The sequence below is a fragment of the Psammomys obesus genome, unplaced genomic scaffold (genome assembly GCF_907164565.1).
Source record: "Psammomys obesus unplaced genomic scaffold, mPsaObe1.curated_primary_1811, whole genome shotgun sequence".
Taxonomy (NCBI): domain Eukaryota; kingdom Metazoa; phylum Chordata; class Mammalia; order Rodentia; family Muridae; genus Psammomys; species Psammomys obesus.
In genome coordinates this window covers 14,116,104-14,255,048 of record NW_026589732.1, presented here as the reverse complement: position 1 = coordinate 14,255,048, position 138,945 = coordinate 14,116,104, and the positions used below count along the sequence as shown (strand labels likewise).

The 138,945-nt window shown below is 39.4% G+C and overlaps 1 protein-coding gene across 5 annotated transcripts; it reads right to left on the bottom strand.

Annotated features, from left to right (window-relative positions):
* Positions 1–24,830: 24,830 nt before the first annotated feature.
* Musk (muscle associated receptor tyrosine kinase) lies at positions 24,831–132,498 on the bottom strand. Of its 5 annotated transcripts, none has more exons than XM_055605347.1 (15): positions 132,420–132,498; positions 123,213–123,339; positions 116,418–116,569; positions 108,585–108,712; positions 105,973–106,114; positions 70,529–70,558; positions 64,650–64,774; positions 55,834–55,993; positions 48,569–48,575; positions 41,523–41,786; positions 39,458–39,633; positions 28,890–29,088; positions 28,255–28,446; positions 26,802–26,950; positions 24,831–25,513 (listed from the first exon to the last, which is right to left on the bottom strand). In XM_055605347.1, the coding sequence occupies exons 1-15, from the start codon at positions 132,496–132,498 to the stop codon at positions 24,831–24,833; spliced, it is 2,613 nt and encodes an 870-aa protein (XP_055461322.1). The 5 variants fall into 5 exon arrangements, with proteins under 5 accessions (XP_055461322.1, XP_055461323.1, XP_055461325.1 ...); XM_055605348.1 differs by lacking the exon at positions 70,529–70,558 and adding an exon at positions 38,786–38,809; XM_055605350.1 differs by lacking the exon at positions 41,523–41,786.
* Positions 132,499–138,945: the final 6,447 nt, after the last annotated feature.

Below are 138,945 nucleotides of genomic sequence, written 5' to 3'. Positions count from 1 at the left end.
TTCTTCTTCTTCTTCTTCTTCTTCTTCTTCTTCTTCTTCTTCTTCTTCTTCTTCTTCTTCTTCTTCTTCTTCTTCTTCTTCTTTTAAAATTTTTTACTTTTATTTTATTTGTATGAGTATTTTGCCCACTTGTATGTCTATACATATGTACTGCATTGCCTGCAGAGGCCAGAGAGGGCATTGGATTCCTTGGGACTGAAGTTACAGACAGTTCCATATGAGTGCTGAGAATCCAACACAGGTCCTCTGAAAGAGCAGCCAGACTGTTATCTGCTGAGCCATCTCTCCAGCCACATTTTGTTTTTAATTTTTTGGATTATTGACTTTTTCAATTATCAAAAATGGTTAATAGCTGACTTTTCTGTTCATATAATTTACTACATAGAAATAATTATTTAACATTTTCATTTTAATAGAAACTTCATTTTCACTATCCTGATACAGTGATCAAAACTCAAACTTAAGATAATGAGAACAGATTTATCTCATTCTTAACTACTTTTGCCTGTCTTCCTACTTAATGTCACTATTAAGTATTATTGCTCCTAGAGGTAGATCTTTTTTATTCTTATTTACTAAGAGGATTTCTCAGTCAGTTTTTTTTCCTCTTAGAAATAGATACTGAATGCTATCCAATGTCTTTGGACAGTCTTTCACAGAATCAACACTGTAGAAGTCCAAAGTCTCTTCTGAGACTTAATACAGTTTCTCAGCTGCTACCCACTATAAACTCAAACATCAAATTATACTCCTCCAACACACAATGGCACAGAATGTATATTGCCATTTCTTTAGGGAGGACCAGGAGTACAGTGGGAAATACTGGATCAAAGCAAGGTCAAATCCCAGCCAGCAGAACAAGTCTCAAGTCCCGTGGCACATACCATAGAACTCATGTGGAGGTCAGAGGACAAGTGTTGGGAGTTGGTTTTCTCCTTTCACCAGGTGGGTCATCAGGTTTGGGGACAAGCACCTTTACTGGCTGAGCCATCTCACTGGCTCTTATTAGTGTCTTGGTGTGGGAGGGTTATTCCCCTTCTTCTCCTAATGGTCTCCACCACCTCTCTCTCTCCCTTCAGACTAGAAAGTTAGAGCCTACAGTTGTCACCCATTATGTACAGGCAAGCATTTTGGGTGTGATTTTCATTTTGTTGATTGAGTATACTTTGCGGGACTTAGCTTTGCAAGGTAAACCCGGAGAGAAAGTGAAAGGCATCTATCTGTCCACTGAGGCAGAAATTAGCATTCATCCAGCTTTCATGTAGCAAGTATAGGAGCAGGTAAGCAATTTAGCATCAAGCTTTCCTGCCCTAGACTTTCCCCAAGGCTTTGGGAGTAATTCCTGGAGATACTGTTGTCGTCCTTCCTTGCCCTGATCCCATGCCCTCAGTGGTTCTGTAGGCCACTAAGTTCCATGTAATAAATTCTTTTCTGCTTAAACCTGCTAATGAAGACACTGGGCTTTTGTAACTGACTGTGACAGATACACAATGGTTCTAACTTTAATTTTCCACAGTGAAGTTCAGGAGCTAATCTAACTGCTGATTTCAAATGGGAACTTTGTCATGTCAAGTGCTTATATATTTGAAATTGTTAAAATGATTCCTTATTTGTTCTACTTCCAACATGACAGTATTATTTTATTTTTGAAATTGTTTTTCATTTATTCTGTGACAATTCCTCATATGTACATACTGTGTTTTGATCACATTCAATACCCCCTGTTCTCCTATCTCAGCCCCTCCATCTGGAATTCTAAGCACCACCCCCTTGTATTTTCATGTGATACCACACCATTTTAAATGACTATAGTTTTCTGGTAATTTTAAATATGTGTTTTGGTAAGTGACCTCTTTCCAGTTAACTCATCCAACAAGAACCAATGGGCTTTTCTATGAGATAAATACTTTGGCTACATTCTAAATATGTCTTGGCTGAGTTTAAATTGAACTCAGGAGATAACATGAATATTAATAGGCTTATCTCCACACACAGCTCTTCATTTAAGCAGTTATTGTTTCCTTAATTGTGATTCATGGCTTTGTTCTTGCTGCATTTTATACATACTTCACATGAGATTTGTACACTATTTTCTAGATTTTATACTTTTTCAGTGATACTTTTCAATCAGTGCCACTGAGGATTTACCATGTTTATTTGTAATTAAAAACCTAACATTTTCATGGCTTTAAATATTTAGTTTCTCCTGGGCTATCAAAGTAGTGAGTTTTATCTATAAGCTGGTCATTTCTGGTACTCAGTGGTTAGGAGCACGGGCTGCTTCTCCAGAGGATTTGTGTTTGATTCTTAACACTCACTTGGTGGCTCACATCATCTATAAATCTAGTTTCGGAGGATCTGATGTCCTCTTCTGTAGGGTAAAAGGTACTCATGTGGTACATAGACACACAGGGAAGGCACTTACACACATAGAACAAAACAAAAGTTAATAATTAAACATTTTAAATGAGCATTTTCTCCATTGTCGTCACACCCCTCTTGTTGAATAAACTTATACTTACATAGTGCAGATGATCAGGTGTCCTTTTGCTGCACTAAGAGTGTTCATCAGAAGCATCTTGAGAAGGGGAAATCCTTATGTGCCCAGCAGTCTTAAGGAGACCCAGGTGTCCACCGTGCTCTGTTCCTCTTTGACTGCGATGCAGCACACACCCACACACCCTCTCTTCATTCCTTCAATTGCTTTAATTGCTTACTGTAATCTTTAATTCCATATTTAGCCACAAATGATCTCACCATTTTCCCAATGGAGGTAACTGAAAATTTATTAAAAGGAACCTCTGTTCTCTGTGTTTAAATCTCTTCCTGGTATGTAATCCCCCCTTTCTCTGTGTTTGTGTGTTAAAAGTTACATTTCAATACTACCAGCCATTGGCATATATCAAAGAATTTGTAGTAATTCAAAATCTAGAGTTGATATTCTAACATAGAGAAAAATGTTTCCTATTTTCAGCTAAGTGAAGCTATGCTCCTTTTGAAGAACAAGTTGACAACATGCTTTGATATCTATATAATATACATATGTATTATATGCTAATATGCATTCTGTGGTGCAAGTAAAGGGGAGGAAACTTGAATTAACATAAAGAAAAGTGGTAAAGATCGTAAAGATCGTAAAGAAGATGCTGAGGCCGCCTAAGGACAGAGTGTCTGCTTGGCCTTTGGAGAGATGTGAAAGGCCCAATTCTTGAGTTCTTGTCTACTCTGTGTATCTCTTTTACTTTTAATCTGTACTTGCCTACGGCTCTTCTTTGCTGTTGCTGTGGAGCTTTGTTCTTCGAGGTAAAATGATATGTGACTTCCTGGTATTTGGCATCTGTTCTTCCAAATTCTATTACCTTGAACTCCTGAGTTCCTAGTGGACCCTGCTGTGTGGGCATTTTTGATGGCAACTTGCTGTTCTGAACTCTTGCATTTTTGCTTTGGCATGTCTTCAGTTTTTGTTTTTTTTTTCCTCAGTATCTATATTCTCTCTCTCGTTCTCTCCTCCTACTCTTCCTCCTTTTCCCTCCTCCAGGTATATGTTCTTCTTTTGTGCTTTGTTTCTACTGACTTTGTAAATGGACCATGCTGACATTTTTTTTTAATCACAGAATGAATGGTCTAAACCTGCTTCGATATGAAGATAAATGGCTTTTCAGACTTGTTTTTTATATTATGAATCAATTTGCTCCATACTTTATCTATATTTGAGGTACATATGACAATGGAAAGCACAAGCTGGCTTTTGATGTGGCATCTGCTCCTCTCTTGGAAGAGAAAAAGGGTTTGTTCAGATTTGGTGGTGTCATTCTCAGCCACAGGGCAATGAAGATGCAGTCAAGCTGGCTCTCTGAGTTTAGCTTTCTTGGCTTCCAACTACAGTGACTCAGCTTGGGAGTTTATAAAACAGTGAGTCAATCCAAACTATAGAATGAAGTATGGTACTTACATTTAATAAGCTTAGTAATCCTGGAATCTTCAACCCTGTCTATGCATATCCACCATACAGCTCCATTGTTCATTATCTATTGTTATTATGAGAGCATTGCTTATCTCTTGCATGGGTTTGTGAGAGTCCAAGTTTAGTCTTCAAGATATATTTTGTTTGAACCTTATGGTGGCATCTCCACGTTCCTGGCTTCTAGGCTGCATTTTTGTGCTCTCTGTGAAACATAGAAGGGCTGGTTTTCTGTCTGTTAATGCTATTTTAATGGTTAGACAGTGTGAGGGAAGACACTAGGTGCACTAGAAGAAACTATAAAAAATTTTTTGGCTTTAGGCAGAAAAAGGAGTATTTTTTTGAGGTGGATGTTTCTGCTCAACCAGAAAATCTCTTTACCTGTTGTTATTTCCTATTACAAATAATACATTGTTAAGCATCCACTTGCCAGCATGCTGGAAGTCACTGAAGTCAATCAGAAAGTATCTCTGGGCTTGAAAGATAGCTCAGTCAGCCAAGCGCTTGCTTGAGAAACATAAAGACATTGGTTTGATACCCAGAGCCCATGTTTAAGAAGCTGGGTGTGTTTGCACCCAAGTGGATCCCTAAATCTTGCTAAGCCAACTAGCTTACTGGATTACAGAGTTTCAGGCCAGTGAGATATTTCAAGAAGAAAAGATGGGTGGAACCTACGGAACAGTAGCTGAGTCTGTGTCTACCCTCCACCTACATATACATTCATATATACCCCTATACACAGATATGCATGCTCATGAGAGAGAAAGAAAAGAGAGTGCACACACACACACACACACACACACACACACACACACTTCTCGTTTGTTCTGAAGTTTTCCAGAGACTGTTAACAGTTATGCTTGTTCACTTACACAGCATTTAGAGACACAAACCAACTTCCTCTTTCAAAACTGAGCTCTGACTAGCAGCCCTTTTCCTCTTTTTGCCAAGTGAAGGGAGTTTTGTAGGGCTGGGAACTCTGGAGAGAGAACTTGCATTTTAACAGACATTTGTATAGAAGGTAAATCACTTTATTCTTTAAAGGAGCATTCTCCCATATAAGCCTGCAAAAGTCGACTTTTGAGTTCTTGTGGGCAACTACTCAACTCACAAGCTGCTGAGCCTCTCATATGCTTTTCAGCTGCTGGTTCCCAGCCAGCATTGAATCATCTAACTGGGCGCTGCCAGGGTCTTTTCTGTGTGATTCTCCTTCCCCATCACATGCACATGCACAGGCACACACACACACCTCCCCATTTCTGGAGACTTCTATTCCTCCTGAATGTTCCTGTCTGGGAAAGATTATCTTGGCAAAGAAGGCAGGACATTGGGAATTCAGAGAGACAGCTTTTCTGTTCCTGGGGAGAGGTGGTGTCTTGCTGACTTAGAGAAATGTGGTTGGGAGCAGTGGGGAGCTCAGAAAGCCTCAGTCTTTGAGCAGTACAAATGAGCTCATTCTTTTCCTTAGATGACTTCAGCCTCATTAAGCAAAGAAGGATATCTGAGAGCCCAGTACTCAAGCTGATCAGGACTCTTCCAACATAGCCTTGAAAACTGCCCCATGATCCTAAAATAGCAGTGCACCGCATTTCCTGATATATTTACTTTAAAGCAATTTTTGATATATATCTAATTTTACCGTTTATTAAAGATAAAAGCAATCTGCATGCTAATAAGATGGATGGGCTTCTTTATTTTTACATTAATTGTTAAACCATGGATGAACATCTGATACTCAGGATATAGAACATCTTAAGCATTTTCAGAGTTTATTGATATTTTGTAATTGTCAACTATTTAGCACATGTTTTGGCAATTTATCCTACTACCAATCTTATTTAGTATTATTTTCCAAACTAAAGCATTCACTCTTTTTAAATATATTTATTCAGCAAATACTGCTCAACTGCCTAATGAAAGGCATTGTTGCAGATACTAGAAACACGGTAGTGATTAAGACAGTCAAGGTCCATTTCCTTCGAATAGACAGCACTAACAATGTTTGTGGGCATAATATGAACAAGATTTCTTTAGTTGTGGGTTGTTATGAGTTAGGCATGATGGAAGCTGAAGCAAGAGGATCATCAGTTTAAGGTGAACTATATAGTGAGACCCTGTCAATATACAAGATAAGAAAGAAGAAAGAAAGAAAGAAAGAAAGAAAGAAAGAAAGAAAGAAAGAAAGAAAGAAAGAAAGAAAGAAAGAAAAAAAGAAAAAAAGAGAAAGAAATAGCTGCTATGGTGGAAATATAAAGATAATAAGGCCATTGTCAAATGAGGTGTCCTAAAGGAAAGACATTTCCTAGAGACTTGAATAGTAATCTTTTGTTTGCTAGGTTTAATAATATCTCCACAAGTTGTTGGGCTGTCCCTGGCTCTCTACATCCCACCTAAATCTAGAAGCCTGACTTGAGGAGGTTTCTATGGTGATTACCAATGTAAAGGAGAAGAAACACATCTTTCCAAGGTCTGTTTTGAGTTTGCTAGCGTCACTGACTAAAGCAAATCACATGACATGATGGACCTAGGGACAGAGAAAAGAGATGCCATGAGGTTACATGGAAAGGACCCAGAAAAAGTGAGGGATGGAGAAATGAGATCATCAGTGCAACCAGCCAATTATATACTTCACTTGATTTCTGTCTTTTTGCTTTTTACCAAAAATTTTTTTTTAAAAAAAGGTTTTTTTAGGTTCATTTTTCTTCTCAATAGTCTGTTCTGTGTTTTTGAAAACAGTATCAGCATCTTCCGAGTTTCTCTGAGGATAAGCATTAGAGCCTTCATAGACTCTGAAGAAGCCGCTTTTTCCTTGGATTCGTTACAACTGTTGCTGTAGCTGCTTTTGTTCACATTTCTTGGCTATTTGGTTCATTTCTGGTTTCTCCTGTGTTGAGGTCACTTCATTTGTGGAGGTCCATACTAACCAATATCAAGTAGAGCTGTGAGCTTTTTCCTCCCATGGACCTCCCTTGAATAGGAATACTAATGACAGCAGCCTTGATTTACTTGGCAGGGTTTGGTGTAGACAGTAAAAGCAATGACTACATAGACAAATACCAAAATGAGAAACATTTCACCTGACGGTACGAATACACATTAACACAATTCTGACTGGCCTAGATAAATTACATGATAGTTCAGACAATAGGTTCTACATCTGATTTGTGGTTAAGTTGGAGTCACTCATCAAGTCAGGGACCTGGGAATGGAGTGAAGAGCCAGAAGAAGACAGCCCAGCGGGAGGAGATCCCTGGTTCCCTTTTGCCATCCGCTCTTCATCTGCACCTTTCTGCACAGAACCCAACCAAAGTCTAGCCAGGAAAGATGGCTCCCATTTTTATTACATCCTTTCCTTGTCTGTTTGTAATTATGTTATCTGCCAACAGGACTTCTCCCACTTGCCATCTTCCAAATTGATGGACAATTGAGGTTGCTATGAGGAGATAAACACATATACTTCTTCCTCTTCTGACTTGGACTGGAAGTTACTTAAAACTTGGCATTCAAAACTCCACAATTACTTCCTGGCCCCACCAGCAAAGAATACCAAACATGAAATCCAAAAGTTCAGGAATAGAAATAACTTCTTTTATATTTAACACTGTCAATTTCACTGCACTTATGGCCTCTGAGTCACTTTTTTGTTTGTAGCAAAATGACAACAACAACAACAACACAGAGTGTCAGTTTAAAATACTTCCCTTCAAAAGGTATATACCCATCAAATTCATTATAGGTCACCTGTTGGCGTTACCAAGTCTAGATGCAAACTGCTCAGAACAACAACAGATTTAACATTAAGTGGATGTGGATACTCTCGCTCTTAAACCTGTTGTAGACCTCTACAATCTACCATTCCTATGGTTACTCTGGGAAAGACATATTTAGAAATGAACAGAGGTTCTTCTGAAAAGTTCTTCACTTAAAATACCTCCAGACTGCAGACCCCCTGTTCTCACAGTACCCTTTACCACCTGTTCCCAGAGAAGAAATGTCCTGGAGATAAATTGTTCTCAAAGGGATGATCCAGCCTTGAAGACCTCAGGCTCACAACTATTTCAAGCAAACTGCCCACCCTACACTGCTAGTCAATAGCCAGGGATTGTCCAAATCCCAAAGCTCTTAAACAAGAATTTCTATCTTTGAATTTAAGGATTAGGGAAGATGAGTGACTGTTTTATTCCTTTGTCTTCAAGGTTTGGTGGAAGGCTTCTCTCTTTTTCCTGGGTTGGAGCTTTGAAATGCAATTCCAAAGCCTGAACATGGTGTCATTGTTGAGGAAATTTTCCATTTATCAGGATAATGGAAAGCTTAGTACTGGCTGGAATTTCATTTGGTCATTGAATCACGAAAGTGATATAAGCACTAGAACTTAAAAAAAAAAACATTTGGCATTATTTTGGAATGTATTAACTTCAATTAACTAGCACCTTTTAAAAGCAAAGAGCCTATGTTAAATTCATTAGGCATTCACTCTCACATGTGTGAAATCGTGTAAAGGCTACTCTGGTGTCCTAAGTGTTTCTCAACATTTGTGTTATTTCCAGTTAAGCTTCTGCGTTTCCATTGAACTATTTTATTATTTGACTATAATGGTGCAAAAATTTGTGGTCTAAAGTTGAATAATACATGATATGAACAATTATACCTCAGTGGTCACAATCCAGGACACATAAGCTTTGAGATCCAGTGTCATTGTGTATCATCATAGATGCCCAGCTACCACTTCTTTATTATTGCAAGGTCACAAGATCCTTTTTCCACTTGTCTCATTCTGTAGGATGGAGGATGGATTCATCAATCCACGTCTAAAAATTTAGAAAACCAACTGGAGGGATTGTATTGAATACTCACAGCAGAGTGAAGATCAAAGTGTGTCCTGTGGAGCTGGGTATTGAGACAGCATTGGAAATTGGAAAAGATTGTCCTGGGTAACATGAGAACAGAGATCTTTATGGTCCAGTGATAGAGAGCATTTACTGTCCACATACCCTATTAAAATGGAAAGACTCCTGGAGATATTGGGTGCTCAAAGAGACTGGGCTTTAGATTCCTGAGTTTCTAGACTGAGTTTATAATAATTTAAAAGTCTCTGTGTGTCATGGGAAAGTGACTGAGTTCTTAAATTTAAGTGATTCCATGGATCTGAATAATGGGCACATCAGCATTGGTCAGTGTAAGTCAAATCTTAGGCCATTCTTCCTAAGCACTAACTAAGCTCTCAGGCTCTTTCCCTAAATGCCTAAAAAAGACCAAGAACACAAATGCAATTCTGCTTTGAGTCAAGAGTTCATGTATTTGTCAGCTATTGGTCCTGTCACTTTTATGGTCATTTTTTTTAATTGCTTATAAAGTAAGATTATGTATTCCTACAAGACTGACTTCGAACATTCAAAAATTCCTAAACCTACAGAGGACAGCTATTGGTCCCCCTTTGCCTTCAGATCCATTTTTACGGGAGCTTTTTTTTTTTTAGAACAAACTCGACAGGTTTAGAAACATAACAGGGCCTTTGGCTTTGAGTCTTCCCTGTGTCTGTGGATGTTCATAGGTAAGGGCCCTGCCTTGATTTAGTTTTGTTTATTCTTCTGTGGAAAGCTGAGATAGATGCCTCTTCACTCCCTGGCCTATCTAGGATCTGCTCTTTAAGACTTAATTCAAGCCCCATCCACCTCAGGAAGCCTCCAAACTCCATGGCTTAGAGTTGAGTTCCCTCCACTGAGTGCTCTTGCTGCAACCAAATGTTCACTAGCACCTCATCCATTCTCTTGATATTTTTCTCCAATCTAATACTGATTTTTAAAACAGTGATTCCACAGAAGATTCAAATGCATTCCATATTTTTCCAAAAGATGCAAAGTTATATTTGGATGGCAAAATGGTTAGGAGTGTGGGCTTTGAAACCTTATTACATGGGTATTTCAGGAATCCACTATTTACTGTTTGATCTGTTGTAGATTACCTAACTCCCTGGAGGTATATATACCATAAGGTTGCGATAAAAATATGTGTGTGTGTGCATCAGTGCACATGTGCATACAAGAGCATCTGATATAAAATGTCTCCCACAGGCTCATATTCCTGAACACTTGGGTCCCCAGCTGGTGGTTCTGTTTGGAAGACTGTGGAAAGTTTAGGAGGTGAGACACAGCTGGAGGAAGTGGGTTTCTAGGGAGAAGCTTGAGGACGGATCTGCCTACTGTCCCTTCTTTACTTCCTTATTTATAGAATTGTAACAAGCTATATTGGCAGCTCCTGTCACCATAGTTGAAACCTCACCCAGCAGGCCCCCAGCACTGTGAAATACCTGCTTAAGATAAATCTTTGTCTACGTTTCTTCTTGTCAGCTTTTCAGTCACAGTAAGGAAAGCGACATGTATGGACTTCTAAGGATCTGCAGCCTTTGGTGGAGTAAGGTGCTGTGGAAGAGCTGAGCTGAGGACCTGGCCCTTCCTATCCTTAGGTCTGCCCAACACATGATGGTCACAGATGTTTATCTTCATTTCTTTATAGCTCCCTTTTAGCCAAGCCCTGGCTTATACAAGCACTTCAGGGCATAGTCCACTCCAGGGTTCCAAAGCTGCAAGAAGGATGATTTCTGGTTGTGATTCCAAGGTTTCTGATAATCATGAGGTGGTTCATAAAGGAAGGAGACAGGCCCTGGGTAAGCATGTCTTCTTCCTGAAGGCTTCTCACATAAGATCCAGGCTAGAGAAGAACCTGTGAAGTTTGCTTCAACACATTAGGGCCCATGTTTGGGCCCCTCTTGCTCAGGCCCTTGAACTTGGTGCTGGTCTCTGCTTTGGAAGACTCAATGTTAGCAGCTTACTAAACTGCATCGTTAGTGCCAAGTTTGGCATTTTCTTTGCTGAACAATTCCTTTTGTGGTCTTTGTGAAGTATTGTCAAATCTGCCTGGAGAAGTTTTCCAAGTGTGGGTGAACATGTGCTGTACTTGACAACAGGAAGAATTATGGTTCACCAAACTGTAACTGGGACACTCCCCCTTGGTCATTTCCAGCACATAGAGACATAACCCTCCAGGGATTTTCTTCAGCAGAGCTGGCGAAAAACATGAATTTCTTCTTAAATTCTGAGAACATAGACTACGCAATCAAGAGAATTTAGAGCTATCCTATACTTTATAAATAAGGAAGGGGTTAGGCTTGACTCATTACCCTCTCTTCCTCTCTCTCCATCTTCTTTTTTTGTCTGCTCAGAACATCTGTGACACTTTCAGAACTCCAAGGAGACATACACATCCACCACTAGTGACTAGCGGTTGCCTTCTTGTAGTATTAAGTTACTGGGTTAACTGTGTAGTGTTACCATCCCAAAAGGTAAGATGGGAAGTTTCTTCCTCATTCATTTTGTAGCCAAGATTTACAAATTTTTCTTTTTTTTTTTTTTTTTCCTGCCTTGGTGATCAAATATCTCACAAGAAGCAACTTTCAGAGGTGAGGGCTTGACTTGCTTTACAGTTGGAATACATAGAATCCATCTTGTTGAAGAAGATGTGGTGGCTGGAGCCTGATGTGCCCAATCACATTGGGTTGCTAGACAGATACAGAAAATAGGGCTAGGTTATAAAAACACAAGCCTTTCCTAGCGATCTCCTGCCTCTCCAGTAAGCTTCATTCCTAAGCAGCGCCACCAGCCAGGGACCAAGTGCTCAAGCACGAGCCTCTGGGGAGATGTTTTCCATTTGTACCACATTTCTTCTGAAGTTCAGTTGCTTCTTTAATAAGAAAGGAAAGTGATGTCCTGAGTCTTCCCCAAAAGGCTCAACTTTATTGCCCTTGCATATGTGTTACATTAAGATCTTCGATGAACTACAGCTCCACCCCATTCTTCACAGATAGCTTAGGCTACTGAATATACATATTATTCTTGCCTTGGCTTCCCAGATATTGGGGTTATAGGCACATGTCACCTCTGTCACTATAAGAAGATAACTGTCTATCAAATGAGACAGATAGAAAGGAATCTTGATTCATCAAAAGTTTGGACATCAACAACCTCCAGACATTGATTGAATCCAAGATGGTGATTTCAACCTGTTTCTACACCCTTATCGTTACCAAATTCTGAGGTCATCCATCAAGATTCCTGCTAAGGGAGAACATATCTCAGCAATGGCAACTAGAGGAGGGTGTTGTGAAGGTGTCAGGCACTTTGAGAATATTTCAGTGTGGTAACAGGTGAATCTCAATGTAGACACATAAAAGAGAGCTGCCTAGAGAGAAGATGAAAGATAAAAGCACAAAAGAACGCTGTAGAGTCCTTTAACCCAGAATGTCAGGGCTAAGGATGGGAATGGAACACCAGCCTTTGTCCTGGCCTAGAAACCCATCTTAAGCTCCCTCAGATTTTATGGCTAACACCTCACAGCACACCTTCTCCAAATGATTGCTCCAACTGACATAAGATGCCTGATACATGACTTTCCCCCACAAACTCTATACCACCTGTGGTGGCTCCACTCAAGATCTGAACAAAGCAGGAGTCTAACTGTTTGGCCCCCATTGTCTGGGGGAGTGCATTCTTCAGAATGCAAGTCACACCCTGGAACTCCTGGAGGGGCAAGCTGAGGCCAGGCTTCATCTGACAGCCTGTACTGTAGCTCCTTCTTGCTCCAATGGGGCTCTTTCCCAGAGCACTGCCTCAATTACCTTCACAGGAATTCTCAACTCAGCTTTAGCTCCTATGGTGCTCCAGGAGTGGTCCTGGGGAGCATCCTAAAAGAATGAGATTCTGTTGTCAGATCATCTCTTGGGGCAGGTGGGATTTGACCGCCCATGTCATGTTGTAGTAGTGTGATTAATATATTTATGGGAACAGACAAAAACTGCACTAACTTGTCTGATGTATGTGCCTTTAAAGTACTGTGTGTTGGAGAAGAAGTGGATGGCAGGAGGTGGGGGTTGAGGGAAGAGGAGGTGGGGTGGAGGGACTAGAAAGAAAGGAAGAAGGGGAAATTGGTCAAGAAATAAAAATAAATAAACCCATAAATAAATAAAGTTCTATTTGTAATATCTTTGATGTTTCTGCTCCCTTTTCCCTTTAGAACTGAAACACTGACAAGTTGTGTATCTTCCTTTGCGCCAAATCTTCCCCAAGCTCCCATCCCTGCTACTGGCTGAGAGGATAAATCAAAAGTTAATGGATGGGTGCTGGAGGTGCTAGCTTAGGTGGTAAAGTGCTTTGCTCCACAGGTTTATGGACTAAAATTTCGATCCTTGAACCCAGGTAAATAGATAACCTTTGCAGTGCATGCTATAATCCGTTCCTAAGGATGGGAAGGCCAGAGGACCACCGGGCCTAGCTGCCCAGCCAGACTACCTAGTCAGTGAGAGATGCTTTTTTTTTTTTTTAAAAAAAAAAAAAAGGTTTATTTATTTTTATATGCATTTATGTTTTGCATGCATGCATGTCTGTGTGAGGGTGACACATCTTCTGGAACTGGATTTACAGACAGTTGTGAGCTGCCTTGTGGGTGCTGGGAATTGAACTCAGGTCCTCTGGAAGAGCAGCCAGAGCTCTTAGCTGCTGAGCCATTTCTCCAGCCTCTAGAGATGCCAACCCAGGCCATGTACTGACCTCCTATCTCAAAACATAAAGTGACAAATGTTATTGTATGGTTTCAAGGAAAGAAGAAACAAAACCAAGGTTGGTTCTAGTAAATGACAGTTAAGATGCATACTGCTATGTCCTGACATCAACAACAGAAAACTTACCTTCTGAAAGACTGCAGTCCCCCGCTGCCCTGAGACAGCAGGCACTCTGCTTAGTGGATGCGGGGAAGTAGTCTCTAGCCCCTCTTAGGGGCGAGGCCCAGTGCAATGGTAGTATGTGCCCTGCTGCTTCTCAGCAGGAACCCCTAGTTTTCCTTTCTTACAGAAACCTATTCAGATGTCCAGTCCATTGGGACCCCAGGTGGTGAGGAAGCACAGTGTTCTTTCTCTGCTGTGAACTGGAAGCCTTCATAAGCACGAGAAATTCTGAAATAACTACATTTAATGTATCGCTGGGTTGGGACTCAAATCTGCCCCTGTATTTGTTGCTTGCTGTTTCTCCTCTGTTTTTCCTGAATCAGTGTGAGTCACCTCAATATTGTTTAGAATTCTGTTTTGATTTATAGGTAGTGCATAGGTTTGTCTCTGTATGCTGCTTTGTTAGTGATGACTGTGCTTGCATGTATATGTATATCCCCACATGCATGTGTAGAAATGATGTTCTGTAGTTCTTTTAGCCTTCCCTGATTATAATACAGTTGCAGTAAATATTTCTTCTCCTCACATTTAGAGATCAAGCACAAGGAACGAAGTCTCTGCTTCTGAAGACTTCTGGGGCCTCCACCCCACAGAGAAACTGAGCCCCTCATTATAGCCTGGTGAGAGAGAAATGTGGGGTTCCCAGTTGGGCTAGGTGTTGGTGGAGGAAAGGCCTTTCCTGTAGTGTGTTTGACTTAAGAAAAACAATTTTTATTTGTAAGTTTCTATCCTGGTAACTGGCCCTTTCCACAGTTCTACTGAAAATAGCAAGCTTTCTTCAGGCTCTTTTGGTACTTACCCACTGACCTTTCAGTATTTCCTATTTCTCTAAGGTCAAGTCTGTGCTAGGTATGGTACAAGGGAAACCTGGTGAGCTCCCCAGCATGCCATGCGATGGATCTGTCTTTTCCCCACACAGCGAATGCCTCTTTTTTCTGCACCCTTCATCACCTTTTTGTGGCTTCTATGTATCCAATATTCAGGGCTTTTGTTGGGGGAAAACACATTTACTCCATCTTTCTGAGAGAAGTCTGATGAGAGGATTTATATAGTACTTGATTGTTGACTTTGTGAATGATCCACTAGATAAATAAAAATCAGGATATTGCAGTGGAAACCACAAAGAGAAGTTTGAATGTTTTAGATGGGAGATGTGAAAGAGTTGAAATATTAGAGCAGGAAATTTTCCCTATCTCAAAAAACAAAACAAAACAAAATTAAAGCAGTGAGAAGAAAAATAATGACTGATGGGCCATGAAGATTAGAGTTTGAATATACATTGTTCTCAAATTGTTTAAATGAGGCTAGTAGTGATGGACTCGTTAGAAGAAAAATTAAAAGTGATACTGCATACAAAGTCAAATTTATAAAAATAATTTTAAAAAGTTTTTTAAGACCATTATTTTAAATCCTTTAAATGATAATTTCTCCAGTATCAAACTGGCTGCAAATTAAATTTGATGATATTCTAAGCTATCCAGAGTACAAGAAATGTCCACTTGTATAAGTCATTGGTGGTTGTATATTTCAGAACTGTCATTCTAGAGTCATCTCCTTGTGCTGAAAATATGAGTTTTTCCAAGTGCCAGCTAAATTTGTATTTGCTGTGAATATTTCCTTCAAATTTCTCCAAAATTGTGTAAATAAGTGTGGCCTGTCTTTCAAAATGATATTAAGCATATAACATTCAGTCTTTACATGTTGTGCCACATGGAGAACACTGGGGTTGCATACTGTGTCTATCAGCTCTAGAAACTGAGAGGAAGCTGTTCCCTCTCAAGTGTTAGACACTGACTCTTTACAACTACATGCAACTTCATTCATTTCCTGGAGCTAGCCTTTCTGTTGGAAATAGGATTTTTTGGTCCTTTCCTCTCTGGGTATCATTGCCAGGCAAGTCTTTTTCATCTCTAGTAGTCTAGTCATTCTTCACTGACTGTCTCTTCTTAGAAGAGTTGGGGGAATGGACTATAGACATGATGGTTCCACTTTCAAGGCAACTTAACAGAGAATCCTGAGAGAGGATTTGGAGTGCCCTGAGAAGGTAGTCTCTAAGGCAGTGTGTGGAGCCAGTGAAGATAAAACAAATACAAGGCACCCAACCTACTTTCCCAAGATTCTTCAATGCAAACCATACTAATTCTTAAAACAAACAATCAAAAGACAAGATAGAAAAAGTAGTGTTAACTTTAGCTTACATTGGTCTATATTTGGGTAAGGCATAGCTGAAACGAGAGAGAGCTTTAGTAACTGACATATTACCATCATGGCTAAAAACAAAAACACACAAAAAGCAGCATCAAGCCAACCCTTCTAAGTTTAATCACAGCTCTAAAGAGTAAGGAGAACACTCGCAATGTGACTGGATATCGAGGCATGGTGTTTTCTGTGGGTGACATTTGTTTGACTTAACTTTGGAGACTAAAGATGGCTCCTCTTCTTGAGAGTAGAATTCTAAATGTGCTGTCTACTTCCCAGGAGGCTGTGCTTTGAATAAAAGTAACAATGAGCCGTTGTTAATCACAGGTGTGCTGATGATGTTGATAGGAGAACTATCCTTGCTGAATTACCCAGGAAGGAAGGTGTGCAAAGGTGTAGAAGTGATTGGATGATTCTCTTTATTATGCACCATATTTAGATGGCATACTCTTTTAAATGACACGCCTTTCCTTAGAAAGCCAGGAGAACATCTGGACACACATGCATATTTTATTTTGACAATGGTATAAAGGACATTAGTCTTCTTGTAAAATTTGATAATATTCAGCCCCCATTACCTTTTCTTTTCCTTTTCCATTCCCCATGATTACTTTCATCTTCCTAATTTCCCTTCTACTTTCATGTGTCAGGTGTGTGTGTGTGTGTGTGTGTGTGTGTGTGTGTGTGTGTGTGTGTGTATACATACACCAATGAACTTCATCAGAGTTTCTCCTAGTTAGAGGTTATTTACAAGAGAATGGACAACTCACCAGTGACCACACCATTGAGGAAAACGTCCTTCCTCCAACAACCATTATCTGCCAATAGGTCTTCAGAAGATGGTGGAGACTCATGAGGACTGCAGATTGACAGGAGTTGTGCAAATAATATAATAATAAAAGATATAATGCAATAATATAAGTGCACAGTTGCTGAGAGATCCAGAGGGCAATGGCTGTGTCATGCCTGGAAGAAAGGGTGTCACAACTCTCCACCCCTTTCCTGGCTCTTGCATCCTTTCCAGGCCATTTTCTAAGATGTTCCATGAACCTTGGAGTGCTTTTATAAATGTTCCAGTTGGGAAATTTTGGCCTATTTTAAAAAATCAGACTCTCACACCTGTGACATTTTTTTTCCTATCAACATAGATTTTGGCTGTTCTGATATGTAATGATTCAATACTGAAGCCATGCAAGAAGTGTATGGTTTGTATGATGATCTAAGCCAAAGTTAAACTTTATAGGTACCCATACTTTGGTGACTGTGTATCTGAAACAAGTCAAACAGCAAGCAGCCTGAAATACTCCAGCTATAAGGCCAAGGCATTATCTTTCCTGGTGTATGGATGACTCTGCTTAAAAAGGCAGAGTGAACATATCTGTCAAATTCTTTTTTTCTTCAATTCTCATAAAGTAACACCTGGACCATTTTTTTTAAAGAAGCACCCACATCATGCTGCAAATCAGTGACAGCCCTAGGTAGCTGAGGACATTCGGCCATCTGCAATGGGAACAGATGAGGGCACTGGAAACTGCTAACACAAACATAGTCTTGCTTCTTGAGAATAAGCTCAAACATCAGCAGCACTGCAACACTGTGATGTGCTGTTACTAGAGAGTTCCTCAGACTACTCCTAGAACTAAATGCAATACCATGAAAAGAAGCAGATTGCATCTTGTTGTAGTAAATTTTTAAAAAGCTGTTGGGCTATATAACGTTTATTATTAGCCCTTGGATTATCACGGCAGTATTATCTAACCTGCTTTCACAAATAATAAGACACAGACACCTGTAAGATTATAATTGCCTTATTTACCTTTGGCCGGGCAGATTTTCCTATCTACACTATTTGAATCACTTCACCATCCCAGCCCCCTTCCAATGACATCCTTCTTAACCATCTTATCTTCTATCAATAATCTCATAAACACTTGTTTTTATTCTTCATCTGGGCCCTTTCATGCCATTATTGGAGTCCTTCCTCCTAGCCCCACATGGTCTCTTCTTCAGGCTAACCCATCATCATCATCCTCCTTCCTCTTCATTTCTCTCCTGATTCTCCTGATTCTCTGTCCTCAAAATCCTGGAAACTTTGCCAAGCTTACCCCAGGTATAGGCCATTTAATGAACCAATCAGATATAATGTTTTAGGCAGGTTCACACAAACAAGGATGGGTGTATCTGGTGGCAGTAATCAGATCTTGAGGGCCAGTGATTAGCATTCGACCAACTTCCAACAACATTTCTCCTGGCACGTCAAGTGAGCAGAAAGAGCAGAGCCAAGCCTTGGAAAGGAAGGAATCTGAAGTCCTCATCCACACAGATTATTAGAGAAACAGCTTGGGAGAGATGTTTGAGCTAAAGTGTAGCGTGTAGTATTTAGACCAGGTGAGGCATAGATAGAAGACAGTTATTGTCTGAGGCATGGGCTAACAGATGTACCAAAATCAAGAGGCTGAGAGGAAGAAGAAAGAGCCCTAAGGAAGTGTCAGGAGGTAATACCTAAGCTGTTTCAACCACCTATAGAGGGCTCTTGATCAAGATGGTGGACTGAATCTTTTATACCAGTATTTCATCAGGATGATAAAAATTATGTATAAATAAGAATTGACTTTGGGCTAGCTGAAAATTATGTAAGTGCTATCCTGTCGACAAGATTTTGGGAAGGAGGAAATATCTTATTGTTCTTATCAGTTGATAAGATGGAGTAATATTGGACCATTTTATGCTTGCAATCTATGCAAAGCAAGGTATCAGTGGAGGTAAGAAGTGACTTCACATGGATAAAATCTATAAGCCCTGAGACAGAGGATGCAGACAGCAAAGGACGTCAATCAAGAAAAACAAATCCTCTATGTGTTGCTAGTGGGAGTCCCATAACATGCTCTGTGAAGAGACTGGAGGATTTGACTGACAAGCGTCCTGAGTAAGGACAGTGAACACAGGGGTGTGTGTGTGTGTGTGTGTGTGTGTGTGTGTGTGTGTGTGTGTGTGTTTAAATGGGGTTTCAGAGAGTATAGAGAAAACAGACTACTCCAAGGGAACAGAAACGGTGAACCAATAACAATCTCCTCCTCCAGAATAGAACAAATCAATGCTTAATGTACCCAGAGCGGAGACTTACATTGTTTGAGCTACTTGGAAGGTTCTGATCAGATCACCTAGACACTTCTGCTGGGTAAATACAACAGAGAACTGCAAAAGAAACCCACTTCAGCCAACAATTAGAATCAGAAAAATTCTAGATTTGAAATTATAAATAGTAGATTTAAAAAGCCTCTAGACATTTGTGAGAAAAAAAAAAAAAGCAAACAAGAAAGAAGGCCAAAGAAAGAGGAAGAAAATAATAAAATAATAAAAAACATAGTGTGCAGATTCTGTGATGTTTTAGGTACTGTTTCAGCCATATAGACAATAGAATTAAAGTATATTTTCAGCTTAAAATGAAATCCCATTATTTGTTTGCAATAATAAATATTTATATGATGATGTAATTATGATTAGATATTTTTTGCTTTTACCATATTTATGATCAATTTATAGTCAAAGTACCCACATCTAAATTATCTAAAAAAGAAATGCAAACAATACAGATTCTGACAGCATACAAATACACCTGACTGATGCTGCCAGCAGAGGTAAAAGTTATGGATAAAAATGTGGAAACTATAATTTTATTGTACTTAATTTATAAACATTGGGCAACCTTTCTTTATATTACTGAAAGTCATAGTGACTGTGACTGACTAAGAAGCTAGCTATCATGTCTCTGGATGTGGAGAGATTTGAGTAAAAGTTTTTTAAACTGCCCATCTTTAATGAGGGTTGTATTAGGCAGAATTCTCTAGAGTAACAGAACTTACAGAACTTATATATACATACATGTATATGGATATATATAGATACACACACAAACATACACGGGATTTATTAGAATTACTTACAGACTGTGGTACAGCTAATCCAACAGTGACTGCTGTGAGCAGACAGTCCAAGAAACCAGTAACTGTTCAGTCCACAAAGCTGAATGTCTCAGCTGGTCTTTAGTATACAGCAGAATGCTGAAGAAATAGGCTTAAATGTCATTGAAGGAATGGGACTTGCTAGCAAGGCAAGAGACAACAGGCAAAGAACAAAAACTTTCTTCTTCCATATTCTTATATAGGCTTTCAGCAGAAGGTCCAGATATGATGCTGGTTTTTCTTCCTTCTCAAATCTGGATTAAAGGTATGTCTTCCCACTTCAAATATCCAGATTAGAAGTAGAACTTCCTTTTTCAAATTAGGCAAAAATTTCTCACAAGTGTGTCCCATTTTTTAACTCTTAGCTAATTCTAGATGTAGTCAAGTTCACACCCAAAAATGGCCATCACAAAGGGAGATACTTCATACTTTCATATATATATATATATAAAATTTATTCACTTTATATACCAATTGTAGCCCCCTTTCTTATCTCCTCTCAATCCTACCCTCCTTTCCTCTTCTCCCCATCACCCTTCTCTAGTCCACTGAAAAGGGGAGCCCTCCTCCCAGACCACCTGATCCCAGTCAAATACTCCTAGACACCATCCTCCCTCCCTGGCCTTGTAGCAGTTCCAATACTTCTCAGCAATGTCAGCCTGGGGGACAAAGCTTCTAGAAAATTATCCTTTGGGGAATTCATCCAAACCAGAGCCAAACCATAGCATAAGCCAATACCATACAGAAAAATTTCTTAAGTTTATGAAGCTATCATATGCAGATAAAACTGTAACAGAGAAGAAAATGATGAATTTTCAACTTAGAAATGTTGGTGCAAATTTTTAATAGATCAGAAGTTACATATAAGATTGATATCCAAAGAGAGTTTATGCACAGAATACAAGGTTGTTTCAATACTAGGAAGTAAATTTATATGTTTATATATCAATAACATATCAAGTAGGGAAATAGTTGTTTGGATTGATTGAAATTCAGCATCATTTTCCAATGAATAAAAACAGAAAACAAAGATACATGGACATCTAGTGTATAGCAGTGGTTCAAATATGTATGACAAAATTTAATGCTTTAATATATATGGTCCTTTCATGAAGCAATGAGAAAGTGATACACTCAACAGAAAAATATTAGTATCACACAAATCATAAGTCAACTGTTCACAAAAACTGAGAAATGTTTAATATAATGAGTTTTAAATATTTTAAGTGCAAGTTGCAAAATGAGGATTTTTTTAAGTTACTATATTGGCAGTGATTACAATGCTAATGTACTTACTATTTGTGAGGCTGAAAGAAATGGGTTCTTCCATTTGTCTGGAAAATATATGCATTGACAAAATAATAAAGAAATATAATTGTCTTTATCTTTAAAATCAATAAAAGTACAAACACCTTTTAATCTAGAAATTCCAATTTTAAGAGTGAAATCTAAAAAAATTACTTCAGAAGAATGCTCACAATATCTAGGAACAAAGATTATGAAATATTTTATTTTATTATGAAAATAGATATAAGCTTAATTCCAACAATGGACTGTGGTATTACAAAACCTATGATAAATTCATATAAAACTATGCAATCATTACAAGTGCTGTTGAACATAAATATAAATATTTTTATATAGAATGTGTTAGGGTGCATTAGATAGTAAGAACTCAGCTTAAACCTGTATGCCAGCACCCTTCTTCATGTTTAGCTTTAAATTATCTCTTATGTCTGTCTGTTTGTATATCTATCATCTGTTGTTGAATCTACATAGCTTTCATCTATCATTTATATACCTACCTATGTATAATATATCTGTCTTTCTTTCATTATCTATCATTTTCTATCTGTCTTTTATCTACCATCTTTCTACTTTCCTATCTACTTATTAATAAAAGGTGAAAGTATATTTTAATGATATTAAAATTAATAAACGTAGCTGTTGTGTCTTTATTCTCACAATAGTTTATTATTATTTTGTGAAGTATATGTTATTAACATATGTTGCTTGTTATTTTTTTCATTAGAAATTATTACTTTTGCAAGGAAAAAAGCAACATTTTCTTTAAGGCAATATATATATATATATAATTTTTTTCTCTTTCATATAAAGCATAACACAAACATAATATGCTTTTTATAAGATAAATCTTACATTTCAATTCTAAAATAAACACAATAGAAAATTAGACTGTAGGCAATTACTAAAATAAAACTATAAATGCTCTAGAAAAAAGAAAATGTCAACTCTTACTTTTGCTTTCTGAGATCAAGTTTTGCTAAGTATATAGTTGAGGCTGCCTGAAATTTATGAGCTTTTTGGCTCAGGCTCTCAAGTATTGGGATTGAAGGCTTATGCTACCATGCTTAGTTCAATTTCACCATTAATTAAAAAACTTAAAATGACATTCTCTTTTTCTATCTCAAAACGAGAATATTTGGGTGGGTAAACTTCTCAGCACACAAGGCTGTGACCCACGTTCAGGTTTCCAGAACCCCCACCAGATCAGATGAAGTCAACTCTGCTGTAATCTCCAAGCTTCTACCACAAGATGGAGGTGGAGACAGGAGAATCCCGGCTCACAGGTCAGCTATCCCAGCACACACAGAAGCAAACAAAAGACCTTGTGTCAAACACGGTAGAAGATGAGGACCAATACTAGAGGTTGTCCTCTGCTCTCTCTATGTGCACCATGACACTGTGAACACAAGCACTCACACACACACAAAATTGATGTATTATTTTATCTAGCGAGTGCTTAGTGTTGAGCTATCTTGAACAATGCAGTTATGAAAACATTTCTAGAGACTATGACAATATATAACAAAAGTTTTATTTTTATTATTATTTTAATTATGTGTATGTGTGTGCTTCTGTGTGGCGGTATGTGCACATAAAGGCAGGTGCCCTTGGAGGCCAGATGAATTGGACCCCTGAGACCTGACATTACAGGTGGTTGCAAGGGAAACCGAACTTCAGTCCTTGCTAGAGCAGTATGTCTTCTTCACCACTGAGCCATCTCTCTAGCTCCCACAACACACGTTTTAATATTGTGAATGCCATGAGGCCCATGCACCTCCTTCCTTAAAATTTCCAAAAAGAGATATGTAAAGAAGTGTACAAGTACAGGTTATCAGACCACTGTTTATGATGACAAAAATTAGGAGAACCTCTCATGTTCAAAATGTGAAATTGATTATATGATGGGATATCCACATTAAGTTGATATTATTCAGAAAGTACATTAGATTTTAGAATAATTACATGTAACAGATTCATAAAAAAAAATGAAGTGATGGAAAGTTTTTCTTTTCTGCTCTGTCTTAATACCAGCCAGAGAATGTGTGCAAAATGACCTGGTAATTTTGCTCTGTTTGGTGTCTGGACACTTACATAGACTTGCTGGTAACTTGCTGATATTGGGGCTGCATTTGGTAACATGCTTCCCTTTTTAAATTGCTATAGTGAGTCCACAGTGTGAAAAACCTTTGTTCAGAAAAAAAAAAGGATGCTGGACCCATGTTCCTATACTACAGCATACTATAACCAGCTAATGGTTTAATACTTAGTGATTATAGCGTCACTAAGGAAATAACTTAGTGATTTTTAACTCAAAAGTGCAATTAGAACTCATGCTGAGACAAACATACCATCTAATGGATGTTTAGACTGATTTAAATTGATAAAACTAAAATGGGTTTTCTTCCTACTCATTGAAAACACTTAGGAAAATAATAACAAGGCATACAGTGTATTCTCTGAAACCACATACACATGACAAATCATTTCCACAGAGTCTTTATGTATGCAGGAAGGGGAAGGTCCCCACTGAGAAATATAAAGCACTGGAGGACCTGAGTCCTCAAAGTGTAAAAAAAATCTTATTAAGTAACAAGATGGTTTGATTCACTGTGTGGAAGCTATGAAGCAACACACTGCTAATCATATGACCAATCAATCAAAAATGCCTTCTAAAAGGTAGCAACATCAGAATACACAAAACACTTCCTTGTGAAAATGCTTGGAACCTCAAGCATACTGCAATATCCAATATGATACCTCATGCCTTACAATAGTTACTGGCCCATGGCAACAGAATTACTGTATGGCAAATTCAAGAGCACATACAGAAGAAAAAGGTCATACTTGACTGAGGTAAAAATTTTATCTGTTGCTTATGCTATTTTAAGGAAAATGTGCCAGTACAGTTCTCAAAGAAAAAGGTAGACTGATAAGTTATGAAAAAAAAAAAAAAAACAGAAGGAATGAGGCTACTCACATCCATGATTCCTGCACACCAAGGAAAGACTTCTGGTGAGAGCAGACAGAAAAGGAGCCAGGAAGTGCAGTCAGCAAAGAGCTTGCAGGTTTTCCACTTTTTATTCTTTAAAAACCTATCAGTAAAATAGACACCCGACTCCAGAATGCAAATACGTGATTACACATTCAATGCAAGAGAGAAGTAAAACAACAGAAAGAACCCATCAAGTGTCTTGAGTGGTGGAAAAATGCATTCCTGTCTTTAGTTTTCTGTCCTTTACTTAAAGAGACTGTTTTTGCAATGGACACAATGTCTTCCATTAAAAAGTGAAGCCCCCATCCTGTTTTGGACTCAACAGTTTCACTCTGAGGGGTGACGTAGGAAGAGAACCAGGGATGTTCTTATTATGCAGCGTGTGTTAGGAACTGTTCCTTTGAGGGAAAAGTGGAACCTGCTGTCTTCTCAGCCTTTGTCTCCAACTACCTATTTCAATGTGACCTTTAACCCTGTGGGTTCCTCACAATTCGTTTCTCCCGGCGAACAAGCAAACGGCTCGTGGTGTCTCCTTCGTACTGTTTCCCATCTGGTCTTACGCGGCCTCTGCTGTATGATTCCTCCAGCTCACAGTCTGAAAAGAGCCTACCTGGTGTTGTTTGAGTGTGGCCAACCTTAGACACCCACCATTCCCTCTGCTCTTTCACACATGCGCTGCAGGATCCGGTGAATACTGCAGAAGCTGGGTCTATCCGCAGGCAGTTTACTCCAACACAGGCGCATGAGATTGTACAGTTCCAACGGGCAGTTCTCAGGGCAGGAGAGGATGTTGCCATCTCTCACATAGTAGATGACCTCCTCGTGGGCCATTCCATAATAAGGTTGCAATCCATATGAGAAGATCTCCCAGAGGACCACTCCATAGGCCCACACATCTGACTCTGTGGTGTAGCGGTTATAGAAGATGGACTCAGGCGGCATCCAACGAATAGGTATGGCGTCGTTTTCATTAGCTTTGTAATAGTCTGCGGAGTAGATGTTCCTGGAAAGGCCAAAGTCTGCAATTTTTACTACCATGTTTTCCCCCACCAGGCAGTTTCTGGTAGCTAAGTCCCGGTGGACAAACTTGCGCTCTGACAGGTAGGCCATGCCGGCTGCCACCTGCCTAGCAATGCAGAGCTGTTCTGCACAGGACAAGGGTGGAGGACCGGGGCTGGACACCTGGGCCCCTGTGGACAGATCAGTGTTGCTGAGGCTGCATACGCTGTGAGGAGACATGCTTCGAAGGAACTCATTGAGGTCGCCATAGGCCATGTACTCAAAGAGCAGACACATTGGCTTCCCTACTGCACACACCCCTGCAATCAAAATAATATCTCGGTTAGACTGAGTCTTTCAGCAAGGAAAGAGCACTCCGAAACAGAAGATCAGACCAGAAAAGATGGGGTCCTGTTTATTATGGACAGTGTGATCCCACTTCCCTTCCCCCCCCCCCACACCACCACTTCTTTGCTTAAACATCCCCAGTACCTGGAAAGGTTCGGTGTATTTCTTCTCTTTCCAGGTTGTCACAATTCCTGACCCCTTGATTCTTAAATGTTCCCTCGGTTATATTTCCACATATACTACCGCCTGATCTCATACCCATTCAGTGTATTAGACATGCTCCCCCAATGTTTTGTCTCGTGGAATGGAGAGACTGTGCCCTCTGTTTCTTTAAGTCACTCAGACTTCCTGTAACATATGGTCAGTGGATTAAGGAATGAGTATGTGCTGGGGATGTGCGATGCAATCATTCTATTTAGGTCTCTGAAGAATGAGAAGGAAGATCTACTGTGTTTAGGAAGAACAATACAAAGAATCCAAGGTTCTTAAGGGAAGTTCTTAGGTGGCTATGGTAAAATGCTTTGAAATTTAGATTTTATCATTGATGTTCATTCTATTAAAAAAAAAAGCAGTTTTCATATACAAAGAGTTTTACACACAGTGTCAGGAAAGCATTTGAAAAACCTTAACATATTAATCTATATGAGAAATAAATGTAGAAGCTTGTATTGTTAAATCTGATGGGCATAATTTCACCTCAAAATAAAAATAAATTGTCAGATTTTTTTTCCCAGGGAAAATTAAAAGTCTCAGTTTGAAAGAAAAAAGAGAAATAAGAAATAGGGCCTTTTCTGGTTATTTTTGTAATCCAAGAGATTTTAGCAGACAGTGTATACATTAAAGAGGAAATCAAATGTTGGTCATACTTTCCAGTGCCTCCTACAATCTTCTTTGGGTCTTGTCAACAATCACTTACCTGAATCCTCAGGTGTCTATAATGTTGGTGCACTAGTTACATTGGTTTTGAGAGAATTCCTGCATTAGAAAGCTCAAGACAATATATTGCTCTCAAGAAAAAATAGTGTGTGTGTATGCGCGAGCGCGAGCGCGAACGCGTGCGTGCGTGCGTGCGTGTGTATGTGTGTGTGCCCTGAAATCTGGGTAGAAGGAATTTGGGGAAGTAGGTGAAAAGGCTAAACTAGGAAAGGGAGAGACATATCACATGGATCAGAGAGTAAGGCAAAAGGATAAATAACTAAAATACAAAAGAAGAAAAGCTCTTTGCTGAGGAACAATTTTTTTTCACCTATATTTTCATACCTAAGAGCTTCACAATGTTGGGGTTGTCAAATTCCGCCATGAGGGCTGCCTCCCTCTGAAAGTCGGCTTGCATGTCTGCTGAAGCTTCCTCCTTGAGCATCTTCACAGCCACCATAGTGAAAGGTTCATGAGGAAGTAAGCCTGGAGCCCTGAGAGATAAACCAAAGATGGGGACATTTACACTGCTGTGGTTGTATTTACTCCTATTAACATACCCACACACACTTATGCAGCCTTTCCAGAGCTGCAAATGCGAAGGAAGATGACAACAGTAAGCCATGCTTAAATTTCTTGGTGCCAAATAAAAAAAAAAAAATCACTAATTATTCTTAACGTAGGTTATGTTTAACAATCCATTATGTACCAACTAGTAATCCCCTACTGGTTAGCAGGAATCTAAATTTCTTGAGGATGGAGACTATGGCTGTCTGCTTTTGTGTCCCTCCTATATCCTAAAGTGACATCTTGTCAGTCTCGAGGTAAGCATGGGAGACTTTTCATTTTAAATGTAACTTCAATTTCAAGGCTACTTTAAGTGGAAATAGGGCTGTATTTGCTCAAGGACAGAACTGACAACTGATGAATAAATCCAAGCCCTATTGCCCAACTCTGTGTCTGAGGATCTGTGTCCACACAGAGTGGGTATTTTATCCCATTTCAAACAAAGTAAAAAAAAAAAAAAAAAAAAAAAAAAAAAAAAAAAAAGAGCTATGATTGGCCGTGATACACCTCTTTCCTGAACTGATTTTTTAATTTTTACAGTTTCCCATTGTTTCATGAATGTCTATTTAATGTCTATAGAAGTGAAACTGAGTTCTTAAACACTAATTCAAAGGGAACTTTAAATGAAGTACATAATGACAACAGAAAAATTAAAAACAAGTACATAGGGATTATTATCAATGCAATGTAAGAAATTATGGCTGAATGTATGGAAAATTATTTTCTAGAAATGAAATATGGTTGGATTAATGAATGTTTTTGTAAGATGATTATTGGATTTCCTATAAATTAAGAATTTAACTTCCACAAACCACATTCTTTCTAGGTATGCTACTTTCTAGTAAAAAGGAAACATTAAGATTTACAATAAAGCATGTATGGGTAGAGAGATGGCTTGGACCACTAACCACATTTCCAAAGGATCTAAATAGTGGCTTATACCCAACTGTAACTCCAGTTTTAGGGGATCCAATGCCCTCCTCTGGTTTCTGAGGACACTGCCCCCACATACAGACAGACAGACAGACAGACAGACATAAATTCAGACCTACATTCGGGCAAAATACCAACACATGCAAAGTTTAAAAAAATAGCTTTCAGTACAAATAAATGATGTGCTAAATAACTTGATAATAACTTTCGTTCACAGTAGATCAGTCTAATAATCTGGTAACTTTTAAAACATAGTGAATTTCAGCAGAGTTTTTTTTTTTTCCATAGTTAACTTTACCTTGCTTGAAAGACCCTTCCAAACGCTCCCTCTCCGATGTCTCTGACATACTCAATGTTATTCCTGGGATACTCCAGGCTGAGCAGCTTGGGATTCAGAAGGAGTGGCATCCTCTGGTACATGGGGTTGGGATGGAGCCTATCCAGCAGGAGCTCAGAAGGCAATGTGGTGAGGGTCACCGCTGTTGACTCTCTGCAGGTGAGAGAGGCGAGATCAAGAATGGCCTTTGCACTTAGACCTCGAACCTTGAAGATACTCAGAAATACATAGAGCTGGAAATACTAAGACAGCGGGAAACTCTTGGGCTTGAAAATGATAAAGTCTGTTGCTTGTGCTCTAGTCAATAGACACATTTTGTCACTATCTATATCAGCAGCAGCAATGGGAGAAGATGGGATACAGAAGTTGCCATTTCCATCCAAATGATTACTTAAGTTGTATCTGTTATAAACACTGACTTTGGTACATGTGACCTGTTTAAAGTTCAAAGTAGCGGTGTCTAATTTTAAAGCCAGGGTGTGGACACCAGCAAGATAGTGGTGGTGTGATGAGACACCTCTCCTCCCCAACTACAAAACTGAGTATAAGGGTTATAGGGCATGACTTCATGCGATTGGCTTCAACTCCATTCTCACCTTTTCTTATTTTTCCACTCTTTCCTTCTTCGGCAGCAATAAAGAGTAGCAATGGTAAGAAGAGCAAAAACGGCAAAGCTGGACATGATGAAGATGATGACAGTCATGGAGTACGCAGGTGAGACAGCGAAGGAAGAAGTGGAGGAGGGCAAATTTGGAATGTCCACACTCGGCTTGGAGGACACTATTGATGGGAATGCTGCAAACAAACAATAGTTCTTTGTGTTGATTTTGGAACCTTTAAAAATTAGTTTTTGTATTGAAGCTCTCACTACCACATTATTAATAATATGGCAGTGTATCAGCTTCTCCTGGTTATCTATTTATAAAGCCTTATATTAATAATCCAATAAGGTTCACTTGCAAAGAGGAGGAGACTTGGAGAAGAAATATGCTTTCCTAAAAGAAATGCAAGTCCCAGGCTGCTTATTCACTATCTGTGAGTGACAGAGCTCAGAAAATTATACAGTAAAATGTTTTCATATAATGAGACTGAAGTTGAAATGAGAATGTCTGAGATGAGCTTGTGTGTGTGTGTGTGTGTGTGTGTGTGTGTGTGTGTGTGTGTGTGTGGTAGGTTTACAAATAATAAAAATAACCAAAAAAGATGATGAAAAATGAAACCATTGAAATATAAATGAACAGAAAACCATTAATTTAAAACTTGAACTCTTATGAAAGTCCTATGTAAAAGGCCAGTGACATTTAAAAGCAAGTAAAATCTGCATTTATGCTGGAAATCAGCATTTGCCACCCTTCTGTCGCTCTGCTGGCAGCATGCAAGTCCACAGTGGACATAGTTAAACAACCTTATTACACATAGCTTGATATACATATATATTTTTTGTAGAGTAAGTACAGGAAAAAAAACCATGGAAACAGAAGTTTTATACATGACAAAAAGAGTCTTGTCATTAAGAATCAACTTTGTAGCCTAAAAAGAGAGAAGATTATTATCATATCTGGGAAACACTGACAATGTGGCTAATGCCAGGCCACAGAGGTAAACCTCAATAAATTCCCAAAGCATACATTACAAAGCTCTGTTCACTCACCAGCATGCATACAGTGAGAGATTAAATAAAATCCAACAGGACTATGAAGCAAAAGAAAGATCTGTTTAACTCTACTGGTTAAAAAATTATGTCGCCAGAAAAAAAAATAGTTTGTAATGATATTATTACATCACATTATTACATTATTACATGTAATGGTATGTTTGAAATTTGGCTAAAATTGTATTCATTGATAAACTCATGGTTTTATCTTCCGTTAGACACAAGGAAGGATGAATGGAATATGAAACTTTAGACAAGCAAAAGTAACTCTTGAGAACAAAAGAAAACAGGACACGATACACATATGCAAGCAGAGGTTACTAAGTGAGACCACACATACCACAAATGACAAAGATGAGTAAAATTTCTAGTCTTTTAAATATTTAGAACATGGTTTGATGAGTGGAATTTTAATTGGGAAAGACAAGAAAGCCACAAATGTAGCAATTAAGAAAGAAATGTTATCTCCATATACTCACAGATCAGTAAAGTGCATAGTACATAATTATGCAATCACACTAAAGTCTTAGGGAAAATCATAGGAACACAGTAGTTACCAAATTTGAATAAGAAATATACATGAGTAGAACCGTAAACTAGAAATTGCTTTTAAAAACCATTGTATAATGACAAACATGCTCTTTGAGACTTGGGGGAGGTAAAATTCCAGTATCATAATATGTCCCATTTAGAGAACATTCTTTTAACCCTTTAAGGAATCTACAGTGCTAAACTGAAACACAGATTTTTAAAAGGAAAAGACACACACCAGTTATCTGACAGAGATTTAGAAGTGCCTGACTGAGCAATTGCTAACTGATCCCCAACAGAGTAAGAGAATACAGGTTTCACAAGCAGGAAGATATTAAAACACACACACACACACACACACACACACACACACACAAAAGAAAAATCTTTATTCCAGTAGGAGCCAATGGCATTTGGAAAAGGCCATTTTTAAAGTGATGGACCTGTATAAACAGGGCCTGTGTCTGCCTCTTTAGCTTGGAGTAGGGACAGCTCAACACTGCTAGCTGAACAAAAGAAAACCTTTAATACAGCACGTGTCCAAGGTTTGAAACACAACACTCATGAAAGTACAGGTTGTAAGGGGTGTTTATGTATGACTTCTAGTCTAGGAGTGAACATAGTGAATAACCCTGACCCCCACTAGCTAAGCAAGTGTTTTGAACTGTAGAGGTCAAATGTGGTCACTACTGTGACTTAGGAAGACATATGGGACAGGAAGATATTTAATACAGAAGATATTTAATAAAACATCTGCATGATATTGCTGACAGCTTGCCTTATCAAGGCACAGCAGTGGTGAGCTGAGACTTCCCAGGTTCTAATGCTGGTCCACAGTCACCCCGAGTCTTTTCAATCTGAAAGAAACTTTAAAAGAGTCAGCTATCATGAACTCAGTTGACTGCTCTTTGATCATTCTTCCTTGCCAGGCCGCCAGGGAAGAGGATCCAGACAGTCTTGATGAGACTGAAAGGGAGAGCTCCCCCTTTCAGTGGACTAGGGGAAGGGGATGGGGAGGAGAGGGAGGGAGGGTAAGACTGGGGGGAGTTGAGGGAGGAGGCTTCAATTGAGATATATAATGAATAAATTGTGAAGAAAGAAATTAAAAAATTAAAAAGATTCAGCTAACCTCCCATTCTAAATACAGTAGGAATCATTATTAAGAGATGTAGATCAATGTTTATTTTTATACCCAGATTTTACAGAGCTGTTCATATTGTATATAATAAGTGTGAAAATATAATTTGCGAAGTTGATGTGATATAATCAGGAAGTATATTGGTAATTTTTTTCTCAAAAAATATCAGAAAATTGAGTCAGCGGATAAAGCTTGTGGTACTCAAAAATGAGGATGGGAGTTTGTATCTCCAGAACCCAAGTGAAAAGTAGAGTATGGTGGCATGCACTTGTACCCCAGTGCAGGGGACAGGGCACAGACAGCTTAGTCCCAGAGCTCACCTGCTGGCCCATATAACCAACAGACATGTCCTTGTCTCAAAAACTATATATAAGGTGGATATTGATAAAGGAATGTTTGGTCTCCACATAGGTACAGAGGTGTACCTACCCACATATACATACATACACACATACATATGCAAACCACCCACCCTACATGCGTACATAACATATATACATAATTATTATAAAATAGATTTTAATGAGATGTTCTTAAAAAATTCATGATCACTCTGGAAGATTTATATTTTAAATGCAAGAATTTCCATTGTTTGACCAGTAGTTCTGCTGTATGAATTCAAACTCTTCTTCCTTTCTGGACACTTGTATTTGGAGTCTTTGATTGTTGCTCACAAGAAGAAGTTGACTGGGTTTTCTCCTGGGCCATATCAATCACCTCTCCAGAGTCAAATGACCGAATCAGATTTCCATTAAATACCCCTTTTATCCTTAATTTTTCATTAATATATTTCATATCTTTATCTTTTCCTTATGGTAACCAAGTATTCACTCATTCTACACTAATCCATTGATTATTATTAAAGCTTTTTTAGGGATCAGGAGCATCGTGGACTAACTTGTCAAGGAGGAACCAATCCATAAGCAGATTGCTAGTGACAAAATGCAGGAGGATGTTCTAACAGTGGTAGAGGATAGCCAGGAGCTGTAGGAGCAGTGACAGCACAGGCTTGGGCATGCTGGGCGGCTCTTCTAATGTAAATTTAAGTTAGTTATAAATAGTGAAGAGGCAACCGTAGTAGAAAGCTGCTATAGTCTCAACACTTGTGTCTTTAGAAGAGCAATCTGTGATTTATACCCTTATCAAAGAGATCTGAGAGGCCTCCTTTCTGTCGTGTGCAATTACAGTGAGAAGACAGCGATATCTGAAGTTATATGTACGGCAGCCACATGTATGGTCCTCACCCGACACCAAATACACCTATGCCTTTATCCTGGACAGATAACTTCCAGAACTCTGAGAAACAGATTTTCATGGCTTGCAAGCTGCTCCCTCTATTGTGTTTTGTTACTGTAACTTAATAGGCCCAAGACAAGATGACCACAAGGGAGGGGGAAGCATTACAAGAGCTGAGTGCAATGAGGGTGGGAAGATAATGTTTTTACAAAGGAGAAATAGCTTGTACTGGGTCAGAACCAAGCTGCTGTGGTGCGGCTCCAAAAGGACACCTGACAGTTTCATCGTTGCAGATGGGTATATCTACAGGTAAGACAGACTGCAGCTTTGGATCATAAGAAGGTCTTACATGCCAAGGGGGGTTATTTGGCTTTTGCCCCGCAGCAAGTGGAGAAAACCACAGGAGGGTTTTAAGTGCAGTAGTGGTCAACTTTGTGCATTAGAAAGATGTCTTAGCTGCAACCCAGACTTCCATAATCATCATTCCCATTATGGCTGATCTCAAGCTCCTAGCATGAACTCCTAAGGAATCAGAGAGAGATGTCTGCTGCACACCGTTGGGTAGGATTCCTAACACACACATACACACACACACACATACACACACACATTACAGATAAAGAGAAAATCTAAAAGCTTCTGTCTAGACAGAAAAAAAAAAAAACAAATACAAGGAAAATAGCCAGACAAATTAAACTATCTCATTTTCCAAACGAGAAGCTAGAAATGATTCAATTACAGCTGCGGTCTAGTTAAAGACATACAGAGTCACTCAAAAATCTTCGTATTTTGCTATTTCACCTCACTTATTTACGTAGGATAAGACTATTGGATGATACTCGCCCCCTCAGGGATTCACTCTCAAGACCTCTTATGAGAAAATACACAAAACGTCTCTTAACTAAAGACCAACTGAATCTGAAAGAGACTTTAAGGTAAGAATAAAGAGCAATAATACAAAATGTACTTCCAAACTTAAATAGATAATGATGACATGACTGGGAACTTTGTCTAATTCTCTAAATAAGACTCAAAAGAGAGTCATTCTTCAAAGAAAAAAAAAAACAATAATGCTGGTGAAACAGAGAACAAGATAAAAGTATTCTGGGGACTCACTGGAGATTCTAAAGGGGGCAGAATGAGGAATGGAAATGGAAAGCTGGGATCTGACTTTTGTAGAACCATGGTAACATAACCAGCTCAAAATAAGTAAAAACTGAGTCCTAGGAATCTCCCTGACTCTGGCTATGGAGCACTGGGATTACAGGTGTACACCATCACACCTCTCTTTTACAAGTGTGATGGGGGTTGAACTCACATCCTTGTGCAAAAAACACTCAGCTATTTGAGTCACTTTGCCAAGCCCCTAAAGAGAGACAATTAGGCAGTGAGCATGACTTCATTCTACACTAATGAATGAGCAAGACTTCATCACAGAAAATGACTGCATTCTTATTCTTGTCATATCATGATCTATTCAGAACTGCATTCAGTTCTGAACATTCCTCCATCCTCCTTACTGATGGCATAGGATAGACATGAAGGCAAGACCTTTGGAACTCAGCTCACAAAAGAAAAAGTTGGAAACTGGGAATGTTTAATGTAAAGAGGAAGAAACTACAAGGGGACAAAACTCATGTCTCCAAATATTTTTAAACTTTGTGCTACAAAGGGTGCACCAAAGGAATGGAAAATATCAGCTATTCAAAGCTATAATGAACCAAGTTTAGTTCAACATGGCCAAAATGTTCTCACAATTAATGGATTGAATTTTAGTTGAGAAAGCAAATGCTTGCATAGACAATGCAGAAGAGAGTCTCCCTGTGGGAAAATTTAGGTGAAAGAACTATTAAAATCACTCCCAACTCTGTTTCTGAGTTTCTGGTTTCCCCATCCCCACAAGATGGGCCCAATCAGCATTTCAAATGATTAAATTGTAACACATTACAAAACTCTCTCTTCCTCCTTCTTTCCTTCCTTTCTTCCCTCCTTCCTTCTCTGACTTCATTTGTGGCCAAATAGTAGATGACCATTATGGAAATGGAATTTTAGAAGCAAGCCATATATTATGTAAATGGTGATTAAAAGATTGTCAAGTTGTCTGAATAAGTTAAAATTAGAAATATTTTTTTTTGCCAGTGGAGCACCTCAAGAACTCGTAATGGAATGTGAAAAGCCATTGGCATCTCTTTTAGAATGAATCTGTTACAATAATCAGGTAAGCTTTTTATGTGATGTCTTGAATTAAAAAAGAAGATGAGAAGCATAAGCTATAAGAGTTTAAAAATCAGACATTGATGATGAAGCCAGGATCAGGCTGGGGCTTGATTACTGGCTTAACACACACTAGATAGGTCATGAGTGGCTAGTCTGTTGACCTGTTTCTCACATTGACTAAGATGTAGAACAGAGCATGTTCATGGTACCTACTTTCATAGGGCTGTTGGGAAGCATAAGAGAGATTGTGTATATTAATCAGTTTTTCAGGATTGGGGCAAACAGTCATTTTCTTTAGGTACCTGAAGAGACAAGAGGATTGATGGTACGCAGCTCTCCTTTACCAGAATAAGACACATTGCCTCTTTCTTCAGAAGCTTTGAAACAGAAGGTAGGCTCACTGATGAGTGTGCCTGGAAGGCATGTGCAATCCCACAAAAGAGACATGTGTATGCTTAGCACAGAGTAATGTAAATATAACAAAGTCACAACGTGTTCAAGGAGTTATTTTAATTCAGCAAAAGATGATTTTAAACTAAAACAAACCCAGAAACTACTGAAACTCTAGTTCCTGCATTTGAGCAATTAGAAAACAATACAAAAATAAAGAATGATTTAAAAAAAAAATTCCTCCATTGTCCCTTAAAATGAACTAGGAATGATATTTGGAATTTCTTAAGAAACCACAAAACAGGGCCAGCAAGATGGCTCTGTGGCTAAAGGCATTTATCCCCGAGCCTGAATTTGATTCCAAGGATCCATATAGTAGAACTGACTCTCACAAGTTATCCTCTGACATGCACACATGCACACACACACACACACACACACACACATACACACACTCACATGAGCGCATACACACACAGAGTAAATAAATGTAATAAGATCTTTTTAAAAAAAATCATAAAACTAGGACTATTTGAGGCTTGATATATTCCATAGAACACAAGTTGCTGTGAGTCATAAGGGCACTTTCTTTGTTAGATTACTAACCCACTATAAAACCATAGAGACAACTTGCTTTTAACTCAGAGAGAAGATATAACCCACGTATGTGCAGACAAAATGATCCTCTTAAAACATTTAAAGCTAATTTTCTCAGATGTATCAACTATCTTATAAATTGTTTTCTAAAGACAAGGAAATTAATATCAGTAGCTACTTTGTGACACTCAGTATTTCAACTTGCAGGAGTTATTTCTCTCCTTCTTCATGTGGGTCCCAGGGACTGATTTATCAGGATTGGTAGCAAGTACCTTACCCCTTGAGCTGTCTTGCTGGCCCTCCAGATGACTCTTTTTAAATCATTTCCCTTAACATTGCAAATCTTAGTGAAAAGTGGCTACCCTAAAGCAACAAAAACAATAAAAAAGCAACTGTCGTGGTATGAATAGGACTGGTCTCCAGAGACTCATGAGTTTGAATGCTTGGCAGATAGGGTGTGGCATTATTAGGAGGTGTGTGTTCGGGGTTAATCTGGTGCTTTGTGTATTCAGATGCTGCCAAGATCTAGTTGCAGTCAGGATGAATTCTTATGTACACCGGTCTTTGGCTCTTTGTTGTGTTGACCTTGCTCCCCAATTATCTCTGACTGGTTAATTAAAAAGGCTGGACAGCCTATAACTGGGCAGAAGAGAAGTAGGCAGAGCTTAGGTTCCCAGGCTTAGGCACTCAGAAGGACCACAAGAACAGAAGAAATAGGGAGAAAGAGAGAAAGCAGAAGATGTAGCAGCAGAAGAAAGCAGAGAGGAAGGAAGTAGCCATGGGGAAGTATGAATCGGGACATGAGGGGCTGGCCTGGTAGAGCAGAAGCAGCATAGGCTGTACAATTATAGCAAGTAATATTGGGGTACAAGGATGGGAAATAGCAAAATAGCTTAGAAGATTGGTATCTGCCCAGCTCTAGTGCTTTAAGGTTCATTATAAATCTACGAGGTCTCTGTGTTATTTATTGGGAATTAAATGTTTGAAGTGGGGTAAAAATTCCAAATAGATATTTACAAGCAAAGATTGGTGTAGCAACCCCCTTGAAAATTAATTTATTGCAATTGTGTGGCCTTGTTGCAGTAGGTTGGAGGAGGTGTGTCACTGTCTCTGATGCTCAAGCTATGCCCAGTGTGCAGATCAAGATGAAGAACTCTTCAGTCCTTCTCCAGCACCATGTCAGCCTGCATGCCACTATGTTTCCTGCCATGATGATAATGGACAAAATCTCTGAAACTGTAAGCTAGCCCCAATTAAATGTTTTCCTTTATAAGAGTTGCCATGGTTATGATGTTGCTTCTCAGGAATAAAACCTTAAGACACCTACCAACCAGACCAAAAACTAATCCTTATTCTATTCCACACTCTGATGATAGTATTCTATATTACAGATGAGTTAGGAGAAAGAATTTTGAGTCTCTTTACCTCAAAGAAATGATAAATAGGTAGATGGGAGATAGGCTTATCTAGATTTGAACATAATGCAAGATATTAAAACATGACACAATACTCCTTGAATATGTCCAATTTTATGTGTCAATTTAAACAAATTAAAAGGAATCTCAACTTCATGATTGCACACTACACCAAATATATCAGAATTTAAATGTGGGAGACCCAGGCAGCCACACTTTTTAAAGTTTTCCAGCTCATGTCAATGTGTAGAATGAATAAAGGATCATTTTGAGCCAGCCCACTGAAGTACACATCTGCAATCCTAGAATTGCAGAATCAAAGCCAGAAAGTTTGAGGCCAGCCTGAGCTACTTAGTGAGACCATGTCTAAAAACACTATAATTCTGGATGCAGCTCAAATGTAGAATGCTTGTCTGGCAGTGAATTGGCCATGGATTTGCTCCCCATCACCACCAAATCCCCACTCTATCTGAGCATCTTTTAAGAAGGGTAGAAAATTTCAAGTTCTTCAGATAAAAACAATGGGACTAGTCTTGAAGGTTTCATTTTTATAGGACTCAAAGTTGGGTAGGTAGGGAAGGGAGGGGGATCTGAGAAGAGATGATCATGATCAAAATTGTATCTCAATGAACTACTACTAATAAACACAATAAGAAAATGAGATTCCAATAGTGTACTAAGAACTTTTCTCTTTGTTACTAGTAGAATGATTAATTTCACAATTAAAACAAAATATTTTGAAAAGTAGGATTACAGATGATTTATTTGTTCATTTGTCCTGTTCATTTTTCTCCCCTTGTGCCAAATGACAAGTGGTTCTATAATTAATATGGAATTTGTGTATAAAAACCCAAGGACTAAAAGAAGGCAAAGAAAAAGGGGGTGGGGAAGTATACCTGATTTCAAAGTAGAAAGACTTGTCACAAATGAAGATTACAAATCAGCTCAATAGAGAAAAAAAAAAAAAAAAACAGCATTTGTTTCCATCCAAAAATAATTACATAATTCAGAACTGTGACTGCAGAATCAAAAGGCTACATCTAACCTCAGCTGAGTTTGCAAACATTGAGTATAAAAGAGGCCAACCATCTTGAGGTAGGAAATAGTATTTGTTCCATTCACTAAGTGTCACACATTCTTCGTGTTCTACTTAAAGGCTATGAGCAAAAGGAGTGGGTGAGCTCTGACCCTGTGCAGATTCTGAAGATGCTCACAACGTTCTGTTCTGGTTATGGGGAAGTGTAATGGCAATGTACATGCATGAAGCCACTTACAGACACAGAAGATACCAGAAGCACAAACGGAATTACTTACTTGTTATGTTTTCTTTTTTATAATCTGAGGGGGAAAGGATAAAAATTGGTTTTAAGGAAATGTTAATATAGCTCCTAGATTCTGTGCACTACCTCTAAGAAACGTGACTTTCCTGTTCAGCATTTAAAGGAGTGACAGAATAGCATTTAAACATGAAGAGTGCAGCTTTGAAATGAAAACAGCCATTAGGGTAACAGTCTCACAGAAGAAATTCATACAGCACCATGCAGTGGCTGTGTTTTGTGAGATCAGCGTTTTCAAACATGTGGCTTATTTTCTGCATGCTTGAAACATCTGCATGGTTGGCTAAGAAAAAGGTTTATTCTTTTATGTCATTCCTCTGACAAATTATGAGATGTTTCTTAGCCATTTCCCCCACACACATTCCAGGAAATGTTACTTGTAAGATCCCCTATGAAATGAAGCAAGATCCAAGCAGCTACAAGTGTCCTTTGATTTATTTGAAAACAAATGAAATGAGTCTTTACGATAACCTATGCAATTAGAATAGCATTAAGATTCTATTACATGTAGAAAGAGGGCAAAGTGAAAAAAACATTAGAACAGCCCAGAAAGCCTAAAAATTGTTAGGAGCTTTACGTATACACCTTATTTGACTGAAAACAGTAAAATTTTCTCAAGTTCTGAAATCTGGAGGGAATTCTTTGTTACCTAAATATGGCAGTCTTGTGCAGGCTGTGGGATACCCGTGCATGCTGGGAAGCTTGCTGCAGTCTGGCACCGGGAGGAGATGCATCCCAGATCTGTAGAGTCCTTGGTGGGTCTTCCCTTCCATTGCCAGCCACTCCTTTGCACAGAAAAGCTCCTTTACTGCCACGCAGTACTCTCTAAAATGTCATAAGGCAAGAAATACTTGATGAATCATGACAAGTTGAAGCCAAATTTGCAGTGGGGCTTAAATTTTGTGTCTTTGAAACTCTATCAGTAGTGTTTTTGCTTACAAAAGCATTGCATATGACCCTTTTTGGCTTAAGTGAACTATAAGTGTACTACACTGTAAAATGAAGTGCTATCTTGTTTAGCATTTTTTTTTTCAAATCTAGAATGAATTAGGTAAAAGTCCCTGACATAATCTTGCTGCAGATAGAAACATGGTTTTGTTTTGGTCCCAGGTGAGGGATGTGGGACTGATTCAGAGTCCACAGCAGCAGACGATTTGCTTCCTGTGGGCTCTGAGAGGGGCTCTTTGCCAGCTGCGGAGAGTTTAAAAATGAGAACTCTGGAGAGAGAATAACCGCCAGAGCCCTGAGAGTGTGGAGCAGAGAGAAAGAACAAGGCTGCTCCTGCTTCCCCCTCTCTGCTCCTCGTTGCTGTTGTGAGACAAGAAGTCGGAGACCTCCTGAAACCAGGATTGGACTGGCTTCTAGGAACCTGATGATCCTGACCAGCAGGAAGCAATTAAAAGAACTGTGCCCCCTCTCCCACTAACCTTTTCTCTACCTGGCGTTGGGGTGTTGGAAGGGATTGTGGTGACGTAGGGAGAAGAAGATATAAGAAACATAATTAAAAGTTAAAAAAAAAAAAAAGAGTACAACTATATATCCTCTCTTGAAGTTCATATTAAAGAATAAAGGTACAAGGGTTGGAGAGATAGCCCACAGGTTAGGAGTACTTGTTGCCTTTGCAGAAGGTCCAAGTTCAATTCCCCGCAACCATAGGGTGGCTCACAACCATCTGTAACTGTAGTTCCAGGAGATCCAACAGGCAATTTACATGGTACATATAAATGCATGCCGAAAAAATTCATACACATAAAATAAAACAAATAAACCTTTAAAAAAATTACAGATACAGAAACAAGGTCAATATGTTAAGAACACATGAACTAAGAGGCATGAGGCATCACCCGGGGCTGATGGGCAGGGCTTGAGAAAGGAACACACCCTGAGCTTCCGCTTCCCCTGCTCTCTGGAATGCAGCGGCAACAATTTCAGGTAACACTTTGAGTTCCTTGGCCAGCTCTTTCCTGGAGAAGCAGGGTCCCGCCGGGAGAACACCAGTCCCTCTCCCCCCCTCCCCCCCCCGAGACCGGATTCATGATTGAGTGTGAAGCCTTCAGGTTTTGGACAGGTCGTGTCATGAGTGGAGGGGGCAAGGACTGGTTGGACTAATTGGAATTTGAAAGTTAACATTTGTCTGAACCTACTAGGACAAATTGCATCAGGGAACTCTAGGTAATTCCAAATTAAGATTGTTAGAGCTAAAAATAAACGGACAAAAAATTTAAGAGGGAAAATAAAGTATATGTGGACTTGGGTGTGGCCCAGTGGTAGATTGCTTGTGTAGCATGTACACATGAGTATACACACACACACATACAGAGAGAGAGAATATGACGGCTTGTCCTAGGTCCCTACAAAGGAGGGAATTTTGTTTGTGTGATCGGCACACCTATATCACGGGGCTCTTTTGTGGTGGACAAGGGCCTTTATGACCAAGCCAAACATTTTCTTTAAGTTCAGAGTACTAGTATCATAGATTGCCATCAATGGTGTGAATGGGAGAAATTCTGTCCTTTTCATCACTTCTTTTGGGTGAATGGCAAATTTTGCCTGACCCGCTGCTCATAACAATGCCTTCCCCCCCCCAAAAAAAAACAAAACAAAACAAAACAAAAACAAAAAACAAAACAATTGGCATACAGGAAAAACAAAAACAAAAACAAAAAACAAAAACAAAAACAGAGTATTTTACTCGTTAATTTTTGAAGTTTTACCTGCAAATGGGCATGGGAGTAGGTACCACTCCGGGGCCGCACTCTTGGAAGAGGTGGTTACACAGCAGAGCCTCAGCAGCTGGCCTGCAGAACTGGCTCACAGCCTTCAGTTCATTCCATGCAGTGTGGATCAGCCGCTCTTGGGCCTCCTCAGGGTCGGAGTAGGAGGCGTTGAAAAACACAAGAGCATCTTTCCCCAGGACCGAGTCGCACACCTCCCCTCTGTACTGAGCACAGTAGCCTTTGCTGTCTCTCTGTGATTTCCTGAAAGAAGCCACGAACAGCACAGCCCAGTCATGCAAGTTCTTTGCATCCATCCATTCTGCCTCACCACAGCTCACATCTGCATCGCAGAAACAGGGAGAGACTTTCCTGGCAATTGTGTTGAGATGTTTCACATGAATATTCTCCCCATTTCCAGAACCTCAGACTATGATAAAGGCTGTGGAAAGCTTTGGAATGGTCAAGAGCTGAAGGAATTTGGGCATTTTTGTTGTTTATGTTATACACAGATATGATTGTTATTATAGTAGAGACAAACTTCCTGTACACAAGTTAATATAATCCAAACAATTCATTCATTGTGACCGATAGCAGATGAGAACAATCTCCCATGGAAAAGTCTGCAGCTTTAAGAGCAACTATATCTAGCTAAGTGCACGGATGCTTAGTACATTCCTGTCTTGGTTACACCCCTTGTTTACTGGGAAAGTGGTAACTCATAAACTCACCGACAATACTTACTGAATATTTATCATGTGTAGACACCGTCACAGCCATTCATATGCAATTTCTTTGCATCCATTCTGCCCTCACCACAACATATTGTTATTCTACCACTGCTGCATTCGTATGGTTCCCATCAGATCTCTATCTATCACTAACAGGATGGAACACTTAAATCATGTTTCTCATGTAAATTTACACTTTTGTTTTTAGATGTTTACTATTTTAGTTTTTATCTTTTTAATTTTTAAAAAATTAAATTTAAAAAAATCTTTAAATGTTTTTAAGATTTACCATTATATAAAAGATTTAAAGTAGTTAGGATTGGTGGTGCTCACCTGTAATCCCAGCACTCCAGGAGGCAGAGGCAGGTGGATCTCTGTGAGTTCGAGGCCAGCCTGATCTACAAAATGAGTCCAGGACAGCTAAGACTACACTGTGTTGAACAAACAAACAAAACTGAAAACTATTTAAAGTAAGGAAATCCATCACACTACACTGTTTAAATCTGAAAAATTGATACTTCATAAATTAACACTGTCTGTTCTCTGAAATAAACCCATTAGAATGAAGCACAATTCAGTGAAATAAAGTCATGTCTCATAAGATAGTTTCAGTTTGGATTGGTCATTTACTAATTACTCAGCAGGATCAATAATGAACCATTGAATTCATAGTTGACATTTAAAATTAAAAAAAGCCTTGAATAAGAAAATAAGTCATTTAGGGAACTCAGTCTGTGATGGCACTAAGAAAAACTTTAGAGTTGTAGTTGTTGAAGTTCAAAAAATCAGATTAATAACTAACACAGAAAAGTAGATCAGCGTGGTTTCCAAAGGGTCTGACATTTTGTTACATCTTGGTGAAATGAGAGATGAATAAGAGCAGCACAAAAAACAAAAACAAACAAACAAACAAACAAAAAAAACACCAAAAACCCTCTCCTGTGTAAAAGTTAAATCATTCTCACAATGTCTCTGACCTTAGAGTTATTCATTCAGGTTCTAACATCAAGTGTTAACCTCTGAATGAAGCTAATTTTACCCATGAACATCAAATGTAACACATATTGGTGTCTTTCTTTTAATTGCACAAACAAAACATCTTTTTGAAAAAGAGACACTACAGAAAACTGATACAGATGGCCTCGGAGATAAAAAAAAAAAAATTATAATCAGTTCCTCTCTGAATCTGCTGCTTCCTCAATGAAACCCTAGCAAATATTTGGAACATAGTTAATATGGCTTAAAGAAGTGAACCCTCAAACAGGAAACAACCTAGGAACCTGCCACAGAGGGCCTCTGAAAGGCTCTGCCCTGCAGACTATCAAAGCAGATGTTGAGACTTATGGCCAACTTCTGGGCAGAGTGCATGGACTCTTATGTAAGAAGTGGGAAATAGTAAGATCTGGAGAGGACAGGAACCCCACAAGGAGAGCAACAGAACCAGAAAATTTGAACACAGGTGTCTTTCCAGAGACTCATACTCCAACCAAGTACTAGGCATGGAGATAACCTAGAACCCCTGCACAGATGTAATCCATGGCAGTTTAGTGTCCAAGTGGGTTACATAGTAATGGGAAGAGGGACTGCCTCAGACACAATTTGATAAGCCTGCTCTTTGATCACCTCCCCCTGAGGGGAGAGCAGTCTTACCAGGCCACAGAAGATGACAACGCAGCTACTCTGGATGTGATCTGATAGACTAAGATCAGAAGGAAGGAGAGGAAGACCTCCCTTATCAGTGGACTTGGGGAGGGGCATGCGTGAAGAAAAGGGAGGGAGGATGGGATTGGGAGGGGAGGAGGGAGGGACTTATGAGGGGATACAAAGTGAATAAAGTATAATTAATAAAATTAAAAAAAAAGAAATGAACCCTCACTTATTTTTCAATATTAGCCAACCCCCCAACAAAGAAAAAAAGAACAACAGAGGGGACTCAAATAAGTTTTGAATAAAAACAATAGATAGAACACATAGATTCTGATTAGCTCCACAACACGAGCATATGAATATATCTTGTGTGTGTGTGAGTGTGTGTAATCAATTTATATAAGGATATATCATATATATCTAGAAATCACCACACTACCTACCTGTGAACTGCCTAGTCACCATTTTGACTTTTTAACTTCTTTTTTTTGGAAGATATTTATAAAACTCAATTTTAAACAGCTATCAAATTTTAGATATCAGACATGGACGCAAAGTGAATTATTTAGTCCACAGGCTTCCTAAGCCTACCATTAATAATAATAGTAAAAGTAATAATTAACAATAATAAATGACAACAGGCCCTGACTGTTGCTCCCAGCAAGAACGGGGAGTTGAGGTGAATAGAAAGCCCTGCCTCATGTTCTGAGGGTTTTTGCACTGCCCACCTGAAGCTGTGTCTCTTCACGCCTGGGGCCGCTGATAGGGCAGGTTTACATGCAAGTGGCTCTATTGCTCTTTTGAACACTGGGGCAGAGGTCGCTCAGATCCCTTTACAGAATGCTGGTTGTTCTCTTAAAAAACACAAGCTAACCTTGAACATGGCACCCATTCCTGTATTACCTCCTGGCAAATCTCCTGGCTGAGATCTTTCTGTCATGGTAAGAACAGATCCCTCCTTCACCTTCTTTTTTGAAGAACAGCGCTGTAGTCAAATGGAATATCAGTGCGGGTCGTCCTCCCTTTTCTGTCCACTAAGGCATGTCTGAATAACATTTTGAAATATTACCTTCCGGTGTCTGTGAAAGAGGCACCCTCTATTCTCTTTGAACTTTGTCCAGAGGCATATACAGAGGCCCGGCTGTGTCCTGTTTGGCTTAGGACACCCCCTACTGTAGTGGTGGCACACTTGATAGCTGGTTCTTTCCTTGGATCTTCCCTTACATAGCCACTGCTTCATTTCCTCTACAAAGGTGATGGCTGAGGTTTTGAGCCATTCCCCATCTTCAAACCAGCTGGCAGTGCTTCCTTTCTTTCATGCCTGCTGTCTGTACATGATTCATTTACTAAGGCAGAGGACAGCAAGTACAACTAGACTTGTCAGACTCAAGCCTTAAGGAAATTCCCAGATTCAAAAAAGGATCTAATGATTTTTGATAATATTTTAAAACTTTGGAATATGGTCAGCTGCAGTTATTCATAATCACGTGTACTTAAAACTAATTTAAATGTTCACATACGTGTATCATGATGGGCAGTCTTTTTACAAAGTAATACATACATGACATTTCCTCAGTCTTTTGTTTAAGCAAAATTTTCTCTTTTTAACTAACATTTAATTGACAGAAGTTTTGTATGACATGATATGAAATTCGCATATATTGTGGAATGGCTAAGTTGAACTAATTAACATATGTACTAATTCAGATGCATATTACTCTTTGTGGTGAGAGCACTTAAAATCTGTTTAGTGTTTTTTTTTTTCTTTTAAAAAATGAATTCTATACATAGTATTGACACTACTCACCATGTCCTCTAATGGGTCTCTTCAGCTGTTTCTCCGTCTGACTGAACCCTCCTATCCTTTGTATTTTAAAGTTTATGTTTTTGTTTTACAGACTTTACAGATTCTCTTCTGAGAGATAAAAATAATGTCTACATTTTAAGTGGCTAAAAGAATATTTAATGACATGTGAAAACGACATGAGGCTCAGATGTATGTCCACAAATGAAGTTTTATTCAAAAAGAAGCAATTGTACCCATTTATACACTCTCCATGGCTGTTTTTGTGCTAAATCAACAGGCTGAGCAGTTTTAAAAAGGTCTGCATGGCTTACTGAGGAAACATATTAATATCTGACCCTTTATAGAAAATGTTTGCCAACCTCCGCTGCAGTGTGCTGATCAAATGTCACTTTGCTGAACTGCCAAGCACAATGTCCTCAGTGAGAAGGACACGACCTCCTGAAAAACCTCTTGTGCTTCCTGTGAGCCGAAGTCAAGAGCTGTTTACTATATGAAATGAACTATGATATAAACAAGCAGCACTTTTTATTAAAATCTAAAAAAATGGAGAAAATTGATTTTACTTCTCCCAGATACTAAAAGAAAGAATATAAGGTTAGGTGGATGGTGGGAGGGATTTAAGAGGAGCTGGGTGACAGGGAGAGACTATGATAAAAATACACTATATGAAGTTCTCAAAGAACAAATAAAAAATAAAATAAATATTTCAAAACTAAAATGAATTATATTAGTCTCTCACAGACAGATATTTTATATATTACATATATGTGTATAATAGATTATATTCTTTATACACAGAAATATCAGAATTGAACTGCAGATACATTTTTGTATCCTGCATTTTTTCCTCAGCATATTATAAATATTTGCCTGCCCCTTTAAAAAAAAAACAAAGCTTCTAATCAATTTTCTTTATTAGTAGATATTCATGCATGAGTATAAGCAGTTGTGAATAGTGTTCATAATTCTTGATTTCCTTGAATAGACTTCTAAAAGTGGATTTTTTGGTCTATAGATACAAGCATTTTAAGACTAATAATAAAAATTACTAAGTTGAAAATGATAAAACAGCAATTTTCTCGCTATTCGCAGAGCTTGATAGTATTTACATTATCACAAGAAGAAAGTAGACAGGGTTGTTCTTTTAAGTTTTTGAGACGTGATCTCACTTTGTTGCCTAGGCTGACGATCTTCTGTCCCAGCCTTCTGAGTTTTGGAAGGAACTGCAGTCACCATATCCAGTTAGAAACTGTTCTCTGACTGGCATGTATTTAACTTTCTTAACAATTTTAAACCGCTTTGTTTGAATTTAGTTGCATGGAGATTACTTCTGTATACTCTTTAAGCCCTTGGAATTTGTGATTTCAGTATTACGCTGTCTTACCATTAATATTATGTGCAGAAAAATACGTCTCCAAGGAGAGTATAATTGGTTTTGTGTCTCCACTTCTAATACATCTCCAGGAATGGAGTGCCTGGTTTTAAAAGGGGCAGAAAGGGCAGTTCTGTTACCAGGCATGGCGGCGAGTCTTCGTTGTCAGATGACTCGACTCTTATGTGCTTGCATCTCCAGGCCCTTCAGTGGGCTGCACTGTGGAGTTCTTAAGAGTCACTGTACTGTCTCTGAGAGCTCCGACAACCACTTAGTAACTAACGCTTTATCTCAAAATGGAGCCTTATAGCTGTGTAAAACCAGAAATGAGATTCAGAGGGAATCACATTTTATTGTGTATTGAGTTATTTTACTCCATGGAAATCAAATCAGTGTCTTCTCAGTTTCTGTGCTTCTTGATAGACGCTTCTGAGCACTGGTTGTGAATCTGAACCCTGGAGTCTGTCTGTCCAAACTTTGAGGGAGGACTAGCACTTTGTGACCTGTGTGGTCTGGCAACTCTTCCTGCATTTGGATCCTTGTTTGGAAAAGCACAAATAATAATACTTTCCCCTAACTTCTCTGCAATGCCAAATTGAGAACAGGTACCATGACTGTAACGGTCATAATTGCTATTATGGGTTAATCACTTGTACTTACGACACTTAATAGGATTTCTAAAGATTTTTGTTTTGTTTATTCACTTGCTTGTGTTTTAGTTTTCTGAGACAGGGTTTCATTTAGCACAAGCTGGTTTTGAACTCCTGATCTTTCTGCTTCACCTTCCATGTCTGGCAGGTATACCAAGCCTAGCTAGTTGTTTGATTGTTAATTTTTTTCTTTCTTTCTTTCTTTCTTTCTTTCTTTCTTTCTTTCTTTCTTTCTTTTTTTTTTTTTTTGAGATAAGGTGCCATGTAGTGCAGATTGTCCTCAAATTCACTATGTAGTCCAAGCTGTCCTCGAACACACTTTGTACCACTCTGGTCTTAAACGTCTCATCTTCTTTACTTACTGCTGGGATTAGAGATGGAACATGTGGCTAGGTTACCACATAGAGTTTTTATGAAAGTCGATTTTAGAAATTCGGTATATAATATACTGTAGGTAAAAGCTTCTATAAGTTGATAGTTTTCATCTCTTGGAAAAATTATGAGGCAATTTTGGAGTTAGTATTAAGTTGTATTTTGAGATGCCTCATTTCTAGCAAGTGAGTCTCGGTTACTTTCCTGAAAATCAGGACAACCAATAGACCCTACTTGATGGGGATATCTTGAGAATATTTTGAACAGCATCTGACACACAGGAAATATTCAGCTGACATTAGCTACCTTTATCTTCACTTTTTATTATATGCAGAATTTATAAAACACTAATGGCTTTGGACATTAGGAATGTCCAAAAAGCTTATATTGCTCAGTAGGCAAAACATTGACATGTTGAATTAAAACCACAATTGACATGAAACATAGTAATAATAATGGATTCTTACCTCCATTCTGGCAACAGGAAAGGAGTGGCCATAGAAAAGCACAGACCAAAAGATAAAAAACAAATAATTAACTAATTAAAAATGGATAGAGGAAACTCAGCACACATTCAACTTACCGTTTAATCACTAAAACCAAAAGGTCTATGAGGCTCTCTGCTTTTACAAGGAGACTAGAAACTACATTAACATTAATACGTGGAATTGGTTGAGATTAAGACAGTACTGTCCCAGGGAGCTGTAATCTTTTCATAGAGTAGCAGCCATGGGCACCACTGGCCACACATGAAAGAAAATACTTATTTCACCAAATTTTGTGACTAAGTTAATAGAGAAGGTAGACTGATAAGAAAGTAGAAGAGATAAATAGATTAGAGAGAGAGATGATAGAGATATATAGATAGATAGATAGTTAGATAAAGAGAGGTAGATATAGATAGATGAATGAATGAATATGAATGAATAGATAAATGATAAATATTAATCAGTATTACTGTTACTGGGAATGTAGTTTCTAACCGCTAGCTGTATTAGTAGTAGCAGCAGCAGCAGTAGCAGTCAGAGAAACTGCATCAGTCACAGAGAGGACTGAATTCGGGAAATCCGCTTGCTCTTTTCCCTATAAATCCTCTTCCCCTTTGATATGAAGGAGCTAGAACAGAGGATGAAGGGAGCTGGCTGTACATCAGCAGAACATATTTCATCCGTTCACCTGGTTTCCTGAATAGGTAGCTGCTTATCAGTGGGTGGACTGAAGCAGAATTTATAAGTGGATAATAAAACTGGAGGTTTAAACTAGATTAGATTGCTGTATTTAATCTGTAAATATCACCCGAGAGTTGTGAAACCTGCTTAAAAGCTTGAAATGAATTTGGTTCACTAATGGAAAAGAAGATTCTAGGAAGCATAATTTCTCAGTCCCCAGTAACTGGAGAAAAGATACAGTTTGCTCTGTGTGCATGTCAAGTCTAGATCTCAGTACACTGCTTGCACATGTCATCTTGAGACCTTGTCACCTCTTTGTTTCCAACTGCATTTATGAGCCACTCAAGCTTGTTTTCAAATTTACAATATTAAAAAAATACACACTTTTAGTACAGATCATGGTTATAGCAACAAAGACCTCCAAACTCTCATCCCTTCTCACATGGGTTGCTTAGCGTGCATGCACCCTTCTGGTGCTAAGGAAAACTGTATCCCTTTAGGACAAATTGCCATCACATTCAGAAATGGGAACTGGGAAACGCAGCTGTGTATCCCTGTGATTATTCTAGTTGTCTCCGGCTGACTCAGGAAAGTGATCATTTCAGGGATCATGGCTGCCTTGTTCTCTACTATAGGGCTGAGGGGTTCTAGAGGAGGCATCTTGCCAAATGCATGTCATCCTGTGAGATTAAATCATAACTGCGCCTTTGGGGGTTGATGGGAAACTAAGCTTCCTGGCTCAAGGGGACAGGCTCAGGAACATTTATCATTCCTTTTGATGACTGCTATCATATGTAATGCACCAGAAAGAAATGTATGATATTTCTCAAACAACAAGGGAGGAGTTGAAACACATGGATGGTTGCTGGGAAAGTGAAGGCTGTTCTTTCTTTTCATTGTCCTTCAAACACTAGAAATATCATGAGACAAAACCTGAAACACATAGAAATCAGGCCTTTTCACATCCAGCTTTCCTGCTGGAATGAGTAAACAAACAGAGATAGGGCTTCCAAGTGAAACAATGGCTGTGTCAGGGAACTGTGAACTGCAGGGCGTGAGGGGAGGAATGGCCAAACTAGGAGGTAACAGTAGTGGAGCTAAAGGGGCACTGAGACAAGGGCAAAAAGAGATGTCTGTCTGACTGAAGCCCCAATTTTTCTAGCAAGGCCAATAGAGGACATCAGAGACAGGCCTGCTGGAAGGGAGGTATCATTCCCAAGATCTGGGAAACCTGAGGAGAATATGGACATCCTCACTACAAATACCTCCTTCTCCAGCCCCTGAATGAATGTGGTGCTAAAGATCCCATTTTCATCACAGTGACCTCACCTCCCTGGAATATTGACCAGTGGAACACTCTGGAGTTAAAAGGTAGTTTCCTTGGGATTCCAGAGGCTTCCAGCAGATCTAACTGACAAGAAGAATTAAGGAGATAATGGCATATGATCCTCATAAATGAGAGGTCTTAGTCAATCACACAAGGGGGGGGGTACTCATCAGGACTGCCTCAGGACAGGGAAGGAAGGTCAGATCTCAATCGTTGACACATACCAGAGGACAGGTGAGGAGCTGGACAAGAGGAAGGTAGAGAGGTGAATAATTTGGGTACACATTTTTGTAGATTGTGAACCCTAATCTCTATATACCAAATAGTTATTAAGATAAAAGCCAAGTGGTTTAAGTATTATTAATGTTTGTTTTACAAATGTGGGTGCCCTTGTATTTGGGGCATAGATGTTCAGAATTGGAATGCTTAAATCCCATTCAGAATGGCAAGCAGGATAGACACAAGAAGCAGGGGAAGAGAGGAAACAGAATGGGAGTCTACTATAGAGAGTCTTCAGAAAGGCTCCACCCAACAGGGTATCAAAGCAGATGCTGAGATTCACAGCCAAACTTTGGTCAGAGAGCAGAGTGTCTTATAGAAGAAGTGGGAGATAGAAGGACACAGAGGGGACAGGAGTCCCACAAGGAGACCAACAAAGCTAAAAAAAAAACCTGAGCCAGGGGTCCTGCAGAGACTGATGCACCAACCAAGGACTATGCATGTAGAGGACCTAGACTCCTTGATCAGATGTAGCCTATTGGCAGCTCCTAGTAAACAGAGCAGGGGCTGCCTCTATCATGAACTCAGTTGCCTGCTCTTTGATCACTTGCCTCTTGTGATGCAGCCTGTCAGAGCACAGTGGAAGAGGATCCAGGAAACCCTGATGAGAATTGATAAGCTATGGGCAGATGGTAGAGGAAGAGAACTCCTCCTTTCAGTGGACTAGAGGAAGGGGATAGAGGGGAAGAGGGTAGAAGGGTGGAACTCGGAGGAGTTGAAGGAGGGGACTTCAATAGGATATATAATGAATAAATTGTAAAAAAAATAAAAAGAAAAAAGATGAAAGCCAAAAGAAGCTTTTTGTTTTTGTTTTTGTTTTGTTTGTTTGTTTGTTTTTTTAACTCCTCACTTGGAATTCTAAAACAAATCATAGTACAAGGGTCTCCTAACCTGATGTGGGCGATAACACTAGAATCAGTGAAATGGCATGGCATGGGAGCATGGCCAGCAGGCTGGGTGAAGAAATCTGAATTGTGCTTGACTTCTCACACCCTGCAAGAGATGCAAGGGTGGTTTCAGGCCCACAGAGGACACATGCAGCTGAGCAGAAAGTCAGCAGGCCTACCTTCAGGTCTTAGTGAGGATCGACAGGGCAACCTCACTGCTAAGGTAACAGAACAGACTATGTGGGGATTTGGAGATGATTTGGCTGAGCTGATGAGAGGTGATTCTCTAGAAGGTTCCCAAAGGCAGAAAATCATCCAGGAAAGTCCTTTGACTTCTAACATGGCTAAGAGATGAAATCACAAGTTCTCCAGCCTCAGTTCTTTTTTTTTTTTTGTATTTTTCTTTTTTTATATTAATTACAGTTTATTCACTTTGTATCCCATCTGTAGCCCTCCCCTTATTCCCTCCCAATCCCATCCTCCCTTTTCTCCTATGTTCTTCTCCAAGTCCACTGATAGGAGTGGTCCTGCTCCCCTTTCATCTGACCCTAGCCTATCAGGTCTCATGAGGACTAGCTGCATTTTCTTCCTCTGTGGCCTGGTGAGGCTGCTCCCCCCATCAGGGGGAGGTGATCAAAGAGCTAGCCACTGATTTCACGTCAGAGACAGTTCCTGTTCCCCATACTAGGGAACCCATTTGGAGACTGATCTGCCATGGGCTACTTCTGGGCAGGGGTTCTAGGTTATCTCAATGCATGGTCCTTGGTTGGAGTATCAGTCTCAGATAAGACCCCTGTGCCCAGATTTTTTGGTTCTGTTACTCTCCTTGTGAAGCTCCTGTCTCTTCCAAGTCTTTCTATCTCCCCCTTCTTTCATATGATTCCCTGCACTCTGCCCAAAGTTTGGCTATGATTCTCAGCACCTGCTGTGATATCCTGCTGGGCTGCCTCAGGTCTTTAAAACCAGGGATTGGCAGACACCATTGAAGTATAAACCCCTCTCTTCCTTACCACCTAGGGAAGTGATAGAAGAAGGAAAGAGGGGGAACTCAAGCAAGGAATTATCAGTTAAAGACAAAGAATGCAACAGAGGGCCTCTGAAAGGCTCTACCCTGCAGGGTATCAAAGCAGATGCTGAGACTTTTGGCCAACCTTTGGGCAGAGTGCAGGGAACCTTATGAAAGAAGTGGGAGGTAGTAATACCTGGAGAGGACAGGAGCTCCACAAGGAGAGCAACAGAACCAAAAAATCTGACACAGGGGTCTTTTCTGAGACTGATACTCTAACCAAGGCAAGGACCATTCATGGAGATAACCTAGAACCCTTGCACAGATGTAGCCCATGGCAGTTCAGTGTCCAAGTGGGTTCCATAGTAATGGGAACAGAGACTGTCTTGACATGAACTGATTCGCCTGCTCTTTGATCACCTCCCCCTGAGGGGGGAGCAGCCTTACCAGGCCACAGAGGAAGACAACGCAGCCACTTCTGATGAGACCTGATAGATTAGGATCAGAAGGAAGGGGAGGAGGACTGCCCTATTAGTGGACTGTGGGAGGGGCATGAGTGGAGAAGGGAGAGGGAAGGTGGGATTAGGAGGGGAGGAGGGGGAGCTACAGGGGGGATACAAAGTGAATATATTGTAATTAATAAAAATTAAAATTACAAAAAAAAAACAAATGAGATAAAGAATGCATAAATGATATCTGAAGACTGGCAACACTAATATTTATCTTCTATCTAGCAGAGAACAAGCTAACTAAATCACAACAGTTTATATGCCTGAAACACCCCTATGTAAATATGCTCATCCATCCCTCATGATATATTGAAATCTCAAGCATATATTAACTAGTTCTTCCACTAAAGCGCCACCTTTGAGCACTTGCAAACCTCAATTTAATCCTGGCAGTCCCTCCTTTTTTCTCAGTCCCTGTCATGCCATTGTGTTATGGATACCATGTCTTTTCTAGGCTCATGGGCCACATTTAACATATTTAATAAGTGCATATAAAGCCCACTATAAACAGTAAAGTGCAGTATAAGTGATAATTTTTTATTAATATTTTAGTATGTTGAGTCTTTTTGGTGTCTCGCCATTGCCTGGATGAAGTGGTACCCTTTAACTGATCCAGTGACCAAAGACCCTATAGACAGGCACATCCTCCAAGGAGATGGTGGGGGGACCCTATTTCTCACCTTTGTAGGAATGTCCCTGAGGTTCAGCCTTGTCTACTGCTACTTCTGTAGTCTCTATTCATTTCAGCTTAAAAATTATAGGCACTATTGGAAAGTTCTTCATCGGGGAAGATCAAAGAAATAGGCTGTAATAAGAAACAGCCGCTCCAGGAGCTGTCCCTGAGTCCTTCCAATGCTGGCTTTACTCGTTAGGCCAAACACCTCTTGACGGGTCCTTAAACAGTAGGCCTGCTATGAGTCTAACATGCCTGGCATTTCCTGATACAAGGATTATTTCCACCTTTGGGAATTCCATAAATGTGCCCAGAAGCCTTTTGGACATTTAACTTTTAAAAATAACCCTTCAGAACACAATGCAGATAGCCTAGAAACCCATGTCAGCTGTTTCCTGCAAGTCCTGCTGTCACTGGATAACATAGGGAAGTGAAGAAAAAAAAAAAAAAAACACTGTAAAATTATCTTAAGAAACAGTAATGTGGAAACTGACTCAGCCATGGTAAATATCTACCAACTTTCTGAGATCCTTGTGAAGTTTGCTTAGCTAAGAAAATGGGGCAAGAGATGTTCTTAAAAAAAAAAAAAAAAAGGATGGAGGAAAGAAGGAGGGGAAGATGGATAAAAGTATGGAAGGAAGGAATCCAGAGGTGTCAGCAAGGAAGGGAGGATAAAGAAGAGAGGCAGAAACAGAGTTGGGGTAGGAGAGGGAGGAACTAAGCAAAAGCAGAGAAAGGAGGATGAGAGGAAGGAATTATAGATAGGAACAGAGAGAGGAGGAGGAAAAGGAAGAAAAAATAAAAATAGGTCCTGTAAATTGGTATCTATCATTTGAGCAAGAATATTGAGATTTAGTTTTTGATAAAACAAAATCTATGTCTCTTGAGGTAGTGCTATTCCCAATTTTCTGAGAAAGCATCAGATTAATTTCCAAAGTGGTTGTACAAGTTTGCACTCCCACCAGCAATGGAGGAGCCCTTTCTCCATATCCACTCCAGCATGTGTCACTTGAGTTTTTGATCTTAGCCATTCTGATAGGTGTAAGATGGAATTTCAGAGTTGTTTTGATTTGCATTTTCTGATGACTAAGGATGTTGAGCATTTCTTTAAGTGTTTCTCTGCCATTCTATATTCCTCTGTTGAGAATTCCCTGCTTAGCTCTGTACCCCATTTTAATTGGATTATTTGGTTTGTTGGTGTCTAATTTCTTGAGTTCTTTATATATTCTGGATATTAGTCCTCTATCAGATGTAGTGTTGGCAAAGATCTTTTCCAGTCTCCATGTTGATCTCTGAGTGAGGGGAGCAGGGGTTGCCTCTACCATGAACTCAGTTGACTGCTCTCTGATCGCTCGCCCCTGATTATGTAGCCTTCTCAGGCCATGGAGGAAGAGGATCCAAGTTGATGAGATCCAAGTTAAGTTGATGAGACTTAACAAGCTATGGGCAGATGGCAATAGTGAAGAACTCCCCCTTTCAGTGGACTAGGGGAAGGGGATGAGGGGAAGAGGAAAGGAGGGTGGGACTGGGGGAGTTGAGGGAGGGGGCTTCAATTGGGATATATAATGAATAAATTGTGAAGAATAAAAAACCTGCTCATGCAGCATAGCCGTGACCAAAGGATCTTTTCACCTTTAGCTATATTTGTGTTATGAATATATTCATGGAGATAAATTTTGCTTCTCAAAGTGGCCCAGAGATAAGTAAAAAGGGGGAGGAATATTGTTTTAAAAACCTATGTCTCCATTACCCATGAGTGTCAAAATGGACAAGGGAAAAACCTCAGGGGGCTAGGGTGGTAAAAGAAGGTGTCTCTATTCCAGATGCTGTCATGTGCCCACTGGCCCCCTCTCCTGGAGCAGGGCAAACACATAGCACCTACCTGCTATACTGACAGTGGCTGCAGCCTTTGCTGTACTGTATTTCTCTCCGTGCTTATTGGTAGCTATGCATGTGTAGAGTCCTGGCCTGGTGATAAAGAGCTGGAGTCTTGAGTCAATCACTCGGTCTTTCACACTCTCTTGGATGGAGCCTGAAGAAACCTGGTGGGTGGGGGAGGGGGGAAATAAAAGGTAGAACTAGCTTACCCTTTCCTAACTGCAGAGATATTCATGAAGGACAGAACATTTCCATTATGATCAACTGGCATGAGGAGAAGTGCAAACATAGACATAAGTTTCCTGTTCCTAGGCCCTTGTCCTTGTACTTATCAATCCCTCCCTCAAGAGGTATCATTCTCCACACTTTGATCTGGGCTAGTAATGTATTCTGAGATCACTTACAAAGCTACAAAGCTCTGGTGCATTGTGGCTTTCCTTCCTTCTTTTTCTTTTCTTTTCTTTCTTTTTTTTTGAGTCTGGATCTTTCTGTACATAACTTAAAGAGAGTTTATTGGATATGGTGGTTTGAAAGAAAATGGTCCCCATAGACTCATAGGGAGTGGTACTATTAGGAGGTATGGCCTTGTTGGAGGAAGTGTGTCAATGGGGGTGAGCTTTGAGGTTTCACATGCTCAAGCCAGGCCCAGTGTCTCTTCCTCTTCCTTCTTCCTGCCTACCCAGATGTAGAACTCTTGGCTTTTTCCCCATCACCATGTCTACCATCATCACACTGTCATGTTTCATGCCATGACAACAATGGACTAAATCTCTAAATCAGTAAGCCAGGCTTGATTAAATGTTTTCTTTATCAGAGTTGCCATGGTCATGGTGTCTCATCACAGTAATAGAAGGATGAAATAAACATGGCCTATCCATCCCCCAGTAAAAGCCCCAAACCACCAGATATATGAGGAGGGATATTCTGGACTAACCAAGACCTACTCAAACTGCCAGCCCTCCTACCTAGTATTTGGCAATCCTGGCTCAAATCAGCAAAACCATCCAGTTGACCCACAGACTTGTGACCACTAAGAATTCTTGTTTTAATCTACTCAGGTATAGCTGGTTTGTGAGATAAAATCAGGTAACTAATGCAAGCTCCAATATTACTCTTTGTAATGCTTTAAGATTTATCCTGACCACAGACAGGAGGAGACATGAATAAGAGGTTTTAGACTCTATAACATCTGATTACTTCTCTATAAATGGACATCAGATTGACAGATGTGTAATAAGAAAAGTGATTTATGAGGTCAAGTCACTTTGAGGCACAACATACAAAATGTGATGGAGCCTCAAACCAAAATACAAATGCCATTGCAGAGCTAGAATACAATATATTAGTAATTGACAGATTAATTATACAAATGCCTATTCATCATTCCAACTATACATTTCCTTATTAACTGTCATTCTACCAGCCCAAGACTGTCTATATTTTCCATTCAGCTGGGAGTTAAACTCTTTACTCCTCATGGTATGACACCAAAGCCAATGACTTTTAATTATTGTGTTCTCTAGTCCTTGAAGAGAAAGCAAATGAGTTGTTAGCAAGCAAGCCCAGTAACTTGGATCTTGAATGTTTCAAAGCACCCTGTGTAAACAGGTTCGTTAGCAGCCTTGGTCATGTTGGAAAGCTGTATAAGTGTTAGCAGGTAGGACCAAGAAGTTATATCATCAAGCATGTGGCTTTGAATGGGATATTGAATCACTGCTTCCTTTTTTGTCCACTTCACAGCTGTCCTAAGGAGATCAGCCTCATTCATACATTCCACAGCAGGTACAGGTATTGTATTGAGTCATATCCAAGACAGAAATCCAAATGACTATAGACTCAGACCTCTGAAACCATGAGCCAAAATGAATCTGTCACCCTTCTTATGTTGTTTCTCTTTGTCACAGCAACAAAAATAGAAAGCTACAACCTTAACAAATCAACAACAAATGTCATTGTTAAGATGGTAGCTTATTTTGAAATGGCAATTCTTTCTTCTGTTTTCTTAAGCCTGTGACACATTATCAGTAACTATTCATTAATCACCACTATTTAGGCGAAGAGAAAATGATACTAGTTTGAAGGAAATTCAAGCGATTGAGGAAAATTAAAGAATTAGCCAATGGTATTTGGGAGGACTAGATGTCAGCATCATGCTCAATTGAGCTTGGTTCCCTGGAATAAATTCCTTAGTGTGAGTATTGCTAAGAATGGGACATTTGAAGAATGTTATCTTACTATTATCCATGCAGATTTTTATAATGGCAAGAAGAAAGGAAGCTCTGAGATGTGAGCAGCTTTTTATTATTTAAATCTCTCTCTTTCTCTCTGTGTGTGTGCACACACAAGTGCTTGCCCACACAGAGGAAAGGGTGGGGTGCCACATTGCATGTCTGTAGGTCAGAAGACAACTTTGGATGGCTAGCCTTGTTTTCTACATTGTGTGAGACAGGATCTCATGCCTACTGTATGCACCAGTCTCTGCCTCCAACATCTCTGTGGTGATTACACATGCAAACTTTCACTTTCAGCTATTATGTGGGTTCTGGGGATCCAAACTCATGTCCTCATGTTTACATACTCTTTCACATACACTAGTTCCCCAGTCTATGACCAGAATTCTTCTTGATGCCTAGCACTTATCTCCAGCACCACACGCTTTCTGTAGCAATTAGGTAATGAAATTTTGTTCAGTTACCTTCCTTGTCTGTCATCCTCTATCCTCATTACTAGGCTCAATCAGTGGAAGAACTTTCCAGGTCAGATCAAACATTATTGCATTCCCCCCACATAAAGTAGTCTGGTCTCCATGGGAAACTGGCAAAGCAGAGAAAATATCTTGAAGAGGTATGCATCCTGGCTAGCAGGATAACTCAGACAGCAAAGCGCTTGACTTATTAGCATGAGAGCTGGAGTTTGAGCTCCAGAATTCACATAAAAGGAAAGGAAAGAAAGAAAGAAAAGACTGGGCTTAATGATGTGAGTTTGTAATTCCACATCTGGAAGCCTAGACAAACAACACTTTGGCCTCACTTCCCTGCTCTCCCCATATATGAGTATGCATTCAGAAATTTCTGCTGAAATATCGTATTTCTCAGAAGCTCAGCATCTTATAGATACAAGTTTCCATTTTAGGTCTAAGCAGATGGACATCTTTAGACACAAACTCTCTCTGATTTTACTACAAAACAGCAATGAGAAACAGACTGAGGTCTGAGCTTCCATGGTCAGTCAGTGTGCTTGGTGCATTTTCCTTTAAATCTTGTTTCTAAGGATCATCCCTTTCCAGTTTATAGCAGCGAAGCTGTGGAGCTGTTGCTTTCCTCCTTTGCCAAGTTAATTCCTTCCTTGGAGGAGAAGAGCTGTGCAGGGCTGTGAAGCAACTTAGAAACAAGCACCCCCCCCCAAATGCCGCCCACTGGTTCCTGTTCACACGGAAGCATGTCATTCCTAAACACCTTCCCGAGGTTACAAGGTCCCTGGAAACATGCCTCACAGAAAGGAGAGGAGCTCTTCAAGCTGCCTGAGCTTTCTGGAGGACTCCATCCAAGTGCTGAAATAGTTGAGTGGAGAGTTCTGAAGCTTACTGCTCAAGGATGATGTGGTTCTACATGTTTTTCCTCCTGAGTCCAGCAGCCTCACTTGATTCCCTTGGTGACTCACGCACAGCAGGCCTTGTTAGTCATAGTTTGAATTTGTTTTTCGTTCTTCATAGCTCATCCTGACCAACAGTTTAGTATTTTTGATGATCTAAAAATAAAAGCAACCCTCTGCCCTCTATTTGGATCGTATTGTTTGTCTCTGCATCATAGAAAAACAGATACTCAATGAGAGGCATTTCCCTGATGCTTTTATTTCCATAGCCATAAATATTGCCCACTTTCAAGCTGGCTACTGAGTTATTCTATATAACACTTGTTATACGTAATTACTTTGTTTTACCAGTTAATAATACAAAATGACTCCAAAGTTCACATACTTGAAACCAAAATTATGTCCCTTTAAAACGCTGGGTGAAATATGTTTATCTGTAAGAATATTTAAAAATCACAACCTTCAAAACATATGCACTGCCTGCTTATTTTACAAAATTCTTCTAAAAAAAACTGTTTCAACTTTTACAAAATTTTTAGGAATCTTGCATTGAGCAAAAAAGAGAGACGAACAATTTTTCCTAAATTTTTAGTTAAATGTCTATTATACAGTTATTATTAGAATAGCTTTCAATAAATGTTTCTATAACATACAGTCTCTTTTTAAAAATAGTAATCTCTTATTTATCCTCATTAAATTATTATAGCCACTATTTTAAAAGAAAATAAAAGCTACCTGTCACTCTCAAGTTTATTTTACTACAAATTTCCATGAAAAAGAAATTTACAAGGGAAGAAAAGGGACACATCTTCATAAAGTTGGGGCCATTCTTTGACTTTCTTCTACTTTCTGTCTCTGGTTGGTCAATGTTTTAGTTTGCATGGGAGAAGAGAGTTAGTCTCATCTTTTATATTGTTACATGTTTTTTACCACATTGAGAGGTTAGTTTTAGTTTGGCTCTAGTCAGTGGCTAGCCAGAGTGCATCCTGTGAACACATTTTATGTAACATTCTTAGTTGATGCTTTGATGTTTCCTCCAGGGTAAGTCTAGTTGACACTGAGTATTGTCCATCAGAGAGAGGTATCTGTTCATGAGGAGTCTGAGTAGAGAGAATGTAGAGAGAGAAGCTATCCTCAAAGCTATAGCAGAGGAAACTGCCTCAGAGTGTTAGAAACTTCTATCTGACCCTTTCCACCAAGGAAAACGATGCAAGCTTGCCAGGTGGGTCCACAAGGCTGGCCTAACACTGCCCTTGGAACATGATCTTGGTAGCTCACTGAAAGAACAAGCTGCTCCCAGTTTAGAAAACAAATACAATAATCCAGAACAGAAAATAGAGCAAGATGAAACAGGAGAGTGAAACAAAAAAGAGAGTGAAGAGATAGGACATCACAAGCAAAACAGCCATTTACTGTGAAAATGCTGTGTTCATCAATAGTTGATTCAATTGATGATGAGGAATTATACTGATTTAAATTGTGTCTGTACCAAAACAATGAAAACATGTTTCTAAACACAATTTTAAAACTGTGGTAGTAATGTTTGTCTTTTGTTTTGCTTTGTTTTGTCAAAGTGATGCAAGCTAAAATCACCTTGGAACAGTACCCTAAGCTAAGGACTTGCTTCTGTCAGACTGGCCAATAGACAAGTCTCTGGGGTAAAGGATATCTTGATTAACGGTTCATATGGAATGGGCCAGCCCACTGTGGGTGTTACCATCTGTTGAGGCTCATGTGAGAGGGACAACAAAGGGCTTTAGAACTCATGGCCCACTGGTTAGCACTATAATGATGGGTGGGTATGCCTTAAAGACTACATGTCCTGAGGACTTTATGCTGTTTAGAGCATCACTCTGCTTCTAATCCCTCACTGGGCAGCATCATTGGCACTCACAATAATAGTGCTTGATCTTTTTCAAGCATTGCTGCTGGAGCAGATTAATGATTCAACCACCACCCTTGGAAAGAACTTAGAGATAAAGATTGTTAGCAATGACCACCAGCCTTGGAAAGAATTTGGAGAAATAGATTGTTTATGTTAATATGTTTTTGTCAGTGACTCTGGTGTAAAAAATCTGAGGAATAATTTGAGTATCAGAAAGGCACATTCTTAATAGTTGAACTAGGTACTTTTTTGAGGTTTAGGGAGCAAGAACAATAGCCCAAATTAGCACTGGCTGATGCAACTCTCTCACTGAAATTGGGCTAGTGGTCAAAGTGATAATTAATTTCTTGTACCCATTTTTGCCCTCAGCTTTCTTACACTATTTAATAAAACTTATTAATAAGTAGTTGTGCACCTTGAGGATTTAAAGTAGAAATGGATGATTGTTTTTTATATAAAAGCTTAGATTTGTTCCTCAAGATTTTTGTAAGATTACTTTTAAGATAATTGATTCTTTCTTTATAACTGCAAGTTACAGCCTGCCAGTAAAGAGAAACTGACTGAGAAAATTACCTTGCTTGAGTACAGTTTGTTAATTCATAACAGGTTGCTTAGTTACAAATGTATGTGGGGTGTTGGAAATAATTTGTATTCTTCACCTATAATATGTAAAATGTTTCTTATGTAAAATTATTGGGAAACCTGCTGTTTTTCATGCTTGTTCACTAAAAGAAAAATAGAATGTAATCACACTGTAGTTTTTATACTGCCTGAAAGATTTTGCTGGGATATATAAGCTATGAGATTAAAAACAACGTTGCTAGTTTATTGGCACTTGCTCCTTGAAGCTTCTTGTAGCTTGCTTCATCCACCAAGTGTGTGTGTATGCGTGTGTGCATGTGTATGTTTGTATGATTCCTTTCCCCACTTTCTATTTTTCTCTTTGACAACCACAAGGCCCCCACTGGTTACAAGAAGCAGTTATGACAGAGAAAATCAAGCTTTGCACCCTCAAAGAAAAGTCTGCTGGGTAACAAGTCAACGACTAGACTATACAACCAGCCTCAGTTTATCCCTGACCTGCCGAAACTGGCTTTTGACAACCACCCCTGGGCAGGTGGTCCATGGCTGCATAAAAAAGAAGAATAAGTCAGCCATGAGAGTAAGCCAGTGAGCAGCATGACCTTGTGGTCTCTGCTTCAGTTCCTGCCTTCAAGGTCCTGCTTGAGTTCCTGCCTTGACTTCATTTCATGATAAACTATAAGCTGTCAGCTTAAGTAAAACCTCTCTTTCTCAAGTTGATTTTAATCACAATGTTTCATCACAAGAACAGAAAGCAAACTAAGATAAAATTAAAAGGATATTCACACCGAACACAGACAAGAGGTAATATTTTATGACAATATAATATAATATAATATGATATAATATAATATAATATAATATAACAATAATAATTCTGATTAATTTCCCTTTCTAGATACCAATAAACTAGCTGCTATAGATGAACCTTCACCCTGAAAACAAAACTCCAGAAAAATTTAATATATAAATTTAAAAAACATAAAATCTTAAAATGCAGAGTATTATTCTTCCCCTGAAAGACTTTGCAACTATGGGAAGTTTGAATTTTCTTTTGGATGTCTTTAAGGAGTGAGAAGTTAAGATGTAGCAATTATAAGGTATAGAGAATAATTAGATACAATAAAGATCTCAAAGCACTTGGTACCAGCATCATGTCAATGTACGCCATGAGTGAAATAGTCCACATGAATTGTTATACCTATGCTATAGTCACCAGACATATACATAGAGCTCCAGACCTTAAGTGTTACAAGATTAGATGCAGTCCTATTCTGACAGAATAAAGCAAAAATTATTTCCAAAGAAAGGTACCACCCTCAAGCACTCAAATTAGACATCTTCATTTCAGCACAATGAATCGTGGTTACTCACAGATAACCAGACACACAGAGGAACAGGGCACAATGAAGAAGAGTCATGGGACAATAGACAATAGAAACAGACTTGCAAATGAGTTCCATGTCAGAAAAGGAAAGCTGAAGTTGCTTCAGAGGCCTCTGCGGGCCTTTTGGACTGCCAGTGGCCACATACACCCCTTATCTCTGCATACTTTACTCATCTGTAACCACACTGACCTCTTGTTTCCCCTCCAACAAACCATGTCTACGTCCTTATCTTAGACACATTGTCTGGTGATCTTCCAGCAGCTTTCCACATAGCTTCACCATCATCATATTCAGACCTTTGTCCAGATGTCCTTGTCCCAATTAGACTCAACTGCTCTATTGAGACTGGAATCTTTCTCCTAAGGTCCAACTTTCTGTCTCCGTTACAGCTTTATTTTGTTTGTTTGTTTTATCGAAGTTGACACAATCCACACACCACATACATTTTCTCTGATTTTGTTCTCTGCTCTTTCCTACCAGAGTGGAAGCTGTTTGACATCAGGGAAGGTCTCCCGCTTTCCTTGGGAGACCTTTCCCTTCTTCTTTCCACAGATTCTAGAATAGCACTTGATGCTAAGATGCACAACATGCATTTGTAAAATGACAGAGTGAATGCTTATATGAGAAATGCTTAGAAGAGGGCCTGGCTCAAAATAACCATGTGACCACATTAGCCATTATTAGCAATGTTAAAAATTAAGAAAAACATATTGATATTTAACTGGTACAGATCAATTATAATTCTGGATTATTTTCCATTAAAGTTTCCTCTACCAGTACTCTGGTCTTTTCCTGGTACATTTTATGAAATTATTTTAGTTATAGGAAGAACTTGGAACCATTTCTCTTTTACATACAGAAAGCAAAGGGAGTATGCTACTATTTCTATGATAGAGGGAAAGTTGTAAACTCCCAGAGTTCAGTGTCAGTGGTTTCTGGGACCAAGGACAGCTTTAAACAGTGATTCTAGTAGGACCAATGATACAGACAGAAATGGTAACACTATGTCTTAGTTACTTCTCTATTGCTATGACAAAATACTATGACCAAGGCAATTTATAACAGATAACATTTACTTTGGGGCTTATGGTTTCAGAGGGTTAGAGTCTTTGATGGTGGAACAAAGACATGGTGGCAGGAACAGTTGAGAGGCAGAGAGAGTGACAGAGGGAATGGCCTTTTAAAACTGTAAAAACCCACCCTCAAAGACACACTTTCTAATCCCTCCCAAACAGTTCCATCAAGTGGAGACTCAAATATATGAGGCTTGAGGGCTATTCTCATTCAAATAACCACATACTATAGGTACCTGCTGTGTACAAGACTGACCACCAGTGACTCTTCCCCAAATTACCCCAAACCCAAGACACTCACAGCATTTCCGTTTTCAATCCAGCTGATGGTGGGGACAGGGATGCCTATTGCTGTGCAGCGTAGGGTCACAAAGGAGCCAAAGGTGACATTGTGGGATTCAGGAGCCCGCAGGATTCTTGCAAAAACTGTTAGGAAGACAAAGGGCATGAGTGATTTATTTTAGTGAAATGGCTAAGCAAGATAGGGATGTTTAAAACTGCAGTCACACTGTGTGCGCAAGTGCGATCAGTCCTTCAGTGTTGGCTGCTGTGCTTGGCCTCCATGCTCTTTCTGTTATGATCCTGCAATTGTCACCACCCTAGGACACACTGAGTTTATATTCAACATAAAAGTTGATCTTTGTTGATCCTCAGTCTAGAACATTTTTGCTCATGTCTTCATGTAATGGGTTCCTTAAATGTATAACTCAGGTCTCACTTTAAGGGACATTTTCTTAGAACCTTAATCAACCTCCACACAGAGCAAATCCGACTCACCTTTGCCATTCTATTTTATGATCTTATACACTGATGCTATTTGATATTCCCTTAAACAGTTCCTACTTGTCCTTTCTTCATCTCTCCCATTAGATTGTCGTAGCCCATTTTTTCACAGCTGGATTAAGTGCCCAGAAGCATTCTTGATCAAAATGAACAACACAGGACACCATTTTATCAACTTAAAGAAAATTAGTATTTTATACCCTAAATTCTAGCATAGTAGTGAGAACAAATTCAAATATATCACATATTTCAGATAATGAGATGATATACTGGGAGAAATGAAATTAATATTTTACACAAAGGAGATGATATTTTAGATGTGAGGAGTAAAATGCATCATTTGCATTCCTTATGGTTACATTCTTCACCAATTTAAAAAGAATCAGGTCTTTAGACTCAGTAGTTTTACATTGAATTAAAGACAGAGGTGGAAACTCAATGTATGGGAGAGCACAGTTTACAAGATGTTCTACTCTTCTTTATAAATGTGGAAACTGAATCCCATTAATTTTATTTACTTTCCCAGAGTAATAGCAGTGACGGTAATCAGCCTGGTCTCATGTCTTCTGATGTCAAATCCAGCTGTTTTTTTTTTTTAAAGTGATTATGAAATCTTTTTGTTTTCCTATCATATTGTCAACATATTTCATGCCTTTTCTGTTGTTTTCTGGAGCCAAAGCCCAGAACAACACTTTGTTCATGAATTCATGGAGTTCATGTGGACAAGGCAGGAGATGCACAGAACAATCAGAGCAAGCCTAGTGCTTGTCAGCAGTATCTCTGGCTTTTGATAACCTCTTTAAAAGGTTATATGATTCAAGGGTACAGAAATGTGATGATCTCTCTTGACAACTGGATCTTTGCTACAAAGATGAATTAGCTTGACTGCTTTTTGATATTGAGAGCTCTAAGACACATGTTGTTTATAACAGTAATTGCCTTTGAATTCTTATTTTCCCAACTTAATCTGAGTTCATAAGCTGTGTACTTTTGACAGCCAAACTTGGACTGACAGGCATTGTAGCAGGGGTCAGCCATGCACTCTTCTTGTGTTCTGGTGATAGTAATGGAGACCTAAACCATGCCATACATCTGTCTCACTTGTAACATGTGGCTGGAATACTGTATGCAGAAGCTGGCACTACAGTGTTCTGAGTTGAGTCACTGTAATCAGTACCACATGGGGCCCCCTGCCTCTGAGCATTGAAAACAGTGAGATCCTTGAGAGACTTGGAATTGGATCATTTTTATATCAGTCATATTAGATAAGAGTTCTAATGACCTGACTGTGCCCTTGGATTTTTAAATGAGGGTCTTTTAGATGAAGATTATGAGAATAAAAACAAAATAGAGAAGTAGGAAATCTAGATTCTTTCTCCTGTTTTGATTTATAGAAGCAAATGTTTTAATTTGGGAACTTCAAAATTTTCTTGGAAATTAAGTAATCAGGGTGGGTTCACTGTGTTTTGATTGACAGCTTTTCTTTTTCTTTTGGCTGCTATTGCATTATAAGGATTGTCATTTAGGTCCATTGCAAAACCCTTGATGACCTATATTGCACAACACAGCTAGGCATAATGTGAGCTAGTGAATAAATCAGCCATCTATTCTTGCACAGTTAATCATAATGTTGAACTTATTTGATTCCCAAAACTGCCTCATCCAGAATTTTCTTGGGCCTCTGTTTGAGCACACATGATGGGTATTATTGGCCACCCAAGAGGCTACATGAATATAAAACTGCTAATAAATAGTTGTTCTTTCCGAAGTGGGTTTCATCCTTAAGTGCACTGTGTTAGGAGAAGAAAATGACTGGAGAGGACAGTGAAGCTGATCTACGCCACACTCCTGAGTTCTTTCCAAAAAATAAGACTCAGCCCTCCCTTTGGTATCAACATATTCCACCCTTCCCTTCACTTTTCCTCTCCTCCCAAAGGCGGTTCTGAATATCATTCATTTCTTTTGGGTTGCACTGAAATGTCTTCTAATCACACTATCGTTCATTCCCCTCACCTTGATTATGTTTCATCCTAGTACTGAGGATCGTTGACAACTGGGGATCTCTTTAGTTATTTGTATTGCTTGTTCCTGTCCCTGGGATAGAAGCACATCAAGGTCTGGCTTGGCTTTGCTCATTACTGCAGGCTGACCTACCTGTATGTGGGTCTCTGTCCATCTCCAGATATACCCTGCCTGGTTCAGGGTGAGTAATCAATAAATGCTTATTAGGTGAATGTGTGAGGGTATAGATGAATGAGTGAATGAGAGAGTGATTGAGTGAGTAGATGAGTGAGTGACTGAGTAGGCGACAGAGTAAGCAAGTGAGTGAGTGAGTGACTTATAATCTCTCATGTGATCTGCACGAGTGGATGAAATGAAGTAAATGAAAGTTATCCATGGTTTGTGTATCTCAGCCCTGCTGTGACATCATTCTTATAGCTGCTCCACCTACATGAAGGGAAAGAGCTTGATGTGTGGTTGGAAGTTTACCATAAGTTTACCAGGCCAGGACTTCTCTATCCAAACACTAAGATGTGAAATGTGAAAGGTTGGGAAAGTAAGAATGAAAAGCAGAAGTTATGTTAGACTCCTTGTTAGTCGGGCTAGAACACTCCATCCAGCTTTATCAGCAATAAAGCTCATGTGTTTTTACCCATTAGTATTTTTTTTTCTAGTTCTAAATGTGAAAGGTAAAGATGGGCTGAGAGAAATTCCAACCACTTAATAACTGTTGACAACAATCCCAGCAGCTGCAATCAAAAATAAAAGTAGGACTAACTTCATCACCTGTGGTAATGAACTTGAATGTAATTTGAAAGCAAATCCCATTGCTTTAGTGAGTACCCACAACTGAAAATACATTCTAGGTCATCAATTCAAAGCACAATGAGATCAGTTTCTTAGCCAACAAAATCCACATCGAATGTCTTAATTTTGTAACTTATTTTCATGTAAGAAAATGTTTTGTTATATAAACAAGTAAACAGCAGACTAAACGGAATTTGGAATTAGTTAATGATTCGGGGAACTTTATAAGTATTCTGATATTATACAACTCCTCTTGTTAGGGATAATCTGATTTATCACTGTCCAAGTTGCTATTTACTCTTTCTCATTCATGTTCTGTGGGCAGATATGGTGTTTTTACGAGTGCAATGAGAAACAGGCAAAGGCAATGTTTAACCTCTGGATTTTCTCTTAGGGAGTTTCTTCATGTGTTTTGGGCTTGATGTCTCTTGCGCAAATTCGCAGACCTACCTGAAGGTTGGGAATCCTACATCAGAATTGTTTCTAACAAACACAGCTATACTCCCTCTGTCCCCACCTCAAACACCTGTCACCTCCATCTTTTCAAAATTATTTTGTGTCCATAGTCAGTCTTATGATTGTCATTTTAAAGAATAGTGTGGGTTCAAAAGATAAGGCTGTCATACAGCCTGAAATTTTTCTCGTAATGTCATGAAAAACTCAGCGAACAGGAGACACAGACCAAGTCCTGAAATGATGGATACTCTAGTCCTTCTTCTTGCATACAGAGTTCTGGAGGATTTCTCATATTTGGGCCATTTTCCTGTTTCTGGATGATTATTTCAAAGATACAGTGAGAACTCATACATTTTATTTGCTCTAACTTTTTTTCTGAATGATTATTTCCTACCTTCCCTTGAATAATTTTTTGTTTGTTTGTTTTTAAGGTTTCAAGCAATCAGTTATTGGCAGGAATAAAGGAAAAGGGGATGGCTTAGAACTGACACAGATGACCAGGTGGAATGCTTTGACTAGAGGAAAATATTTCAAATATGGGGTAGGCATCTCTTATGGCTTAAATCTAACATGTCCTCCACAGGCTCATGTGGTTGGACACCTTCTCTGCAACCGGTAGTGCTGCTTTGGGAGGTTTGGGGTTCTCCTTTTTTGGAAAACTTTTTTAATGATCTTAATTATGTGCACAATAATTATGTGTGGCTATAAGTGCACTATGTGCACATACAAGTGCAGGTGCCTGAGAAGCCCAAAGAAGGATGGCAGGTCTTCTGCAGCTGGAGTTAGAGGCAGTTATGAGCCTCCCAGTGTGAATGAAGGGAATCAAATTTGGATCCTTTGTAAAAGCAGCAAGTGCTCTGAACCACTGAGCCATCTCTCTGGCCCAGGTTCTAGATCCTTTAAGACACATAGGTTAGCTAGCAGAACTGGGCCACTGGGGCAGACCTTTGGCTTTGTAAGCATTGTGTGGGCCTGGTCCAGGCTCTCTGCTTTCTGTTCCATTGTGATGCATGGGTCTGTCATCTCACATTCTTGCAGCTACAGTTGGAGCTGCTCCAGCTGCTATGTCTTTCCTGCCAAGATGGTTTGCATTCCCTGGATCTCCGGGCCAAATGAAACCTCTTTTTCTGGTGGCTACTTCTGTCAGTTATCTTGTCAGGGCAAGGAGATAAATAGCTAATATGGTGTCCTAATCTGACATTTTAAAAGTCAAAAACTCTTGGAATGCCAACCTGACTCTCAACAAGTTTCAGTTTTGAAGCATGCTAGATAGACTTCAGATCTCTAGATTCAGGATGTTCGGCTGGTCAAGTCTGAGCAAACATTCCAGAAGCTGAAAGACTCTGAAACCTGAAGCACTTCTGACTCCAAGTATTTTGGGTAAAAGGTATTTAATCTATTATATTTGTGTCTGTAAAATGAAGAGGCACTGCTTAAAATATCAGCCTAAGATATACAAGAGAAGTCTAGAATCAAACTGTGTGAACTAAGGACTTAGTTTTTAGCCTCAGAGTATCAAAATTTAGGTGAGAAGAGCATCAGTCATGGTCGTCCTGGAACACAAGGTAGCTTCGGTGTACAAGAGGATATTCCCAGACAAATTTTATTTCTAGATGCCTTTTTCCTGAATATATTTCATAAAACATGCATGTCAATGTCACTTAAAATACAATCACTTTTATTGATTTAGAGTAAATAAGTTAAACTCCTCAATGAATTGAAATGTTGGTAATCAAACATAAGTCAGCACCTTGAATTTTTAACAATTCTCTAAACTTTTAATACTACCCCCCCCCCCGCAAAGAACTTTCTGTACTGACCTGTGTGGGTTAATTCTCTTGTCCATTCTTTTTTTTTTTTAATTTTATGTTGTGATTCTAGAATTTGGAATATGCTATTTCAACACTTCTCTGGATTCAATATTCTCCTAAGAAATGTAATTGGTCCATAATGCAAGCCTCTGGGAAAGCAGGCCATCTTCAGGTGCTCTGCTTCATGCTATGACTTCTTATTCCCACAGGTCATTTGTCATTTCTTGACAAACTAATAGCACTTAAGGTCAGGAAAATGACCAATCGAAATATACTGTGCATCTAAAAAGAAGCAGCAATGCAGAAAAGGGGTGAAAAATACCTTTAGTGTCCTGCTCAGGTTCAGTGTCTTCTGTTAATGGGAACAGGACGAAACAGACAAACACACAACAAAGACAAACAAAACAATGCATCGTGAGAAGGGAGATCTTAGATTGTAGCACTTCAATTGCGCACGATTCATAAGAATCCACTTGTTTCTTATTTCAGTAAGAAACAAATGCCATGAAGGGAAACTGCTGACCTTTTTTGCAAGCAAACTATCACATGGCATAAGATTCCAAATTACTACTTGTAGTCAGTCAGTATTATACAGAAAATAAACTACAGCATACCCGAAGACGTAGCTCACTCATGCATTTTTGTTTTAATGTGGACAAGTACAATCCCCCCTTTCTTTCAAGGCAACAGAGTCCCTACTATTCTAGTGAATTCTGTTCCTCTGTTCTCTTGGCTTCTCGTCTTACCAGGCCCTGCTGTGAAGTCAGTGTTGTGGACTGTGGGATCTCAGCTATCATTTCTATGGCAATAGACTCATGTTGTGGTAAACAGGGGATTAGAGGGTTTCTGCAGAACCAGAGGCTACACCAACAAAGATCTCCAACTCTCATTTAATCCCCAGAGGCAGCTCAGAGAATAGAAGAACAGAGCATTCTGGGAACAGACTAGCCAAAGCTGCTCTGGGAGGAAAAAAAAAAGGAAAGAAAGGGAAAAAAGAGAGAGAGAAAGGAAGGAAGGAAGGAAGGAAGGAAGGAAGGAAGGAAGGAAGGAAGGAAGGAGGAAGGGAGGGAGGGAGGAAGGAAGGGGAAGAAAAGAAAAAAAGAAAAACAAAACAAAACAAAAAACCCCAAAACTCTAAATTTGACAGAAATGATGAAAATTTGTATATATTTTTAGAAACCCTAACCAAGGGGAAATAAAAAACAAATTAGTTCTTTAAAAATGTTTACTATGACTTGGTATATACTCGCTTATATAGACCTACAAGATATGATAAACATAATGACATCTACACACCTAAAGAAGATAATCAAGAAAGTGGACATGGGTGAAGATGATCAATCCTCATTTAGAAAGACAAATGGGATATGCATTGAACGTATGACAGGAGTCTACCGCAAAAGGCATCTAAAAGACTCTACCTAGCAGTGTTTCAAAGCAGACACTAAGACTCATAACCAAACCTTGGCAGAGTGCAGGGAATCATATGAAAGAAGGGGAGTTAGTATGATATGGAAAGGATAGGAGCTCTACAAGTACCAAATATATCTGGGCACAGGGTCTTTTCTGAGACTGACACTCAACCAAGAACCATCTATGGATGTAACATAGAACTTCTGCTCGGATGTGGCCCATGGTAGCTCAGTAACCAAGTAGTTTTCCAAAGTAAGGGGAACAAGGACTATTTCTAACAGGATTTCAAGGGCAGGCTCTTTGACCTCCCCCCCCCCCCCGGGGAGGAGCAGTCCTCTTAGGCCACAGAGGAGGACTTTGCAGCCAGCCTTGAAGATACCTGATAAAACAGGGTCAAATGAAAGGGGAGGAGGTCCTCCCCTATCAGTGGACTTGGAAAGGGGCAGGGAGAAGACCAGGGAGGGAGTTGGGGAGGGGGAGGGATACAGCTGGGACACAGAGTTAACAAATTGTAACTAAAAAGAAAAATAAAAATTAAAAAAAAATGTTTACTATGACCATATCACATGCAAACACCCACACAGAATTCTAATTTTTCCCAAAGGCTTATTTGTTCAATCTATTTAGATTTTTTTAGTATTAACTAAAGATAATCCAGTTGCAATATATGTCTATGTGAAAAAAAAAAAAAAAAAAAAAAACAGTGATGCTATTTGTGACCACTGTTTCTGACAGGAAGAGCCTCCTGCTGTTCTTCATAGATGGTGGATATTTCCATATACACCATATACCAGTCCCTGAGCTCCCTCCTGTAGCTTTGTGATTGAACATGATTGATGTGACTGGAACTATTTTACAGCTAAAACAACAGCAACAAACAAAATCTAAGATTCAAAAATCTAGAGCCAAGAAAGACCCAGAAACGCAACACCCTCATTCAGATTTAGACATGGAGTCCTTTGCTGTAACCTGGAATCATAGTGACGACTCCATTTCATGCATGCAAAATTTCCTATTTAGATTGGACTCTCTGAACTCTCCTGCCTTCACCAAGCAAGTCAGTGGCATTTAGTTTTATTTTCTTGCTTTAAGAATCCAGGCTAGAAGCTACTAAAAGTTTATAAATTGATATGAATTACAAAAAAAAAAAGAGGTTGTCTGTCAAATGAACCTTGAATCTGGTTAAAAAGATGAGGTTTTTATGATATTCCTAACAGTTCCAGGTAAAGCACGAAATAAGTATTAGTTTCTTCCATATTGTACACTGTAGAAGCCCTGTTTTGTTTCGTTTTTGGATTTTTATTGTTTGTTTCTGAGTATCCTAGGCTATGTTTGGACCTTTGACCCTTCTTCTTGAGTGATTGGAAATTTAGGGGTGTTTCACCATACCCAGGAAGAGTCCCTGCTTTTATCACAGATATTTTCAGAAGAGACAAGCAGAGGTCCATCTTTGAGCCAGATTAGGTCTGATAAATTGTGAAAGGATATCCCCCCCCCAAACTACCACAGCTAAACAGATCCAACCAAAGAGATACAACAGTATTTGAACTTTGCAGTTTTCCAAAGAGCAAGCTTAGAGGTTGGCTGAGAAATTTCACTTTCACGTATGTACTATGAAATCTTCCTATGCATAGTTGCAAATATCAACAAGTTTCTCACATGCTTTAACATTAATACAAACACACATAAATACATGCACACACAATTAAGGTTATTTTGAGAAAATATGAAAGGTTGAGAACTTATTGAAGCTTGTATGCACCCTGTGGGGGATGTTTGTTGCTCATTTCAAGGACAAATTGCCGTCCTAAATTCTCAAGGTGACCCACTTGTCTATAGTGATCCCTGGTGACTTCTGGACTTGTTGTCTGCCCATTTTGAAAATCCTACCTCATAGTGTTCATTCTCACCTAATTGCTTTATGTGTTGTTATGCTCCGTCTTGCCTTCCAAATAGATTTCCAGTCGGAAGGCATAATGTCAGAAGCAAGGTTACTAACAAACTTCTGCTGTTGCTTTTCTTCCTGAAGTACAGAACAATTTCTTATAAAAAAAAATAAATAAAACACTATTATTTTTTAAAAAAGATCTTTTGTCATTTGTATAAGGGATGACTTGCCTTCTGCTTTCTTAGACTAGTTAAGGAGGGAAGTTGGGACAGTCAATCAGTGCCTGCTCTAACTCACAGGGTCTACTCGCTTTACTTCAGTAGCCAAGTTCAGTAGCAATCAACTACTTTCTTTAATATGTTCATTTATAGGGAACCCAAGATCATTTTAGTAACTTATTTTTACCAATTCTTTTTAAATTTATTTTCATTTTATGTTCACTGGTGTTTTGCCTGCAAGGATGTCTGTGTCAAGTGGTCAGAAGCCCTGGAGCTAGACAGGAGTGAACTGCCACATGGTTGCTAGGAATTGAACCTCGGTCCTCTAGAAGAGCAGCTGGCGCTCTTAACCACTGAGCCATCTCTCCAGCCCTTTATGAAAAAAAAAAAAAAGAGGAGTGGCATATACTCTAAATCAGTCTCTTTATAATTCCTACCCATAAGACCTGTTTCCCACGTCCATTCACTGGAAGAAAACTATAAAAAAAAATTATTTTCATGTTTCCAGATGTAATAGCCAAGCTTCTCATTCTTATTGCTAAGTTTTGCGCTTCCTTAGCCCTTCTTATTTTGAGTTATTCAGAATTCACAAATACACACGATGAGTCTAATATGTCTAAAAGAAAGAAGCATTGTTTACACTTTATTTCTACGACTATAAATCTGCATATGTTTTAATCTGATGCTACTGAAAATCACAAGTATCCACAACTCATTTTTATCCTTTTTCTTATTAAGGTCTATCTCCCTAAATTCATCTACGTGTGTGCATTTGTGAGATTAATTCATCAGCTTATTGACTGGGGAGAAAATTGGAAGGGTTATCAGAGGTTATGCAGGAAAAAGAAAAGTGAAGTTTCCCTGAGAAAAGATGAAAGGGATAGACATAGCAAAATCACACAGGACAAGCATAACCTTTGGAGTGAATAAAGAACCAGAAGAAAGCAGACAGAAATACACAGATAGCTTGCATTCTTCTGGCCACAAAAGGGAAGTGAGCCAAAAAAGATAAAAGAAATACGACTACTGAGGTTGAGGTCTCAGATGAGCTGAATGCCCACATGCGTGCTCCTGGCTGGATGGCACTGAGACCTCCTCTTTCTGGGAAGGCGTTATCATGAGAAAAAGAAGTATGAAAACAAGATAGAAAGAGCTTGAAGGAGAAGCCTGGCTCGCTCTGCGCGAGCGTGTGAGGTATTTTAGAGAAGTCTGAGCAATAGGGAAGTACTGAAATTATGAAGGGAAAGAATCTGAGACATGTGTGAGATGGCTTTGAACATGAGCATATCAGAGTTTCCAAGTCTTCTGGCCCTTTTCTTAGCTCAGTGACTAGGACCCAGTCAATGCAAATGATGCAGCAAAGAGTGACCGCACAAAAGTTACAGCAGGCTCTGGGTCTAGACTAGTGGGTTACAAGTTCCCACTGTACAACAAACTTGTAATGGGTATGTTTCCATTACAAAAAATGCTATTATGTGTGTACCTGTACTTGCATTTTTTTTTGTTAATGATATCCAAATATGCCAGCTAAAGTATCATCTGTTTTCTACCTAGATAAAAAGAATGCCTTTAAATAGCACTGCTCTTTATTCTTTTCAAACAATAATATATAACTTCTTACTTATTTCATAAGATAGAATTTTCATGAGGATGGAATTGCATCTTAGCCTTTTGGCTAGGATCAAATGTACATAATGATACATAAAAATAGCACAGATGCTATATTTGAGACTGTGCTGAGTTCTTCTTATTAGAACAAATACATAACAATATCAGAGAGAATGTGAGCACTAAACCAATACCTCAGCCAACAAGAAAATAGGCAAAACACAAAAGGTAGTCAGGAGCCATCAAGTCCCAGCTCTCTGAGCAGCAATTGATTTCTGATTATGTATAGGTATATGTATGTGTATATGTACACATATACGTATATATCAGCATATAAATGCACACAGACAACACACACACAGTGTCTACCTAAGTTTGGGAATGAGTAGCTCATTGCTTGAAAACAGAGGCAAAAATAACATGTCCCTCCTTTTGAGAGGAGGAGGAAGCAGTAACAGTTTTGCAGAATTTGTGTGCCTATGGGCCTAAATCTTGATTGGACTCCAGAACAATACAGATTGAGGCCTTAAATTCTTCTCATAACATTTTTTTTTTCGGAAGAAGAAACTGGAAGGCTTTCTAAGGGAAACCTTCAAAATTACTGGAAAAGGAGAAAGAAGAATAATTAGGACTGATGATCCATAATTTCACAGAACATTGGGAATAAAAGTGCTAAGAGATCCAATGCATTTAGCAACAGGGTGATTAATTCCTCTAAAAGAAGATAAAGCATTATAAAAAAAATGTACAAATCTGTGGGCAATGATGATATGAAAGATAAAGTTCAAACACAAATTAGTAATCCTGAAGAAAGCAATACAAATTCTAAAAATTAAAAAGAATAAAAAAGGTTTAAGGAAAAAATAGAATAGCTAAAATGTACATAATAATGATGCATACAATAAATTTGGACTTAGACAAGGTCGACTGAAGAATCAGTGAACAGGAACTTGATGCTAAAGAACTTGTGCATACATAAAGGAAGAGAAAACACAAGAAATCATGGAAGAGTGAAGATCTGAAGTCCTCCTGATATGGGGGGGGGGGCAGAGAAGCAGTGTGTGAAGAGATAATGGTTGAAACTGTCTCCTCTTGAAGCAACATATGGATCTCTGGAAGCACTAAAGTTGTGGCTTTTAAAATCAGGAACTTGTCATCACTTGTGAAGCTCTTAGTAATGCAGACAACGCTACCTGCATGGCAGAATCATGCAGTTTTGCCTAGGTCTTCGAGAACCTTCTCTGCAGAAATGCTTAAAACCATCATCGTCTTTCCAATGGGTAGTAGAAATCTAATCCATGTAGAAGATGAATGTGTAGACAGAGTAATAAAAATAAATTGGCATTTGTGGTTTGAAAATGTGTTCTCCTTGGTGGGGGGTGCGCCTGACTTTTCTCCTATATGAGAGGGTTGAAGTTCATTTCTAACAAATAAAAGGTGGCAGAAGTGACTGCGTGGTTTCTGAGCCTGGACTGTTAAAAAAGGAAAAGAAAATTCTTGCCGTTCTCCATGAGATCTCAGGCACACACTAAGAAGAGCAGTAAATTATTGTAAGGACACTCAGATTGTACAGGGACCCATAAGAGAAGAAACTGAGGATTGTCACCAGCTGGAATCAATTAATACTAATATGTGAGCACGCCAAGTTGGACCTGGCTCTTCCAACTTCATCAAGCTTTCAAAACAGTGAAGAAGTAGTCAGCATTTCATCTGTAAATAGGCCCCAGACTAGCCCAGCAAAGGCACTGTATAATTCCTGATCAATGGGAATGATGTGTGCTGCCGTTAGCCATCAAGTTTTTATGTGAATTATTACACACCAATAGACAACTGCCCCAGGCCCTGTGAGAAGCTCAAATAACAGCTCTCGTTGTCAAATATCAGGAAAAAAATGGCAAAGCTACCAGAAAGTAGAATTGGTTTACCAACAAAAGAACAAAAATAGCCAAGAACTTTTTTTTATTTTTATTTTTTATTTTTTTTAATTTTTTTTAAATTTTATTTTTCTCATTAGTTACATTTTGTTAATTCTGTATCCCTCATTCCCTCCCCAGTCCCACCCTCCCTCCCTCATCTCCTCCCTGCCCCTTTCCAAGTCCACTGATAGGGGAGGACCTCCTCCCCTTTCATATGACTCCGTTTTGTCCGGTATTTTCAGGACTAGCTGCAAAGTCCTCCTCTGTGGCCTAACAGTACTGCTCCTCCCCTCCTCCCCTGGGAGGTGGGGAGGTCAAAGAGCCAGTCATTGAGTTCCTGTTAGAAATAGTCCTTGTTCCCCTTACTATGGGAAACCAATTGATTACTGAACAATCACGGGTCACATCCGAGCAGAGGTTCTAGGTTTTATCCTCTCATGGTCTTTGGTTGAGTGTCCATCTCAGAAAAGACCCTGTGCCTAGATATGTTTGGTCCTTGTGGAGCTCCTATCCTTTCCACATCAAACTCCCCTTCTTTCATATGATTCCCTGCACTCTGCCGAGGGTTTGGTTGAGTCTTAGTATCTACTTTGGAACACTGCTAGGTAGAGTCTTTGAGATGCCTTCTGCGGTAGACTCCTGTCATACGTTCAATGCATATCCCATTTGTCTTTCTAAATGAGGATTGATCATCATACCCTGTGTCTGCTTTCTTGATTATCTTCTTTAGGTGTATAGATTTCATTATGTTTATCGTATCTTTTAGGTCTATATAAATGAGTATATTCCATGTTTGTCTTTCTCCTTCTGGGGCCAAGAACTTCTTATTCAGCATGAGAAGTCATACGATCACTGACAGAAAATATTTGACAATTGGGATTTCAAAACTCACATAAAGCCTAAGGGTAAAACAAGAATGACACCATGTAAAAAGAGACATAGAAAGGTTGGAGAGCCAGATCACTGGTTAAGAGTACTGGCTGCTTTTGCAGAGGACAAGGTTTCGATTCCTAACACCCACATGGGAGTTCAAAGAAGAACTCCAGTTCCAGGGGATCTGATGCCCTCTCTGGACTTTTTAGGCACCAGGTAAGAAAGTGGAACATGGACAGCTATGCAGTAGAAACACCCACACACATAAAATATACTTTAAAAATATTTTTAAAAGGCAGAGAGTCTATTACCCATGGATTACCATGGAAAGAACTAATGAAGAATATATTTAAGAAATGAAAAACTGAATGCATAAAGAAAAAGAAACATGAAAAAAATAAATAGTGGATACAGAATCTGGTGGTTCATCTTAACAAAAATATTAATTTAGTCTGTAAAATTACTTAATTTAGGATTAATAAATATTAGATAATACTTAACGTAGGGAGAGTGGCATCTGTCAAAGAGTCAAGCTGTTAAAGAGTACGATCTCTGTCTTACTTGGGAAGACTAAAGATGATACTCTGGTTTTAAACTCTGTTAGAATGAAAGCACCATCTCTGTGTAAAAATGTCAAAGTCGTCACCAAAGTAGAGCATGATGCCCTAAGGTCAGAATCAGCAAGCTGGGTGTGGGGAGGGGGAGGAAAAAAAATTTAAAAAGGAGACAAAAATGAAGTCAGCAGGAAGAAGAATTGGATTAAAAAGGAAGCATAATAAAGAAACAGCCAAATTAACATAATACATGGGTGGTAAAGATACAGTAGAATCCTGAGGCTGAGGCAAGAGGAGCACAAGTTCAAGGCTAGCCTGAACTATCTAGAAAGGCTTTATAAATTAATTAATTGACAATTAACTCTAGTAAATATTAGAAATAAATTTTCAGATTAAGTATAGATGACTGAACTTATCTACCAGAGATGACAAAATCTTTTGGACTGGATTATTTTTCAAACTCTAGCTGTCTTCTACTAACACCATAACAGGAAGATTAGAAAGGAAGCAACCAAAGACTACAAAGCTGCAGGAAAACTTGGAATTAAAATGTAGCAACAAAATTAATATAAAATACAATAAAATTAATGACAAGTACTCATAGTGAAAAAGAGAAACATTGCCCAAAGATTAAAAACACAATTTATAAAGAGGGATTTACAACAATAATGCACATGTACTAAAAAATAAAATAAAAATTTCAAAACATGTAAAACTCAAACTGCTCTTTAATTACCTCCCCCTGAGGGGGAAGCAGCATTACCAGACCACAGAAGAAGACAATGCAGTCACTCCTGCTGAGACCTAATTGACTAGGATCAGAAGGAAGGAAAAGAAGACCTCCCTATCAGTGGACTTGGGGAGGGGCATGCATGCAAAGGGTGGAGGAAGGGAGGGATTGGGACGGGACGGGATACAAAGTGAATGAAGTGTAATTAATAAAGAGTTAAAAAAAAAAAAACTCAAACTGGTGGATTGAAGAGTGATCATTATCAAATGACACTGCTATCACAAGCTGTTGAGAGTTACTCGTACTATGGAGGGCTAAGGGACCTTAGATGACAACGCCAGCTTTTAAAAGGGAAAGTCACAGTGTTTTAAAAATGTAAATGAAGGAGAAAAATAAAACTATGTCTTTACTCCTGTCCAAGTGCAATTTACTTTTCTGCCTGGTATAAATTATGGACTATAAAACTAAAATAGAAAGATTATAAATGCTACAAAGCAACTTCTCAAAAGATCGGGTTGTAAAGCCCAGTTCTCCTGGTCTCTTCATACACCTTTAAAACAGAGTTCTTGGCTGTTCTTTTACACGATGAGATTTCACATGGTGATGGTATTAAAATGGAAGAGGAAAGAGAAATACAAATTATCCCATTCGTATAAAACAGTGAGGTTTTATTTGCCTTTTGCTGTTTTATTTTCTTTTTTTACCTTTTAAGACAGTCTGTGTAAAACCAGGGTGGTCTCAATTGTTCCCTTTGATACTCATTTAAAGAGCTCATATTCTCCTTTGCCCAAATCTCTCTTCTCTTCTCTCTCTCTCCCTCTCTCTCTCTCCCTCTCTCTCTCTCCCTCCCCCTCTCTCTCCCTCTCTCTCTTTCTCTCTCTCTCTCTCTCTCTCTCTCTCTCTCTCTCTCTCTCTCTCCCTGTGTGTGTGTAAGGTACCCACAGAGACCAGGAACGGCTCAGTGGTTAAAAGCACTCGCTGTTTGTCCAGAGGACCTGAGCTCAATTCCCAGCACCCGTGTTCACAGCTCACAATCCCCTGTAAATTCAGCTCCAGGAGATGTGATGACATCTTCTGGTCTCTGTGAGTACCTGTACACAGACATATTTATTTGCCTTTTAAAAAGATCCTCTTTCCTGAAGATTGTATTTGTAGTTTTCTTCGTGTCAGTACCTTAGGGAATCCTAAATCTTTGGCACTGCAGCTCTATCTAACTGCAGATTTTGCAAAAGACAAACTCGGAAATTAGACAAAGTCAGAAACTAGGAAACCCATACTCATCACTAAGATAATCTCCTTGCATTTATATATGATATCTTGGGAGCCATCCAGGTGGTAGATCTGGATTAGAATTTTAATCATACTGCTCACTGTCGTTTTGTTTTGGTTTTTGTTTTGGTTTTTTGATCTGGTACTTGCTCAACATCTATAAATTTGTGGAGAAGATTAAAAATCATGAAAAGATGGGAGATATTTGGGGGAAGATGGGGAAAATTTGAGGGAAAGAGGGAAGGATGCATATGACCAAGACACATTGAGCACATGTATAAATTTTCTAAAATCCTTTTAAAAGTATAAAACAGGGATAGGAGCTTAATGGAAAGAAGGAAAACTGGGTGAAGGTAGGGGAAATAAGAGAGGGCAGAAATAAGTGGTGCAATCAAAATATATTACAAACGTACAAATCTGTCAAAACTGAATTAATAAAATACTAATTTTTTATGAATTAAAAGGCATAATTTCTATGAAGCAGCTAATAATAATAATAAATTATTATTGTTGTTATAAAACATTGATTGAGAATACAGCCACAAAGCACAAGAAGCAAAGTTTCAAGCCAGATTCATATTCTCTCTCTCGCTCTCTTGTATCCTTTAGACTCACAAAAGCTGTTCTGTCCCTTCAACAGACTTCACAGAGAGGTTTTACTTTATTTTTATCATCAGCCTGCCTTAGCTCATGCTTCCCAGATACTGACTATGCTATGTGCTGCTTTCTCATAGTTGTTGAAGGCATATTCCCATCTCTACTCCTGAACTAAACTATCTAAAAGAGGAACTACTCCGTGAAGAGACAAGTTTGTCCTCTGGACATCGATGCTGAACCATGATGTGAATCTCTGCAGGTTTCTCAAATCTCTTCTAGAACTGTGTTTTCTAAGAATCATTGATTTGGAGATGCCCATTAGTAGACAAATGCTACCAACAGCCTAAGGGGTCGTTTTACTAGATTTTATTTATTTACTTTTCATTAATTGGACAAAAGAGGATTGAAGAGGAATGTGTTGTGGCTCCTTAGAACTCTGTTTCTCAACAGACTCATCTTTTATTATTTGATCATTAAAAGAAAATCTGGTCCCCCTTGTTTAGCTTCTTTAGGTTTACAGATTTTATAGTATGTTTATCTTATCTTATAGGTCTAGTATCCACTTATAAGTAAGTATATACAGTGTGTGTTTTTCTGCTTCTGGAATACCTCTCTCAAGGTGATCTTTTCTATATCCCACCATTTGCCTGCAAATTTCATGATTTCCTTGTTTTTAATTGCTGAACAGTATTCCACTGTGTAAATGTACCACAATTTCTGTATCCATTCCTCCATAGAGGAATGTCTGGGACAAGAAGGAGAACCCAGGGTAAGAAGATAAATCCTCACTTAGAAAGACAAATGGGATGGACATTGGAAGAAGGAGAAAACAAGAAACAGGACAGGAGCCTACCATAGAGGGATTCTGATAGATTCTACCTAGCATTGTATCAAAGCAGATGCTGAGACTCATAAACAAACTTTGGGCAGAGTGCAGGGAGTCATATGAAAAAAGGGGGAGTTAGTAAGATCTGGAGAAGACAGGAGCTCCACAAGGACCAAATATATCTGGACACAGGGGTCTTTTGTGAGACTGATTCTCCAACTAAGGACCATTCATGGAGATAACCTAGAACCCCTGCTCAAATGTCGCCCATGGAGCTCAGTATCCAAGTGAGTTTCCCTAGTAAAGGGAACAGAGACTGTTTCTGACATGAACTTAGTGACTGGCTGTTTAACCTCCCCCCCCCCTGCCCCGGGAGGAGCAGCCTTGTCAAGCCACAGACTTCCCCTATCACTGGACTTAGAGAGGGGCATGAGAGGAGATGAGGGAGGGAGGATGAGATTGTGAGGAAATGAGAAAGGGGAGTACAGCTGGAATGCAAAGCAAACAAAATGTAATTAATGTAAAAAATAAAATTTTAATTAAAAAATAAATCTTTCATTTCCTTGGAAAAAAAAAGAAAATCTGGAAATAATAACAAACCTTTAAAACAAAAAAAGAGCCTGGATCTCTTTTTGACTCTTAGTAGCTAAAGCAAAGCAAAGAAAGAGGATCCTGGTATGTGGCCACTGTTTACTTTTCTGTCTCTTTTGAAGCAGGACAGGAACATGCATGAGGCAGTCCCCATTGTGGCTTCATCCCTAGAGGAAGTGGAACCAAAACACATCATTCTCACTGTGACTCTCTGTATCAAGTCCTCAAAGGATACACTACCCACCTCCATGAGACCAAGATTCTCTACTGTAGCTGGCATTGAGGACATGTCTATGGCCTTAATGATAATAACATTTTTCTAGTTCATAAGTAAAGATTGGTGACTAAAAAGAATGAGAAAATATTTAGCCAGTTAATCAGAGCAGAGCTTTTTATCAGTGAAAGCTCTGAAGTTTCCATGGCTTTTCACCATTTGAAAATATTGAAGACATGAACCAATCCATTATAGGTTGGACCTTGAATGTCTCCTGATGGCCAGTTGTTGTGATGGTCACCACTCTGGGGTGCTATTAGGAAGGGATGAAACTTTTAACTGGTGGGACTGGATGGGAAGAATTTCAGTCTCTCAGACATTTCCTTGGAGAAGATATCAAACTTTTTCCTGTCTAATTTGCTTCCTGGCCATTGTTAAATAAACACAAGTCTCCTTTCTTATACACTCCCAACATCCCTACATGATGTATTTGTTGCCCTAGAACAGTGGTTCTCAACCTGTGTTCATGGTTCCTTTGGGGGTCCAATGGCCCTTTCACAGGAGTCACCTAAGACCATTGGAAAACAAACATATTTACATTATGACTCATAACAGTAGCAAAATTACAGTTATAAAAAAACAATAAAGATAATTTTATGGTTGGGGATCACCACAACATGAGGTTCTGTATTAAAGGGTCACAGCATTAGGAAGGTTGAGAATCACTGTGCTAGACTCAAGGTCATGACAAGGCTAAGTGACCACTGACAAAATCCTCTGAAGCTGCTAGTCAAACCAAACCTTTCCTTCTTTTAAGTTGGTTATGTTGGGCAGTTTGTCACAGTAATGGAAACTGACTGACACAAATCTTAATTTTTCATATCTTTCTAAGCTATCTCATTACATTAAATATAGTCAGCACTAAACAAAATAATTTAAAATTATAGCATTTACCTTACCACTTAGACTTTTAAGATTTATCAGGACTGATGATGTTCTGAGTAGACATTTTCACGTCAGTGTTTCTCAAAGTGTAGCTCAGGAATCATCTTCAGGTGCTCAAGGAGGCCAGAAGAAAGTGCTGGGCTCCTTGGAGCTGGAGTTGTAGGTAGTTATTAGCTACCTCATGGGGATGCTGGGACCAGACTCCAGTTCTCTCCAAGAGCAACAGCAAGTTCTTTTAGCCACCAAGCCCTCTTTCTCGCTAGCTCCTCCATATAGATTTTGAATTGGGTACATCTTGGCCATGAAAAGATAAAACACTGCTTCTGAGCCATTTAATTTAATAGACACAACTAAGCTTCTAACCCTCTTCTGAGATACATCCTCAAAAGGGCAGAAAACAGTGCCAGATGATGATACATATGAGACATCACTGGGTATGGCTGAGACACATGATTTTCTCATGGAAGTCTCCTCATTTCCTTTAGCCGTTGAAGTTTTACACCAGTTTCTCATTTGAGATTCACTTAGGAACACAAAGTGACAACAAAATCAATATTTCCAACAAGACTTTTGGGCAAATATCTGTTTCATAGAGAATTTAAAAATGATATAAACTTGGTAAACACATGTTTTTTGTTTCAGTGTTACATATTTTTTATCTTTCCAGACAGGTTGTCCCCAAATACCTCCTTTCCAGCTTGCTACTAAAGACCTGTTCCTATTTCATACACCTCCTTTGATAAGCTTTCTGACAACACTCATCACAGTGGGGCCAAAGCAAAGCTATAATCTCTAACAAGCAGCAGGCATGCAGGTGTAAGGCAATGCTGATTGGGGGTAGATTTATGCTCTTTGGAACCCAGATGGGCAGTTGGGAATGTTGGTGTTCTGTTTATGAAATATGAGAAACCTAGCCTGAAGCTTTCTCTGGATAGAGGTCATCCTGCTTTGTGACAATGCTCACAGCAGACAAGAATTCTGAGCACAGCTAGAACTGATGGAGAAGCTGCAAGCTGCTATGGACACTGTGTGCTCCTTCCATCTGCAGAACTCTTGGCTCTCAGCAATCTCTCTCTCTCTCTCTCTCTCTCTCTCTCTCTCTCTTATACATGAAGTTATTCAAACTTGTGTAACTAGTAAGTAGAAGAACACACCGGATTAACACCTGGGGTCAGTCAATTAGTATGCAAACCCTCTGAGGACTAATCTATTTACCTTATTTATACACAAAGAAAGAAGTCACAAATGCATATTGGAAGATGTGCTAAAAAACTAGGACCAACTCTTTCTATTGTTAACCTTGGCGCCAAGTTTCCTTACTCACAAATTAAAGGTTTGAATTTATTTCTTACAGTCCCCATTCCAGATGTAAAGTATGATTACAATTCTGATAGACTCAAAGCTAATAAAAATGATCTCTGATTTCTTGAGGGTTTCTCCGTATAGCCCTGGCTGTCCTGGAACTCACTCCGTAGACCATGTTAGCCTCAAACTCAGAGATCCTCCTGCCTCTGCTTCCCAAGTGCTGGAATTAAAGGCATGGGGCACCACCACACCTGATTAAATGTTATCTACTTTTAATTAAAATTTGTATTTTCCATTAATAGATTGTATTGTTTCTGCCTCAAAGATGAACCTGATACATGAAATCAAGGGCTGTTACTATTTGTCTTGACAAATGCTAATATCATTGGTTTTGGTTACACAAAATAATTCATTAACCCAGTAAGTAGCGTTGAAGACGTTGGTTGTGTTCACAGCAATTACTCTTCTGAATGTTATCTAATTTATTATTCTATAATTTGTAAGGTAGATAACTTATTCTATGACTATAAAAACTGAAGCACAAGGAGAAAAAATTTTAAGGTAAGCTACCGGAACGGCAAGTGGAAAACCCGAGTCTTAAACCCAGGAAGTTCACCCCAGGCTCTGGAGCCCATCCAGTTTCCATAACAATCTGGAGCCAGTGTTATTAACTAGAACAGTATGTTCCCTCCAAGAATCATGCCTGCCATAGACTATCATTCATGAAAACAGCATACTAATTTAAGTCCCAAAACTACTACACACTTGATATCTAAGGAAAATAACTGAAGACAAAGCAAACTCCTGCTTATCATAGAATTTTAAAGGCTTGCCAAGATTTCTTTGTATCCAAAATACATAATTTACAATTTAAATTTAGGCCCAAAGAGTAGCTTTTTTTTTAATCACTTAGCACTTGAAATACATTGGGTATATTACTTTATTAAAGTTTTCTATGCTGTAAATGCATATTTGAACCTATGAGTTTCATTTTAATACACAGAAAATTAAAATAAAACTTCCTCCAATTAGAGATCAACAATTTCTGTTCACAATGATTTTTCATTTTAAATAATTAATAAATACATAAACACTACCCAAAACAATTTACTTGTTTTCAAACCCAGTTTCTTCAGCAGTTCAGACTAAAAGAGCCTAATCATCCTCTGACTTACATGGTTATTGGTTCAGTACTATAATTATTTATGTACCTTCTTTTCCTTGGAATCTTTGTCAACAAGTCTACAAAGAAAGGACCATTGAAACATTCTTCCCTAAAGTCTTATAGAACTCTAGGCAACCACAGCATAATGCTCAAATCAGTATATCAAACTCTCCTTGGAGCATGCACCTATCAAATCATGCAGATTTAATTATGTCAAAGGGAGCCCCTAGGGGTATCAGAGGCTGTGGCTTTTTCTTTTGTTTGATTTTAAAGTTCAGGTTCTACTCATGACAGCAAGCCAAACCTGTTAGTGGCATCAGACCCTTAGAGCTGACGCCTGAACAGGACCACTGCACGCCTATTAGAACTGCAATCAGTGAGTCACAGCACACACAGGGTTAAATACCTCTCTCTGTGGCATTTGTCATGTTAAGAGCTGTAGCATAAACAAAGGAAAGAGCAAATCAAATGTGGTATAAACATTGCACAATTGCTTCCACTCTTGCAGATTCAACAAGAAAACCTGGCCTCCAACAGGCAGGCAGAAGTTTAACATGGTGAAAACAGTGCCAACTATTATATGTATGTTTATTAATATCAACTTCAGAAACATGATAGATAATAAAGAGATTGATGGGCTGGTAGATAACTAGATTAGATAGATAGATAGATAGATAGATAGATAGATAGATAGATAGATAGATAGATAGATAGATGATAAATAGACAGACCTATTCAAATTCTTGAGTAGGTAAGTTTCTAAATAGACTTGGCCAGCTGTAAGGGTGTGCAAGTAAAACCTTTTAGACTGCAGGAAAACTAATGATGGCCCTCGGGTGCCCTGGAGCCACTGAAAATTTTCAAACTGCTTGCTTTCCCTCCTAGCTGCCAACATTCCTATCCATGTTGAGATAAGATGCTGCTTTTCAAAGCCTATGGAAACAGGAGATGCATTAGAGAAGCATACAGTATTCCTCTTCCTCAGAGGACTCTGCACACATTCTTGTCTGCTTCCTGCCCTGCACTGGCTCTCATTTGCCCCTTCTGTGTAGCAAACCACTTCATACTATGAGGTCTCTCAGAATGCTTAGGAAGCTCAAGCTTTCTTTCTCTCCAACCTTTATTTCTCCGTGGTTTAAAATGCCAGAAAAGAGCCAGGTCGCAATAGATAATGCAATCACCAGGGATCTTGGTACATTCTAGCATCCATTTATCGAGGACTCTCCATGCCTTTCTTCACCTAATAGGACTCATGTGAGTGTGATATTTACATGGTGCGGTAAGATCTATATCCCTGTATTCAGTGACGGGTAGATAAATCCCGTTACACATGGGAAAGTCAAAACCTTGAGGAAAGAAAAAACAAAAACAAAACAAAACAGAAACAAAAAAAAATGTACATTACGGCAGGGACTTTCCCAAGATGAAAAAGCTTGTATCAAAGACCCATATGACCACAAAACCCAGAAAAAAAAAAATACAGAATCATACTCAAAATATTTCAGTTCTGTAAGATTAAATACTATGAGAGAGATATATTAACTACTGGTTAAAAATAAAAGCAAAGGGGCTGATGAAATGGCTCACAGGTGAAGAGCAAGTGAGGCTTTTGCAGAGGACCTGGGTTCAATTCCTAGCACCCAGAACCTCTCAACTGATTGTAACTCCAGCTCTGGGGATCTGACACTCTCCTCTTAAATCCATCCTTACTTGCAAGCATGAAATCTACACACATATACTTAAGCACACATGTATTCATAAAATAAAAAAATAAATGTTTAAAAGGGTAACAAGAGCAGAAGTTCAGTCTTGCCCTGTATAGAGTTGTCCCCCACTGACCACATGATCTTGAAAGCCAGCCTTACTGTTCACATCAGCACTTTATGCTCTCATTTCCCTGGGACCCATAACTCAGAGAAAAACTTTCAGATACACAAAGAAACACTTTGGCTCACTCCTTGGCTATGAACTATGTTTAAGTAAAATGTAGAGCTGATTAGAGAGACAGACAGGATCATCCCTGAAGAAAAAAACAGTCTCTACTATATAGCACTGGAAAGGCACTATGTCTCTGATTTCAATCGAACAAAAACAATATATGGATAACAATTTTGTGAGGATGAAAACATTACATAGCATTATTTTACTGGGGAAAAATAGAATTCTTGAGTCTGCATAACTTAAAATAAGTGATGACATAAAGAAGAATATCTTCCAGTCTAAAATAAGATAGCCTTATAAGATAGCATGGTTAACATACGTCTTTTGATAGCTGCATACTCATTTTTCATATTAGGAGATAGTTAAGGGATGACTGCAGCTAAAGTCTGAGAGTCACGGTGCAGGTATGATTTTCTTTAGCTTCCTTTAGCATCTGTAAGATCGATGCATTTAATAGGCACTGAAGTATGCAGCAAGGGAGTAAAACAGCCATCCCTGATTGTAAGAAGCCAGTAATTCTGTATTATGACCCAAATACAGTAAAATACTAAAAGTGAGCATCTTAGGGTTTGTGTAATAGGTCAAGCAGACTTCCCTGGATGTATCCATTTTCCCAGAAGACCCAGAAACACGAGTCACTTTTCCATAGGGGGATGGTCACAGTAATGAGCTAGCTCTTTTCTGCAGATGACTCTTTTCACAGATGACTGTGAAAGTCGGGAAACAACAGACTTCCTGTCACAGTCTAATCACTGTACTCCACAGGTCTCACTTAGAAAAGCACTCCACTTTTCTACAGGAGCTTACACTTGTTTTCTATTTCCCTTTTTGCTACAAGACAGTAGCCAGTGGAGCTGGAGAGCACTCAGAGAAATATCAGAACTCCTCACTTTTCCACTACACTCCCTCTTCTTCGCCCAATGTTTGGCTAATGAGTCTCGGCATCTGATTTGAGCCATTGTTGGGTGTAGCCTCTCAGAAGACAATTCTGACAGGCTCCTGTCTGCAAATAGCTGAGTATCCATGGGTTGGGTCTTGGATTGGGCCAGGCATTGGTTGGACATTCCCTCAATCTCTGCTCTATCTGTTCTATCTCTGACACTCCAGGTCTTGTAAGAAGGATAAGTTTTGGATCAAAGCTTTTGTGGGTGGGTTGGTGTTCTCCTCCCTCCATTATGAGTCTTGTCTAGTTAGACAGTGTCCTCTTCAGTCTCCACAGCCCCAGCTACTAGGAGTCTCAGCTAGAATCCCAGGGGCCTACTCTGATTTAGGTCTCTAGCTTATCACAGAGATGCCCCCACCCACAGTTTCTCTTTTCTCTTCAGGCCTTCTCTTCTCCCACCTCTACTCTCCTCAGGTCTGATCTCCACCCTTATTTCTCTCTGCACTCCCTCTCCTCCTACTACATCTGTCTGTTCTATTTTCCCTTCTGAGTGAGATTTAAGCATACTCCCTTGAGTCCTCCTTGTTACTTACCTTCTTTGGTTCTGTGAATTGTAGTCTGTTTATCCTGTACTATATGGCTAAAATGCACTTATAAGGAAGTACATACCATGTATGTATTTCTGTGTCTGGGTTACCTCACTTAGGATGATCTTTTCTAGTTCCATCCATTTTCCTGCAAATTTCATGATTTCCTTGTTTTTAATGGTTGAATAGTATTCCATTGTGTAAATGTACCACAGTTTCTTTATCTTTTCTTCAGTTGAGAGACACCTAGGTTGTTTCTAGTTTCTGGCTATTATAAATAAAGCTGCTATGAACATAGCTGAGCAAATGTCCTTGTTGTATGGTGGAACATTTTTGGGTATATGCCCAAGAGTGGTATAGCTGGGTCTTGAGGTAGAGCTTTCCCCAGTTTTCTAAGAAAGTGCCAGGGTAAAAGGACCTAGAGATGACAAGAATTCTACAAGAAGACTAACAGAGCCAACTAACCAGAGCCCAGAGGAGCCTGTGGAATCTTAAGCACCAACCAAAGACCATCTGACGGACAGCTCAGGCTTCATGTGGGTCCACTAGTAAGAGGAGTGGGGGCTGTCTCTGACGTGGGCTCTGTTGTCTGCTTTTTGATCACTTTCCCTTGGTGGGACTTCCACTCCAGGCCACAGGGGAAGAAGACAAATTCAGTCCTTATGTTACTTGGTGAACTGGAGTGGATGGGTCGAGGTCTTTGTTTTCCTGAGGAATAGGGTAGGTACATAGGGGAGAGAGAGAGCAGGACTGGGAGAAAAGGATGGAGGGGACTAAAACAAGGATGTAAAGTAGATAAATAAATTAATTAAAAAGATAAGAAAAAATGAGAACTCAAACTAAATGTTCAGGCTGGAGCCTCCAAACCACTGGAGAATCCTAACAAACTGTCGGGTTTCTGCTTGTCAGAAAATGAGCCAAATGCATGGAGAATCCAGGCATTCACCTATCTATCCTAAGACCCCCTTCATCTACTCTATCTCGAAAGCTTTATTTACTTTCTCTGCAGATCTCAGGCAGGATGTCTTCATGGATTGATTTTCTTACTGGAGAAAGAGCAGAATTTTATATTCTGCTCAACCCCAGTATTCTTCAACTGAAAGCAGGTACTGTGAGTGCCAAGTGAATTTCTAGGCTGGATCAAGGGCATTTAACTAAACTGTCCCTATCCTTGAGTTTGTTTTAGAAAAACATGGAACAAGAAGACTGAAAAACATCACATGGGTGAATGGAAAAGTTATTGATGCCTTGTCAGAGCAGTACAACACATGGGAGATATAATTTTTCAAAGCATGAACATGTATATTAACTGTTTCTAATTAAAAAAGTCTCTTTAACAAAGTTCAAAAAGTGTACAACTATTTAAATTGGAGAATTAAAGGAATTCACATATTCTATAATTCTATAAACAGAGATGCAGGCTGTTAACTTTGCATTTAGCTGGTTTTTAATTTATTTTTCACTTATGAAAATATTATATAGGTAACTATTTTTCAAGTATATAGAAGCCCCTGTGCAAGGACATATTAAAAAAGAAATATAATAAAGCTGAAATAATTATGTATTTTTCACCAAGGACCTTTATTAACCAATGCTCACAGCAACCTAAGATGTGGGTGGGGTTTTTATTTGTATTTTAGAGATGAGGAAAATGAAGCTCAGAATTTATATGGTGGATATTCTTAGACATACAAATCTGTTTCACTTCCTTTCAGTGGCTGGGTAGAATTTCATCAGTCTTTTATTAACATTCATTATAATTATTTTTATTTTTGTTATTATATGCAACTTTGTAGCAACTAATCTCAAACATAAACTTATATCATTTTTAGTTAGATAAATTGTCAGAGTTTAAATTATTTTTTTTTAATTTAAATCTTTTATTTATTTTTTATTAATTACACTTTATTCATTTTGTATCCCCCCATAAGCCCCTCCCTCCTCCCCTGCCAATCCCACCCTCCCTCCCCTTTCTGCATGCATGCCACTCCCCAAGTCCACTGATAGGGGAGGTCCTCCTCTCCTTCTTTCTGATCTTAGTCTATCAGTTCTCATCAAAAGTGGCTGCATTGTCCTCTACTGTGGCCTGGTAAGGCTGCTCCCCCCCAGGGGGAAGTGATCAAAGAGCAGGCCAATCAGATTATGTCAGAGGCAGTCCCTCTTCCCATTACTATGTAACCCACTTGGACACTGAACTGCCATGGGCTACACCTGTGCAGGGGTTCCAGGTCATCTACACAAATAGTCCTTGGTTGGAGTATGAGTCTCTGGGAAGTTCCCTGTGTTCAAATTATCTTGTTCTGTTGCTCTGCTTGTGGAGTTCCCGTTCCCTCCAGCTCTTACTATTTCCCACTTCTTACATAAAATTCCATTCACTCTGCCCATCAGTTGGCCATCAGGCTCAGCATCTGCTTTGACAGTCTATACTGCAGAAGCTTTCAGAGGCCCTCTGTGGCAGGTTTCAAGGTTGTTTCCTGTTTTCTTCTGGCTTTCAGAGGCCCTCTGTAGCGGGTTCCGAGGTTGTTTCCTATTTTCGTTTTCTTCTGATGTACATCCTCTTTGCCTTTCAGGATGGGGATTGAACATTTTAGTTAGGGTCCTCTCTTTTGCTTAGTTTGTTTAGATGTACAGCTTTTAGTGGGTTTATTCTATGTTGTATGTTTATATGAGTGAGTATATACCGTGAGTGTCTTTTTGCTTCTGGGTCAACTCACTCAGGATGATCCTTTCCAGGTCCCACCATTTACCTGCAAATTTCATGATTTCCTTATTTTTCATTGCTGAGTAATACTCCATTGTATAGATGTACCACAGTTTCTGCATCCATTCTTCAGTTGAGGGGCATCTGGGTTGTTTCCAGCTTCTGGCTATTACAAATAAAGCTGCTACAAACATGGTTGAACAAATGTCCTTGTTGTGTACTTGCGCCTCTTTTGGGTATATGCCTAGGAGTGGTATGGCTGGATCTTGAGGAAGCGCTATTCCTAGTTGTCTGAGAAAGCGCCAGATTGATTTCCAGAGTGGTTGTACCAGTTTACATTCCCACCAGCAGTGGAGAAGCGTTCCCCTTTCTCCACATCCTCTCCAGCATGTGTTGTCCCTTGAGATTTTCATCTTGGCCATTCTGATGGGTGTAAGGTGAAATCTCAGGGTTGTTTTGATTTGCATTTCCCTAATGGCTAATGAGGTTGAGCATTTCTTTAAGTGCTTCTCTGCCATTCGATATTCCTCTGCAGAGAATTCTCTCTTTAGCTCTGTTCCCCATTTTTTAAGTGGATTACTTGGTTTGTTGCTTTTCAGCTTGTTTAGTTCTTTATATATATTGGATATGAGTCCTCTGTCAGATAGAGGGTTGGTGATGATTCTTTCCCAATCTGTAGGCAGTCGCTTTGTTTTGATGACAGTGTCCTTTGCTTTACAGAAGCTTTTCAATTTCATGAGGTCCCATTTATTGATTGTTGCTCTTAGAGCCTGTGCTGTTGGTGTTCTGTTCAGGAAGTTTTCTCCTGTACCAATGAGTTCTAGGGTATTCCCCACTTTTTTTTCTAGCCGATTTAATGTGTCTGGTTTTATGTTGAGGTCTTTGATCCACTTGGACTTCAGTTTTGTGCAGGGTGATAAGTATGGATCTATTTTCATTTTTCTACATGTAGACATCCAGTTGGACCAGCACCATTTGTTGAAGATGCTATCATTTTTCCATTGTATGGTTTTGGCATCTTTGTCAAAAATCAGGTGTCCGTAAGTGTGTGGGTTTATTTCTGGGTCTTCTGTTCGATTCCATTGATCCACCATTCTGTTTCTATGCCAGTACCATGCAGTTTTTATAACTGTTGCTCTATAGTACAGCTTGAGATCAGGGATGGAGATACCTCCAGAAGATATTTTATTGTAGAGGATTGTTTTAGCAATTCTCGGTTTCTTGTTATTCCATACAAAGTTGAGAATTTTTCTTTCCAGGTCTGTAAAGAATTGTGTTGGCAATTTGATGGGAATTGCATTAAATCTGTAGATTGCTTTTGGTAAGATGGCCATTTTTACTATGTTAATCCTGCCAAGCCATGAGCATGGGAGATCTTTCCATCTTCTCATATCTTCCTCTAATTCTTTCTTCAGAGACTTGAAATTTTTTTCATACAAGTCTTTGACTTCCTTGGTTAGGGTTACGCCAAGGTACTTTATGTCATTTGTGGCTATTGTGAATGGTGTTGTTTCTCTAATTTCTTTCTCAGCCCTTTTGTCTTTTGTATACAGGAGTGCTACTGATTTTTTTGAGTTAATTTTATATCCGGCCACTTTGCTGAAGGTGTTTATCAGCTGTAGGAGTTCCCTGGTAGAGTTTTTGGGGTCACTCATATATACTATCATATCATCTGCAAATAGTGATAATTTGACTTCTTCCTTTCCAATCTGTATCCCCTTGATCTCCTTCGACTGTCTTATTGCTCTAGCAAGGACTTCCAGCACTATGTTGAAGAGATATGGAGACAGTGGGCAGCCTTGTCTTGTCCCTGATTTCAGTGGGATTGCTTTAAGTTTCTCTCCGTTCAGTTTGATGTTGGCTATAGGCTTGCTGTATATCGCCTTTACTATGTTTAGATATGTGCCTTGTATCCCTGAACTCTCCAGTACTTTAAACATGAATGGATGTTGGATTTTGTCAAATGCTTTTTCAGCATCTAGGGAGATTATCATGTGGTTTTTTTCTTTCAGTTTGTTAATATGGTGGATCACATTGATGGATTTCCGTATATTGAACCACCCCTGCATACCTGGGATGAAGCCTACTTGGTCATAGTGGATAATATCTTTGATGTGTTCTTGGATCCGGTTTGCAAGTATTTTGTTAAGTATTTTTGCATCAATGTTCATAAGGGAGATTGGCCTGAAATTCTCTTTCTTTGTTGAGTCTTTGTGAGGTTTAGGTACCAAGGTGATTGTGGCTTCATAGAATGAGTTTGGTAATGTTCCTTCTGTTTCTATTTTGTGGAATAGTTTGAAGAGAATTGGAGTTAGCTCTTCTTTGAAGGTCTGGTAGAATTCTGCACTGAAGCCATCTGGTCCTGGGCTTTTTTTGGATGGGAGACTTTTGATGACTGCTTCTATTTCTTTGGGGGATATAGGACTATTTAGTTGATTTACCTGGTCCTGATTCAGCTTTGGTGAGTCAAATCGATCAAGAAAATTGTCCATTTCATTTAGATTTTCAAATTTTGTGGCATATAGACTTTTGAAGTAAGTCCTAATGATTGTTTGGATTTCTTCCGTGTCTGTAGTTATGTCCCCTTTTTCATTTCTGATTTTGTTGATTTGGGTGGTGTCTCTCTGCCTTTTAGTTAGCTTGGCTAAGGGTTTGTCTATCTTGTTGATTTTCTCAAAGAACCAGCTCTTGGTTTCATTGATTCTTTGAATTGTTTTATTTGTTTCTAATTGATTGATTTCAGCCCTGAGTTTGATTATTTCCAGCCGTCTACTCCTTTTTGGTGTGTCTGCTTCTTCTTTTTCTAGGGTTTTTAAGTGGGCCATTAAGTTGCTTGAATGAGCTGTCTCGAATTTCTTCTTGAAGGCACTTAGTGCTATGAACTTTCCTCTTAGCACTGCTTTCATTGTGTCCCACAAGTTAGGGTATGTTGTGTCTTCATTTTCATTGAGTTCTAGAAAGGCTTTAATTTCTTTCTTTATTTCTTCCCTGACCCAGCTGTCATTTAGTAACAAGTTGTTCAGTTTCCATGAGTGTGTAGGCTTTTTGCTATTTCTGTTGTTGTTGAAGTCCAGCTTTATTCCATGGTGATCAGACAGGATACAAGGGATTATTTCAGTCTTCTTGTATCTGTTGAGGCTTGCTTTGTGACCAACTATATGGTCTATTTTGGAGAAGGTTCCATGAGGTGCTGAGAAGAAGGTAAATTCTTTTGTGTTTGGGTGTAAAGTTCTGTAGATGTCTGTGAGGTCCATTTGATTCATGACCTCTGTCAGAGATATTGTTTCTTTGTTTAATTTCTGTTTTGTTGACCTGTCCTTTGTTGAGAGTGGGGTGTTGAAGTCTCCCACTATTAATGTGTGGGGATCTATATGTGGTTTAAATTTTATCAATGTTTCTTTTACAAATGTGGGTGCTCTTGTATTTGGGGCATAGATGTTCAGGATTGTGATGTCTTCCTGGTGGAATTTTCCCTTGATGAGTATGAAGTGTCCTTCCTCATCTCTTTTTATTATTTTTGGTTGAAAGTCTATTTTATCAGATATTAGAATGGCTACTCCTGCTTGTTTCTTGGGTCCATTTGCTTGGAAAGTCATCTTCCAACCTTTTACCCTCAGGTAATGTCTATCTTTGTGTCTTAGGTGTGTTTCTTGTATGCAACAGATTGCTGGGTTTTGTTTACGTATCCATTCTGTTAATCTGTGTCTTTTTACTGGAGAGTTGAGTCCATTGATGTTGAGAGAGATTAATGACCAGTGGCTGTTAGATCCTTTGATTTTGATGTTGGCTGTGTTCATAAGTTTGTGTGCTTGGTTGCTTTTTGTTTTGCTGTAGTAAGGTTAATTATTTCCTGTGTTTTCTTGACAGAAGCTAATTTTCTTGGGTTGTATTTTCCCTTCCAGTGTCTTCTGTAATGCTGGATTTGTGTGTAGGTATTGTTGAAATTTGTTTTTGTCATTGAATATCTTGTTTTCTCCGTCTATGAGGACTGAGAGTTTTGCAGGGTATAGTAGCCTGGGTTGACATCTGTGTTCTCTTAGGGTCTGCATGATATCTGTCCAGGCCCTTCTGGCTTTCATAGTTTCTGTTGAAAAGTCAGGTGTGATTCTAATGGGTTTGCCATTATATGTTACTTGGCCTTTTTCCCTTGCAGCTTTTAGTATTTTTTCTTTGTTCTGTATACTTCCTGTTTTGATTATTATGTGGCGGGAGGATTTTCTTTTCTGGTCAAATTTGTTGGGTGTTCTGTAGGCCTCATGTATCCTTATTGGCTTCTCCTTTAACTTGGGGAAATTTTCTTCAATGATTTTGTTGAAAATATTTTCTGGGCCTTGGAGAAGGGAGTCTTCTTTTTCCTCTATTCCTATTATTCTCAAATTTTGTCTTTTCATATTGTCTTGGACGGTCTGTGTCAGGAATTTTTTGGATTTCACATTTTCTTTGACAGATACATCGATTTCTTCCATTGTATCTTCTACACCTGAGATTCTTTCTTCCATTTCTTGTATTCTGTTGGTTATGCTTACCTCTGTAGTTCCTGTTTTCTTCCCTAAATTCTTCCTCTCCATTATTTCCTCCATTTGTGTTTTCTTTAATTTTTCTAGTTCTATCTTCAGGTCTTGAGTTGTTTTGTTTACTTCCTTCACCTGTCTGCTTGTATTTTCCTCTTTTTCTTTTAGTTCCTTCAACTCTGTCTCTTTGATTTCTTTCAGTGATTTAATTATTTCTTCTCTGAAGGCCACAAGCTGTTTGGCTGCATCTTCCCGTATTTCTTCACGGATGGCCCTAATTTGCTTGTCTTTATCTTCCTCCATTTCTTTACGGATAGCCATGATCTGTTTGGTTTTATCTTCCTCTAATTCTTTACGTATTTTATTTGTCTCCTCTATTATCCTCTTCATCAACATAGATGTAAGGTCCTCTTCTTGATTTTCTATTATGCTGCATTGTTCAGGGCTGTTCGCCCCTGGATGGCTGGGTTCTGGAGATGCCATATTGCTCTGTCTTTTGTTGGTTGAGCCTTTACGCTGACCTCTACCCATTGGGCTGATTTAGGTTTTGGCTGTTAGTTTCTGTGCTTCCTGGAGTCCTGAGGTAGGGAGTATCCCCTTGGCCGGAAGATGATTTTTCCTGAAGGAGTCCTTCTCTGATTTTTGGTTATGGTCACTGTATGGCCAGTGTTTCTCCGGAGATGCCACTGCTCACCTCAGGTTTATAGCCCTGAGTAGTAGCTGTGGTCTATGTTAGGCAGGGGGGGATCTCCTCTTACCCATAAAATTTCTCAAGACAGCTGCCCCACTGCTGGGTTTCTTGTTATAAATTTAGTGTGCTGCTGCTCACTAAATTTCCATGTACAGTCCTCTTGAAGAAACTGCTGATTCCCTAGCTATGGGGTTTTCTCCCAACAGGGAAACTCAGTCTGTTATCCTGGGGCGCACAGTTCTGTCTGAGAAAGTGGGAGGTGCACTCAGCAAGTCTCTGGGCCAAAGGCTGATTGCTCTGCTCTGGACCTGGAGAATGTGCACCTAGGTTGATTTGGCACCTGGGGGCACTGTTCTGGTCTGGAGGCTGGGTGCCTCACTCTGGACCAGAAGCTGTGTGTCTCTGTCTGGGATGGCGGCTACAGGCACTGCTCTGGTCCAGACGCTGTGGGTGCAGCCCCCCTGAAGGATCAGGGATTCCTACAGTTTTGGCAGTCCAGCCAGGGACAACTGGCCGATCCCTGGCACAGTATCTGAGGGCTGCTGTAATGGCTCTTCGACTCCTGCAGGTCCGAGAATGCAGCTGTGTGTCCCAGTGCCCCAGGGGAACGCAACAATGGCGGCAGAGCACAGCGCTTCTGCCTGCACTAGAGTCTGCGTGAGTCCAGGAAGTGTTTTGGTGCTGGGTGTCCTAAGCGTTAGAGCTGCTGACCCCCTCCGCTGGGGGTTTCCTCCTGCCAGAGACACGCAGTCTGGTGCCCTGTTGCCCTGGTGCCCACAGTTCTATCTGAGGCGGCGAATCACGCGCGCAGGCAGGGCTCTGTGCAGGCAGGCGCCTTTGTCCCTCCCGGCTCTGGGTCCGGGCTGGCTCCTGGGGCACCCGCGGAACCCGAGTCTTTTCCAGGGGATGTCTGGGTAACCTGGGGTCGGTCCCAATTGTTTCCTGCTCCGTGGGGTTATCTCTCGACTGGGAGATCCAGTCTATGGTGTTGTGGGCCCACAGTTCAGTCTGGGACCGTGACCAGATCGCGCTGGCGGGTAGCTCTGGGCTGGCGACCAAGCGCCTGGCGGAACGGGGATCTCTTCCGCGGTTTTGCCGGGTGAGTTAAAGCTGATCGAATCCCCCACCGTGGGGTATCCTCTCACCTGAGAAACACAACCACTTGTGTTTTATGGCCGCGAGTTCTGATTGCTGGTCACTGTGCCAATCCTGCTGTGCTGCTCCTCAGAATGAGAGTCCTCCCGGCGCTGCCATCTTGCCCCGCCTCCCGAGTTTAAATTATTAAGAAAAATTTCTATACATCTTAAAGGTTTATTTTTTTTCCCCCTAAAAGACACCAGTAAGCTATCCTAATTTATCAGGTAAGTTGAAAGTGATTGCTTGGCCATTCTGTGTGTTGTTCTTTGTATGTAACTTATCTTTTCTTCAACATTTTGATAACATCTAATTCTTATTTTATTCTGATGTGCCTAGATAAAGTTGCCCCTGTTGACTGATTAGGACTTGATGTCATTGGCCTTCTTGAGGATTTAAGTCTTACATCACTTCTGTATACATTCTCAGTCGTGTTCTTGAAAATATTCTTATTTATTATTTTTAGATTTTATTTTATTTGTATTCCTCTTCCATACTTTTCATTATTTCTAAACTTATTTCATCTTTTCCACCTTTTTAAATGTAGTTGCACTGGTGTCTAAATTCTCAAATGTTTTCTTTTTTTTATTTAACTTTTATTAATTACACTTTATTCATTTTGTATCCCCCCATAAGCCCGTCCTTCCTCCCCTCCCAATCCCACCCTCCCTCCCCTTTCTGCATGCATGCCCCTCCCCAAGTCCACTGATAGGGGAGGCCCTCCTCTCCTTCTTTCTGATCTTAGTCTATCAGTTCTCATCAGAAGTGGCTGCATTGTCATCTTCTGTGGCCTGGTAAATCTGCTCCCCCCTCAGGGGGGAGGTGATCAAAGAGCAGGCCAATCAGATTATGTCAGAGGCAGTCCCTCTTCCTCAAATGGTTTCTTTAATGAGTAAATGATTTCAATGTCTCTACCATATCATTACTCATCCACCAGATTTCAATTTCATTTGTTATATATTTTCATTTATTAAAACTATCTTTCTCAAAATTGCCTTTCATCCTCCTAAAATACTTTTTGACGTATTTTTGAAAACTTCACACATATATACAATATATTTTGTTCATATCCAGCTTACTTTTGACTTCACATCCACTTCTGACTTTTTTTTTTAAGTCTCACAATTCGTCTAATTAATGATGCCGTTCTTTGCATGGGTGTGGGCTCATCCCCTGAAGCATGACCCCTCACTCTCTGAAAGGAAAGCCTCTTTCCATTTCCAACAGCCATCCACTGCCAATAGCTATTCAGCAGGGGTGGGGCCTTTAGGAGCCCCTCTCCTCCAGGTTGCAATGTTAAACAGGAAACATAAATTTTGTTTCTATTCCTCCATATTCACTTATGTTCTCTGCTATGTTACTCTGTTAACTGAATTCCTTTGTGTACTGTGCTGACCCACAGTCAGGTGAGTCCCTTCTTCCTACACACCTACAATTAATGTAAACTCTTCATCCATCACAACGCTGTGTCCCCCTGAGTGTCCCACTTACATTTTGCATATTTTTCGTGTTAAACATTTCACTTAGAACTGACACTATGTTAATTTATTCTACCAGGGATTCCCTAGACTGTGTTGCTGTATCAATTTAATACCATACCTCTGTGCTCTGAGTGTTTAATATGTTTCGAAGATGACTGATATTTATTCCATTTAATCTTTTTTTAATCATTTCTTAACAAGTTATTAAATTTGCATCCCAGCTGTGGCCCCCTCCCTCATCTCCTCCCAATGCCACCCTCCCTCCCTCTTCTCCCTCTATGCCCCTTCCCCAGATAAGGGAGGTCCTCCTCCCCTGCTATTTGACAGTAGCCTATCAGGTCTCATCAGGACTGGTTACATTGTCTTCCTCTGTGGCCTGGCAAGGCTGCTCCTCTTCCCCTCCCCCCCACCCTGGTGGGGGCAGTGATCAGAGAGCCTGCCAGATAAAGTCCCTGACTAACTAGGGAACTAACTAGGGATCTCACTTGGAGACTAAGTCTCTAGTCTACATCTGAGGTGGGGTTTTAGGTCCTCTCCAGGCATTATCCTTGGTTGGGGTAACATTCTCTTCAGGGTCCCCAGGGTTTAGTTTTTATGGCTCTGTTAGTCTCCTTTTGGAGCTCCTCTTCCCTCCAGGTATTTCTATCTCCCTTCATTCATAAGATTCCCTGCACTCTGCCCAAAGTTTGGCTATGAGTCTCAGCTTCTGCTTCAATGCCTCAATCAGTAGAGTCTTTCAGAAGCCCTCTGTGGTAGGCTCCTGTCCTGTCTTCTCCTGCTTCTGATGTCTAATGCATTTGTCCTTCTGAATGAGAATTGAGCATCTTTCCTGGGGTCTTCTTTGTTGTTTAGCTTCTTGAGGAGTATAGATTTTAGTATGTTTATCCCATATTATATGGCTAATATCCACTTATAAGTGAGTATATACCATGTGTGACACCTGATTTTTTCTGATTTTTTAATTCCCTCATAATTGGAATTCAGGTAAAGACAGACAAGTCTTTACATATATGTGTGTGTGTGTGTGTGTGTGTGTCCACGTCTGTGTGTGCCTCTGTGTGTGTGTGTATGTCTGTGTGTGCACCCATGTCTTTGTGTGTGTGTGCCTATGTCTGTTTGTGTCTGTGTGTGTGTGTGTATGTGTGTGTGTGTGTATGCCCCATGTCTGTGTGTGCCCATGAATTTTCCTGGCCATCACTGTGCTTCTCAGCCTTAAACAAAGGTCTCAGTGATTTCCTCTACTTCTCATAGGGTCCAAAACCTTTTTTCCTCTTCTCTATAGATCTTAAAACTGGAAGACATAATGGGCACATGACCCATTGCCTCATAGCAACAGAGAACATACTCAGGAGCCCACTAACAAAGTTGCTCAATCTTTAATCATTTCTGGTGTCCAGATACTTATATTTCATCCCTGTGAGTTGTGTAGCTAATCCTGAATTTCTAAGCCTTTATAGTGGGAAGGTACTATCATATCTGACCTATTGCTGGAGCTATAAGATTTAACCCCAGGTTTCAACCCTCCTAGATTCATTGTTTAGATGCTATGCTACTTGAATTTCATGTATAATGATTCTGGGATTCATTGCTTTACCCTCTTGGGGAATATTCTCTTCTGCTCTATTCTCCTTTCTGGCAAGATTCCAGTACTCATGTCTTGCCTTTAAACATAACAGAAACTAAATGTGTATCTGTAGAGTAGATCGAAATTCAAGTAGTTGGGGAGGGGCGTGCCTGGGCCGTACAGAGGATGCCTCTCCTTCCATATTCATGACCCTGTACTCTGCTAAAGCCTTAAAGTTGCTTCACAATCCCACATTTCCTTCTGAGTCATCTTTTCCATCCCATAGCTATTTTAAAATCTTTCCACTCTCCTTACCCCTGCCTTCCCTGCCCCCACCATGCCCTCCTTACAGAGGATAACCTACCATCTACTTCCTAAAGGAAACAGAGACCATGAAAACAGCCTTCTTAAATTCACTATGCTTGATTTATAAACTGATTGATATCGGAAAACGTCCCTATTTCCCTTCTTACTCCAAGGAAGAAAATTCTCTGTCCTTAAGGAAAGCAGCTGTATAATGTATAACGTATCATGGAAACCTCAATACTTTAGGAAGTAATGGTAGGATTCTATTAATAATCATTCTTGGACAACAGGTGTGAAACAGAACTGTCCTGGAAAAAACAGGACATGTAGTCTCCCTCTGTATAAAGTTTGTAATTCCACCTGAACCCTTGATGCAACCTTTGTGTGTGCCAAAGTACCTCATTCCTTTGTCTGTGCTCCCCCTCCTCTCTATGAGCAAAATTTCCTTCTTATGATGTTTTAACATGGTCAGTATTTATAATTGTTCCCTATTTTGATTGCTCACCTCTTTTTGCCAAGGGGATATATGAACAACTCCCTCCTCCCAACACACACTTTTTTCTCTCTGTGCATATGGGAACCTGATTTCTTCTCTCTCTTCTATCCTGATGCTACTCTAGATAATGTCACAAAGAACTCTCTCATTCTTTAATAGAAGAGACAGAATTGAAAAATGTCTCAATTTCTTAGATTCTGCCATCTGTGTGATCCTGTGTAAGTGAGTCATTCTCACTTTTTTATTTCCTAAAATGGCACAGTATAGGAGCTTCTTATTTCAAATGCCACTCTGAGTGACAAGTATACAAGATACTCCATGCAAAGCATTTAGCATCCATTGCACATTTCAACATTCTAGTCATCCCATCCCTTTTAAAAGACATACATGCTACACCAGGTTGAGTTTCATCAGGAATTTTGTATGTTTGAAGACAGAAAGGGTAGTTCAGTGTTTTGAATGAGAATGGCCTCCATAGGAACCTATGGGTTCCTAAGTTCCCATAGGAACCTTTGAGTACATGCCCGCCCAGTTGATGGAACTGTTTGGAAAGGATTAAGAGGTATGCCCTTGCTAGAGGAGATGTCTCACTGGCCTTTGGGCTTTGAAGTTTTGTTCCCAGTGTGCCTTCTCTGCTTACAAATCAAGATGTGAGCCTTCAACTGTTCCTGTTGTCATACCTTTGCTTTATCATCATGGATTCTAGCCCTCTGAAACTGTAAGCCAAATTAAACACTTTCTTTTATAAGTTTCCTTGGTCATTGTGTTTTGTCAAATGAACAGTAAAGTATCTGATACAGGGAGACTCCCTTTGTTCTTTTAGAGACCTGGAAACCTGAAGGTAATTTAAAAAGAGAGTTTTACATCCACGTGACAGGATGTTTCTTTCATATTTGTTATGGCAGCTAAAATGGACTTACTGTACTGTACCTAGTGTGGTGACATGCCTGGCATATTTTTCCTTGGCTAGAGGCTCCCAGTGGCATGCCCATCTGAAGTAAGCATAAAACAGCCTCAAACAGCAGTATAGAGTGGTGCTTCAAAAGAGCCAGGCCATAACTAACACGCAGTTACTAAATGTTGAATATGGTTCCAACTGGACATGGTCCAGCCTTACCTTCAGCCCTCACCTCTTCAGGACCAGCGGGCATTTGAAGGTACTTTGAGGCTCCTCTCAATCATTTCTCTATCTTGTTTCCGTGAATTTTGAGTTGTAGTCTGAGCTGACGCCTCACTGAGTAGGTTCTATCTGAATTGTAACTTGTGCATATACCCAGATCTTTGTGCAAAAAGAAATCAACGTTTTGGAACTTCCTGAGCTAAAACAGATTTACTGTGGATTTTATGTCTTCATGGCAATAAAAACCATGATAGATATCATTTCTCATACGCTTATTGTGGACCAGCAACAGTAAGTCACATATATTGAGTATTTTGATCAGAAGTAAAAGACATAGAATAAACATAGGAGCTGAAATGATTTTCTTACCAATTGTTAGAGAAGCTTCAAGCATTAGCATGAGCTCCCAGCAAGAGCAAATTTTAATAAAACCTCCAGCATATGTTAACAGTCAAGTCAACAAGCATGATCATTTCAATGTTAGGAAGAAGGAAGCAGTATTCCATTATTTTGATTCACAACTAACTGGCAAGGAAAGAGCAGACTGTGTAACCGGCTCCAGTGAATTAATATTGGTGGAGACTTTCCCTAAGCCAGATTGAAGCAATGCGTTTTAATATCGGGGAAGACCAAAAGCTTGAGTTTGATACGGGAATCTTTTGTGGAATTTTATACAATTGAATAACATTCATTCTACATAGCATTCAAGGCAATCCCAAATCCAGGCAGGTATTCAGCATGTCTGAATAGGTTTCTGAATGTAGTTGTATATTTATTTAGAATTCATTGGGAAAAAATGTCAGAGTTGTATTCTAATATTTAAATAGAATTGATAACTTAAAAGGTATTAAATTATACCAACTATATCAGGAATTATGCTTATATATATGTTCTTATCTGAGATATATTATAAATTATATATGTATAAGTTATAAATTATATATGTATATATTATAAATTATATATATAATATATATTATTTGCTATTTCCTAATGGAGATTTTATGAACACTTGGTGTAATAAAGCATAAAAATGTTGCCTCAACTAGAGACAAATATGAAAAAAGAGGTCATTTAAGCTGTGAGAAAAGGGACATAGGTCTTCTCAGGCAATAAAAATAACTTTAATAAAAGCCTGAGTAAGCAATAGAGGGAAATTGCAGGGAAATATAGATTTTGGCTGAAGCAGAATGGGATGGTACAAAGATCTGGGATCCATCAAAACCTTCCTTGTTTTAACTGCTGTTTCTTCTTGTATGTCTACTCCAACATTTTATCGTCAAAAGAGGAAAATAAATGCAGAAAAACCTGTAGTCATCTTCTGTGAAGTACATTCAAGGCCAGACTGCTGAATTAGTAATCAATAGCTTACTAATTCCTTAAACTCGATTTTACAGAGAAGAAAAAAAGTCAAAGCTGTTGAATCTGCAGCTCCTAAAAGGAAGATTTGGTAAGGACCCATGTCACTCACTTAGCACAGAAGTGATGAAAGTTCCTTTTCTCTCCCCACTTACTGCAAATATTTTTTTCTCACATTGTATATTCTGATCGTGCTTTCCCCTTTCACTCCTCCTAGTTCTTCCCTACCTCTTCTCCCATCTGAATCCTAATTCTTATTTTTAAACCAAATGTGATAAAAAAAAAGTTTAGGTAAAGAAGCAGATGAGCAAAAGAATAAAACACTAAAATCTGTTTGTATTCTGAATTCTCAATGATGATTTTTTCCAGTAATTATTAGCTAAGTAATGAAAAAACATTACTATGTTCATTTACTATGTTCATGTTCAATATGAAAAAACATATTACTATGTTCAAAGCATTAATTGCTACATGAATTACAGAATTAGGACCATGTTTTATATGTTTCATTCATTATCTTATTTACTCATCTTTTGTGAAGCTATAATTTTAAAAAGATTAATTTTTTCAATCTTCCTATTTTTAGAATTCAATCCAAATACATTAAAAGATAAAACCAGTTGTCTCCAAACACAAACAAGAGAATTGTTCAAGACGCACGAAAACGGTGTCATAGTTTTAGCATTTTCATGAATTTTGTTGGCTGCAATGGTCAAACTTAACAAAAATTGGAGCAATAGATAGAAAATGATTTTTAATACCATGGCTCTCTGCCTCTCTGCATAGTTTCCTATACCATGTCTTTCTCAGTCCAAAGTTCAACCTTCCAGGCATGACCCTCTGGGCATAACGCACCATGTTGATGCATGCTGCCTCTTACCCTCAACTTCCAGCTTCACCAGCTTGGAATAAGCTGTCCCCAGGCTGTTTTTTGCCACACATCGGTACTGTCCTGCATCTTCCTTTTGCACATTATGGATCCTTAAACTCCCAGATTCAAGAACTGCAATTCGGGAATTTTCCTGCCAAAAGACAGGAGCATGAGTTTGAAAACAGCCTCAGTCAAAGACACATTTGCCTTATTTCATTGATTTATCACTGTCCCTAACACCCAAAATACCATCCTCTGTCCTGCCTATGCATAGTAACATATACTACTGAGACCATCAAGATGATCTAAATTAACTGTCTCAAGGACCTCAGGAGATTGCATACATTTTTTTTTCTCTTTTTCTCATCTCATTAGAACACAACAGTAATCACGACTTCCAAAAGTCATGCTTGCATCTGCTTAATTGAAAGCACTGCACTTTGGGGCTGGAGGGAAGGCATAGCTCAATGATAGAAAATATGCTTATCATATACACAGCCCTGATTTCAACCCCCAAAATAAAACATAAATCAAGGCAAAACTTTAAAACATTGCTTTCAGTTGCTCTGCTTTACCATAGATCCTTAGGTTATCCTTAGGAGAATACATATCCTTTAAGAATTTTTCTTTGGTTACCTTCCCTTGAGGAAGGAGCAAGGCACAGAGGAAGATGATACAGACACTCCTAATGAGACCTGATAGACTAGGGTCAGAGGGAAGGGGAGGAGAACTTTCCCTATCTGTGAACTTGGAGAGGGGCATGGGAGGAGATGAGGGAGGAAGAGTGGGATTGGGAGGGAGCAAGGGAGGGGCCTACAGCTGGGATGCAAAGTGAATAAACTGTAATTAATAAAATAAATAAATGAATTTTTAAAAAGAATTTTAAAATTACTTTTTGGAGTTCAGATGTGACATTTCTCTTTTTTAAATTTTTTATTTAACTTTTATTGATTACACTTTATTCATTTTGTATCCCCCATAAGCCCCTCTCTCCTCCCCTCCCAGTCCCACCCTCTCCCCCTTTCTGCATGCATGCCCCTCCCCAAGTCCACTGATAGGGGAGGTCCTCCTCTCCTTCTTTCTGATCTTAGTCTATCAGTTCTCATCAGAAGTGGCTGCATTGTCAGGGTTCTAGGTTATCTCCATGAATTTCTCTTCTCTTTTTTTAATTCACTATAACTTCAGTAACATACACAGAGCCAGTCACCTTTAACTTTTATTGTAGAAAATCCACCAAGACTTATAACAAAAGGCCAGGGAGTGTAAGTATTGCCATTATAGATGCTAAAGCTCATCAAATTTATAATTTGTCTCAATTATTTGACCTATCATGACAACTATGTATCCCATGGAGTGTGCTGAACTTGGTAGGATGGGGATGGAGTCTGTCATCTTATATTTAGGTGAGACAAAGCCATGCAGAATAACAATTTATTAGTAAGCTTGTGGACAATACACAAAAGCAGTACAAGCTAAGCCAATGAATAGCGCATCTTGTGTCTCTGTGTGTGTGTGCACATGTGTGTGTGTATGTGGCAAGAGAAGGACATAAGATGTCCTGATCTATTACTCTTCACTTAATTCCTTTGAGACAGGGTCTTCACTGAGCTTGGAGTAAGGTTAGCTGGCAGCAAGCAAACCCCAAATCTTCCTATCTCCTCCTCCCAAAGCACAGGTTTGGGAGGGTTACAGGGTCATATTTATGTTGTTGCGTACAACCTCAGGCTCTCATACACAGCAAGCTTGCTGACCCATGAAACCATCTCTCCATTTCAAACAACACAGCTTTAATCCAACTCTTTGTTACTGAGATGTGTTTGTCTCTATGCATCATTCAGAGTCTCTGTGCTCTAATTTCTCATGTGTTCTACCATTTTCTTCCTTCCAATCCTCATTTCTTTTCTTCTCAAAATTGTCAGTTCTCAAACTTGAGTGTTAGTTCAGCTTTGTTATCCCTAAGGTCTTAAACAATCAATGTTAAAATACTACTACTACTACTACTACTACTACTACTACTACTAATAATAATAATAATAATAACAACAACAACAACAATAATTCAACTGATCAAGAAGAACAAACCTTGCTTTATTTTGGCTCTGCCCCCATTTTATCTCTAATTTTGCTGATTTCTATCGCTTCTGCCTCCAAGCCAGTCCCTACTGGAATGCCTAGAGTGAGTGTGCATAATTAGGAATAGAAGAATTTAAGTTTGGCTAATGCACACATATATATTGATATACATATATAATATAAATATATAATACATATATAATATAAATATGTATTTATATTATAAAATATAAACATTTATGTATATATTTATATTATATATAAATATATATAACATACACTAGAAGTCTGTTAGTATGTAAACAGATGTTCAGAGAGCTCAACCATTAAGAGTACCTTTTGCTCTTGTAGAGGACTGGAGTTGATTCCTAGCACCCACATTAGGTGGCTCACACTATCAGCAACTCCAGATCCAGATACTCTCTTTTGGCCTCCATGGGTACCCCCCCCCCCGCCATTGCATGTTTACTCGCGCACACACACACAATAAAACGTAAACCTTTTAAAATGGTGTCTTATACATAGATTTTAATACAATAATCACTTACTCTGAGAGCACTGTCCCCCTTGATCCAGGACACGGATGGCTTGGGATTGCCCATTGTAGTGCATGGTAGAACTGCTTTCAATCCCTCTATTATTTTTACATTAATAGGTGGACGAGTTATTTTGGGTTCTGTGGGTAAAAGGAAAATAAAACGTGATACAATGTACCTGTACTGAAATAGAAGTTTTAGCTTTCTAGTTAATTCGTGACATTTATTTCAAGAATCGTCTTAGGGATCTTAAATTACAAAGGTTATTAGTTGCTATCGAAGGAGATCAATCTTAAAGGATGGTTAGATCTGTTTTGTTAAACAAAACACCCTTCTATTTTCTTTTGCAAAGCTCATATTTTTGAAGCATACTAGATATCTGAAATTTCTTAATACTATTTATTTTAAATGACACTTAACAACAACAAAAACAAAAAACAATCAATCAGCAAGCTGGGTGTGGTGGCACATTTCTGTAATCCCAAGACTCAAGGAGGCAGAGGCAGGTGGATCTCTGGAAGTTTGAGGCTACCCTGGCCTACAAAGTGAGTCCAGGACAGTAAGCAGCACAGAAAAAATGCTGTCTCAGAAAAAAATATCAATCAGCATCAACTTCTCCCATAATTATGTAATATTATATAATACATACCAATAAATGTGAAGCATTTGAAAATTGCCATAAGTTAGTCTTTTTGAATTATAACCTACTTTCCTTCTAGTTTCTGTCTTTTCATTTGCTTATTTATGTCATGTTTTCTGAGACAGGGTCTCATTGCATAGCTCTGGATAACCCAGAGCTCATATATCAAAGAAGCTGACCTCAAATTTGCCATGATCCTTCTCTGACTCCCAAGTGCTGAGACTATAGGCAAATTTTGTCTAGGTCTAGTTTCCACTTAACTTTGACTATTGAAAGCATGTAAGCTGATGTTATGTTAGTAACTAGAAAAAAAAATTCTGACATAGTTTGTAGACTCAAAATTCTACAAAGAGAAGTTTACTCTTTTTCCAACACTGAGGTTAAATTTTCTGAAGGGATGGGTGTTATTGGTTAATTTTTAGTCTCTTACTATGAAGCTTTGAAAGAAACAAGTTATTAAATCTACCATGTAGGACTGAGAAGTTGAAAATGTCTCAAAGCACTCATAAAATAATTAAACTGCCTTATGTGATCTTATACTACAGATACAATGCAAAGAGATGTCTTTGGGGGACATTTTTCTGAGAAGTATGTGTGTTTTAGAACATTTTGATAAACATGAATAAGGCATAAAGGCTTCCATATTTCCTAATGTATGAGTGTGGGGGGGAGGGCTGTAGAGTCTTGTGTGTCAATTGTAAGTCATATTTACAAAGATTAAGCACCTGTTGGCTTTTAATACAGGAATGTATTTCCCTTTACACTTAATATGATTTTACACTGTGGCAGAAGTACAAGAAAAATGTGAACCTTGGCCATTCTGCTATATATTAGAAGTTACAGTTCTGTTTTAATTCACAGTAGTGAACACCTGAGGTTTAGGTGGTTGCCAGGTACATAACCGTGAGTTGTATCAATACACATCCTTTGGCAAAGCCTTGCCTTAGGAGTCAATGTTTTTATTATTGTCAAAGAGGAGGTTTCAATTCCTTCCATCAGCTTTCATGAACACGATCCCCACAGTGGACCTGAGTCAAGATAATGTTTTATGCAGGATGTTTAAGGAACTATCTACTGTATTGAGGAATTAACTCCTGGGATCTAATGAAATACCTGTCTCAGTTATGTATGCAGTGGAAGGTAAGGAAAGACTTTTGGAAACTGACTAAAAAGTAAGTTAACAATAGTGAGAGTGCACACGTGGAGACGTGGAGCCTGCTGTCAAGGGATCATGACTCATGGGGAGCACATCAGGAATGGTTGGCCTTTTGAAGCAAAGGAAGGGTGGTACTCTGCTAGCATGAGTCCTTGGATGAACCTGAGCAGGTTTCAGGAGGAATTTTCTAGGGGAAGGAATCATTGTGGAAGTTAGAAATCTTCTGAAACATAATGATTAAAAAAGCTACACAAACAGGCAGACCTTCCCAAAGTGAGGATGGGAGCAGGAAAAATGAGAGCGATGAGAGGATTTGGTCTAGAACCAAGCTAACAACATCTCTGGAATATTCTTTGGAATAACAATTTCCAAAGAAAAGTAGAAACTGAACTACTGAAATCAGCTCCCTTCTTCACAAAAGGCCCTTCGTCTTTAGAACTGAATCTTCATTGCTCATCAAATGAACCTGGCTTCTTTACTTGATTCCTTTATGGCTTCACATATAATAAGAACTCTGCTGTGGATATATGCCACCTACTTCATCATGTTAAGTATAAAATCTCTCTTTCACCATTACAACACTGCCCCACCAGCTTCTACTTAAAGTAATCTAAGCCTCTGTTAAACTTATACTCAAGTAGTATACGATTAACACGTATTTTGGGGGAAAAACAAAAAGAAATGAACTGAGATGAGATCATAGTTTATCTTGGATGAAACAAAAATAAAGTAAGAAAATGTCTTTTTAAAAAATTCACTGGCAATTCCCTTAGAGAAATATGGAACATTGTGTCATCCAAGAAGTAGTGCTCATTATGAAAAGAACCCTTAGAGACAGAGTAATTTTTAAGAATTAAAAACATCCCCTTTAAAGAGCAAAATATTGAATATGACAGAACATTCATAATGAAATCTATAATTATGATAAGGAAGAAAGAATAAAAGAAATACTATAGTGGCCAGCTCCAGACACTCCAGGTAGATTCCTCCCCAAGCTCCATGCCTGACTCCCCTTAAAGCACATCTAACAGCCTCTAAGTCTGCACCCCATCCCCTGACCTCCATGTTTCCTGCCTACGACTACACCTGCTTTCCCAGAGGCAAAAATCACTGCCAAAAGGACAAAACAGTAGTCTACAGAATGGAAAAAGACTTCACCAACTCCATATCTGACAGAGGGTTAATATAAAAAAAGATATATAAAGAACTCAAGAAACTAGACATCAACAAACCAAATAACCCAATTAAAAATGGGGTACAGATCTAAATAGAGAATTCTTGACAGAGGAATATCTAATGGCTGAGATGCATTTAAAGAAATGTTCAAAATCCTTAGCCATCAGGGAAATGAAAATTAAAATGACTGATGTTCCAGCTGAGACCCATCATAATAGCTAAAATAAAAACTCAAGTGACAACACATGCTGGGAAGGATGTGGAGAAAGGGTAATACACCTCCATTCCTTATGGGAATGAAAATTTATACAGTCACTTTGTAATTTGGTGGTTTATTAGAAAGTTAGAAATATATATATCTGAAGACCCAGCTATACAACTCCTGGGCATATACCCAAAGGCTGTTCCACCATACAACAAGGACACTTGCTCAACTATGTTCATAGCAGCTTTATTCCTAATAGCAGAAACTGGAAACAACCTAGATGTTCCTCAACTGAAGATTAGATAGAAAAAAATGTACATTTACGCAATGGAGTATTACTCAGCTATTAAAAACAATGACATCATGAAATTTGCAGGCAATGGATGGAACTAGAAAAGATCATACTGAGTGAGGTAACCCAAATCCAGAAAGACAAATATGGCACGTACTCATAAGTGGATATTAAGGATAGCCTTAAAGTAAAGAATAACCATGCTACAATCCCAAAGAAGCTAAATAATGAGAACTCAAAGGGGGACACTTGAATTTCATTCAGAAGGGGCAATAGAATTGCAATAGAATTGTGGGTGAATGGGGCAGGGAGAGGACTGGATGAGTTAGGGGTGGGGATAGGAAGAGGAAGGATCAGATTGTGGGAAGATGGAGAGAGTACTGGGAGAGACAACTGGAATAGGGTGTGGAGAGTGGACCATATCAGGGACAAGCTAGAAAACTAGGACAATGGAAACTCCCAGGAATCTATCAGGATGACCCTAGCTAAGCTCCTAGCAGTGTGAGATATGGAGCCTGAACAGGCCATCTCCTGTAACCAGGAAAGACTTCCAATAGAGGGATTATGACACCAACACGGCCACAAAGCCTTCAACTACAATTTGTCCTGCCTACCAGATGTGCAGGGGTAAAGATGGAGCAGAAATTGAGGGAATGGCCAACCAATGACTGGTCCAGCTTGAAATCCATGCCACGAGAGGAAGCCCACACCTAACACTGTTAAAGATTTCCTATTATACTTGCAGACAGGAGCCTAGCATGGCCATCAACAGAGAGACTTCACCCAGCAACTGATGGAAACAGATGCTGAGACCCACAGCCAAACATTAGGCAGAGGTTAGGGAATCCTGCAGAAGACGGGGAAGAATTGTAGGAGCAAGAGGGGTCAAGGACACCTCAAGAAAACCAATAGAATCAAACTCACCTTGACCCATAGGGGCTCACAGAGACTGAATCACCAACCAGAAAGCATGTATGGGCCTGACCTTGGCCATCTGCTCATATGTAACACTTGTGTAGCTTGGTCTTCATGTAGGTCTCTTAACAGTAGATCCAGGAGCTGTTTCTGACTCTGTTGGTTGACTTTGGGCCCTTTTCCCTAAATGGGATGCCTCATCTAGTCCCAATAAGAGAACATGCTCCTAGTCTTACTGTAACTTTATATGCCAAGGCTGGTTGATAAAAGAGGCCTCCCCTTTTCTAAATGGAAAGGGAGGAAGAGTGGTTAAGGCAGGGGGAGGTGAGTGGAAAAAGCTTGGAAAGAAAAGGAAGGAGAAACTGTAGTAAAGTAAATCAATGGATCAATTAATTAAAAAGAAAAAGAAATGTCTGAGCAAAGAGGACATCAAGAGATGTAGAGAATATGAAAAAACCATGAGTACCAGAAAAGGAGATCTGATATTTGTTGAATGTGAAAAATAAAATGACAGATAAAAAGAAAGAGAATTGATAGGAAGAAATATGCTTCATTTTGAAAAAAAAAAAAAACTAAACACCTTTAGTTTCTAGGTATAAAAGGGACTAAAGTAGAGCAGGAATGAGAAAAGAAACACATATTCTGGTGAATTTGCAGGATTTGTGAACTCTGGAAATAAACAGAAAATACTAGAATTCTAAAATAGGTAAATCTGAGATTTACTTGTAACGAAATAAAAAGAATTTCCATCTACAACATAGTGTTGTGTGTCAACTCAGGATTTTCTCCCTGAAAGCTGAAAGAAGAAACTAAGGCTTTGGATATATCTAGCAAATTTTCTATCCAACTGAAAGACAAAGTGAAGACTTTCATTACTGTATAGAATCAGAAAATATCTTATTTACACTCTGAAAAAAAGCACATACTGAATTCTTCCAATAAGAGAACAGAACAAAGTAATAAATAACAAGGGGGAAATGAAGACCTAAATCCAAAAATATTCCAATTCTATTAGGTGGCAACATGTATGCTTATATGATTTTTTTCTCATTAGTAATGAGAATGTAAAGTTTGCATTATTGTAGGGTTGAGAGTGTTGCAAACAGCAGGCTCCTGCAAGGCAAGGTCTCATAAGACTAGAGCGTGATGACACGACTCTGATCTGCAAATAGACTAACAAGCTTGTGCCTACTCCACAGAGGCAAGTCATGAGTGTGGGAAAGTTTTCCACATCCACTGAAGCTGGGCAAAAGTGTTCACAATCAGAAAGTGGCATATTGGCATGGATAGCTTTGAATCTGGTCCACTGCCAATGAGTGGCAAGGCCAAATATGGATCCTCAACTGGGCAGACTGACAAAGAGTTCAGATATACAGCAGTGGAGTTTTTCATGGTGAGAACTTGTAAAGATGAAGTAACCGGTGATTCTATTAAAACCCTCTGGGATAATGACAGACAAAGACAACAGAAAAATACGAAGAATGGAATCAGAGTCTCTAATAAGTATGAGAGTGTCTAGGAGCAAGTGCTTGATGGACTTAGAGAAGAGATGATCATAGTTTCCATGGGAGAAAAGTTTGCACAGGGATACAAGAATAATGTCTTAAAGGTTGGCAACAAGGGATAGGAGATTTGCTCCCAGTAATGAGGTGGAGAAACCAGAACAACCTCCATTTAAGTAGGAAGCCACTCAGAAGAAAATAACTTTAAATAAAGCAAAGAAGTGAAAATGCATTCCAAAAGAGGAGAGATTTAAGCAGGGTGATTGACTGTGGTGGAATGGTGCCTTTAAATGTACAGTAAAGAGCTGGAGAGGTGGCTCTTCAGTTAAGAGCACCATTTGCCTTTCCAGAAGACCAGTGTTTGGTTTCTAACATCCACATCCGGTGGCACACAACCACCCATAACTCCAGCTCCAAAGGATCTGAAGCCTTCTTCTGGTCTCTGTGGATACCTGAACACATACATCATACACACACACACACACACACACACACACACACAAACACAAACAAAAATAAAAGTGACTCTTTAAGAAATGCATAATGTTTTCAGAAGTAAGTTCCCAAATGTAACCAAGAGCTGTGTGAGGTCAAAAACAAGTAGGAAAGAAGGGAGATCTAAAGGACTGCCTTAGGGTGTAACTGTGACAGGAATAGGGGATTTGGAACAAGTTGGCCCTGGAGGTTGTATTTTGTGCTTGAACTTGGTTCACTGCTGAATGTTAGGTTACAGAGTACTCTGTTAACAACTGTTATAAATTGTGTGGAGACAACTTTAAAATCAATGATTGTCAGGTAAGACACGGTTGTGGAAGCAGCTGCTTGACACAGTTCTGGCTGCTGGAGAATTGTCGCCCTGGAGAAAACATTTCTGAATTACCAGTCCACAAATGGCACAGCTTTTCTTTATATGTCTGCTTGCGTTGTTTCTTACTGCAACTCTGTCTTTTTCCTCTAGTTCAACCTTAGTCAGTGCAACTGGGGGAAAAGGAAATGGCTCAGGAACAACCAGTATGGATGAAGCATTGCTTTTGGCTGTAAAGGCAGTGAAGCCTGAATATCTGAACAAGAAATTGAATCCATAGAGGCTTTTTGTGTTAATTGTTCATTGAAAAACTTAAGTCAGCTCATGGATATCAAACAATATCAGGAATTCTTTGAGTTTCCACACTCAGGCCCCAGATTGCTGCAGTCAGAAAAGAATTAGACCCTAGAGAAGCTACTGGACTCATACTGACTTCCTTTTCTACTTCCTTTTCTAGAAAGACTTGGTCACAAAGACATAGATTAGGAGATTACAGGAGCTGTGTATAGTTTATGAGGAAGGGGCTAGAGACCATCTGAATGATAACAGTTATTTCAAAAGATGTTTAGAAAGAGCTCAGAAAGAACTTGTGCAGCTACAAGCAGCAGCTGAGAATTAAGAATAGAGCCACTCCTGATGAGACCTAATTGACTAGGATCAGCAGGAAGGAAAAGAAGACCTCCCCTATCAGTAGACTTGGGCAGGGGCATGCATGCAGAGGGTAGAGGAAGGAAGGAATTGGGACAGGAGGAGGGAGGGAATCATAGGGGGAATACAAAGTGAATAAAGTGTAATTAATAAAGAATTTTTTTAAAAAGGAATAGTCGAGTTTGTTTAGTACTCTTTGTTCTTATGCCACTTATTGTAACCACAAGATTTTGCCCAGATAGCCTATGATATGGAGGTTTGTCTGAGAAAAAGCACTGAGTGAATGATTAAATATGCTTGCTTGCTTGTGATGTAATCACTGTACCATGTATAAAGAGTACAGCTTGCTTTAATCTGTTTATTCTCATCTGTGGGTCTTTGGGGAAAAGCTTGTACCCACTCCCCTGTGTAAAGCGATTCTCTCTTGCAGCAATCCAATCCTCCCAACACAGAGACCCCCACTGCCTGAGGCTGGTCCTTGGCAGATGATGCTCTTCTCTACTCACTCATCTTCACTTGCAGGGCGCCACAACTCTCCACAGCTCCTCCCACTCCGTTGTTGGCTATGCAGCAATAGATGCCATCATCACTGTCTTCCACGCTCAGGATGGTGAGGAGCTGACCATTCTCCCGGATGCTGTAGCGGGTGTCAAACAGCCTGCAGATCACAGAGGAGAGTGGAGGGTCAGTGCACCATCTGCGACTTTACACACACACGTATACATACATGCACCACACATAAATACATAAACACACATATATCCATACTACATACACATACACACCTACATACAAACACACACACTCTCACACACATATAAACACACACACACAAAACACTTGTCTTTGATTAATGAACCAAATAAATGACCAGTCAGTGAGGAAGCAGAAAAAAAGTTTAGAAAAAAAAAATGAGTTTTGAGGAGTTTAATAGCCTTACTTAGTATGCAAAATTCTACATTCTGATCTTTCTGGGATCCATAATCAAAGCATCACTGACTTGTACTAAATAATTCTATGAGGTGATGGCTGCTGCTAGGAGCAAGTGTAACATTTACACAGGAAAGTGTGCATTTGCATGCCATTTTGAACTTAAAAAGTATGCAAGGTTGTCTGTCCAGCAAGCTCCAGGGATCTGCCTGTCTCTGCCTCCCTAAAGGCAGGATTACAACTATATCTGACAGAGGGCTGATATCCAGAATATATAATGAACTCAAGAAGTTAAAAAGCAACCAATCAAGTATTCCAATTAAAAAATGGGGTACAGACCTAAACAGAGAATTCTCAATAGAGGAATATCAAATGGTAAACACTTTAAAAAATGTTCAATATCCTTAGTCATCAGGGAAATGCAAATCAAAATGACCCTGAGATTTCACCTTACACCCATCAGAATGGCTAAGATCAAAAACTCAATAGACAATACATGCTGGAGAGGATGTGGAGAAAGAGGAATCAATCTGGCACTTTTTCAGACAATTAGAAATAGAATAGTGCAACCTCAAGATCCAGCTATACCACTCCTAGGAATATATCCAAAATATGCTCAACTATACAACAAGGACATTTGCCCAACCATGTTTGTCACAACTTTGTTAGCAATAGCCAGAATCAGGAAACAATCCAGATGTCCCTCAACTGAGGAATGAATACAGAAATTGTAGTACATTTACACAATGGAATACTACTCAGCAATTAAAAACAAGGAAATCATGAAATTTGCAGGCAAATGGTGGGAGGTAGAAAAGATCGTCTTGAGTCAAGTATCCCAGAAGCAGAAAGACACACATGGAACTCCGCAAGGGGAGCAACAAAAGAAAAATATCTGGGCACAGAGGTCTTTTCTGAGGCTGATTCTCCAGCCAAGGACTATTCATGGGATAACCTAGAACCCTGCACAGATGTAGCCCATGGCAGCTCAGTGTCCAAGAAGTGGGTTCCCTAGTAATGTGAACAGGAACTGTCTCTGACATGAACTCAGTGGCAGACTCTTTGATCACCTCCCCTTGTGGGGGGGAGCAGCCTTACCAAGCCACAGAGGAGGACAATGCAGCCAGTCCTGATGAGACCTGATAAACTAGGGTCAGAGTGAAGAGGAGAAGGACCTCTCTTATCAGTGGGCTTGGGGAGGGGAATAGAAGGAGATGAGGGGGAAAGGATGGGATTGGGAGGGGATGAGGGTGGGGCTGCAGCTGGGATACAAAGTGAATAAACTGTAATTAATAAAAAATTAAATAATTAAAAAATTCCCCTAATCCCAGGGAAATATGATATAAATAATATTTGTGAATCTTTTCCCTCAAGGAACAAACTGGAAATGAGTGCATGTATAAGTGTAATGAACAGAAAGAACTGTTGATATTCATAGACAACAACAACAATTAATTGAATATTCAGTAATTCATTAAATAAGTACTTTTCATTCTTATTATGATTTTTTTACCTTTTTGTATTTTATGTGTATGGGTGTTTTTTCCACGTTATTTCTGTGTACTACACCAGACCTGGTGCCTATTGGAGGCCAGAAGAAGGTGTTGAATCCCCTTGAGCTAGATTACAGACAGTTGTGAGTGGCATGTAGTTGCTAGGAATCAAACAAGGGTCCTCTGGAAGAGCAGCCAGTGTTCTTAATGCTGAGCCAAATCTCCCTTCCTCTTAATTCTAATATTATTGAATAATCATGAATATTGTAGCATGTTTTATAAATGTGAATATGAGCAATGATTTTATAAGTAACTAAATAAAATTTAACAGAATCTTATTTTTATTTTTTGAAACTGTTAATGGCTGATTAAATAGCTTAAACAGAACTGCAACCATTATATTTGTGCCTGTAAGTTCCGTTCTTTGAGCTTTCTAAACATGTTATTGATACAAAATAAAGTTTCAGTATGACATTTCCACACAGATATAATAAGCTTTGATTATACGTATCTCTTATTTTTCTTTCCCCAGCCCTCCGTCCCCACTTTCCTCTCCAAAACCTTAGTTCTTTCCTTTTTATAAACTAAGTAACATGTCTAAAAAGTGACAGGTACTTCTCTGCCGGTGGCTTGAGATGCATAAGGAAATAAAAGAGCTTCAACTAATAAAATCATAATGTGTGTGCACATGCATAGTCTATTTAATTACACACAATTGCCCACTGAGAAGGGACTTAGGGAAACAGAAAGTTTAGAGGAATCATCAACGTAAAATCAAGTAGTTTCTGTGGTTGGATTTTTCTATTGTTCATTTTATAGTAGAGATTCTCAATATCAAATGCATATGTTACACAGAATGACTGTCTCCAAAGACCCTCGTCTTAATCATCAGAGCCTGGGGTGCACTGCAAGAGCTATCTGAGCATATTCAGAATCTTTTTTTTAATCTCTCTTCTTTCTTATTAATTACACTTTGTTCACTTTGTATCCCCCCATAAGCCCCTCCCTCCTCCCCTCCCAATCCTACCCTTCCTCCCCCTTCTTCATGCATGCCCCTCCCCAAGTCCACTGGTAGGTGAGGTCCTCTTCTCCTTCCTCCTGATCCTAGTCTATCAGATCACATCAGGAGTGGCTGCATTGTCATCTTCTGTGGTCTGGTAAGACTGCTCCCCCCCTCAGGGGGAGGAGATCAAAGAACAGGCCAATCAGATTATGTCAGAGGCAGTCCCTCTTCTCATTACTATGTAACCCACTTGGACACTAAACTGCCATGGGCTACATCTGTGCAGGGGTTCTAGGTTATCTCCATCCATGGTACTTGGTTGGAGTATGAGTCTCTGGGAAGACCCCTGTGTTCAAATTTCTGGTTCTGTTGCTCTCCTTGTGGAGTTCCTGTCCTCTCCAGATCTTACTATTTCCCACTTCTTACATAAGATTCCATGCACATTGCCCAACAGGTGGCCATAAGTCTCAGCATCTGATGGCAGGTTTCTAGCTTGTTTCCTGTTTTCTTCTGATGTCCTTCCTCTTTGCCTTTCAGGATGGGGATTGAGTATTTTAGTCAGGGTCCTCTCTCTTGATTAGTTTCTTTAGATGTACAGATTTTAGCAGGTTTATCCTATATTACATGTCTATATGAGTGAGTATATACTGTGTGTGTCTTTCTGCTTCTGGGACAGCTCACGGAACATTGTAGGTTATCCACACGGGACAAATGTGATGACAGATTCTTTTTTATTTAATTAATTTTTTATTAATTACAGTTTATTCACTTTGTATCCCAACTGTAGCCCCCACCCTCAGCCCCTCCCAAACCCAACCTCCCTACCTCTTCTCCACCCATGTCCTTCCCCCAGTCCATTGATAGGGGAGGTCCTCCTCCCCTTCTATCTGATCATAGTCAATAAAGTCTCATCAGGAGTGGCTGCACTGTCTTCCTCTGTGGCCTGTTAAGGCTGCTTCCCCCTCAGAAGGAGGTGATAAAAGAGAAGGCCACTGAGTTCATATCAGAGACAGTCCCTGTTCCCATTACTAGGGCACCCATTTGGACACTGAGCTGCCATGGGATACATCTGTGCAGGGGTTCTAGCTTGTCTCCATGAATGGTCTTTGGTTAGAGTATGAGTCTCAGAAAAGATTCCTGTGCCCCAATTTTTTCTCTCCTTGTGGAGCTCCTGTCCTCTCCAGGTCTTTCTATCTCTCCCTTCTTTCATAAGTTTCCCTGCACTCTGCCCAGTTTGGCTATGAGTCTCACCCTCTGCTTTGATACCATGCAGGGTAGAATCTTTCAGAGTCCCTCTGTGGTAAGCTCCTGTCCTGTTTTCTGTTTTCTCATCTTCTGATGTCTATCCCATTTGCCTTTCTGAATTATGATTGATCATCTTACCTTTCTTGATTAGCTTCTTTAGATGTACAGATTGTAGTATGATTATCCTATATTATATGTCTAATATCCACATATTAGTGAGTATATACCATGTGTGTCTTTCTGCTTCTGGGATACATCACTCAGGATGATTTTTTCTATTTCCCACCATTTGCATCCAAATTTCATGATTTCCTTGTTTTTAATTGTTGAGTAGTATTCCATTGTGTAGATGTACCACAATTTCTGTATCCATTCTTCAACTGAGGGATATCTGTGTTGTTTCCAGATTCTGGCTATTACAAATAAAGCTGCTATGAATATGGTTGAGTAAATGTCCTTGTTATACCCTTGAGCATACAAAGAAGATTCTTTAAAGGTGGAAAAGAGAAGAAGAGTCGGATGAGGAGGTCTGATGTACAGGCAAGGATCAGAGTCACAGAACAGAGTCACAGAGGAAGGGCAGAGAATGCAGGTGGCCTCTGGACTGAAAGGTGAGATGACTGAGCCATTGAATGTTGGAGAGGGCTGCAAGAGGGGTGTTTTCACTCAGTGAGATTCCATCACAGTCACAACCCTGGAACTATAACTAATAAGGGTGTGTTGTTTGAAGTCACTACATTTGTGACCACGTGTGACAGTCACAGTAGAAAATAAATACAGGTGTTGGTACCTGAAATCATGGTGCTGTTGGGACAAATACCAGAAAATGGAAGCATGGCTTTGCAGTTAGGCAGCTAGGGCTGAATTGGCAGAGTTTTGAGAAGCATGATGAGAAAAAAAAAATCAAACACTACGTTTCTTGAGGACATTTCTTGTTAGCAGAAACATGCCTGTTAGTGATAGCTACTAGAGTCTTAAAAGAGCTAAGAAACTTAGTAGGGGAATGCTAAGTCATCTTAGTAAATGTCTACATTATCATTAACTGACAGTTAGTTGACTTGAAGGGACTGTTGATAAAAAGTAGAAATGTTAAGGCCACTACTTGTGGAGGCTAAGACTTTACCTGAAAAAATGAAGGAAAGGTGAACTTTCCCAAACAATGGCAGAGAGTTCAGCTAAATGATGCCTCATACTTATTTGGGGTTTAGGTTAATAGACTCACAATTAGCCAAGAAAATTCCAGACACAGTGTTGAAGTTACAATCTGGTGTACTTTGGAAGTTTGTAGTAAAATTCAAGAGGAGAAAGATAACTTGAAATACTGTTGGGGCTGGGAAGCTGACTCCGTGATTAAGTAAGTGTACTGGCTGCTCTTGCAGAGGACCTGATTTGGTTTTATTCCCAGAACCCACAACAATCTGTAACTCCAATTCCAGGGAATCCAGTACCCTCTTCTAGACCCCTTGGGCACCAGGCATGCACAGGGTGTATGTACAGGCTCATACACACAAAATAAAACTAAAACAAATCTTTCAAAGGCTGTTCATAAAAGAAGAAAAAGTACTGCCAAGTAAAAACAGAAATTCAGGCTTCATGAGTTGGAAACTTCTCAACCTATCCAAATTGCAAATGATGTTGATGATGTTTTCCAGTCTCTGAACTGTTTGTGAGCTATCCTGGCCTGGAGCTTCTGAGAGAGCTGCCTAGCAGAGATCATGAAGGCTGTAGCACACAGTGATTCTCCACAGCACTTCAGAATGTGTGTCACAAGAAGGAAACATGCCATTTCAGTCAGAGGCAATGGAAATATGCATGTCCTTTCTCCCTCCAAGTTCATGTGTCCCTAGAGAAGAAAGCTATGACAGCTCCTTCATGCCCTTCCCTCAGATAATAGACAGTGGGGGAAAATGGTCATCTGTGAACAACAACAACAAAAAAGTAAGCCCCCATCCCTTGGTCACAGAATGATGTCTTCTTGTATTTGGGACTCCTCATCGCCCAAAGCTGTGAGAAATAATTCCTGCTATTTATAAGTCACCCAGTCTCAGCAATTCTATCACAGTAGCCCATGTGGACTAAGAACATTCAGCCTCAGTGCAATCTACACTGCCTGCTAGAGAGCTGTCTGGCTCACTTTGTTTCAGATTTTTTAAGAAATATTTTTTGGTGAGATAACTATTGTAACAAAGGAAGAAAAGTCCAGACCTTTGTCTGCCAAATGGGACTTTTATCCATTTGAGAATGTCTTGTTTTGAAAGAAAAATATGACAGTGACTAGAAATCAGATTTCTAGACAACCTTATAGTTTAGGGACACACAGGGAGGACAGGTTGGATACTCAGATCCTCTGTGTGTTCTGAAACACGTGCCTGCATACTTACAATACCATGGTGCTTCCTAATTTCTAAGAAAGCTTCAAGATTCTCATCTGTTTTTCCCCTTGTCAGATAAGTCAGTTGCCCGGCACTTCAGACCTTCCATTTACAAAATGAATATATTTTCACTTTACATATTCTAGAAGGTGACCTTTAGTGCTACAATAGTATAGGTGTATATCTGTGGATGAGAAACTAGAAGACAGAGCAGGCATCCTTAGCATAAAGATACTTAGAATGAGACAGAATACTTACTTAATGAGAATTTTATTTCTGGTCCAAGAAATCTCGGGCTGAGGGTAGGATTCCACGGCACACATGAAAGTTGCTACTTCTTCAACTAAGGCATCGACAGTTTCAAGAGGCGTGGTGATGACAGGAGCTAAACAGAGCAGAAACAACAGAGAACTTTCCAGAATGTCATTTATTACTTGTTCTCCAGCAGCCGGAAGCTATGACATACCTGAATGAATATTACTGTTCAAAAGTCCCCTAGGCATGGAATGACCTGTCTATAATGTCAGCACTCCAGAGGAGACAGGAGGTTCTTGGCTGTCTAGACTAGCTGAGTCAGCAAGAGACTACAGGAGACACCTCCTGTCAGCCTATGACTTCCACACACTTGTGTGAAGATGTGCAAATATGCATGAAGTCACACAAAAGCACACAAGCAAAACTTTTAAAAGAAATGAAAATGTAAATCAAAACTATACTCATTGAGGTGGCTATAAAGATTAAAAAATTAATAAACATTGGTGAAAATGTTGATAGCCTAGAGCCCTGTGCATTGTGGGTAGGAATTAAAATGGTGGTCACTGGGGAAATGAGTATGGAGGTTCCTCAGAAAGAAAAAGAGAATTGTGATCAACAGTTTTACTTCCAGGCACATATTTAAGAGAACTAAAAGCAGAGACTCAAATATACAAATATTTGTACATCTTTATTTATAATAGCACTATTCATAATAGCCAAAAGATGAAAGCAACCTATATGCCCACCAACAGATAGATAAAATTAATATACATATACAATGGAATATTATTTGGTGATAAAAATAAGGGAAGTGTTATATTCTACAACATGGAGGAAACATGGAAACAAAAAAAGTATACAAAAATAAGGCACAAAAGATCATGTTACAAGATTCTATTTATAAAGTTCCTCTAGAATAGCAGCAAGTGCTCTTAACTGCTGAGCCATTCCCCCAGCCCCACAAAATAATTTTAAGTAGTCATTAATACAATAGAATAATTTTTAAGTAGTTATCGATACTCAAGAACCTATTATAAATGAACAATCACACACAGAGAAAGGTACATTTGAACTGTGCTCAGCTACACTAATTGAAAAAGTGAGGTAAGTGGGTAGCTTCGAATTCTCGCTATGGTCTGCTGGAGCATACAAAAAGATTTGCACTTACAAAAATGTTCTTTTTTTATTTTTCCGGGAATTTTGTCATTGTTAAATGGCTGTTATTGATAGATTAAGTTGCATAACTTTATAGTTAAGTTATATTAATGCTCAATATTAGCAATGTTTACAAATTCACCACTTCTAAGCTAGAAAGATGGCTTGAGTTCAGTCCCCTGGGATCTATGTGAAACAGCTGGACGCAGAACACATGCCTATAATCCCAACAGCAGGGAGCCAGAGACAGGAGACTCCCTGAGACTTAGTGGCCAGCGTTCTAGGTGAATTAGGAGTGAGCTACAGATTCAGCATATCTCAAGCAATAAGGAGAAGAGCAAGTGAGGAAGACACATGGACACCCTCCCCCAAACCATCACTTGCTTTTTAACTATACTGTATCTATGTTCTGGGGTTACTTTGGTGGTAAACACTGCCCACAACTGTCACACACAGCATGCTGAACTGTGCATGCTGTTTCTTGACGCTGCTTCCAGGATTTGCTGGTCATTTGAAACTGGATGTGGCTTAGAATCTTTTTCTACTGCAGGAAGAGAACAAATCAGAGAGGGTTTTCTTTTTCTCCCAGAAAGATGGATGGTAAATAAATTTCAGTGCACTGTCTGATACATAGGACAGGATGTGATTATTACCAATAGTGCTTTGACAGATGTCAATAACAACAACAACACAAAATGTGTTCAGGGTTTTGTTAAAGGAAAACATGTCAGGCAGCCGTGACACAGAAAAAAAAATGTGGCAAGCCAACAGTCTCAGAGGTAGAAGTAGTTTTTCTGTTTTGTTTATCAGCTATGTCTTTTCAAAATAAATCTTAGCTATCATGTATAATTTCTGGGGTTTTTTTTCTTTTTTTTCACAGTTTATTCATTATATATCCGGACTGAAGCTTCTTCCCACAACTCCCCTAGTCTCACCTACCCTTCCTCTTCCCCTCATCCTCTTCCTTATTGCTATCTGACCATAGTCATCAGCACTGCTTGGATGCTCTTCCTCCGTGGTCTGGCAAGGCTGCGTCATCAGGAACAAGTGATCAGAGAGCAGTCAACTGAGCTTATGATGGAGGCAGGACCTGCTCCCCTCATTCATCGATCCACATGGAGACTGAGCTGCCAGTCGGCCACATCTGAGCAGAGGGTTTAGGTCCTCTCCATGCATGGCCCTCTGTTGGTGCATCAGTCGCTGCAGGACCACCTGGTTTCAGATCTTTTAGTTTTGTTCGTCTCCTTGTGGGTCTCCTGTCCCTTCCATATCCCTCGAATCCTACCCCTCTCTTCCTCCATAAGAATCCCTGCATTTTGCCCAAAATTTGGCCCTGTGTCTCAGCATGTGCTTCCATCCCCTGTTGGGTAAATCCTTTCAGAGGACTCTCTATAGTTGAATCCCATCTTATTTCCTATCTTTTACTACTTCTGGTGACTATCTTGTTTGCTATTCTGAATGAGATTTAAGTATCCTCATTATGGTCCTCCTTAGTGTTTAGCTTCTTCAGGTCTGTAGATGGCTGTCCTATATTATATGCTATATCTGCTTAATAGAGAGTGTTATGTTTCTTTCTGTTTCTGGGTACCTCATTCAGGATGATCTCTTCTAGTTCCATTTGCCAGCAACTTTCATGATTTCCTTGTTTTTAATTTCTGAGTTTATTCCATTGTATAGATATACCACAATTTCTGTAACCATTCCTCCATTGAGGAACATCTAGGTTGTTTCCAGAGTCTGGCTACTACAGATAAAGCTACTATGAACATAGTTGAGCAAATGTTCTTATTGAATAGTGGGGCATCTTTTGGGTGTATACCCGGGAGTGGTATAGTTGGATATTGAGGTAGTGCTTAGGTCTTACTTCAAAAGTCTATATGCCACAAAATTTGAAAATCTAAATGAAATGGACACTTTTTTTGATTGATTCGACATACCAAGGCTGAATTAAGACAAGGTAAATCAATTAAATAGTCCTATATCCCCTAAAGAAACAGAAGCTGTCATCAAAAGTCTCCCATACAAAAAAAGGCCCTGGCCAGATGGTTTCAGCACAGAATTCTACCAGACCTTCAAAGAAGAGCTAACACCAATACTCTTCAAACTATTCCACAAGATAGAAACAGAAGAAACACTACCAAACTCATTCTATGAAGCCACAGTCACCTTGGTACCTAAACCTCACAAAGACCCAACAAAGCAAGAGAATTTCAGGCCAATCTCCCTTATGAATATTGATGCAAAAATACTTAACAAAATACTCGCAAATTGAATCCAAGAACACATCAAAGATATCATCCACTATGCCCAAGTATAATTTCTGTTTTAAAAATAAACTTTATCCTCCCCTTTCTTCTGATCTTAGTCTATCATTTCTCATCAGGAGTGGCTACATTGTGTTCCTTTGTGGCCTGGTCAAGGCTGCTCCCCCGTCAGGGGGAGGTGATCAGAGAGCAGACCAATCAGTTCATGTTAGAGACAGTCCCTGTGCCCATTACTATGCAACCCACTTGGACACTGAACTGCCATGGGCTACATCTGTGCAGGGGTTCTAGGTTATCTCCATGAATGGTCCTTGGTTGGAGTATCAGTGGACTGGGAGAGGGGTATGGGTGGAGAAGAAGAGGGAGGGTGGGATTGGTAGGGGAGGAAGGAGGGAGCTACAGGGAGGATAAAAATTAATAAATTTTAATTAATAAAAATTAAAAATAAACACTGTTATAAAACTAAAAATAAATAAATAAATAAGCTTTAACTATCCATTTCTTTTTACTCCACATAGACAGAAAAGCAGACAGAATAATGACATACATTCCTCTAAGAACAATTAAGATCAAAGAAGTAAGCCAGACCCAGCAAAATTTGAAAATCTTAGACATAGAGAAACACATGAAGTGTCACTTAGAGCAGTATCATGATGATACCTTCCCACAATGTTCAGTGATATGACAGTTTTGGGTGGCATCTGACTATAAAATTGTTCAAGAAAATTCTTTGTGCCCCGTCTGATGCTTCACCTTTATTATTTTATTTATCAAAACAAAAAGAGTTAAATACAATTAAGCATCTGTAAATGAGACAAGGGCTATTTAACTATACTTAGATAGTTAAATAATTTTTGAAACTATTGCAAAAGTAGCAAGGGTTGGAGATGAATTTCAGGATTAAGGTTGGCTAAGGGGTCCAATGTCTTGGTCCTGGAGAGATGGCTCAGTGGGTAAAGTCCTTGATGTGCGGCATGGGGAAACAAATTCAGATTTCCAGAACAAACATAAAGCTGAGCATTGTAGCAAGTGAGTCTGTAATCCTAGTGTTGCTATGGGGAGATGGCAGGTGGAGACAGGAGAATCCCTGGAAATTTGCAGGCCAGCTAACACAGTGGCAAATGAGAGATCTCTCCAAACATGCCTAGGCTTGCACATATTGATACTTACACATGACAACACAGAGAGAGAGGGAGAAGGAATCTATCTCTGAACTCTAAGGTGGACAGTGTCTTATAGTCATGGTTATGCACAAAAAATGGGAGGCTTAAATATTATTAATCAATATTAATTTCTGAAAACAGAATATAATTTTTAGATCCACTTTGCCTATCTTCCAGAGCTCTCCAAATTCCCTTTGAATGGTCACTGATCACATAGCTGTGTTGAAAGGCATGGGTGATCCATCAGGTCTCTTCCTGTTTACTCACCTCCTTCACCCAGCTTTCATCCCAGCCAGAGCCCGTTTAAGCTGGAGCTCTGTCTCCTCTCCTGATCCAAGAACCACATGAAGAATGAACACATGAGGATGAACACAGCACTTTTTGGATCCACAGAAACCTTAACTTGGATTCTAGCTGTTGATGAGTAAGGTGTGATACTACCCTCCTTTGTCTTTTATGGGCTTTAGAACAGGACACTGACACACTGACTTCTGGTTGAACCATTACTGATAGATGTGTCAAAGTGCAAAGAAGCCAGGTGCGTGCAAAGAAGCCAGGTGCATTGTTTTTTTAAAAGAAAACGAATTCTGAGACCTTAAAATCCATGTTTTTTTTCTAATTATTAGCAAAATAGCATTAGTTGTTTTTTTCAGTCTAAGGAAACACTTTGATATTGGAAAGTTTTCAGATTCTCCAAAGAGAATAACAGGTAATATCAGACCGAATAGCTGGCTCATTTAATTGTATTGAAATAAAAATTTTGTCATGATATCTTTGTAACTTGTTAGATTAACCTGTAATGACACTCAACCATTTTTGAAGCTGTGTCATTAATTCTTCAAAACTGAATGCACTCTCGGTTTTTCCCATCAGGAATGGATTTTCACAGGAGTTCTATGTACCTTTTTAAAAATTTTTTTTATTGATTACACTTTATTCACTTTGTATTCCCCCTGTAGCTAGCTCCTTCCCTCTTCCCCTCCTAACCCTTCCCTCCCTTCCCCTTCTCCATGAATGCCCCTCCCCAAGTCCACTGATAGGAGAGGTCTTCTTTCCTTCCTTCTGATCCTAGTCTATTAGGTCTCATAAGGAGTGGCTGCATTGTCTTACTCTGTGGCCTGGTAAGGCTCCTCCCTCAGGGGGAGGTGATCAAAGAGCAGGCCAATCAGTTCATGTCAGAGACAGTCCCTGTTCCCATTACTATGAAACCCACTTGGACATTGAACTGCCATGGGCTACATCTGTGCAGAGTCATACCGTGACTACCCATGATTGCTGTGTGATGGGAAATTGTGGTACATCTGTGTACATTTTAAGAATGTCTGAGTTTGTATCCCTTGGAGGTGTTCCTTTCGGTTAAGCCACAGTCCTGTAAAGACCCAGGTAAAGCATACTACTTATTCCCATCATAGCAATCATAAGTAGTCATGGTGTAACTCTAGATAATGGCACTGCTTCATTCTGTGAGGAACCCAAGGCAGAGACTATGTGCTTTCTTTAAACATATACAGCAAGATGGTAAGGACAGGAAAGGAGAAATTAACTGTAACACCCACTCAAGCCTTCAATATCCTTATTTCACATTCTTCATTGTCTGGCTGCTAGCATTTGGTATTGTTCATATAACCCCTCATGTGCTTCAGCTGCATGAGCCCTGAAAAACATCAATTTGAACATTAATCTGAACCTCTGCCCTCCCTACTCCTATGTTCCCACAGTGCTTGCTGGACACGGGAAAACAATTTTTCATGTCTGAGTCACTCTTTAACTGCTGTCCGCAACCCTAGCTTAATGCTCTACTGGACTCTTATCATCTTCCTGAATGGACCAGTCTGCTGGCCTCGCTTTACCCCTCCTCAGTGACCTCACATCTATAAAGACCTCAGTGTCTTTAGGGACATTATGAAATTGCCACAGGTTCCTTCCACACACAAGGGCAATGACATAAAGCAACTGTGTGTTCCCACACATGCAGTGAGTAACACTTGAAATGTGTGTCAGTATGAAACACTCACCCAGGACTTGCTGTCCTGGATGAAGTTCAGAACAGCTGTGCCAGCTCTAACTGACTCATAAGTGGAATCTGTGAATCCTATCCCTGCATACATGTGATTTTTAAAGACAGGGCTTCTCCACTTTATCGAAAGAGAAATTTAGTTAGACGTTAAACACTCTAGGTTTGGTTGCAAGTGGGGTCATTTTGAAGCTGGGGTTTTGTGAGGAAATCCTGTGCAAATTAAACAAATCCAGTTCTGCCAATGTGAATCCTCTGCCCATGCAGAATAAATCTAACACACCCTTATAAACCAGCAAGTGCTCTAAAAATATGTGGCTGAGGGAATTCAATAAAACGTTGAACACTTTCATACATGGAGATCTCTAAATGTCTCTTCCTTGAGATGAGGAAATTAAACTTAAAAATTAAAAAAAAATTCACTAGTTAAAATGATCTAGAAAGACAATGACCTTCTTTTGGTCTCAGAATGTTAGGCATTTCAATTAATTTAAAGCTGAAATAATAAGCTATTATTCCACAAAGCCAGATAATTTTTATGAAGAAAATGTGTGCAGAGGGAGCAACAAATCCTCTTTAAGTCGTTCCTAGCTTTAAACATCCTTAAGAATGTCCATTCTAAACCCACCCACTCTACTGAACAGGACTGTTCATTTTGTGCAGGTTCCTTGATTTCAGTCACTTTAGACAGGCACACCCTATTCTTCACCATTATCTTTCACCAGCTACTGAGAACTGCCGTGAGCTAGTTCAGCGAGGACATCTTCATAATCATCAACAATATTAAGAGAACAACACATCCAAATGGCTCTTTTCTATAAAAACCTGCCATGTAGTACAATGTTTAAAATCTTAGGGATTTCATTTTTCATAATGCTATTTACTTTCAGAGTTCATTTTGTGTAGGGATCACCAAGGGGTAGTGTTTGGGAGTAAGGCCGACATGGACCCAATGCTAATTTCAATTTTTTCAATAAACAGAGTAGGCTAAGAGAAATATTATTTTGGTTTTAAAATTTGCAACAAATACACTGTAAAAAAAGAAAAAAATGGATTGATTTTTCTGGTGGTTTTCTCTAAAAGCCAAAATATTTGGTATTGCTACCCTGTGCCGTCAGTTTGAAGTTTGCAAAATAGAGATGTTCAGATGCATTTGAGTGAGGGCGTAGGTCAGTTGGGGACTTAAAAAAAAAATCCTTTGTCTCAGAACCTAAATTAGCATATAAATACAGAGGTGTTTTGTGGAGTTTTGTTGTTATTGTCTTGTGCTCCCCTGAGTGATTTAAAACTCATAACAGCTGTGGCGCTCTTAACACACTGGGTTTAACATATACCCTCCTCAATTGTTGGTCTAGATTAAAACAAATAAGACCTATTAGGATCCAGAGGTGTTGCTCGACCGGACATCCATGTTTTGACCAGGAAGTATTAAAATAACCTGAAGCTAATGTTGAGTCCCTATGGCTATTATTAGCTATTTTAAAAGGTGCAGATTTTTTTTTTAATCTAAGATATCTTAAAGTATCATTGTGCTGCAAATGATTTAGAACATTAGAAGATACAAACCACTTTGCCCCAGTAAAATGAAAAAGGGAAATTAAGCAAATAAACCTTTAAAGTCAGATAGTTTAGAAAGAACGCTCTCTGTTATGTGGGATCCATGACCTTGTGGTTCCAGAATTGTAGGTGAACTACAAAATCTAAAGATGTGTTTCCCATGTAAGTACAAATGTCACATTCACTAACTACCCAAGATAAACCTTTTCAGTACTTTGGCAATCTGGCAGAAATGAGAAATAATTCATCTAAAACCCAGAACTCTTCCTTAATGTGATGTTATTTGATATCATTTAGTCTGCTTCTTTGTGCCTTGCTTTGAAAAGGTTTCAGTGAAGCCCCAGAATCTTTGCAAATCACGTATTTTTCACTCTTCCTGATTCTAACTTTCACAATCCTCTGGCCAGAAACCACAGCACTGTGGACGTTCCTGCTGCTGCAACAGGTGTTTGTCACTTTCTTAAGTTGCTTTCCCCCTTAGGTGGTGTCATTTCCGGTGCATTCCAAAGGCACTGAAAAAAAATACTAGTGCAATCTCTTGTCAAGCCCAAATCATGACCCCAGTAGCAAAGTGACAGAGAATCTGATGTGTCTGGGCTTTTATCCGTAGGCACCTTCTGTGTGCCTTCCCCTGGCTCCGATGGCTAGTTACTAAAATGAATTAAGAGTTTGGTAAAAAAATAAAAATAAAAACTGAAAGTATAAATGACTTTTGCTCAGGAACAAAACACTCTGGCTATCTGGAAGTGTGGTAGATTATATTCTTGGCAAACCCAGTGTGGAATGGTTTTTATCAACCATTTAGACTACTCCAATGTTTGACATCCACAGAAACAGAACAAACCTGAATAATTCAGTCTACCTAGTAACATCTCCCTAGAAGGGAGGGCTCTGCATGCATCATGTTGTCTTTAATCATCAGAGACGGCACAGTCACTCTGCATACAATTTTCTCTTTCTCTGTACATTTCACTCCTAAGTCACCTAAACACACCATAATATGAATCGGTCACCATGAAGCTCACACACTCTTGGGAACACAATTATACAGACCAACCTTTTGGAAGTTTCTCAGTCCCACTGAAGGCAACCAGGGTGAGAATCTGTAACAGTGGAATGTTGGCAAGCTCTCTCATGATTAATCCAGGCTCGGGATGAAGTTTGCTTCTGGACAATGCGAGGAAAATGCTCCGTGGTTTACATTTTAAGGCATAGGTTGTTGTGATAGGGTTGTCTGCTGGTGACTGTGTCTGCAGCGCCACAAGCTCTAAGTATAATCAGGAATCCTTAGACCTGACTGTAATGATGGACATGGCCAGCTGGGGAGTATCCACTTAGGCCAGTAATGCAAGTGGAGGGCTGGAGGAACAAGGGAAAGAAAATCCCTTCAGAATCCCTTTTAAGACAGTGGCAGAAGGACAATACCAGATGCATTTTACAGCCATCACAGTTTGCCCTGAGCTACAGCATTCCTAATGTGGTTTCGGTCCACCACCTCCCTACACTCGGTTGAGGAATCTGGATCAAACTAATTTTGACTCTCTCCTTCTCTCACCGGACCCCCAGATGACAACCAGCCTAGTTCAGCTGCTCCAGATTTCACCCACCACACACTCCTTGAATTCCTCCCATTTCCCTTGCACTGGTGTGATGTAAGCCTAACCTGTTTCTTGGGCAATCGTTAGAGTACTGCACCTTATCCCTTAAGTATTTGCGCAGAGACAGCCCCTCCTGCCCCCAAACCTGCAGTGATTTCTTGCCACATGAAAATGCCAGAAAGCTTCCCTGCTTACATAGGGGGACTCACTGGCATCTGGTTGTCTCCCTAGCCTTATCCTTTATGATCCGTGCTTCTTACTCTTCTGTATTACATTTGATGACCTGCTAATAACGCTCCATTCCCAAGCAACCCTACCTGACCAGAAGGCAGACATCTCATACTTGTGGTCAACTGCATGAAACCATACCTCGTACCTAACCCAAAAGAATGAAGGATGGATACGCTGGTTCTTTTGGTAGGACACAGTCATAAAGATGCTGCTGAAGTAATGTTTCTGTTGTTATGACCAAATAGCTGACAAAGCTAAAGGCTCGCTTTAGCTCTAAGTTTGAAGTACAGCCCATCATAATGGGGAACCTCCCCCCTTGACAGGGGATACATCCTAATACACCCCACCCAAGCTTAAGGCCCCTGGTCACATGGCATCCATACTTAGCAAAAAGAGAGAGAGCTGAAGGTTGCTGTTCAACTTGCTTTCTTCTTTCTCCTTTTGAATTTAGTCGAGATTGCCCAGGGAATGATGTCTCCCACATTCAGGGTGGGTCTTCCTTCCTTCCTTAACCTTTCTGAACACACCTTTCAGACTTGCCCAGACGTGTCTCTCCTAAGTAACAAGTCATGTCAAGATGATAACAAAAATTATAATCATAGTAACAAGGAAAAAACTCCAGTCCCCCAAGTCCCACTTTGTAAAACAATCTAAAATGAAGTTCATACTCATCCTATTAAACAAAAACACAGTAAATTATATAGACAGGCATAAAGTGAAAAATTAGCCTTGCAGTAGCCACTCAGTTTCCATCCCAAATTATATCAATCTATAGCTATAACAAGTGTTGGCAAGAATATGAAGAAAAAAGAACCCTTATACATTGCTGGTAGGAATCTAAGTCAGAGCCATACTAGATAATAATATGAGAATTCTCTAACAAGCTAAAAAATAGGATTAGAATATAATCAAGCAACCCCCCTTCTCAGATATAGCCAAATACATTGTAATCGCCATGTCCAAGAGGTATTTGTCTATGACCATTACAATACTGTTACAATTGCCAAAACAGAAAGTGACCTGTGGATAAGTGTCCACCGGTGTGTGACTGGATAAAGAAAATGTTGTTCATACACCTCAGGTAAGGTTAGCCAGGGTTGAAAGAAGTAGGTTTTGCGGTTCACATTATGACTGAACCTGGAAGGTGTGAGGTTAAGTTATACAAGCTAGACACAATCAGACAAATACTGTGTGATCTCCCTTATGTGTGGAACCTAAAAAGGTTTGCAGAAACAGAGAGGAGAAGGGGTTTGTCAGAGTCAAGATGAGAGACAGGGAAAGGGCAAAAGATGATTTTTTTTTAAATTACACATTTTCTGTTAGTCTAGAATGGTGAGTTTTCACGACCTAGTACTCTTTGTGGTAACCACCCTTAGTAACGTATGGTTGTAAATTGATAATGTATCTTTTAACATACTTGCTTCCTACCTCTTGGTGAGGTGTCATGTGTTTTAATTAGCTTGACTGGATCTTTCTGCAATGTGTACATAAGTCAAAACTGTTCCATACATATGCATGAGGTATATTGCCAACTTAAACAGAGTAGGAGATGAGGAAATGAGCTAGCATATGAATTTAAGCATCTCCAAAAGAGCGGGAAGGGAGGAATATTAGCAATGCTGGAGGAAGAAGTTGGTTGAAAACAGAAATTTTCAAACATTTGTTGTAGGACTGTATTATGCAAGATCCTGTAAAAATGAAGAGGACAATGGGCACAGGGCAGAGAATGAAAATAGAATGTTCCATGTCTCAGGAAAGACAGGAGGAGTTGGGCCTTTGAGCACAATATTTTGACCCAAAAACTGCCAAGGAAGCAAAGTAGAGGGATGGCTGAGCAGTTAAGAGAACTTGCTGTTTTGCAGAGGACCTAGGTTTGATTCCTAGCACTTGCACCAGGAAGTTCACAACCTCATGTAACTCAAGTTCCAGGTAATCTTAACGCCCTCTTCTGGCTTCTATGGGAGTTTTCACATACATGGTGTACATTCTACCTACACTCACACCCACACATGCACACTATACATGCAAAATAAATTAATAATAAAGAGTCTTTAGAAATGTTCAAGAAGAGATTAATAGGAAAATATATAGGCAAGGTAGCAAAGAGCTTTTGGAGTTTCCATCTGATAGCTGCTGCTGTCTCTACAAATTAGAAAGCACGGTGTGAGATGATTTAAAGCTTTCACCTCATAGGTTAACGAAGCACAGATCTGAGGTCAATGGCTTTAAATTTAGACTGATACTCATTTACTGTGTCTTGATACATCTTTTTTCACCAGTACTAGTCACTTTCCTAAATAACACACGTTGAATGGTTGAGTAGGTTTATTTGGGCAATTGAGGGAGGAAAAGGTATTAGTTGGTGATACATTAGCCCAAGGAAGCAGTGTTCCAGAAAGGAGAATAGAAAGGGATAAATGCTAAGAAGCAGGTCGATGGATTTTAGAGCAGTCAATTAGCAAGTGACAACACAGGCAGAAAATGGACAGTGACTAGCACCTGCCCTCATTTTATGATCACTTGAACACAGTAAGACACTGGAGAGTGAGATCAAGGACAACAAAGAAAGTGGCCACAAGATAGACGGTGAAGTCAGTGGTTTAGGTGTCAACCTGGGGACTGGACCCCCCCCCATGATATAAGATAGGTTCTGAATCTGTTAGTCCTTATGAGAGACCATGGGGTTGTAGTAGGTTGGATGAAATGGACTTGAGACAAAAGAGAACAGAAAAAGAAGAAAGATTTGGCTATAAATGCAAGACAAACATCAGATTTCTAACTTAAAGGAAATTTAAACCAGAATTTCCAAGAAGAAAAATGGCCACCAAAATGGCTTTATTTATATCCTATATATACATAAGCAGCTATTAGGGTCTGTTGTGGATTTACTGAGAAATGCCTTCCTTAGGCTCATGTATTTGAACATTTGACCCCCAGTTGTGATATTACTTGGGAAGGTATTGGAACCTTCCAAAGGTAGATCCTTGCAGGAGGAAGTACCTTGGGGGTGGTTTTGAGTATTTACAACCTCACCTCAATTCCTGTTTTCCTCTGCCAAGCTTCCCCTCCTGTTCATTCCTCTCTGTTTTTGCCTTCCCCTCCTCTATGTTCTTCCCTTTCCTCTTCTTCCTCCTTCCTTCCTTCTCCCTCTTCCCCTCTTTCCTCTCTCTCCCTCCTTCACCTCCTTTCTACTCCCCTTCCCCTGCATCTTGTATATGAGTGAAAATGTGACCAACCAGCCAGCTTCCTGCTCCTGCTTCCACTCCTGCCAACGGCCAAGCCCTCCCCATCCTACCGTCTGTGGAATATCCTTCCAGATCCAAAGCCAAAGAAAACCCTTTTTTTCCATAAAGTGGTATGGTATTTTTATCACAGCAGCAGAAAAGTAAGTAACAGAGGGTTCCAGAAGGAAAGGAGTAGTCCACTCAAATAGAACACAGGGATATATACAATAGCACAAAGTATAAAGAAAGTACAAAAGCCTCATGAAGAAACCAGGAGCCAGTGACAGTTGCTATTAGTTATCTCTAGAAAAAGGAGTTACTGCAACCTACACACAAAGTTTCGCAATAAGAGGTAAGACCTTTGGTTGAGAGATGCAGTTCCAGGGACGGCTTTGATTTCTAGAAAATTCTGCCAGGTAGTGATAGCACATGTGCTTTAATCCCAGCACTTAGGAGGCAGAGGCACATGGGTCTCTTGAGTTTGAACCCATCCTGGTCTATAGATCCAGTCCAGGACAGCCAAAGCTACACAGAGAAACCCTATCTCGAAACACTAAAGGAGGTAAAAGATTTAAGAAAATTCTTTCCAGCTATAACAAATAAAGGTGCTACAAACATGGTTGAGCAAATGTCCTTGTATCCTTGAGCATTTTTCCGATATATGCCTAGGAGTGCTATAGCTGGATCTTGAGGAAGCACTATTCCTAATTATCTGAGAAATTGCCAGATTGATTTCCAAAGTGGTTGTACAAGTTTACATTCCCACCAGCAATGGAGGAGGGTTTCCCTTTTTCCACATCCTCTCCAGCATGTATTGCCACTTGAGTTTTTGATCTTAGCCATTCTTAGGGGTATAAGGTGAAATTTCAGGGTCGTTTTGATTTGTATTTCCCTGATGATTAGGGATGTTGAGCATTTCTTTTTTATTTTTTTCTTTATTAATTACACTTTATTCACTTTGTATCCCCCATGTGGTTCCCTCCCTTCTCCCATCCCAATCCCTCCCTTCCTCCACCCTCTGCATGCATGCCCCTTCCCAAGCCTACTGATAGGGGAAGACCTCTTTTCCTTCCTTCTGATCCTAGTCAATTAGGTCCCATCAGGAGTGGCTGAGTTGTCTTCTTCTGTGGCCTGGTAATGCTGCTTCCCCCTCAGGGGGAGGTAATTAAAGAACAGACCAAATGTCTTAGGAAAGAAGTGGGAAACAGTAAGATCTGGAGAAGACAGGAACTCCACAAGGAGAGCACCAGAATCAAAAAATCTGAGCACAGGGCTCTTTCCTGAGACTGCTATTCCAACCAAGGACTATGGTTAGACTGGAGATAACCTAAGACCCCAGCACAGATGTAGCTCATGGCAGTTCAGTATCCAAGTGGGTTCCATTGTAATAGGAACAGGGACTGTCTCTGTTGAGCATTTCTTAAAGTGTTTCTCTGTCACTTGATATTCCTCTATTGAGAATTCTCTGTTTAGCTTGTATCTCATTTTTTAATTGGGTTACTTGATTTTTTGTTTAACATCTTGAGTTCTTTATGTATTCTGGATATTAGCCCTCTGTCAGATATAGGATTGGTGAAGATCCTTTCCTAGTCTGTAGACTGTGGGTGTCCTTTGCTTTACAGAAGCTTTTCAGTTTCATGAGGTCCCATTTATTGATTGTTGATCTTAGAGCCTGTGCTTTTGATGTTCTGTTCAGGAGGTTGTCTCCTGTGCCAATGAGTTCAAGGCTCTTCCCCACTTTTTCTTCTAAGAGATTTAATGTGTCTGGTTTTATGTTGAGGTCTTTGATCCACTTGGACTTTGGTTTTTGCAGGGTGATAAATATGGATCTATTTGCATTTTTCTACATGTATGCATCCAGTTAGACCAGCACCATTTGTTGAAGACGTCTGTTTTCCATTGTATGGTTTTGGCTTCTTTGTCAAAAATCAAGTATCCATAGGTATGTGGGTTTATTTCTGGGTCTTTTAATCGATTCCATTGATCCACCATTATGTTTCTATGCCAGTACCATGAGCAAAGGGGATGGACATTGAAAGAGAAGAAAAAAACAGGCAACAGGACAGGAGCCTACCATAGAGGGCTGTTGAAAGACTTTACCTAGCAAGGTATCAAAGGAGATGCTGAGACTCATAGCCATATTTTGGCAGAGTGAAGGGAATCTTATGAAAGAAGGGGGCGATAGAAAGAACTGGAAGGGACAGGAGCTCTACAAGGAGAGCAACATATCAAAAAATTCTGGGCACAGGGGTATTTTCTGAGACTGATACTCTAACCAAGGACCATTCATGGATAAAACCTAGAACCCCTGCACAGATGTAGCCCATGGCAGCTCAGTCTCCAAGTGTGAGTGCCCTAGCAAGGGTAACAGGGGTTATCTCTGACATGAACTCAGGGGCTGGCTTTTTGATCACCTCCCCCTGAAAGGAGAATAGCCTTATCAGGCCACAGAGGAAGACAATGCAGCTAGTCCTGATGAGACTTGATAGGCTAGGGTCAGATGGAAGGGGAGAAAGACCTCCTTATCAGT

Bases quoted from the DNA above. Each gene is read 5' to 3' on its own strand.
- Musk (XM_055605347.1), bottom strand. From the start codon at position 132,498: ATGAGAGAGCTTGCCAACATTCCACTGTTACAGATTCTCACCCTGGTT. The intron at 106,115-108,584 runs GTAAGTGATTAT...GTCTTTTGGCAG, and splicing joins AGGGGGACAGTGCTCTCAGA to GAAAATTCCCGAATTGCAGT. The intron at 39,634-41,522 runs GTAAAACTTCAA...ATGACATTTTAG, and splicing joins ACTCCCATGCCCATTTGCAG to AGAGTACTGCGTGGCAGTAA.